This window comes from Thamnophis sirtalis, unplaced genomic scaffold, assembly GCF_051295495.1.
Source record: "Thamnophis sirtalis isolate CommonGarterSnake01/CBP01778 unplaced genomic scaffold, rThaSir2_p1.2 scaffold_3, whole genome shotgun sequence".
Classification (NCBI taxonomy): Eukaryota; Metazoa; Chordata; class Lepidosauria; order Squamata; family Natricidae; genus Thamnophis; species Thamnophis sirtalis.
Window position 1 is genome coordinate 19,527,907 of NW_028261383.1, and position 114,209 is coordinate 19,642,115.

At 45.6% G+C, this 114,209-nt stretch overlaps 2 protein-coding genes across 2 annotated transcripts in view; one reads left to right on the plus strand and one right to left on the minus strand.

Annotated features, from left to right (window-relative positions):
• The window catches only part of LOC106554773 (uncharacterized), a 13,049-nt gene extending 7,563 nt beyond the window's left edge, over window positions 1–5,486 (minus strand). Inside the window, exons 1-3 of the mRNA XM_087711590.1 lie at window positions 4,176–5,486; window positions 2,472–2,598; window positions 383–465 (exon numbers count right to left, since the gene is read on the minus strand). Of these exons, the coding sequence (XP_087567716.1) occupies window positions 383–465; window positions 2,472–2,598; window positions 4,176–4,586 (621 nt within the window). The 5' untranslated portion in view covers window positions 4,587–5,486. The remainder of the gene's footprint in view (window positions 1–382; window positions 466–2,471; window positions 2,599–4,175) is intronic.
• Window positions 5,487–36,280: 30,794 nt separating this feature from the next.
• On the plus strand, window positions 36,281–113,264 carry LOC106552808 (alpha-2-macroglobulin). Its single transcript, XM_087708046.1, has 35 exons — window positions 36,281–36,453; window positions 46,432–46,615; window positions 47,712–47,877; window positions 48,226–48,278; window positions 50,093–50,113; window positions 59,663–59,831; window positions 60,851–60,935; window positions 62,814–62,937; window positions 65,429–65,542; window positions 68,442–68,603; window positions 71,770–71,994; window positions 72,631–72,694; window positions 73,488–73,624; window positions 74,166–74,315; window positions 75,731–75,904; window positions 78,096–78,168; window positions 79,771–79,912; window positions 81,866–82,094; window positions 83,554–83,680; window positions 85,447–85,568; window positions 88,407–88,458; window positions 89,174–89,257; window positions 90,417–90,593; window positions 91,994–92,078; window positions 93,748–93,904; window positions 96,144–96,218; window positions 97,633–97,798; window positions 101,248–101,483; window positions 103,147–103,365; window positions 107,062–107,189; window positions 108,763–108,853; window positions 109,700–109,768; window positions 111,033–111,132; window positions 111,279–111,320; window positions 112,951–113,264. Exons 1-35 carry the CDS (start codon window positions 36,362–36,364, stop codon window positions 112,968–112,970), a joined length of 4,314 nt encoding a protein of 1,437 aa, XP_087564172.1. The 5' UTR covers window positions 36,281–36,361; the 3' UTR covers window positions 112,971–113,264.
• Window positions 113,265–114,209: the final 945 nt, after the last annotated feature.

Below are 114,209 nucleotides of genomic sequence, written 5' to 3' on the forward strand. Positions count from 1 at the left end.
GTGATTTAGAGCAGAGGTCTCCGACCTTGACAACTTTACGAGTTGTGGACTTCAACTCCCAGAATTCCTCAGCCAGCAAAGAATTCTGGGAGTTGAAGCCCACAAGTCGTAAAGTTGCCAAGGTTGGAGACCCCTGATTTAGAGGAAGTAGGAAGTTCTCGACTTACAATCATTCTCCCCAACTGGCTTCCGAGAAGCAAAGTCAACGGGGGAAGTTAGATTCACTTAACGACTGCACGCTTCATTTAACAACTGCAGTGACTTGTTCAATGACTGTGACGAAAAAGGTGGTTAAACTGGGCACCTTTTGAGTTTGAATCGTCTAAATAAATAATAGAAAGAAAGAAACAAGCAAACAAATAAATAAAACCCTTCCCTCTACCTGATCTGGGTCAACCACCGTTTCTATTCCACCGCAGAGGAAAACCGAGGACTCTATACTTTTTGCCAGCATCAATTCGTCCCCTACAAAGAGACAAGATAGTGGAACGGCTGAAGCATTTGCTCATCTCAGAGAGTTACGGCGCTAAGCGTCCTTACAGAGAAGTCGGTCTCTTGGGTACACTAGAGTTTATTTCTAAGTAAACAATAAATATATTTCCGGTGAAATGGAGACAAGCTTAAATCCCTGTAGATACCACTAGAACACATCTTTCATTTAAACATTTAAAAACTCTCTAAAGATAACCCAACACTGCTTTTTTCAAAAGACAACTGGATTTTCTTTGAAGACATTGGCTTCAATTCAACTTGAAGCTATTTCCTTCAGTTTGACTTGAGATGATATGGGAACCCAACCACTTTGATCTCGTTTCCTGGGTTGGGTGAATCCCATGAATGGTGGCTTGTTCATCATACTATCATTCAACTGTGGAGTATGTGGAGATTCTCAGTCATCCAGGTCACGGTTGCCCCAAAGGGGCTTTTTCAAGAGGCAACTGGACTGCCTTGTTTTTATTTGAAGACGTTTCGCTTCTCATCCAAAAAGCTTCTTCAGCTCAGGCCTGGATGGTGGTGAATGGAAGGATTTATATTCCTTGCAGACAGCTGCTCATCAATCCTTCCATTCCCCACCATCCAGTCAGAGCTGAAGAAGCTTCTTGGAAGAGAAGTGAAAACATCTTCAAAGAAAAACCAGAAAGTCCAGTTGCCTCTTGAAAAAGCACCTCTGGGACGAGCACGACTTGGATGACTGAGAATCTCCTAGATACTTGAAAGATACCAGTCTTAAAAAGAGCTAAAAATTAAAACGGCATGGAAAAGATGTTGGAATCCTGTCCCCACCCCCCAACCCCTTTCCCTTCCCATCAATTAATTTAATAACAATATTCATCATCTTTAACATAATGTTGTGGCCCACCGGTGGCCAGCAGAGCTGCCAGCAGAATTGGGGAGCAGGTTGGGGAGCAACATGGGCCAGTCCTGGGGTCTGAGGAAAGCTCAGATGAGGGCTCTGTGTCGGAGGCAGAGAGGGAACTAGACAGCAGCGAGGGAGAGAAACAGCTGGAGCCTGTTCCCAGTGTGTGTATGCGCAGAGCTGTCAGAAGACAAGAACAACTAAGAAAGCAGAGTTGACTTAGGAGTAAAGCCACACTTTGGAGGTGATAAGAAATAAAAGAGGAGCGAATGGGGAGTGGGCTTTCGCAGGAAACAATTCGTTCATTCCATAATTTCGAGAATGGAAAGTTCTGTTTGTTAGTGGGCGCAGTGGGTAGAGTGCAGTACTGCAGGCTACTTCAGCTGACTGTTATCTCCTCTGAAAGACTGTTTGATAAGTCTTGTGGACTGCGAATGAAAGGAATTCACAGTCATGTAAATAAAAGGGGTTTTGCTGCGACCAAGACTCTGCTTCTTGCCTTTTAAGGAAGCCTGGGTCAGAACACATAAGAGCACTTGAGAATAAGGTAAAGGCTTGTTTTTCTAACCCAAAGATCCAGGGAGCAAATGAGTAGGTCAGCATTTCTGGTATGGGCCGAGAAGACCTAGCTGAAATACACGGTTCCACCACAAAACCGCGGTAGACAAAAGCGCGCTCGACAAAAGCGCGTACGTGACGTCATCACAGCGCGACGAAAACATCGCGCTGTGAGCGGTAAATTTAAAATTAAAGCGAAAACCTTACCCTAACCCCCCCAAACCTAACCCTAACCCTAACCCTAACCCTAAACCTAACCCTAAACCTAACCCTAAACCTAACCCTTAACCTAACGCTAAACCTAACGGTAACCCTTAACCTAAGGCTAAACCTAACCCTAACGCTTAACGTAACCCTAAACCTAACCCTTAACCTAACCCTAACCCTAAACCAAACCCTTACCTTTATGTGAATCGGCTTGCTTTAATTTTATTTTAATGTTAATTTAATTTATTTTATTTTTTTCGTCGCGCTGCTGATGACGTCAGGTACGCGCTTTCGTCAAGCACGGTTTTGACGGGTCACGGAAACACACAACACTGTCACAAATTCTCACCTTGCAACGTGATTCCTCTGGCATCTTCTTGCCGGATCCCTGTTTGCAAAGGATTCCCTATGGTGTCCAGGAGGACCTCCTCTGTTGCAGGGAAATCGTCTTCCATTTTTATAAAGAATTGATTTATCTGAAATGGCCACAAAGATCCGTGACTTAGAAACGGGAGCAGGATTGGAAAAAAGAAGGGGACAGGCAAATACAGGGAACCCTCGATTTAACATATCACAATTCAACCCAAACTTTTTGTTGCTCAGTGAGACAGTGGCTGAGTTTTTCTCCATTTTACGTTTCTTGCCAAAGTCATTACGTGAATCACTGCAGTTGTTAAAGGAGGGACACGGTTGTTAAGTGAATCTGGCGTCCCCGTTGACTTTGCTTGTCAGAAGGTTGCAATAGGGGAATCACATGACATGACCCGGGGACACGGCAACCATCATAAATATGAGGGCTGCCAAGTGTCTGCAATGGTCGTAAGTGTGAAAAATGGTCATAAGTCACTTTTTTTAGTGTCATTTCACTTTGAACCATTGTAAGCCAAGGACTGACTCCCTGTAGTTTTGAGCTTCCCCCAGGGGTGGGCTTCAAAAATTGCAGCAATGGGTTCGCTGCCCTGCTGTTGGGTGGGCGTGGCCATGGTGGGCATGGCCTAGTCGGCCTCCTGCACCACGGCGGGTGTGGGTGGATAGGTGTTTCACCTTCCCCCAGGCTCTGGAGCCTCTCGGGAGGGCGAAAACTGCTTCCGTTTCTGGATTTCTGGTAGGCCCATTTTACCCCCTCCCCGAACCTCTGCACTTACCTGACATGATGAATGGAGATCCTGGGAGGGGAGGGGCAGGCAGGGTGGGGTGGGCATGGCAGCCAGGGGTGGCCTTTGGGGGTTTGCCGAACTGGGCAGAATCCTAACGAGAGGATCACCCAAACCAGGGGTCAGTTCCTGCAGTTCTAACCTCTTCTGTAGAAGAGGTTCCACAAATCTACAGTGCCGTTTAGAACCGGTTCCAGCTCTCTCCCCCCGCCCATCCACACATTATCAAGATGAAGAGCGAGAGGAGGAATTCTGGGAGTTGAAGTCCACAAGTCTTAAAGCTGTCAAGTTTGAACACCCCTGGGTTTTTTTCCTAAAGGGTTAGGGGTCCAAGGGCCTTGTAACCTGACAGCTTTAAGACTTGCACACTTCAATGCCAGAGTTCCTGAGCCAACATGACTGGAGGAGGAATTCTGGGAGTTGAAGTCCACAAGTCTTAAGGCTGTCAAGTTTGAACACCCCTGAGTTTTTTTTTCTAAAGGGTTAGGGGTCCAAGGGCCTTGTAACTTGACAGCTTTAAGACTTGCGTGCTTCAAATGCCAGAGTTTCTGAGCCAACATTTTGGTTGCTAAGCAAGAGTGTTGTTAAGTGGGTTTCACCACATTTTACAAGTTGGCCACGTCCACCCAGTCACATGACTGCCAAGCCACTCCCACTCAGTCACATGGCTGGCAAGCCACTCCCACCCAGTCACATGGTCAGCAAGCCACTCCCACCCAGTCACATGGCCGGCAAGCCACTCCCACAAAGCAGGCCACAGAACCTACAGAAGAGGTTCTAAAAAAATTTGAAACCTACCACTGACTCAAACCCATGCGAACTCCCAGCAGCCCACCACTGGCTTCCTCCTACTGGGTGACCTGTGGCCCTTTGAAGCCGTCATGGAGGTGGCCTCTCACCTGCTGCTGCTCCTTCAGCTTCTTCTGCTCCCTCTGACCCAGGAGGAAACCTTCAGCCAGGGCCACCGCTTGGGAGCTGTTCTCTGCACCGCAGTCCCTCACCCAGCTGGACATCTCCACAGGCAGGATGGCCAGCAGTTGCTCCAAGATCACCAGATCCAGCATCTGGCTCTTGGTGTGCCTCTCGGGTTGCAGCCACTGACGGGAAAGATGGTGGAGACGACTGCAAACCTCCCTGGGACCTTCCACCTCCCGGTAGCAGAAATCCCTGAAACGCTGACGATGAACCTCTGGGTCCTTCTGCAAAACCTCCCGCACTATTTTTCCCCAACATGTTTCACTGCTCTCGGACAGGGTGGGGTCCTTGTGGCCTTCTTTTCCTTCAGAAGCAGCTGAGCCTTGTTCCTCCATCTCTCTCTCTTTTTTTTTTAATGCCCCAGGAGAACTCTAGCAAGTCCGAAGGAACTCTTATTTCTTCCCAATTTGGCCTTAACAGAGTGCCTCGCCACAGGTGTATAGTGTTAAGGCTTAAGAAATCGGCAGACTGACAAGCTGACTTTGATCTTTGAATTGAAAGGCTTGGGTGCCCAGCCAAAGATGGAAATAGGAGACCCTAAACCATAACTCTTTCTAGGAAGCAAAGTGCATTTGTGTTCAACAACACAACTCATGAGCTGTGGTTGCACAGTGGATAGAGTGCAGTACCGCAGGCTACTTCTGCTGACTGCCGGCTGCCTGCAATTTGGCAATTCGATCCTCACCAGGCTCAAGGTTGACTCAGCCTTCCATCCTTCTGAAGTTGGTAAAATGAGGACCCAGATTGTTGGGAGCAGTAGGCTGACTGTGTAAACCACTTAGAGAGGGCTGTAAAGCACTGTGAAGCAGTATATAAATCTAAGTGCAATTGCTAATCCTTCGTTGTCTGTTCAGGATGTGTCCAAACAGTTCTCTCTGCCTGCCATCTGCCTAACCATAGAGCTTTTTCGCCCTCTGCCCAGCTGGCTTTCTGTTCATCTGTCCATCGAGGAAGAAACGAAGCAGCCGCATCAAGAAATCAAAAAGATATTCTTGCAGACTCACATTAGCAGGGAAATGGAAATGGAGCAACCACTAGGAAGAGCACCCATTTTTATTTATTCGCAATGCTGGAAGCTCACCCCAACTCTCACAGACCCTCAATAATCCCACTACCACCAAACCCAAAGGGTCAAACCTGCAAGGATAGTCAAGTATAATAATTATACTGAAAGACCTGAAATCCCATTAAAACTACAAAAAGGCTGGTTGCTTTCACCATCACCAGAGTTTGAATGGACTGTGTGTGTGTGTGTGTGTGTGTGTGTGTGTGTGTGTGTTTGTGTGTGTGTGTGTGTGTGTGTGAGAGAGAGAGAGAGAGACAGACAGACAGAGAGACAGAGAGACAGAGTGAATGAGAGGTCAGCCAGCGGTCGCTCCAGAAAACAGAGGATTTCTTTGATTGTCTTTACTGTTTAATCATCATCATCATCATTATAGTTGGAAGGGACCCTGGAGGCCTTCTAGTCCAACCCCCTGCTCAAGCAGGAGACACTATACCATAACGCAGAAATACCCTCAATATACCCCCCAAAAGAACAAAAAGACCCCAGCACCTCTCCACCAGCAATCGGCACCCAGATCAACATAGATTAATTCCAAGGTTAACACCAGACCAACAATTAAGTAAACAATACCACAATTTAAAAAATTGCTAAGGAGCTAATAGTAAGCAACCCAATGAAAGAATCTCTTAAAACCACTCCCACCAACAATGAGAGGGCGCACCACCATAATATAAACTGAGAGCAAACTGCACTCTTTTCTTAACACTGATGATGTTACCTAGTTGGGTAATAAAATGTCTGCAAGAAATCAAGCAAGTTCCGAGAGCACCAAGGACCTCTCAAGTCAACCCAGAGCTCCAAATGTTCTCCTTTATTAGTAACAGTGTACCATTTCGGGCAAATGGTTCAATCAATCAATCATAATAGAGTTGGAAGGAACCTTGGAGGTCTTCTAGTCCAACCCTCTGATCAAGCAGGAGAACCTAAACCATTTCAGATAGGTGGTTGCTCCAGTTTTTTTCTTTTCTTAGAAACCTCCCAGAATTGGAATTGGTTGTCTAATCTCTTCTTGAAAACCTCCAGTGTTGGTGCACCCACAACTTCTGGTGGCAAGGCGTTCCACTGGTTAATTGTTTTCATTGTCAGGAGGTTTCTCCGTAATTGCTTCTCTCCTTGATCAGTTTCCACCTATTGCTTCTCCTCCTCCCTTTTGGCATCTGTCCCTAAACATCAGCCCTGCCTCTCTATGCTCCCCTACAGCTTCCTCCATTGCAAAGGGATGTAGAGAGGAGTGGGGGGGTCACCCTAGTAGTCCCCAAAAGTGACTCCCCCCCCACCCCCGACAAGGCAGATTCAGGGAAGGCAAAGCCTCTTTGACTGACAACAGACCTGCAATTGAATCTTCCAGTAGGAAGTGGGCGTCACTGAGAAGGGCACCGCCTTTTCCTCCACCAACTTCCGTCTTCTCTAGGCGGCGGCTTCTCTTCCTTTAACCCTTTGAAGGGCGGAGCCTCCTGCCTTAGTTATGTGTCTCTCTTTCCATGTTTTGTATACTTGTCCTTTTTGTCTTTAATTTGTCAGAGAGATCTTTGTGCAGCCATGGTTTCTTCTTGGATTCCTTGTTTTTCTTTCGCAGCGACATTGAGCTGGCCTGGGCTTTTATTTTATTTGGTTTGTCAAGCATGTATGAGAAAACAAGTATAAGTATGAATATACCGTAAATATAAACATATAAGATACAAGTATATACATAAGAAATGAGTGCAAATTAATAGGAATAGTAGCACAGGGACGGTAGGCATGCTGGTATGTTTTTGCACGCCCCCTTACAGACCTCTTAGGAATGGGGTGAGGCCTCCACTGCGAACAGAGCCGAGGGGAGTATCATCCTGATGAAAGAAATGTCCTTCTGGGTTCGGCTCCAAGTGGGGAAAAAGACACTGGAGACATAGAGGCTGCTTGGAAAGATGGTTTATTGGTGGACAGGACCACATGGCTTGAGCCCTGAACAGAAAAGGTGATCACATGCTTCAATGTTGGTGGAGAAGAGAAGGGAAAGCAAGGAAGGAAGAGAAGCTGAGTCCCTGGTTTTATGCCCTCTCTGGCCTTTGATCTTGAACTTCTATTCTGATTGGTTGTCAGACTCCCATGGAGCCATGCAGGGACAACTCTCTTCTAGGCGTGTGTTTTGAATCCAGGTTTGGTTGTGTTATCAGATGCCATGTGGCGAGTTGGGTAAAGCGCCAATATTATCATGCCTTAATCCCATCCCCCTGGAGCTGAAGGGGAGAACTCTTTATTATGTAAAGGGACTAGTTTGGCCTTCTTAATGGCCCATTGACAAAGTCGGGATGGGCAGGAAGTTACAAGCAGCTATTCTTTCTTTTAAAACATGTTTCTTTCTTTTCACATCCAGGGAAATATTCTGCCTTTTCAATATTTCCTAGGATATTTCATTTTTTCTGGGAGAGGATGGGTGATAACTTCCTATAATCCCTTGCACTCTTTCTTTCAATAAAGCCAGTCCTCGAGTTACCATCACAATCGAGCCCAAAATTTATGTTGCTCAGTGAAACATACATGTCTCTTGTCACAGCATAAATTTATGTTGCTAAGTGAGATGTTTATGTTGTTAAGTAAGTGTGTCCTGTTTTTACGACTTCTAAGTCTAAGAGCCGAGGTGGTGCAGTGGTTAAATGCAGCACTGCAGGCTACTGCTAGATCAGCAGTTCAGCGGTTCAAATCTCACCGGCTCAGGGTTGACTCAGCCTTCCATCCTTCCGAGGTGGGTAAAATGAGGACCCAGATTGTTGGGGGCAACAGGCTGACTCTCTGTAAACCGCTTAGAGAGGCCTGAAAGCCCTATGAAGCGGTATATAAGTCTACTGCTATTGCTATTGCTATTCTTGCCACAGTTAAGTAAATCTCTGCATTCGTTAAGGTAGTAACACAGTAGAGAAGTGATTCTGGCTTTCCCCATTAGCTGCTTGTCGGAAGGTTGCAAAAGCGGATTACGTGATTCCCCCCCCCCCCCCGGGACACTGCAACCGCCATAAATATGAACCAGTGGCCAAGCAACTGAATTTTGACCACGCAACTGTCAGGATGCTGCAAAAATGGTCCTAAGTTACTTTTTTAGGTGCCGTTGCAACTTTGAATGGTCACTAAACCCGTTGTAAGTCGAGGACAATAAGGTGCAGTGCAATAGGGTGATTCTGCAGAGATCCCAATTTTGCTGTTGGGGATCCTTTAGAAATAATGACTGAATCACAAAGGAAGGTGATATTTTTTTAACCTCTTTTCAAAATGCCCTGAATTTATAGGATTTTTCCCCTGTGACTGGGCTCTCTAAATTTAGCAACTATTAAGACATGTGGACTTCAATTTCAACCAGCACGGCTGGCTGAGGAATTCTGAGAGTTACTTTGAATTAAAACGCTCGTGTCTATTTAAGTCCTCCTTGTATTTATGAAATAAAAAGCCGAACTTAAATTATCCACTACCATTAAACGTTCTGTTTTCTTCTGAAATTTTTTTTTTCTCTTGGATTTATCCATGGTTGGCCTATCAAGGATCAAAAAACTCAATAAATTGTGTGCTGGCGGGTGTCACAAATTGGCGGTTGTGACGCATATTTTGAGCAACAGGGCACTACAGCAGAGGGATGGAAGAGCCACATGCGGCTCCAGAGCTGTAGGTTGCTTACCCCTGCCCTATACCATTTCAGACAGGTGGCTGTCCAGTCTTTTCTTAAAAATAATTAGAGGTTTTTAAGAAGAGACTGGACAGCCACTTGTCTGAAATGGTATAGGGGCTCCTGCTTGAGCAGGGGTTTGGACTAGAAGACCTCCAGGGGCCCTTCGAGCTCTATATTCTGATTGAATTATGAGCCCCCCTTCAGAAATGTCATAGAAGCCATCAGTAAAATTAAACACATTGAAAACAACAAAATCTCAGCATCGTAAGCAGTTTTTTTTTTTTAAACCAAACAAAGTGCCAACCAATACATTCTTGGAAATGGAAACATACAATGTTGGAAATGCGAATCAAGACACGGAACATATTACCATTTATGGTGGACCTGTGAGGAGGCTAAATTTTTTTTGGAAAAGGATCAAAAATTGGCTGGAGGCAATAACAGGGGTTAAAATAGAATGGAAACCAGAAGTTTTTTTTTATAAGGAATAACGTCTGTGAAATACAAAAAAGAAATCCAGTATTTAATACTACATATAATTACGGCGGCAAGGATTGCCTTTGCCCAGAAATGGAAAAACAAATTAACTCTAAGCGAAGATGAAATAATAAGAAAGGTTATGGATTGTGCTGAAATGGACAAACTAACTAAAGAAATCCAGGGAAAAGAAGAATCAGAATTCTATCAGATATGGGATAAATGGTATAGGTGGATGGAGGTGTAGGAAGTTATCACCCAGCCCGCTCCCAGAAAAATGAAATATCCTAGGAAATATTGAAAAGGCAGAATATTTCTCTGGATGTGAAAAGAAAGAAACGTGTTTTAAAAGACAGAATAGCTGCCTGTAGCTTCCTGCCCATCCCCACTTTGTCAATGGGCCATTAAGAAGGCCAAGCTAGTCTACTTTACATAATAAAGAGTTCTCCCCTTCAGCTCCAGGGGGATGGGATTAAGGCATGGATAATATTGGCACTTTACCCAACTCACCACATGGCATCTGAGAACTCAACCAAACCTGGACTCAAAACGCAGCCTAGAGAGTTGCCCCTGCATGGCCCCATGGGAGTCTGACAACCAATCAGAATACAAGATCAAGATCAAAGGCCAGAGAGGGCATAAAACCAGGGACTCAGCATCTCAGCCCTTCTCTTCTCTTTTCCACCAACATTGAAGCATGTGATCACCTTTTCTGTTCAGGAGCTCAAGCCATGTGGTCCTGTCCACCAATAAACCATCTTTCCAAGCAGCCTCCATGTCTCCAGTGTCTTTTTCCCCACCTGGAGCCAAACCCAGAAGGACATTTCTTTCATCAGAGGAAAGAAACAAGAATCAATGAAGGAATACAACAAAACTCAAAAATAATAGTTATGAGTAAAATAAGAGGGTTAAGAATGGTGAAATCCAAATGAAATATAATAGAAGGGGAAATAATATAAGGTGAGCGGTATCGATTGATAATTGCTATTAGCAAGAACAGGAAGCTCCTGTTAGTATTGTGTAAATGTGTTGTGTATGTGTATTTTGCATGTTTGTTAATAAAAAGAAAAAAGAAAAAATCTCAGCATTGTAAGCAGTTTTTTTTAAAAAACAAAAACAAAGTGCCCATTCTAACATTCAAAACATAACTTCCTCCTAGGTTATATAAAAATGCTGGTTTTTTCTCTCCCGAAACCCAGGAAGGAGGAAGTGGAATTATAGCAGGGTTTTTTAAAAAGCTATTTTATTTCTGAGTAAAATGCAAATACCCTGCTCCATTGTACTCCGGAGTGACCTTATTGGAAAAGAACAAGGAAAAGGGATTTCAAACAATTTGCCCACATTTCCCAAACAATATAAACATAGCATCCAGCCTAACAATATATTTTAAGATAATTTTAAAGTTTCTGTGTTTTTTTTTAATTTACACCAGTATTAAGTTTTACACCACTATATAAAAATAAAGAAGGGTTTCCACAATGAAAGAAGGGAGGAGGCAATAATTTATTACTGTTCATTGATATGCATCAATAGTTTTAATACCAATTTTCTTCCAGAAATCAAAAGTCCCTATTAGAAGGAAGGGTGGGAAGGAAAATGCGGGGGGGGGGGTCATTTTTTGAGACAGAGAATTGAATGAATGGAGGAAAGAAGGAAGGAAGGAGGGAAGGAAGAAAGGAAGTTAGTTCCACATTATTCATACTAAATTGGGTTATTATATTGTGTATGCTGAGGTAGGTGGGTGGGTGGGTGGGTTGGTAGGTGAATGGATAGATAGATAGATAGATAGCAACAGAGACAGACAGACAGATAGATAATGACGGATGATTGATGATAGATAGAGATAGATAGATAGATAGATAGATAGATAGATAGATAGATAGATAGATAGCAACAGAGATACAGACAGATAATGACGGATGATTGATGATAGATAGAGATAGATAGATAGATAGATAGATAGATAGATAGATAGATAGATAGATAGATAGATAGATAGATAGATAGCAACAGAGATACAGACAGATAGATAATGACGGATGATTGATGATAGATAGAGATAGATAGATAGATAGATAGATAGATAGATAGATAGATAGATAGATGAGAGAGAGAGATACATATATACATACGAGATGATAGATAGATAGATAGATAGATAGATAGATAGATAGATAGATAGATAGATAGGGAAGATAGATGGATGGATGGATGGATGGATAGATGGATGGATAGATGGATAGATAGATATGGAAGATAGATATGGAAGATAGATAGCTAGATAGCTAGATAGCTAGATAGCTAGATAGCTAGATAGCTAGATAGCTAGATAGCTAGATAGCTAGATAGCTAGATAGCTAGATAGATAGATAGATAGATAGATAGATAGATAGATAGATGGATGATGGATGATGGATGATGGATGATGGATGATAGATAGATAAATGATAGATGATAGACAGGTGGTGAACAGGTGCTGCAAGGCTCGGATGGTAGTGTCCAAAGTAGTGGATGGCATGGATGTTAATTCTGCCCACTTTGAGAATGCATCCACTACAACTAGCACCATCTGGCCCTGGACTGGACCCACAAAATCCAAATGGATGCGGGACCACGGTCGCTGGGGAAGCTCCCACTCCCTCGAAATTGCGGTAGGGGAGCCGCTCGGGACAATTGGCAGGGCAGGCAGTTGTTAACCCACTGCGCCATAGCTTCATCCATCTTGGGCCACCAGACATAGCTACGACCCAAAGACTTCATTCGCACTCTGCCTGGGTGGCCCTCATGGAGGAAACTAAGGATAGTGTGGCGAAGCAACAGTGGCACCACCACTCTGCTTCCCCATAACAAACAGTCCCTTAGAACCAACAGCTCCAACCGCCTTCTGTAATAAGGCAGGAACTCATCGGCCACTCCCGCCAGGGGCGAACCCCGGCGTACCCAATCTATAACTTGGGAGAGGATAGGATCCTTGATGGAGCGGCTGGCGATGTTGGAGGTAGAAAGGGGCATCTCGGGGTCATCTATCATTAGGACTGGAGCTACCAGTCCTCATTCCAAAGGTTTTATTTCTTTTAAAAAACACAAATATTTCATCATTCGTCAATCATTAAAACATTGAAGTACAATTTTTTTGTATGCCCCTCCCTCCCTCCACCCCCCCAACCCCCCTCCTCCTCCCCCCCCCGACTTCCCAGAACCCGTACACGGTATGGATTTTTAACTAACACAGTCTAAAATCTATTGAGAAAAAAGAAATAAAGAAATTAATGACATTCTATATTGACCTTAGCTTCTTCTTGCTGAGCTAACTTTAAACAATTTAAATCATTTCTGATCTTAAGCATAGGCTAACTGGAATTTCTTGGTCCCGTGTTTATTTTGTATATAGTCAATCCATTTTTTCCAGTCTCGTTTATATCTCTCATTTGAGTGATCTTTAAGATATGCCGATATTTTAGCCATCTCGGCTAAGTTTGTGACTTTCAATGTCCATTCTTGGATTGTAGGCAAGTCTTCCTTCTTCCAGTATTGCGCCATCAACAGTCTTGCTGCCGTCATTAGGTGCAGAATCAAGTTAGTCTCTACCACTGTAAAATCAGTACATATACCTAGTAAAAATAGCTGAGGATATAGATCTATTTCAAGCTATTTAGCTCTCATCAGCTAGCCATACCCTTAGTGGGAATCGAGCCTGTGCTGTATTGCCTCTAAGGCAGATGTGTTAACCATTGAGCCACAGAGCTCGACTCCTGGAGCTACCAGTCCTAATGACTGGCGGTACGGGGCCTCTTAACGCCAGGGAAAGGGGGGCACCTGCTAAGTGCGTCTGCGTTCCCCATTTGCTTCCCCGGCCAATATTTTAAACGATCGGAGTAGGCAGCCAAAAAGACCGTCCACCGCGACATAAGCTGGAGTTGGAACAGTTCCCTGCCAAGATACCTAAGAACAGCTTATGATCCATGAGTAGCAGGAAGGATCAGCCATATGGGTAGTTGTGGAATCTCTTGATTCCTGCCACCGCTGCCAATGCCTCCTTATCCAGCTGTAATTGGATAATTCTTGTAATCCAAGAGTAATTCCTTTAAGCCGGGGATAAGCTTTCCTGAAAAACAGGGGATGGGTACCTCATCGTCATTGGGGCAGCTGTGGCTCATAGCGCCAGGCGTAACAGGCTGGGATTAAGGGCAGGCACTCTCTGTACTGCATAAGATGATGTCAATAGGGATTTGACGACTGTCAATGCATGCGCTTCAGAGCTGCCCCATTTCCAGGCTGGCAAACTATCCAGCAGCCTGCGCAAAGGCTCAGCTACCGAAGCTTTACGGGGTAAGAACATTGCATGAAAGTTAAACGATCGTAAAAAAGGCTGGCAGTTTTAATTTATTTGTTGGGGACGGAGCCAGTTTAACGGTTTCAACCTTAGCCGGAGCGGGATGGATTCCTGTGGAATCAATCAGATATCCAAGGAAACCAACCGCGGCTACCCCAATACGGCATTTTGTTCTTTTTAATCTAGGTCTGGCGCTTTAGGAAGCGGGTTAGGACGATTTTTAATTTGTCCCTGAGCTCTGCTTGATTGTTTGTGGTGATTAACACATCATCGTCGCTCCATAATGCTTTGGAATATCCCTGGGGTGACGCAGACTCCAAACTGGAGCCAGCGACATCGGAAGCCCACCCCCCACCCCCATAAGTGACGATCGTTTGAGCATCTGCCGTAGCATCCTCAACAGGAAATTGCTGTTACGCTTGGGTCAAATCGAGTTGGCAAAAATCGAGGCCTGTTGCAAGGACTGCAGGAGATGCTGCACTATTGGGACAGGGTCCAGGTTGGCCAGGATGTTATTGATTGTTGACTTATGGTTGGCACATAATGGGATGGATCCAGGTTGGCCTGCAGGACGTTATTGATTGTTGACTTATGGTTGGCACATAATGGGATGGATCCATCCGGCTTGATAGGAAGCACTAGAGGGCAGGGATGGCAAACCTTTTTTGGCTCGGATGCCATAAGGGGGGGGGAGCGCAGGGGGGTCGTGCGCGGGCGTGCTGCACCCATAATGCAATGCGTGACGCACCCCAGTGCTCATGCGTGCATGAGAGGTGCTCCCCCCCATTTTTCCATGATTTTTTCGTCCTCCCCAGGCTCCAGAGTGGAAGTCACTTCTGGTTTGCTCGGAGGGTCCTTTTTAGTTCTCCCTGAAGCCTCCTGAAGGTCCCTGAAGCCTCCGGAGGGCTTAAACCAACCTTACAAGCAAACCGGAAGTCCGTTCCCAAACTTCCGGTTTGTCCATAGGGCTGTTTTTTTGTGCTCCGGAGGCTTCAGGGAAGCTCCTGAAGCCTCCGGGGCGGGGGGAGGCTCTTTTCGCCCTCCCCAGGCTCCTATAAAGCCTCTGGCATGAGCGCTAGCCAGCTGACAGGGCAATGCCTAGCTTGCCCTGACAAATGGCTCAGCATGCCACCTGTGGCACGCGTGCCACAGGTTCGCCATCCCAGCTATAGGCGTTTCCCATTTTGCCTAATCCACAGGTTCCAAGATGCCTTGGGCCAACAGCTTATCTACTTCACCGTAAGGCAAAGACAATTCGCCACGCCTTTAGTCTAATAGGAGGAACCTACGGATCTAAACTGAAAGAAATTGGAGACCCTGTATATTTTCCTAGGGTGTCACTAAACACATCTGCAAACTCACTTTCCAGGTCGGTGTAGTCATCGTTCCTCCTGGTGGCACGGATGCCTGCAATAGAAAGACTCAGAGCTGCAAACCACTCAAGCCCCAATAGTGTGGCTAGGGAGTCAGCAACCACAATTAGTGGCAGTGGCCTTTTCACAGTGGTGTGCTCCACTTGGAATGTTCTGCTGCCTAAGATTGTAATGAGGTTGCCCTGATAGTCACTTAACTTGCAATTACAGTTATTTAGTCGGCTTCGGGTGATAGATGATATTAAGGCTTTGAGAGTGCTCCATGCAATGATGGAATTGGCAGACCCAGTGTCTATGTCCATTCTACATGGAGCTCCCTCAATGAGAACATTTAGGTACATTTTCGGTTGACCCGGCTTCCCTTCGGTTGCGCTGCTAATGGACCACCCGGGTTAGTCCTGGCTATTACCAATGGCATAGCAGTCTTCTTGAGGTTGGCTAGCCCTTCGACCGGGCACACGCATTGCAGTCAAATCCATTGCAGGCAGAGATGCTCGGCAGACATATGCCCCTTCTTCCCACAATGCCTGCAAGTGGCCCCTTTAAATTTGCAAGATGCCCTCAGGTGTTTCCCGCTACAGTTTGAACACCTCGTCTGAGGTGATTTGTCTCCTTTTTGCCTGTCCTAACTTGAGACGGCTCACATCTTCGTCCTCATTAAAGTCATCACCTTCGTCACAATCATGTTGATTGACCGTGGCCGGGTTTGCGGCTTGGCTGAGGGCTGCCTGATATCTATGGATTTCAGCCGCGGAGCGATCTGACAGCTCAACCATGCGAGCGTCATCAATTGCGACCTGAAGTGTTAATTCAGAGCGGACTAGCAAGCGGCGTTGAAGCCACAAATCTCGAACTCTGCAAGCCAACTGTTCCAGCAGGGCCTCATCCAAGTCCTGGAATTCATATTGGATGGCTTCATTCCTCAGAGAGGCTATATACTGGCTGACCGTTTCGCACTCTCGTTGTGTGCGCTGGTGGAACGAGTGACGCCTAGCTATACGAGATGGTGTGGGTGCATAGTGGCCCTTCAATTTCTTTATCAGAGCTTCCCAAGGTACGGTGTGTACCAGGGCTGGAGCAGACAGGACTCGGGCTGTGGAGAACATATCCGGCCCACAGGAACTCAGAAAATATCCGTTTCCACTCGTCCGTGATTCCTACGTAATCATTTGCCTGCAGGAAACATTCAAATTGTTCTATGAACGCATCCAGGACTCTTGACCTGGTATGAAGGCGGCGAACTGGGTCACCGCTGCCATAGCGACAAAAGTCAGTTAGCTCTGAGGTGATTATCTCTCCGTAGTAACTCAGAGTGTGATAGGAGATGAGTGGCTCTAAAACAGTGGTGGGTTTCAAAAATGTTTAGAACCTCTTCTGTAGGTGTGGCCTGCTTTGTGGGAGTGGCTTGGTGGCCATGTGATGGTGGGAGTGGCTTGGCAGCCATGTGACCTGGTGGAAGTAGCTTGCCAGCCATGTGACTGAGTGGGAGTGGCTTGGCAGTCATGTGACTGGGTGGGCACGGCCAACTTATAAAATGTGGTGAAACTCACTTAACAACGCTGTTGCTTAGCAACCAAAATGTTGGCTCAGAAACTCTGGCATTTGAAGCATGCAAGTTTTAAAGCTGTCAAGTTACAAGACCTTTGCACCCTAACCCTTTAGGAAAAAAACCCCAGGGGTGTTCAAACTTAACAGCTTTAAGACTTGTGGACTTCAACTCCCAGAATTCCTCCTCTTGCTCTTCATCTTGATGATGTGCGGATGGGTGGGGGGCGAAATGGGTAAATTAATTTCTTTGACTAGAGAGGCACAATATCTACATTTATTAGTGATTGGAAACCCTTTATTATGGGTGCTTTGTGTTGATGAAAGAAATGTCGTTATGGGTTCGGCTCCAAGTGGGGAAAAAGACACTGGAGACATGGAGGCTGCTTGGAAAGATGGTTTATTGGTGGACAGGACCACATGGCTTGAGCTCCTGAACAGAAAAGGTGATCACATGCTTCAATGGTGGAGAAGAAGAGAAGGAAGGACTGAGATGCTGAGTTCTTGGTTTTATGCCCTCTCTGGCCTTTGATCTTGATCTTGTATTCTGATTGGTTGTCAGACTCCCATAGGCCCATGCAAGGGCAACTCTCTAGGCTGCGTTTGGAGTCCAGGTTTGGTTGAGTTCTCAGATGCCATGTGGTGAGTTGGGTAAAGGGCCAATATTATCATGCCTTAATCCCATCCCCTTGGAGCTGAAGGGGAGAACTCTTTATTATGTAAAGGGACTGTCTTGGACATCTTAATGGCCCATTGACAAAGGGTGGTGGGGGCAGGAAGCTGCAGGGAGCTACTCTATCTTTTTAAAACATGTTTCTTCCTTTTCACATCCAGGGAAATATAATATTCTGCCATTTCAATATTTCCTAGGATATTTCATTTTTCTGGGAGAGGGCTGGGTGATGACTTCCTACAGTGTAAACATGAGAAAAAAATGAACTTACTTGTGATACATGGTTTTGAGGATTAGGCAGCTAAATTGTGGAAAGGAGAAGCAGACAGAGATTAAAATATACTTGTTCATATAACTTCTGTGAATAATAGGATTTTTATACCTTAATATCTTTCTTTATATATTTCTCTTATTACTTTTTTCTATTTTTCTTATTGCACTTTTAGCTTTTTGTGTTATTTCTCTCTTATTTTTTTCTGCTTGAACTTGGTTTGTATTCTTATTCTTGCTCTTAAAACTTATATATTATATATATTAAATTTAAAATAGTTGCCTCACGATTATGGATAGGCGTATCTCTCTTATCATGTTATGGGTTGATTTCTTTCCTACATCCAGAGGGTCTGTTTAAACATGTTGGCTTATGGTTAATCAAACCTATGCAAGACTAAATTAACTCGGCTCCAGACTCATGCAACAGAGCAAACAGTGACACAATCAACGTGGAATTGATTTTCATAAAGCTCAGCCACCCGGATTTCAGCTGATTGATGGGAACTGAAGAAACATGATTGCCAGGGTCAATATTTTTCTTCTTCTCTGATGATCTGAGGGTTAGGTATGCTGCTTGGATGCACAAACAGTAGAAACATGGTAAATTGAGGGCAGGACAAAACACTCGTGGTCCATCCAGCCTGCCTTTTTTCGAAATTATTTTACATTTTTGTCATGTAGGAAGTTAGCACCCACCTCCCTCCTAGAAGAATGAGATATTTTAGGAATTATTAAAAGGGCAGAATATTTCCTCGGAAAGGGAGGCAGAAATTCAGGGGGGCCGCCTCCACTTTTGTCAATGGGCCATTAAGACCTGGGCCAGTCTATTCTACATAACAAATATCTACCTCCTTCAGCCAGAGCCATAGTAGGAATTGTCGAAAACCCTTTTATTACATCATCGCCCAACAAGGCTCAACCAAACCTAGGATTCAGGACAGCCTATAGAGTTGCCCCTGCATGGGAGTCTGGCAACCAATCAGAATGCAAGCTCAAATTCAAAAGCCCAGAGAGGGTATAAAACTTAGGCACTCTCAGCATCTCTTCCCCGTTTTTTTTCCTTCACCCAAGATCTTGAAGCATGTGATCCTGTCCACCATTAAAACCATATTTCCAATCAGCCTCCATGTTTCAAGTGTCTTTCTCCCCACTTGGAACCGAACCCAGAAGGATATTTCTTCCAACAGTCGGATGATGGACATGTGTTTATCCCAAGCATGTTTAAACTCAAGTTATTATGATTGACCCAATCTTTCTGCTAGAAGTTGATTGCAACCTTCCACTACTCTTTCTGTGAAGTAATACTTTCTAACATTATTTCTGAACTTGATTGATTTGATTGATTTATTACATTTATATGCCGCCCTTTTCCCCGAAGGGGACTCAGGGTGGCTCACAATTCAATCAGGGAAGGGGGTACAGGCAGGGGAATAAAAAGACGAGACATAACAATACAAAATTTAAAAACACACAACAACCATACCATTCGAGAAGGCGGGCAAAAACTCTTTAGCCCCAGGCCTGTCGGAACAGCCAGGTTTTAAGGGCTTTGCGGAAGGCCTGGAGGGTGGTAAGGGTTCGAATCCCCACGGGGAGCTCGTTCCAGAGGGTCGGAGCAGCCACAGAGAAGGCTCTCCTCCGGGTAGTCGCCAGTCGACATTGGCCGGCGGATGGAATTCGGAGGAGGCCTAATCTGTGGGATCTGATCGGTCTATTCCATCCTTTCGGTATGAAGTTATGCCCTCATGCTCTTGATCTTGGTTTAGTATTGAAAATACTGCTGTTGGAAGAAATGTCCTTCTGGGTTGGGCTCCAAGTGGGGAAAAAGACACTGGAGACATGGAGGCTGCTTGGAAAGATAGTTTTAATGGTGGACAGGACCACATGGCTTGAGCTCCTGAACAGAAAAGGTGATCACTTGCTTCAACGTTGGTGGAGAAGAAGAGAAGGGTGGGCTGAGATGCTGAGTCCCTGGTTTTATGCCCTCTCTGGCCTTTGATCTTGAGCTTGTATTCTGATTGGTTGTCAGACTCCCACGGGGCCGTGCAGAGGCAACTCTCTAGGCTGCGTTTGCAGTCCAGGTTTGGTTGAGTTCTCAGATGCCATGTGGGGAGTTGGATAAAGTGCCAATATTATCATGCCTTAATCCCATCCCCTTGGAGCTGAAGGGGGAGAACTCTTTATTATGTAAAGGGACTGGCTTGGCCATCTTAATGGCCCATTGACAAAGTGGGTGGGGGCAGGAAGCTATTCTATCTTTATAAAACATGTTTCTTCCTTTTCACATCCAGGGAAATATAATATTCTGCCATTTCAATATTTCCTAGGATATTTCATTTTTCTGGGAGAGGGCTGGGTGATAACTTCCCGCACTGCCTTGTAGAACCTTATTTCACACCCTTAATATATTTAAAGGTTTCAAACATTTCCCTCTTTTTCCCTTCTCTCCTGATAACATTTTGTCCCTCACACCTTGCATTGTACTTGTTACGATCTCTAATCTCATTCAGTTTTATCAATCCTGTTTTAGAGGTCTCCAGAATTGGAACCAGTATGCTGGGGTGGGATTGAAAAATGTTAGCAACCGGTTCTCTACCTGGTTGCTGGGTGGGTGTGGCCATGGTGGGTGTGGCCATGGTGGGCGTGGCCTACTTGGCCTCCTGCACCACAATGAGGTGTGTGTGTGTTTTCGCCCTCCCCAGGCTCCAGTGGCTTGGGGAAAGCCTCCAGGAGGGCGAAAATGGCCTTCCTCGGCTCCAGGGTTCATTTCCGGAGTGAAATGATAGTTCATTTCTGGACTTCCGGGAGGCCCATTTTTCACACTCCCGGAACCTCCGGGAGGGCCCTGCACTGGCATGACGAACAGGCTACATAGAGACTCCTGGGAAGTGGGCCCAGCCGGTCCTTGCAACAACTGGTTTGGCGAACCAGATGTAAAATTAAAATCTGGTTTGCCCAAACCAGTGAGAACCAGCTGAATCCCATCCCTGCAGTATGCCAAATGGGGGTCTGACTATATGGTCCTATATGGACCTCCTTTCTCCTGCTGATGAGAATTTAATATTTACATTGGGGTTTTTGGGGTGGGGGTGGGGGGTTGATTGAAAATAAAGCAGGGGGAAATTTCCAACCTCAGATACCTTGAAGTGCGCTAGATGAGGGAATACTGAGTCAGCTCTTTCCCTAGAAATGATCCCAGCTCAGTCGCTGGGTAAATAGAGAGAAGGACTGCAGTGTAAAGGAAGGCAAATTGGGACTTGAGTAGAGAAGTAAAAAGCAATCTGTCAGCTCGCCGAGATGAAAAGCAATGTGATTATTTGATATTGAAGAGAGAGAAAAAACCCTTCCCGGTGAATTTTTAACACCAAAAATGTCACAAAACTAAGTTAAAGTTAAAGGAAGATTCTACTGCAAATTACAGAAGAAACATAATGATACAGGTAGTCCTCGACGTACAACAATTTGCTTAGTGACTATTCAAAGTTGCAATACAATTGAAAAAAGTGACTTGTGGCAGTTTTTTTTACATTTTACAAATTAACAGAGTTGGAAGGGACCTTGTAGGTCATCTAGTCCAACCCCCTCACCAAAGCAGGAGACCCTACACCATTTCTGACCGATGGCAGTCCAGTCTCTTCTTGAAAGCTTCCAGTGATGAAGCTCCCACAAACTGTTCCATTGGTTGATTGTTCTCACTGTCAGGAAATTTCTCCTTATTTCTAGGTTGAATCTCTCCTTGGTCAGTTTCCATCCATTATTCCTTGTCTGGCCTTTGGGTGCTTTGGAAAATAGTTTGAGCCCTTCCTCTCTGTGGCAGCCCCTCAAATATTGGAACACTGCTTAACACTTAACAATTGTTGCAGCATCCCCATGGTTAAATGATCAAAATCCAGTCATTTGGCAACTGGCAGGCATTTAGGATGATTGCAGTGTCCCGGGGTCATGTGATCACCTCTTGCAATCTTCCGACAACGCGAAAGCCTGATTCACCTAACAACCATGTCATTATCTTAACAGCTGCACTGATTCACGTAACGACTGGCAAGAAAGGTCGTGAAACAGGGTAAAAACGTACTTAACAGCTGCCTTGCTTAGTGACAGAAAGATCGTAAATGGAGGATTATTAGTATAACAATTAAAGTTCTCCTGGGAAACTATCTGGGGCAATAATTGATTTATTACCTCTGTGAGGTATAGAGAAGTGAAGGAGAGCTTGAAGGTGTTTGGAAGCAAATAAAACTCCTGGTGAATTCTGATCCACAATAGCCACATCATCAAAAGTTAACAGAAGAATCTTTACCAAAGACTTCGTCAATGCTAGATTAAGCTTCAGGTAGTCCTTAGTTAAAAATTGCCCACTAAAATGAATTGCAGTTGGTCAGAGACACTGCCATAAAGCCAAATGTCTTGTGAACAGACATTATATTGAAAGCAATTCTGGCACTTCCGGTTGCTGTTAAGCCAGGATGTCACCTAGTTGCCATTTCCAACTTCCCACTGGCTTCCCCATTGCTTTTGGTTTGGTTTGGTTTTTGGTTTTATTGGGATTTATATGCCGCCCTTTTACATGTTGGAGGCTGGCAATTAATGCAAATGGCAACCACATGATGTGGGAACACCGCGTCAGCCAGAACTCCAACCACTTGGTCATAAATACCACTCGTTCAGCTTTCGAATGGTTGCTGAATGAGTGGTCGGTCACTAATTGAGAACAACCTGTTTTGACTTTAGTTTTCTTACACCAGTCCAAACTCCCTCTCATTTTTAGAGGAGCTACTTAGGGTTGGAGTATCCATAAATCCTACTTTTGGGTCCATTTTAGCTGATCTATTGTAAATGTGAGAATAAGCAGAGGCCTTTGCCAACAATATTGACCTTACAGCCACTTACAATAAAAGTAGCGTTGTTCTTTTGGTGGAGTTCTGTTCCCACAGGAGCAGAGATAACACTAACAATCGTAAAGCAAACAATATCCCAATCGAGGGATTGCCAAGCAAGCTAACAATAAACTGTCCAATCAAGCAACTATCAAGAGCACTCAGTGTTTCCTTGACAGAACAAGCCACTAATATAAAAAAATGAAAGTAAACCCCACTACCTACTAGCACTGATGTTATTCCCTAGTTTGGTAATGAAACGTCTGCAAGACAACAACCAAACTCAGAGAGCCCTAAGGATCGCTCATTTCAACCCTGAGCTACAAATATTCTCTTCTACCAATAAATATTATTAAATAATATTGGTATTGTTATCAAAATAATAACTTGAAATTATAGACTTTTTTCTTTTTTCACTGCCATTGAAAAAGGCTTCAATGTTTACTTAATAGTGATGAAAGAAATGTCCTTCTGGGTTCGGCTCCAAGTGGGGGGAAAAGACACTGGAGACATGGAGGCTGCTTGGAAAGATGGTTTATTGGTGGACAGGACCACATGGCTTGAGTCCTGAACAGAAAAGGTGGTCACATGCTTCAATGTTGGTGGAGAAGAAGAGAAGGGCTGAGGGAGGGGCTTGCTAGGCTTTTTATAACTGTTCAGTCCCACCTCTCTGTTTCCTGTTCCTGTGTAAGAAATGTATTCTGATTGGTTGTCAGACTCCCATGGGGCCATGCAGGGGCTACTCTCTAGGCTGTGTTTTGAATCCAGGTATGGATGACTTCTCAGATGCCATGTGGTCAGTTGAGTAAAGGGCCAATATTATCATGCCTTTTTACTCCCATCCCCCCTGGGGCTGCAGTGGAGAAGTCTTTATTATGTAAAAGGCACTAGCTTGGCCTTCTTAATGGCCCATTGACAAAGTGGGGATGGGCAGGAAGCTACAGGCAACTATTCTGTCTTTTAAAACATGTTTCTTTCTTTTCATATCCAGAGAAATATTCTGCCTTTTCAATATTTCCTAGAATATTTCATTTTTCTGGGAGAGGGCTGGATGATAACTTCCCACAATAGTTTCAGGCAAAATGTTTATTAATAGTTTGGAATAAAGAATATATATGTATATACATACATACATATGTACTGTAAGGACATAATAATAGAATAGGTAGAATTACTGGGACATAATAATATCTTGCTATTTCAGTTCTGTAAGAATTGCTTTGCTCCGGTAAGAATTGGAATTGCCCTGCCATTTGCTCCTACCAGTGATGTAACTTCTGCTATCTTGTTTTTTTTAATAACTTGGCGCCTGAAAGGGAATATGTCATAATTTGGCAGGGTTACACTTTGAACTCTGCTAACCAGTGAATGGTGCCGCAACATTTTGCTGCACCCCTTGACATTTTTAAAATTGCATATATTCTTGAATTCATACTGCGTCTTTGTATCTGATTATAAAACTGCTTGCCGTACTAAAAATGGAAAAATTAAATCCCTCTAACCTAAACTAAATGAATCTGGAAGAGTAAACCTAAGAAGTTAAACTAAAACCAACCTAAATTCAGCTAAGAATCTGATAAAAAATTAAGAGAATTTTAGAGAAAATGAATTAACAGTGAAGAGCTGGGTGGAAGAGGCCAACTTCCTAAATGCCTAAGAACCTTGTCTGTGCTCTGATAAATTATTTAAAAGAGCAAATATGAAATTTCAACTTTCTGCCTGAAAAACATGTTAAGCAGGTTATAATCCCTGTTCTCTATGTGGTCGCTAAGAGTTGACAACAAGTTAATCCATATATTTATAAGTGGGACAAAGAAATAGAGACATTGATGGACATTCCATAGCTGCCTATGGAGTACAAGTGTTTCATTTTCTCTGTATTGTCCAATTTGTAGTGTTGTGGTTTTCTGGTCTGGTTTAGCTCGAAAGGCTCAGCCTGGTCTGAGTTGAGATAGTCCTCAACTTTCAACCATTCGTTTAATGACCCAAGTTACAAAGGCACTGAAAAAAGTGACTTACGACCATTTTTCACAAGAGCATTGTGGCACCCCGTGGTCACGTACTCAGAATTCAAATGCTTGACAACTGGCATGTATTTATGACTTCTAAATTATGACAGTCGCAGTGTCCCGGGGAAACCTTTTGGAAACTTCTGACAAGTAAAGTCAGTGGGGAAATCCAGATTTGCTTAACAAGCTGTGTTACTAACTACTAACTTAATACCTGCAGCAATTCCCTTAAGAAGTCTCCGAATTGTTGGGAAAGTAACCAAACACCAGGTTTTTATTATCAGATGTGGTGGACATGTCCAAAGGCAAATATTTTTTGCCTAAAAATAAAAAAAAAATGATTAGAAGAAATAATAAAACCACAAATAGATCTAAAACCAGAAACGTTCCTGTTGAGGATAATTACCAGAGAAATACAATAAAGGAAATTTATATTACCTCCAATAGACAGATCAGATCCCACAGATTAGGCCTCCTCCGAATTCCATCCACCAGCCAATGCCGACTGGCGACTACCCGGAGGAGAGCCTTCTCTGTGGCTGCTCCGACCCTCTGGAACGAGCTCCCCGTGGAGATTCGAATCCTCACCACCCTCCAGGCCTTCCGCAAAGCCCTTAAAACCTGGCTGTTCCGACAGGCCTGGGGCTAACGAGTTTTTGCCCCCCTTCTCGAATGGTATGGTTGTTGTGTGTTTTTAAATTTTGTATTGTTATGTCTCGTCTTTTTATCCCCCTGTCTGTACCTCCTTCCCTGATTGAATTGTGAGCCACCCTGAGTCCCCTTCGGGGAAAAGGGCGGCATATAAATGTAATCAATCAATCAATCAATCAATATTTAATTTTGCACATGGGTACTGCAGCAAGAATTCTATTTGCACAAAATTGGAAACATGCAGACCTACCTGAAAAAGAAAATGTAATAAAGAAAATATTAGAACGTGCGGAAATGGATAGATTAACAATGAAAATTAAAGATAAGGAAGAATCGGAATATTATTCAACTTAGGAGATATTTTACCCCTGGTTAGAGATTAGAAGCAGAAGTTAGAAGTTTAGAAATGTAAAAGAAATTGAAGTTGAATGTTGAGTTAAACTTAGAAATATGGAATTATAAAAATATGGGAATGTTATGAGGAATAGATGATAGTTACAATAGATGCATATTAAGGTTGGGATTTAGTATTTAAAGTGATTCGGAGTTAAAAAGGAAAAGAGTATTTGATTAGATGATGAAAAAATAGATTAAAAAGAAGATGTAAAGAGTATGATGAAAAGAATATAGAAATGGAATAATTATTATGCTGATAAGGTTTATTATATAAAACTCAAAATGAATGCACCCAGACAGTACACTGTCATTATAAATATTGACTTTTTAAAATAGAAAATGTATAATAAAAATATATATACCAAAAAAACAAAGTGTGGCCAGAATGGTCAGAAAATGGGGCAAAACCAGGGGTGAAATGCTATCGGTTCGGGCCGGTTCGGGCTAGTTCTCCTAAACCAGTAGTAAAGAAATGCTTTAAAAAGTTTTTTTTTAAAAAAAGTTCCAACAATCAGTTGTGACAATCAGCTGTGCTGTGATTTTTTTTAAATTAAAAGTTTTTAAAAAGTTTTACAAATATATATCTCCCCACCCCACCCGAACCCACTTCCCTCCCCAACCTCCCCCCCGCCCAACCTCCCAGAGCAAATACAGGGTATAAACATTTAACAACCATATTCTAAAATAAACTAACAGACTTTAGCATCATCCCTCACTTGTGCTTTAACTCCCCTTTTATAAAGCTAACTTTAAACAAGTTATATCATTCCTTGCTCATTCAGTCATAAGTTATCTGGAGTTTCTTAGTCCCATATTTATTTTGAATGTAGTCAATCCATCTTCTCCATTCCAGCTTGTATTTCTCGTCTGAATGAGCCTTGAGATATGCTGATATTTTAGCCATCTCTGCTAAGTTTGTTACTTTTAACGTCCATTCTTGAATAGTAGGCAAATCTTCCTTCTTCCAGTATTGCGCCACCAACAGTCTTGCTGCCGTTGTTAGGTTCAGAATCAAATTAGTCTCTATAGCTGTACTATCAGTAGTTATACCTAACAAGAATAACTGGGGAGTAAACTTTATCCTCTTTTTAAAAGATATTTTGCGATTTTTGTGTGTGAAGTCCAGCAGCTTTTGCACTGGGTGTGTGTCAGTTGTGTGGCTTTTGTGTTTCTTTTTGTGTAAAGGGTGATAGTTGGTTTTTGAGCTCTATGTGACTCTGTGAAGTTCCTGCTTGTTGCCCACCTGGTCACATGCCCACTAACCCACGCCCACAGAACCGGTAGGGAAGATTTTTGAATTTCACCACTGGGGAAAACTCACTTAACACCTGTCTTACCTAGCAATGGAAATTCGGGACTCCATTCTGGTTGTAAGTCGAGGACTACTTGAACCTCAACTTTTGAAGGCAGACCAGGCTATGTTTCTGGTTGACACCCGAAATTGATTTATGGCTCAGGTTAGCCAACGTTAATTGGGTCTTCCTTATAGATCCTGTTTGCTTTTCACTCAGCAGAACAAGAACAGCTTGTGAAAGTACACATGACTTACACAACGCATAAACCCTCCTTGACCAACTGTAGCCCAATCGCTACAAGAACACAGGGGCAGACCAGGAAGCATCGCCTGGCTTGTTTCGGTGTCGTAAACCAGGAAAAAGGAATAAACAGCCCATCAGCCGTTCTATGCTATTAACTTTGATTCCTGTGCCAGGAATGTCCGTTTTGTAACACATCAATTCTTTGCGGAGGACAAATCCAGGCTGATCGAGGACCTTTGAACCTGTTGGGTCTGTTTGACCTGGCGAATCAGAGAGCCGGATCGGAATAGGCTAAGCGCAGTTTATAGTCTTAGCACACGGGAAAATGGTACTCCCAGACTGAAGACAAAGAAACAAAAAATAGAGTGCAAATATGAAGCAACAGTGAACAAGAGCCATCAATCAGAAGTTATCAGATTTTGTGAGCTGATCTGGAATGTCTAGCTGTCCCTTGCCACATAAAACACCTTTCTCAAGACCTCTTAATGGCCCTTGGCCTTCTTCTCATCACCTTTCATTTCCTTCTGCGTAATAGCATCCCCAAACTTTCTCCACTTCCTTTTCTCTTCAACAATTTTCAATTGTCAAATAGCAGGGTCAAGTGCAGTGGCATCATGGCAGCTGTCTTGCTCTCTTTCTTTCTGTCTTTCTTTCTTTCCTTCCTTCCTTCTTTCTTTTCCTTCCTTCCTTCTTTCTTTTCCTTCCTTCCTTCCTTCCTTCCTTCCTTCCTTCCTTCCTTCCTTCTTCTGGTTCCACCACAAATGCGCGCACAACAAAAGCGCGCCTGACTAAACTGTGGTGTCTAAAGCGCGGTGACAAAACCGCGCAACGAATGAGCGACTAATTAGCCCTAAAGCGCGCCGACAAAAGCGCGCCGACAGAAGCGTGCTGTAACGTAACCCTAAACCTAACCCTAAACCTAACCCTAAACCTAACCCTAAACCTAACCCTAAACCTAACCCTCAACCTAACCCTCAACCTAACCCTAAACCTAAACCTAACCCTCAACCTAACCCTCAACCTAACCCTCTACCTAACCCTCAACCTAACCCTAACCCTCAACCTAACCCTCAACCTAACCCTCAACCTAACCCTAAACCTAACCCTCAACCTAACCCTCAACCTAACCCTAAACCTAACCCTCAACCTAAACCTAAACCTAAACCTAACCCTCAACCTAACCCTCAACCTAACCCTCAACCTAACCCTCAACCTAACCCTAAACCTAACCCTAAACCTAACCCTAAACCTAACCCTCAACCTAACCCTCAACCTAACCCTAACCCTAAACCTAAACCTAACCCTCAACCTAACCCTCAACCTAACCCTCAACCTAACCCTAAACCTAACCCTAAACCTAACCCTAAACCTAACCCTAAACCTAACCCTCAACCTAACCCTCAACCTAACCCTAAACCTAAACCTAACCCTCAACCTAACCCTCAACCTAACCCTCAACCTAACCCTCAACCTAACCCTCAACCTAACCCTAAACCTAACCCTAAACCTAACCCTCAACCTAACCCTCAACCTAACCCTAAACCTAAACCTAAACCTAACCCTAAACCTAAACCTAAACCTAACCCTAAACCTAACCCTAAACCTAACCCTCAACCTAACCCTCAACCTAACCCTAAACCTAACCCTAAACCTAACCCTAAACCTAACCCTCAACCTAACCCTAAACCTAACTGTAAATCTTACCTTAAATGAAATCGCGCTTCTGTCGGCGCGCTGTTGTCGGCGCGCTTTTGAAATCGCGGTTCTAGCGCCGCGGTGTTGTCGGCGCGCTTATGACGTTCGCGCTTTTGACGGGTCACGCTTCTTCCCTCTTATACTTTTGTTAACCTTTTCCACCCGAAGAATGAGATATTTTGGGAAATATTTAAAAAGGCAGAATGTTATATTTCCCTAAAGGAGAAATGGAGAAACATGTTTTAGACGCCTTGCCCTGCAGCTGCAATGGGGTGACTGGGAGGCATCTCCAGTGTTGGGCGGTGTCCGTTTGGATCACGGGATAGACATGTGAGTGCTGGGCAGGAACATGAGCTTTCTTTTGGGTGGGGAAAACCTGGAAACCTCCAGATTCGGGTTTTCCCAGTTGTGCCAATGCTGACATCTCTAATAAAATGCAACTTTGAGGAAACTCCGAATCTTCTTTCATTAGGGTGTTACTTGAGGAACCCTGATACTTGCTCCACAAAAACTTCGAAGTTTGGATGCAACGCAGAGAGGAAGCACGTTCCTGACCTTCACGCACCAAGTGCAGCCTGATTTGCTAAGTGCCTTTCTGCAAAGCCCTTCTGCCCAATTGCATAACCTGGAATAATATTTGTTAATGTTGCTTAAGGATAAAGAAGGAGTCCCAAAAAAAGAATCAGGTCAGGTCCTCGGTCAATAAGAGAAAAAAAAGTCCATTATGAGACTCTTCAGAATGAGGTGAAAATTCATCCCAAAACAAACAAATTGCTCAAATCAAAGAACCTTCTGTTTCTCAGTCAGTGGAGAACATCTCCTCTCCTCCTTCCACAGCTCCAACAGAGCTTGGTAGGCCCTTCATGAGGGAAACTCTCTTGTTTGCTGGTCTTACTCGGCTGATTGTCCCAAAAGAGCTTTTTCAAGAGGCAACTGCACTTCCTTCCTTCCGTTCCTTCCATCCTTCCTGCCTTCCTCTTTCTTTCTTTCTTTCTTTCTTTCTTTCTTTCTTTCTTTCTTTCTTTCTTTCTTTCTTTCTTTCTTTCTTTCTTTCTTTCTTTCTTTATCTCTGACACTTTTGTTAACCTTTTCCACCTGTGCGAAGCCCCCCCTAGAAGAATGAAATATTTTGGGAAATAAAAAAAAGGCAGAATATTATATTTCCCTGAAAGAGAAATGGAGGAACGTGTTTTTAGAGGCAGAAAGCAGCCCCCAGTCTTTCTTAAAACCCCACAGCAGATGCCAGCACTTAAGGAGATAAAGAGCTGACTGAAAGAGGAAGCCAACGACCTAGATGGCTCCATTCCTAAGCAAAGCAAACACTGCCTCCAGAAGCCCATTCAAGACAGGATATTTCGACACTCTCCGTGGCAAAGTTCGACAGCTAACAAAAGCAGAATGGGAGATTTAGAACAAGCAGCCCCTCACCCAAGAAGATCCAACACAGGATGAAAGCCACAATAAGAATTGCCCAACCCCCTTTCAGAACACAAGTCCCTTTGTTTCACAATCCCCAGAACGGTCCAAACTTCGAAGTCACAGAAACCTAATGTCAGGGCTCCAAGTAACACCCCCAATGAAAGAAGAATCCGAGGCTTGTGTTTCCTCAAAGTTCCATTTTATTAGAAATGTCATATTGGCACATCTGGGGAAACCCGGATCTGAGAGTTTCCAGATTTTCCAAACCCAAGGGAAAGTTCAAGTCCCCTGCCCAGCACCCACGTGTCCATCAACATGGTCCAATCAGGCACTGTCCCAACTGGAGATGCCTCCCAGTTACATCATCGCAGTTGCAGGGCAAGATGTCCTTGACTCTCTGAGAAAAGAATGCTATTTTGACTATATATCTCCCATACTCCATATAACACCCCCCCTTCCACTTCCCCACAGTATGAAATGTGGTAGGCCTGAAAGGCCCAGTGCAGAAGATAGCTTCCAGGTTTGACAAGCCGCCTCCATCCATTCATTCAACTATGTGGCCAGCTGTCCCAGAATCACTTCATCAATAAAGGGAACCTTTCTTTCCAATCAACCCCAGCCGCCATTTTATTTCCAGTGGCTTTCTCCCGGCTTGGCCTCAGACCTGGATATTTCCTCCAACGCACAATAATACAATACAATACAATACAATACAATACAATACAATACAATACAATACAATACAATACAATACAATACAATACAATACAATACAATACAATACAATACAATACAATACAATAATACAATACAATACAATACAACACAACACAACACAACACAATAATACAATACTACAATACAATACAATAATACAATACAATACAATACTACAATACTACAAAACAATACAATACAATTACAATACAATACAATACAATACAATAATACAATACAATACAATAATACAATACAATACAATACAATACAATACAATACAATAATACAATACAATAGCAGAGTTGGGACCTTGGAGGTCTTCTAGTCCAAGCCCCTGCCTAGGCAGGAAACCCTATACTGTTTCAGACAAATGGCTATCCAACATCTTCTTAAAGACTTCCAGTGTTGGGGCATTCACAACTTCTGGAGGCAACTTCTGTTCCACTGATTAATTGTTCTAACTGTCAGGAAATTTCTCCTTGATTAGTTTCCACCCATTGCTTCTTGTTCTACTCTCAGGTGCCTTGGAGAATACCTTGACTCCCTCTTCTTTGTGGCAGCCCCTGAGATACTGGAACACTGCTATCATCTCTCACCTAGTTCTTCTTTCTATTAAATTAGACATATCCAGTTCCTGCAACCGTTCTTCATATGTTTTAGCCTCCAGTCCCCTAATCATCTTTTTTGCTCTTCTCTGCACTCTTTCTAGAGTCTCCACATCTTTTCTACATCGTGGCGACCAAAACTGGATCCAGTATTCCAAGTGTGTCCTTACCAAGGCCTTTTAAATTGGTATTCACACTTCACGTGATCTTGTGATTAACACTTCTTGTGAAGTGTTAAATGTGAAAAGAAAAGTTGGAAGATGTAACCCCAAAGGTGCTTTTTCAAGAGGCAACTGGCTTTTCTTATTTTTCTTTGAAGATGTTTCGCTTCTCATCCAAGAAGCTTCTTTGGGAGCTACATTCTGGGGGGTCCAGATCTTGCTGTCAGACCTGGAAGTCATCTTTTACGTTAGGCCTTCAGGCCTGCCGCATTTTCTACTGTGGGGAAATGGGAGGAGGGATTATATAGCGCATGGATGGTATATAGTCAAAATAACATTCTTTTCTCAGAGAGTCAAGGATGCCTTGCCCGGCAGCTGCGATGCGGTGACTGGGAAGCATCTCCAGTGTTGGGCGGTGTCTGTTTGGATCATGGGATGGACATGAGGGTGCTAGGCAGGGACTTGAACTTTCTTTTGGGTGGGGAAAAGAAAACCTGGAAATTTCAGATTCGGGTTTTCCCAGATGTGCCAATGTTGACATCTCTAATAAAGTGGAACTTTGAGGAAACTCGGACTCCTCTTTCCTTGGGGGTGTTACTTGGGGAACCCTGACACTTGCTCCACAAAAACTTCGAAGTTGGATGCAACGCAGAGAGGAAACACATTCCTGACCTTCACGCACCAAGTGCAGCCTGATTTGCTAAGTGCCTTTCTGCAAAGCCCTTCTGCCTAATTGCATAACCTGGAATAATATTTGTTAATGTTGCTTAAGGATAAAGAAAGAGTCACAAAAAAGAATCAGGCCACAAGGAGCTTTTTCAAGAGGCAACTGCACTTCCTTCCTTCCATTCCTTCCATCCTTCTTGCCTGCCTGCCTCCCTCCCTCTTTCTTTCTTTCTTTCTTTCTTTCTTTCTTTCTTTCTTTCTTTCTTTCTTTCTTTCCTTCCTTCCTTCCTTCTTTCTTTCTTTCTTTCTTTCTTTATCTCTGACACTTTTGTTAACCTTTTCCACCTGTGGGAAGCCCCCCCTCCACTCCTAGAAGAATGAAATATTTTGGGAAATAAAAAAGGCAGAATATTATATTTCCCTAAAAGAGAAATGGAGGAACATGTTTTTAGAGGCAGAAAGCAGCCCCCAGTCTTTCTTAAAACCCCACAGCAGATGCCAGCACTTAAGGAGATAAAGAGGCAACTGGTCTTCCTTATTTCCTTCCTTATTTCCTTCCTTGCTTGCTCCCTCTGTCCTTTCTGTCTGTCTGTCTTTCCTTTCTTCCCTCCTTCCCTCCCTCCCTGCCTGCCTGCCTTCTTTCTTTCTTTCTTTCTTTCTTTCTTTCTTTCTTTCTTTCTTTCTTTCTTTCTTTCTTTCTTTCTTTCTTTCTTTCTTTCTTTCTTTCTTTCTTTCTTTCTTTCTTTCTTTCTTTCTTTCTTTCTTTCTTTCTTTCTTTCTTTCTTGACAACCATGATCTGGATGACTGAGAATCTCCCTAGATACTTGGTTGACCAAATGAACCCCCTCCCCCCCCCAAGGCGGCTTTTTCCAAAATACTGAGACAGGGATGTCAAACTCAAGATCCATAATCCGGATCCATCCTGCGAAGGATCCCTTCCTGCCGAGCTCCGTTTTCGCTGGCAGAGGGTTGCAGGAGGCCATTGCAGCCCGAAAACGGAACTCGGGAGCCCGTTTTCACTGGCAGAGCACTTCAGTCACCAGAGGCACCCACAGCACGAGTGACGTCGAGCTGGCCACACCCACACCAGCTACGCCACGCCCCCCCAATCCCAACACAACACTGATGCAGCACTCAATGAAATCGAGTCTGTAAAAGGATGCAAATGACCAGCTGCCTGCGAGGAATGTAGATTCCTCCATTCCCCACCATCCAGTTCAGAGCTGAAGAAGCTTCTTGGATGAGAAGCGAAATGTCTTCAGAGAAAAACAAGGAAGTCCAGTTGCCTCCTTGAAGAAAAGCACCTTTGGGAAAACCACGATCTGCGTGACTCAGAATCTCCATAGACATTTATTTGGGAGGGAACGCACATGACTTTAATAATATTTTTCTAGGGATGTGTTGTGACAACCCCTTAACTTGAAGATCCAGTTCCTCTTACGGTACCAGTCATCTCCATTTCTCATTCAAACCCTTTGACTCATGTTGACCTGTAAAACCCTGCACGGTTTGACTCCCACCAGAACTGGCCAGGCCAAATTGATGTTCCAGGATCAGCTTTGCAGGGACGGCGGAAGTGTGGGGAGGGAAATTGTGTCTCTCTTTTTTGCCAGGTACGTGGAGACGCATGGAGTTTGTTGAGTTCTGGTACAGCTCTGGTACGGCTTCCATGCCAAGAGAGATACTCTAATCCAACAAATAGATTTCTTCATTTTATCAAAGGAACAATAGGTCGCGACCCCTTCGACATCCGGACGAGGCTTTCCCAATAAATCCTAAGGTTGCTCATTTCCCTCCTGACGTTCCACAAAACTGGACTAGGGGAAAACTGGACTAGAGGAAAACCGGACTAGGGGAAAACTGGACTAGGGGAGACATGATAGCAGTGTTCCAATCTCTCAGGGGTTGCCACAAAGAAGAGGGAGTCAAACTATTCTCCAAAAAACCTGAGGGTAGAACAAGAAGCAATGGGTGGAAACTTATCAAGGAGAGAAGCAACTTAGCATTGAGGAGAAATTTCCTGACAGTTAGAACAATTAATCAGTGGAACAACTTGCCTCCAGAAGTTGTGAATGCCCCAACACTGGAAGTCTTTAAGAAGATGTTGGATAGCCATTTGTCTGGAACGGTATAGGGTTTCCTGCCTAGGCAGGGGGTTCTGCTAGTGTATTGTATTGTTGCTAACTTTCTACACACTTCTCTCTCTATCCTACCACCTTTTGTCTTCCTGGTATTCTTCCATCCAAGTAATAGCCAGGTGCAACAAGAGATGGGTTGGACTAGAAGACCTCCAAGGTCCCTTCCAACTCTGCTATTGTATTGTATTGTACTTTGTTTTTTGTTCAGTCAGGGGTGTTTAATATTCTTCCCTCAGTCACTAAAATAATTGGTAGTCCTTGATGTGCGACCACAATTCAGCCCAAAGTTTCCATTGCTGAGTTGTTAAGTGAGTTTTGCCCCGTTTTATCGGCTTTCTTGCCATGGTTGTTAGGTGGATCCATAACTTCCGATTGATTGATTAATCAATTGAAATGATTGGATGGGCATTTGTCTGGAATGGTATTGGATTTCCTCAGAGGTGGGCTTCATGGCTGAGCCATATCTTGGCTATACAGGTACAGGTAGTCCTCGAGTTACAACCACAATTGACCCCCAACGTTTACATTGCTAAGTGGAACATGTGTTAAGGGAGTTTTGCCCCATTTTATGACTTTTCTTGCCACAGTTGTTACGTGGATCATTGCATTTGTTAATTAGTAACACGGTTGTTAAGTGAATCTGGTTTCCCCATTGACTTCGCTCGTGAGGCGGTCGCAAAAGATGATCACATGACCCCAGGACACTGTGACCGTCATAAATATGAATCCATTGTCAAGCATCTGAATGCAACTGAACGACCATGGGGATGCTGCATTGGTTGTGAGTGTGAAAAACAGACATAAGTCACCTTTTTTCAGTAACTTTAGAACGGTCACTAAATGAACTGTTTGTAAGTCGAGGGCTACCTGTAGTCCTCCACTTATAACCATTCATTTAGGGACCATTTGAAGTTACAAGAGCACTGAAAAAAGTGACTTACGGCCAGTTTTGACACTTGTGACTGTTGCAGTATCTCTTATGGCGACGTGATCAAAATTCGGCAGCTAAAATCCTATTTATGACAGTTACGGTGTGCCAGGGTCATGCGATTCCCCTTTGGCGACCTTTTGGACAAGCCAAGAGGAAGCCAGATTCCCTTAACAAATGTGTGACTAACTTAACAATTGCCGTGGTTCACTTAATAACTGTGGCAAGAAAAATTGTAAAGTGGGCGCAAAACTGACAAGCGTGTTGCTCGGCGACAGAAATGTTGGCCTCAGTGGTGGTTCATACGTCGAGGCCTACCTGTAACCGTAAGCCTTTAGGTCTGTGTTTCTCAACCTTGGCGACTTTAAGTCCTGTGGACTTCAACTCCCAGAATCCCCCAGCCAGCAGAGCTGGCTGGGGAATTCTGGGAGTTGAAGTCCACAGGACTTAAAGTCGCCAAGGTTGAGAAACACTGCTTTAGGTCTTGGGAAATGGATTGACCTGGGGCTGGGAGGGCGGCCGGTGTGTGTGTGTGTGTGTGTTTGTGTGTGTTGTGTGTGTAAAGCTAGAGAAGAACAAAACTTCTATTGGCACACAGAGTTCTGTCTGGTGTATTGCTCAAATAATCTCTCTCTCTCTCTCTCTCTCTCTCTCACACACACACACACACACACACACACACACACACACGCACAGACACGCACACACAGCCAGGCAGGCGACTCAGCTGTGCAAACAGACAGCAAGCCAAAAGTGATAACCGCTGCGGGTAGAGAGGAATGTGGGTGTGTGGGTGTGTTTGTGTGTCCTCCGGGGAGTATAAAAGGAACCGCAGGTTAGCAGACGGCCGGAGCAGGTGAGGTGGAGAACAACTCCGTCTCTTCTGACCCACCAGCTTTGACTCCTCTACCAGCTGACCTCTCGACGCTATGGGGAAGAGCCGGATACTTGCAGGACCCTGCCTTTTTCTCCTGGGTCTCTTCTTCCTTCCCGGGGGGACCACAACACCGCCCCCAAAACCGTAAGCAGTTTTCCTCCTTTCTTTTTTCTTTGTTTGTTTGTTTGAAATGTTGGTTCTGGGTTTTCAGAAGGGAAAAAAATGGGTACAGATGCAGATTAACAACAATGGAAGGGTCCTTGTAGGTCATCTAGTCCAACCCCACCGTCCAAGCAGGAGAGCCTACTACACCATTTCTGACAGATGACAGTCAGGTCTCTTCTTGAAAGCCTCCAGTGATGAAGCTCCCACAACTTCCGAAGGCAACCTCTGTTCCATTGGTTGATTGTTCCTCACTGTCAGAGAATTTCTCCTTATTTCTAGGTTGAAACTCTCCTTGGTCATTTCCCATCCATTATTCCTTGTCTGGCCTTTGGGTGCTTTGGAAAATAGCTTGATCTCCCTCCTCTCTGTGGCAGCCCCTCAAATTTTGGAAGACTGCTGTCATGTCTCCCCTGGTCCTTCTCTTCACTAGACTAGCCATGCCCAGTTCCTGCAACTGTTCATCTTATGTTTTAGCTTCCAGTCGCCTCATCATCCTGGTTGCTCTTCTCTGCACTCTTTCTAGAGTCTCCACATCTTTATTATAGGGTGGTGATCATTTCATTTCATTTCATTTATTGAATTTCTAGGCCGCCCAATCCCGAAGGACTCTGGGCGGCTTACAGAAATGAAAAATATTAAAAAAGAATTAAAACAATAAGACACAACAAAGTTAAGAAGAAGCACAACATGCACCCAATCAGAGGTGGTGGTGGTGGTGGACCTCAATCAAGAGGTCAACAGCCCCAGGCCTGCCGGAAAAGCCAGGTTTTAATAGCTTTGCGGAAGGCCATGAGAGTGGGTAGGGCCCGGATCTCTGGGGGTAGTTCATTCCATAAGGCCGGAGCGGCAACAGAGAAGGCCCTACTCCGAGGCGTCGCCAGCCGGCATTGTCCCGCTGAAGGCACTCGGAGAAGGCCCATCCTGTGCGATCTTATTGGTCTAAGGGAGGTATATGGCAGAAGACAGTCTCGCATCTCAAAATTGGATGCAGTATTCTGTGTGGTCTTTCTAGAGTGGTATTAGTACCCCATTAGTGATCTTGATTGTATTCCTCTTTTAATGCAATTCAGGATTGCATTGGATTTTTTTGGCTGCCGCTGCACATTGCTGGCTCATATTTAGTTAGTTGTCCACTAAGACTCCAAGATCCCTCTCACAGTTACTGCGATTAAGCCCCGTTTTCTCCCAATCTATATGTGAACTTTTGGTTTTTCTTGCCTAAGTGTAAGACTACTTTTCTCTACATTGAATTTCATTTTTTTGTCTATTATTTCTTTATTTGTCCCTGAGATCACAGTCCTGCCTTCCCTGATGACGCTCAAGGCAGGCCACATCATTTCCCTTTTTCGTATTTGGTCCTCACAACCACCCTGCGAGGGAGGCTAGGTGAAGAAAGAGCAACTGGCTACCCAGCGTCCTTTGGTGGGCAAGGGTGGTTTTGAACCCGGGTCTCCTTGTCCCCGGCACAACTCTACACCATCCTGACTTTTTTTTTTTTTGGCAGAGCTGACTAATACAGGTAGTCCTCGACTTATGACCACAATGGAGGCCAACGTTTACGTTGTTAAGTGAGTTTGGCAAAACTGACTAATACAGGTAGATCACGACTTACGACCCTAAGGGGCTCCAAACTTTATGTTGCTGAGCGAGTTTTGAAAAACTGACTAGCACAGTTAATCTTCGATTTACGACGACAACCGAGCCCTAAATTCATGTTGCTAAACAAGAGATCCGTTAAGTGCCCTATTTTACAACCTATTTTACAACCTTACTTTCCATATTTGTTAAGTGAATCCCTGCAACTGATAAGTTTAGTCACTCGGTTGTTGAGCAAATCTGGCTTCCCCATTGACTTTGCTTCTCAGAACATCACAAAATGGAATCACATGAGCCCGGGAAACTGTGGCCGTCATAAATATGAACCACTTGCCCAGCATCTGAATTTTGATCATGTGGCCATGGGTGGGCGGATTCGTGGAATGCTGCAACGGTCGTAAGTGTGGGGAAAAAAGATCATGAGCCCACCTTTTTTCAGTGCTGTTGTAACTTAGAACCGTCACTAAACGAACGGTCGTAAGTCGAGGACTACCTGTAAATAAGTGCATACAGGCATTAGCCAGGTTGGGGTGGTGGAGTCTAAAGGCAGCAGGCTGGGAAACAGCAATGCAAATGCGAATCCTGCCAAGCTGGTTGAACCTGGGCCAGTCATTCTCTTTTTGTCCCAGGAAGAAGGAAGAGATTAGGGCAAGTCCCTTCTGAACTAAGGAGAAATTCCCTGACAGTTGGAACAATTAATCCCTGGAATAAATTGGCTCCAGAACAATAGCATAGAATAGTATTGTGACTGAACACACAAGGAATTTGTCTGGGTACATATGCTGTCAGTGCACCTAAAAGAAAAGATGCATTCATCACGGATCATAAGGTACCACACCTAACGATAGTCATCGGGAACAAATAAACAATCAAATCATATTAGGAAAACAATCAATATAGATTGTACGGATACAAGCAAGAAAGTTACAGTCATGCAGTCATAAGTGGGAGGAGATGAGTGATAGGAACGATGAGAAGATTAATAGTAGTACAAACTTAGTAAATAGTTTGGCAATGTGGTGGGAATTAGTTGTTTAGCAGAGTGACGGCATTTGGGGGAAAACTGTCCTTGTGTCCAGTTGTTCTGGTGTGCAGTGCCCTATAGTGTTGTTTTGAGAGTAGAAGTTGAAATAATTTATGTCGAGGTTCGAGGTTCGAGGTTCATTTTATTTATATGCTGCCCTATTCCCAACGGGACTCAGGGCGGCGCACAAATCCAAGGAGGGGAAGGGAAACACAAAACTACAACAAAAAATACAGAGCATTTAAAACAACCAACAGCCACACGATTCGAGAGGGGAAGGGAACTCATCGACCCCAGGCCTGCCGACACAGCCAGGTCTTAACGGCTTTTCGGAAGGCCTGGAGAGAGGTGAGGGTCCGAATCTCTGCGGGGAGCTCGTTCCAAAGGGCTGGAGCCGCCACAGAGAAGGCCCTCCCCCGGGTAGTGGCCAGATGACATTGGCTAGTAGACGGAACCCGGAGGAGGCCTAATCTGTGTGATCTTATGGGTCTTTGGGAGGTAATTGGCAGCAGGCGGTCTCTCAAGTACCCAGGTCCAATACCATGAAGGGCTTTATAAGTGACGATGATGTCGAGGATGTGAGGGGTCTGTAGATATTTCCACAGCCCTCTTTTTGACTCGTGCAGTGTACGGGTCCTCCATGGAAGGCAGGTTGGCAGCCATTGTTTTTTTTTTCCTGCAGTTCTGATTATCCCTTGAAGTCTGTGTCTGTCTTGTTGGGCTGAAGAACCAAACCAGACAGTTATGGAGGTGCGGATGACAAAAAAATTCCTCTGTAGAACAGAATCAGCAGCTCTTTGGCCAGTTTGAGCTTCCTGACTTGGCGCAGGAAGAACATTGTGAATGCTCCAACACTGGAAGTGTTTAAGAAGAGATCAGATAGCCATTTGTCTGAAATGGCTGTAGGGCAAGGATGTGCCATCCCCAACGAAAGAAGACTCCGAGGGTTGAGGTTCCTCGAAGTTCCATTTTAATAGAGGTGTCATATTGGCACATCTGGGGAAAACCCGGATCGGAGACTTTCCAGGTCTTTCCCACCCAAGTGAAAGTTCAAGTCCCCTGCCCAGCACCCTCGTGTCCGTCACATGACCCAATCAGGCACCGCCCAAAACTGGAGATGCCTCCCAGTTCATGCCACTCCAGGTGCAGGGTGAAAGGTCCTTGACTCTCGGAAAAAAGGAATGTCATTCTGACTATATCTACCCCAATCCGTATAATCCCATTTTCCCACAGTAGAAAATGTGGCAGGCCTGAAGGTGGCTTCCAGGCCTGACAGGGTGTCGAACTCGATTTCACTGAGGGCCGCATCGGGGCTGTGTTTGACCTTGGGCGGGGGGGCAGGTGGGCATGGCCAGCTCAACGTCATCGGTGTCGGGGATGCCTGTGGCAGAGTGTCCAGCAAAGGAAGGCAAGGCCAGGGAGAGGGCCAAACCCTTATTCCCCAGAGGGCCATTGCAGGAGGCTGTCGTATGGCCCTTTTGAGCTCCGTTTTTGCCGGCAGAGACACCATGGGCCGGACTCAATGTTTCCAGGGTGGCCCCCGTGGGCCAGATTTAAGCACCAGACACGCTAGATCCAGGCCCCGGGCCTTCAATTTGACACCCCTGGTATAGAGTTTGCTGCCTAAGCAGGGGGTTGGACTAAATGACCTCCAAGGTCCCTTCCAACTCTGTTATTGTATATTCTAGCTAATGAAGAAAAACTACAAGGACTGGTCCAGGATTAATAAAGGCAGCATACTTGTTTAGTGACTGCCTTCCGTATAGTGACCGTTTGGAGTCAAGATGGCGATGAAATAGTAACACTGCAATTAGTTCCTCGAATTTACAACCTTTGCATGTTTCTAAACCCAAGGAAAGCTGAAATCATACAGGTTAACAGAGTTAGAAGGGACTTTGTAGGTCATCCAGTCCATCCCCCCACCCAAGCAGGAGACCCTACACCATTTCTGACCAATGGCAATCCAATCTCTTCGTGAAATCCTCCAGTGATGAAGCTCCCACAACTTCTGAAGGCAACATCGCGATGTTGCTATCTAGTTGCCTCATCGGAGACATGGGTAGCATATAAATTTTTATAAACGTAACAAATGTTTCACTTAGCGACCACTTCACGTAACAACCCAAGTGGCCAATCTTCAATGTAGTCGCTATAGGAGGACGACCGGCAGCTGAATTCCATGCACTGGGAATGCTCACCAATGTGATGTCGGCAGCCTTAGAGGAGACGGTACCCCCGCACAGCTAACATGGGTGCTCACTCCCATTGTTGCATTTGTGAGTCTCTTTCCCAATATACAGGTAGTCCTTGACTTGCAATAACTCATTTAGTGACCGTTCAAAGTTACAACACCACTGAAAAAAGTGACTCATTATCACAGAGAATCAACAAGTAGAGCTCGATTTACAACCGAAATGGGGTCTACCCATTAGAGTCAGAAGTTGTGACGGTCATATGACCGACCCAATATTACGACCTTTTTTTTTTTTTTTGCAGCGGCCACAGTCATGAAACGAATCTATGGTTTGCTATAAGCTGGTTTTGCTGAAAACCAGAAGCAAATGTTGGTTTGGGGACAAAATGATTGTAAAAACGTGGACGTCAGAAGTGGTATTTAGCAGGTTCTGACCAGTTCTGGAGAACCGGTAACATAATATTTGAGTAGTTCGAAGAACTGGTAAATACCACCTCTGACTGGCCGCGCCCCCATCCATTCTCTGCTTCCCGAGTCGCAGCTGATCGTGGGGGAAATGAGGATTTTGCAGTATCCTTTCCCTGTAATGGGGAGGGAATGGAGATTTTGCAGTATCCTTCCCATGCCACGCCCACCAAGCCACGCCCACAGAACCTGTAATATTTTTTTTTAATCCAAATACTGGTGGACATGTGATTATAAATCAACCCAATTGGTGTCAAATGCTGAGAGCAGGGTCATGTGACTACAGCTAATATCAGAACTTCAAATCTGGGTCATAACTCGGTTGTAACGTCTACCGATTGCTAAGCAACCGGTCATAAGTCGAGAACTACCTGTGTGACCCACCGAAGATTTTGGGAATCATAGCCCATTGATGTTGACAAGCATGAAGCATGAAGAAAGGAGCATTGGGCGTGTTACATTTTGTGTCACTGTGTGCTTCAGAGTTCAATTTGTGACGGATGGCATTACTTGGAAGCTGATATTGTATTTAGTTTACTCATATAGCGTGACAAGGAAACGGCTTTAATTTAAGCCAGGAGAAAGGGTGAGAAACCTCCAGATTAATTTTAGTTCCATTTTTTTTTCATGAAGAAACTATTCTTTGTAATTCCTGTTCTCAAAAGGATGTGTGGCTTGACCGGAAAGCCTGGGAGAGCTAAAAATGTTCCCCCAGCTGGTTTTGCAAGTTTCACCTCCTATTTCAACAAGGAGGCTGGGAAACAAAAATCTAAAAAAAGAGAGAAAAATGTGGTTTGTACAGCAATGAAAACGTGACACCTTTGGCGTTTTCAAATCTCTTGAAGGCCTGTGATTTAGCAAACGAAGCCGACCAACCTTCTCTAATACAAGTAGTAGTCCTCTACTTACAACAGTTTATTTGACAATCTCCAAAGACATTTAAAAGTTTGCTTAGTGACTGTTTTTTTGGATTTTTTTTTATTTTTTTACAAACGCATCGTTGTGTGAACAGTGAGGAACAGTGAGTTACATTTTAGTACAAATAAAACGAATAGTACAAATAATACTCTCAAATAATACAGTAATACTCTTCCTATTTAACACAATTGACAATCTTATAGACTTTTAGTAATAATACACGTATTTGCTGGCGACCAAAACTGAACTGCATTCAGTTTTGATCTCCACAATGTAGAAAAGATGTGGAGACTTTAGAAAGAGTGCAGAGAAGAGCAACAAAGATGATTAGGGGACTGGAGACTAAAACATATGAAGAACGGTTGCAGGAACTGGGTATGTCTAGTTTAATAGAAAGAAGGACTAGGGGAGACAGGATAGCAGTCTTCCAATATCTCAGGGGTTGCCACAAAGAAGAGGGAGTCAAACTATTCTCCAAGGCACCTGAGGGTAGAACAAGAAGCAATGGGTGGAAACTAATCAAGGAGAGAAGCAACTTAGAACTGAGGAGAAATTTCCTGACACTTAGAACAATTAATCAGTGGAACAGAAGTTGCCTCCAGAAGTTGTGAATGCCCCAACACTGGAAGTCTTTAAGAAGATGTTGGATAGCCATTTGTCTGAAACGGTATAGGGTTTCCTGCCTAGGGAAGGGGTTGGACTAGAAGAATCTCCAAGGTCCCTTCCAACTCTGCTATTGTATTGTATTATTGTATTTTATTGAATTATAATCTTTCCTTAATTGTTCAATATTTCAGTATATTATTTTTATGCCAATCTCCATATTCTTGATATTACTCCAGATAGAACACTAATAATAATATTAGTTACGTTTAACAAACTTATATAATTCTAATAGTAATACACAGATTTGTATTGAATTATAATCTTCCATTGTTCCCCATTCTAATTTTTGGTTATGCCACTGTTATATTTAAAAAATATCCCATTTCTAATCACATTTTAAAACGAATAAAATAATGTTCATCTTAGTTATATTTGACAAGTTATATCATTCTAATAATAATTCACATTTTGTTGAAATATGATCTTTCATTAGTGATTGTTTGAAGTTACAACAGCATGGGGAAAAAAGTGACTTACAACCTTTTTTCAAACTTACGACCGTTGCAGAATCCCTATGGCCACCTGATCCCAGTTCAGATGCTTGGCAACTGGCTCATATTTCCGACGGTTGCAGTGTCACAACTGGGGTCACCATTTGGTCCCCTTTTGTGACCTCCTGACAAGCAAAGTCGATGGAGAATTCAGATTCACTTCACAATTGTGTTACTAACTTAAACACCACCACGGTGATTCACTTAAAAACAGTGGTAAGAAAGGTTATAAAATGGGGCAAAACTCACCACAAATGTCTCATTTAGCAACATAAATTGTGGGCTCGATTGTGGTTCTAAGTCGAGGACTGCCTGTGGCTAGGACTCACACCAGACCAAGGGATGGATGCGAAAGGGGATTTGAACCAAGTGCCCAAATGACTTCATAATTGTTTTGGTCACCACAATGTTAAAAAAAATAGTTGAGATTTTAGAAAGAGTGCAGAAAAGAGCAACAAAGATGATGAGGGGACTGGAAGCTAAAACATATGAAGAACAGTTGTAGGAACTGGGTATGTCTAGTTTAATGAAAAGAAGGACTAGGGGAGACATGATAGCAGTGTTCCAATATCTCAGGGGTTGCCACAAAGAAGAGGGAGTCAAACTACTCTCCAAGGCACCTGAGGGCAGAACAAGAAGCAATGGGTGGAAACTAATCAAGGAGAGAAGCAACTTAGCATGAAGAAGAACTGAGAGCAATTAACAATTTGCCTCCAGAAGTTGTGAATGCTTCAACACTGGAGGTTTTTAAGAAGAGAGCGGACAAACCCTTTGTCTGACATTTTGCCAAATTTTACGACCTTTCTTGCCAGAGGTGTTGAGTGTAACAATGCAGTTGTTAAGTTAGTCACACGGTGGTTATTCAGGGAACCTGGCTCGCCTGATGACTTGGCTCGTTAGAAGGTCGCAAAAAGGGGATCCCACGACCCTGTGACAATGCAACCGTCATATATATGAGTCAGTTGCTAAGTTTTTCAACAACGTAAATTCGAACAGTCACTGAAAAAAGGATTGGAAGTCAAAGGCCACCTGTGTTAACTTTTAACTCACAGGGAATACAATTTGATGACAAGTGAGATGGGCAAAATTTTCCCTTTTAGTATGGATAAACTCTTCGGGAGCAAATACATGACTATCTGCCAGTTATTTGCTTTTAATCACTGAAAACAACCTTCCTTCCTTCCCTCCCTCCCCTCTCCTTCTTTCTTTCCTTCCTTCCCTCCCTCCTTCCCTCTCTCCCCCTCCCTCTCCTTTCTTCCTTCCTTCCCACCCTCTATCCCTCCCTCTCCTTCTTTCCTTCCCTCTCTCCTTCCCTCTCTCCCCACCCTCTCATTCCTTCCTTCCCTCCCTCTATCCCTCCCTCTCCTTCTTTCCTTCCCTCTCTCCTTCCCTCTCTCCCCGCCTTTTCATTCCTTCCTTCCCTCCCTCTATCCCTCCCTCTCCTTTCTTCCTTCCTTCCCACCCTCTATCCCTCCCTCTCCTTCTTTCCTTCCCTCTCTCCTTCCCTCTCTCCCCGCCTTTTCATTCCTTCCTTCCCTCCCTCTATCCCTCCCTCTCCTTTCTTCCTTCCTTCCCACCCTCTATCCCTCCCTCTCCTTCTTTCCTTCCCTCTCTCCTTCCCTCTCTCCCCACCCTCTCATTCCTTCCTTCCCTCCCTCTATCCCTCCCTCTCCTTCTTTCCTTCCCTCTCTCCTTCCCTCTCTCATTCCTTCCTTCCCTCCCTCCCCCTCTCCTTCTTTCCCCCTCCCTCTCCTTCTTTCTTTCCTTCCTTCCCTCCCCCTCCTCCTCACTTTCCTTCCTTCCCTCCCTCCCTCTCCTTCTTTCCTTCCCTCTCTCCTTCCCTCTCTCCCCACTTTTTCATTCCCTCCTTCCTTCCCTCCCTACCCCTCTCCTTCTTTCCCCCTCCCTCTCCTTCTTTCTTTCCTTCTTTCCCTCCCCCCTCCTCTTCACTTTCCTCCCTCCCTCTCCTTCTTTCCTTCCCTCCCTCCCTCCTTCCCTCCCTCCCTGCCCTCTCCTTTCTTCTCTCCCTCCCTCTCCTTCTTCCCTCCCTCCTTCCCTCTCTCTCCTCCCTCTCCTTTCTTCCTTCCCTCCCTCTATCCCTCTCTCTCTTTCTTTCCTTCTCTCTCTCCTTCCCTCTCTCCCCGGCCTCTCATTCCTTCCTTCCCTCCCTACCCCTCTCCTTCTTTCCCCCTCCCTCTCCTTCTTTCTTTCCTTCCTTCCCTCCCTCCCCCTCCCCCTCACCTCCCTTCCCTCCCTCCTTCCCTCCCTCCCCGCCCTCTCCTTTCTTCTCTCCCTCCCTCTCTCTCCTTCTTTCCTTCCCTCCCTCCTTCCCTCTCTCCCCTCCCTCTCATTCCTTCCGTCTTTCCCTCCCTCCCCCCTCTTCTTCCTTCCTTCTTCCCTCCCTCCCTCCATCCCTCCCTCTCTTTCTTTCCTTCCTTCCCTCCCCCCTCCCCCCATAGAGGGTATTACAAAATTAAATTTAGTTTAATCCAGTTAGTTTTTGTTTTTTTAGCAACCGGTGTTGGGATATGCCACTCCTCTGGCAGGATGGGCGTCTTCATTCTCTGGTCCCTTGACTGAACTTTTGTTTTCTCTCTTTCCAGGCAATACCTGGTTTTGGTACCTTACGTTGTCCCCACGGAAACCTCCAGGAAGATCTGTGTCCAGCTGAGCCACCTGAATGAGTCTGTGACCCTGAGCATCACCCTGGAATACGGCTTGCAGAACAGGAGCCTCCTAAGCGAGGTCGTCTCCAAGAAAGACCTCTTCCAGTGCACCGACTTCCAGGTGAGGCCGCTGGGGCTCTCTTCGGAGGTCCATGCAGGGAGCAACAGCAAAAGGATAACCAAATTAAGAAATGGCCTGGATATACTTTCATGGCATAGTGGAAGACGAATGTTTCTCCATTAGGATTTCATGACGTTACTATGATTGTGCTGCTGTATTAATAGCAACAATTCAACCATACGCAGAGCAGTCAAGCCGGCAATATGAGATTTCATGTTTATTTGGATCTTTGGCATCTGTATTCATTGAGTTGTGTGAATAGAGCCCTTCTCTTCACAACCTTTCTCTTCTTTTCTCTTCTCTTCTTTTCTCTTCACCTTCTTCTTTCTCTCTTCACCTCCTTTCTCTTCTATTCTCTTCTCCTTTCTCTTCTCTTCACCGTTCTCTTCTCGCCTTCTTCTTTCTCTTCTCTTCTCTTCCTTTCTCTTCTCTTCTCTTCTCTTCTCTTCTCTTCACCTCCTTTGTATTCTCTTCTTCTTCTCCTTTCTCTTCTCACCTCCTTTCTCTTCTCGCCTTCTTCTTTCTCTTCTCTTTCTTTCTCTTCTCTTCTCTTTGCCTCCTCATTTCTCTTCTTTTCTTTTCTCTTCTTTTCTCTTCTCTTTGCCTTCCCCTTTCTCTTCTCTTCACCTCCTTTCTCTTCTTTTCTTTTCTCTTCTTTTCTCTTCTCTTCTCTTTGCCTTCCCCTTTCTCTTCTATTCTCTTCGCCTCCTCCTTTCTCTTCTATTCATCTCCTTTCTCTGGTCTTCTCTTCGCTTTCTTCTTTCTCTTCTCTTCACCTCCTTCTCTTCACCTCTCTTCTTTTTGCCTTCTCCTTTCTCTTCTCTTCTCTTCACCTTCTCCTTTCTCTTCTCTTCACCTTCTCCTTTCTCTTCTCTTCTCCTTCTACTCCCCTCCCCTTCCCTGCCTCCCCTCTTCTACTTTGCCTTCTCCTCGTCTCCCCTCCCCTTCCTTCCCCTCCCCTCTCCCCTCCTACTTTGCCTCCCCCCCCCTCTGTCTCTTCCCCTCCCCTCCTCTCCTCTGTCTTTGGCTTGGCCAATTAACAGCCACTGTACTCCTCTCTAGAAAAACTAACCTGCCTGCTTTCTCCCTTCTCCAGCTCCCCAAATGGGAAAGGTCCTTCAACACCCACATAGCGCTTTTCACAGTGGAGGTGACAGGAGCAACCCTGAGGTACTTAGATCGGAAGAGAGTCTACATCGACAATCAGGAGAGCCTCATCTTTGTTCAGACCGACAAACCCATCTACAAGCCAGGACAGAAAGGTAAGAGCTCTGGAAAGGGACCAGCTCTCTGCCAATTGTATGTGATCTCAGTTCAAGATGTTGTGCCTCTTGGGTATCTAACAAGGGTCTCACTTTTAGCTGGGATGGGGGGGTACATGAACCCGTAAGCCCCATACAGCCCCTGGTCCCATGTTCCTGGCCTTGACGGCCCTTTTGAAGTGGCCCAATTTCAACCTTCGTAAGCCAAAAAAGTTTATTTATATATTAAACGACTTAGCCCAGGGGTCAACCTTTCCTTTGAAAACCTTTGGCTTCTCATCCAAGAAGCTTCTTCCATTCTGAAGATCTCTTATCCCTCTTAAAATGGTTTTCTTCTTGCTTTCTCAGTTCTGTTTCGTTGCGTCTCTCTGAATAAGGAATTCATTCCGGTAAATGAGAAGGTAGGTTTCACCATGCAGCAAACTTTTCAAGATAGTTGTTCAGGTCATGAGAACATTCGGGGATTATGTAAATGGAGGCAATTCCCTTGAGAGTTTGTTAAACCTCTGTGTTAAAGTTCTGTTTATCCACTGGGGCCTCGGAAGCAGAATCCAAGGAAGGGTATCGCCAATGAAACTGGGTCTTTGAATCATTTGGGGCAAGCAGTGGTAGATATGGTCTATCTCAGCCACCCTACTTTGATTCCTTCCAGATGAGTTGGGACTACATTTCCCAGGACATCCAAACTCTTATTTTATTGTAGGATTATAATCCTGGGATTTTGGAAAGTAGCACATTTGAGGGCACTTCCACTTAGGTCAGGGGTAAGGAACTGTGGCCCTAGGACCTGTGGACTTCAACTCCCAGAATTCCTGAGGCAGCATGGGGAACGACGGCCCCTTTCTGACTTGTGGACTTCAACTCCCAGAATTCCTGAGGCAGCATGGGGAACGATGGTCCCTTTCTGACTTGTGGACTTCAACTCCCAGCATTCCTGAGGCAGCATGGGGAACAATGGCCCCTTTCTGACTTGTGGACTTCAACTCCCAGAATTCCTGAGGCAGCATGGGGAACGATGGCCCCTTTCTGACTTGTGGACTTCAACTCCCAGAATTCCTGAGGCAGCATGGGGAACGACGGTCCCTTTCTAACTTGTGGACTTCAACTCCCAGAATTCCTGAGGCAGCATGGGGAACAATGGTCCCTTTCTGACTTCTGGACTTCAACTCCCAGCATTCCTGAGGCAGCATGGGGAACGATGGCCCCTGTCTGACTTGTGGACTTCAACTCCCAGAATTGTGACTGGGTGATTGACGCCTCACTCCTTTTCATGTGTGCCAATGATGCATGTGAAAAAAAGGGCAGCGTGTCCATCACGCAATCACAACTACACAACTTTGATTTTTCCAACCCCCCCACCCACCCTGTGAATGCAGGCAGAGCAACCTGTTTGAAGATGAAAGCTCCTTCCTTGCAGGTTCTAAAGGAGACCTCCTATCACGGATGGTCTTCGTGGAGCATGTCTAGACAACCAATATTTCTTCAGATATTTCCAAATGTGGGGGGGGGGGATGAGATTGTGTCACTGGATGCACCCATCTGTGGTTGGGGAGAGAAAGGATCCATGCATCTTCTCTTATGGACCCCGTATGTCTATCCCCAAGATTTTGCTTAGTAGCCATGGACGCAACCTCCTTGGTGGTATGAGATCAGGTCACCAAGAAATTAAGGAAGGGGCCAAGATTTGTCTTCAAGTAAGCTCTAACACAGAGTTTCCAGACCTTGTGGATAGTGGTGGGATGCAACTGGTTTAACAACCGGTTTAGTGAGCATTTCGTGTGTGTGGGCAGCATTCAAAAAACCAACTTTTTTAAGCTTCAAAACTTACCTTCTACATCAGCGCCTGTAAGTAAAACAGCTGACGCGCGACAATCTGATGTGCCACACGAATCAGTTGAGCTAAAAAACAGGGAAATATAGGACAGGAAAGTGCAGAAGCAGGTGGGCGGGGCCAATTGCTCACCGGAACTACCAGTTTGCCCGAATTGGTCCGAACCGGCGGAATCCCACCCCTGCTTGTAGACTTCAATTCCCAGGATGCATAGCCATGGCCATGCTGGCTGAAGAATTCTGGGAATTGAAGTTCACTGAGCTTGAACTTCGACGATATGCAAATCAGCGTCGTGATTTACTTAGGGGGGTGGCCAGGTTGAAAAATTCCGCTCCAATTCATTCCTTTTTTCTGATTTTGTTTTAAATGTGTTTCCTTCCGCAGGTTCCCTTGATCTACATCGAGGTAAGTAACGAAGTCTTCTTCCCCCGTGATTGTTCAGAGATTAATCAATAACAGGACCCTCCAGCCAGGTCACTTTTCCAATGACCTGAACTTTAATTCCCTTATCGCTCAGGCAGGGTCATTAAGGTCACGATGATGCCCTCACCTGCGCAAATGAAGCCCCGCCCACTTTTCCTGTGTGTCAGCACTCCTCCATTGAATAATTAGGAAAGAAAACCACGAGACTCCATAGGTAGAAATCAAGTGTACTTTTACTAATTATAAATGATTAAAGGCGTAGCAAAGCGAAGACTGATTATTTAGGCGCAAAAGCAGTTGATATATAGAATAACCCATTCCCCACCCCTTGGCATCCCAGTTACAGTCCAATCATAATTCTCCTAAGTGTCAGGTGTGAGATAACTTCAAAAGGCATCACTAAGATGGAATGTCGGTGCCGTTAGTCCTGGCGGGAACCTCCTACGCATGCGTAGTCCGACAGGCAGCAGAGCTCCAGAATCTTCCTCCACCACAATTAGTAAACCCCTCCCAAATACCATGCCCTCCCTCCCCGTTTCATGGCAGCCGAAGCAGCAGCAAAGCAGAGGCTGACACTGTGCTTCATTTGCAGAAATCAATAAACTACCACTGTGTTGCAAGAGGAGAAATAAAATGAGGAGAACACTCTCTAGTAGCCTATATAGCCTATATAGCCTATCTAGAACCTATGACACGCGTGCCACAGATGGCACGTGGCACCATTTGTCAGGGCACGGGAGGCGTTGCCCTATCAGCTGACTTCAGCCTTCTTTTCAGGCCATTTTTCACCCTCCCCAAGCTCCAGAGGCTTTATAGGAGCCTGGGGAGGGCGAAAACAGCCTCCCCGCCCCCCGGAGGCCCCCCGGAAACTTCAGGAACTTCCCTGAAGCTTCTGGAGCGCAAAAAATCAGCCCTACGGGCAAACCGGAGGTTCAAGAACGGATTTCTGGTTTGCTCTTCCGGTTTGCTTGTAGGATCATTTTTCGCCCTCCAGAGCCTTCAGGGAAGCCACCTGAAGGTCCCTGAAGTCTCCGGAGGGCTAAAACCGGCCCTACAAGCCAACCGGAAGTTCATTCCTGAATTTACGGTTGGCCGTAGGGCCGTTTTTTTGCACTCTGGAGGCTTCAGGGAAGCTCCTGAAGCCTCCGGATGGCCTCCGGGGTGTGTGTGTGTGGGAGGCTGTTTTCGCCCTCCCCAGGCTCCTATAAAGCCTCTGGAGCCTGGAGATGGCAAAAAAAGCATCCCCAAAACGGGTGGGGAGTGCTGGTCATGCGCACATACATGCTGGGGTCGTGCGCATTGCATTATGGGGGTGACACACCCGCGCACGACCCCCCTGCACTCCCCTCGGTTTTGGCTCGCCATCACTGCTATATAGGAATAACAATTAATCCTTTGGTTTATATACTGCTTCATAGTGCATTAATACCCCTCTCTAAGCGGTTTATAGAGTCAGCAGATTGTCCCCAACAATCTGGGTCCTCATTTTACCCACATCGGAAAGATGGAAGGCTGAGTCAACCTTAAGCCGGTCAGGATCGAACTGCTGGCAGTTGGCAGAATTAGACTGCAATGCTGCATTCTAACCACTGTGCCACCACGGCTCTTATATATAAGCAGCAATTAGATTCCTGTCCAGGAGTTTCCCAACCCATGGCAATTTTAATACGCATGGACTCTAACTCCCAGAATTCCCCAAGCCAGCATGGAGGAATTCGGAGGGTTGAAAACTACGCATGTTAAAGTTGCCACATTGTTCTTGTCGCTTCTTATTTAGCCTTTAGATCGGCGTCTCTGTTTGCCTTGCGCCCTAAGGGGCAGGGAAGGCAACCAATTTGGTGCAGGATTAAAATGAAAGCATGCAAATTTCTTTAAAGCGCTTGAGGGCAGGACAAGAAGTGACAGAGGGAAGCTGATCAAAGAGAGATCTGACCTCCTGACCTTCCAATATTTGAGAGGCTGCCACAAAGCAGAGGTGGTCCAACACTGGAGGCTTTTAAAAAGACATTGGCAACCATTTGTCTAAAATGGTATAGGGAGGGCTTCCTGCCTGAGTGGGTGTTGTACTAGAAGACCTCCAAGGTCCCTTCCAACTCTGTTATTCTCTTCTTTTCTCTTGAATGGGTGTTGTACTAGAAGTCTTCCAAGGTCTCGTCTCTTCTCTTCTCTTCTCTTCCCTTCCCTTCCCTTCCCTTCCCTTCCCTTCCCTTCCCTTCCCTTCCCTTCCCTTCCCTTCCCTTCCCTTTTCTTCCCTTCAGTGGGTGTTGAACTAGAAGACCTCCAAGATCTCTTCTCTTGAGTGGGTGTTGTACTAGAAGTCCTCCAAGATCTCTTCCCTTCCCTTCCCTTCCCTTCCCTTTTCTTCCCTTCAGTGGGTGTTGAACTAGAAGACCTCCAAGATTTCTCTTCTCTTCCCTTCTCTTCCCTTCTCTTGAGTGGGTGTTGTACTAGAAGTCCTCCAAGATCTCTTCTCTTCCCTTCCCTTCCCTTCCCTTCTCTTCCCTTCCCTTCAGTGGGTGTTGAACTAGAAGACCTCCAAGATCTCTTCTCTTGAGTGGGTGTTGTACTAGAAGTCCTCCAAGATCTCTTCTCTTCTCTTCCCTTCCCTTCCCTTCCCTTTTCTTCCCTTCAGTGGGTGTTGAACTAGAAGACCTCCAAGATTTCTCTTCTCTTCCCTTCTCTTCCCTTCTCTTGAGTGGGTGTTGTACTAGAAGTCCTCCAAGATCTCTTCCCTTCCCTTCCCTTCCCTTCCCTTCTCTTCCCTTCCCTTCAGTGGGTGTTGAACTAGAAGACCTCCAAGATCTCTTCTCTTGAGTGGGTGTTGTACTAGAAGTCCTCCAAGATCTCTTCTCTTCTCTTCCCTTCCCTTCCCTTCCCTTTTCTTCCCTTCAGTGGGTGTTGAACTAGAAGACCTCCAAGATCTCTTCTCTTGAGTGGGTGTTGTACTAGAAGTCCTCCAAGATCTCTTCCCTTCCCTTCCCTTCCCTTCCCTTCTCTTCCCTTCCCTTCAGTGGGTGTTGAACTAGAAGACCTCCAAGATCTCTTCTCTTGAGTGGGTGTTGTACTAGAAGTCCTCCAAGATCTCTTCTCTTCTCTTCCCTTCCCTTCCCTTCCCTTTTCTTCCCTTCAGTGGGTGTTGAACTAGAAGACCTCCAAGATTTCTCTTCTCTTCCCTTCTCTTCCCTTCTCTTGAGTGGGTGTTGTACTAGAAGTCCTCCAAGATCTCTTCCCTTCCCTTCCCTTCCCTTCCCTTCTCTTCCCTTCCCTTCAGTGGGTGTTGAACTAGAAGACCTCCAAGATCTCTTCTCTTGAGTGGGTGTTGTACTAGAAGTCCTCCAAGATCTCTTCTCTTCTCTTCCCTTCCCTTCCCTTCCCTTTTCTTCCCTTCAGTGGGTGTTGAACTAGAAGACCTCCAAGATCTCTTCTCTTGAGTGGGTGTTGTACTAGAAGTCCTCCAAGATCTCTTCCCTTCCCTTCCCTTCCCTTCCCTTCCCTTCCCTTTTCTTCCCTTCAGTGGGTGTTGAACTAGAAGACCTCCAAGATCTCTTCTCTTGAGTGGGTGTTGTACTAGAAGTCCTCCAAGATCTCTTCTCTTCCCTTCCCTTCCCTTCCCTTCCCTTTTCTTCCCTTCAGTGGGTGTTGAACTAGAAGACCTCCAAGATTTCTCTTCTCTTCCCTTCTCTTCCCTTCTCTTGAGTGGGTGTTGTACTAGAAGTCCTCCAAGATCTCTTCTCTTCCCTTCCCTTCCCTTCCCTTCTCTTCCCTTCCCTTCAGTGGGTGTTGAACTAGAAGACCTCCAAGATCTCTTCTCTTGAGTGGGTGTTGTACTAGAAGTCCTCCAAGATCTCTTCTCTTCTCTTCCCTTCCCTTCCCTTCCCTTTTCTTCCCTTCAGTGGGTGTTGAACTAGAAGACCTCCAAGATTTCTCTTCTCTTCCCTTCTCTTCCCTTCTCTTGAGTGGGTGTTGTACTAGAAGTCCTCCAAGATCTCTTCCCTTCCCTTCCCTTCCCTTCCCTTCTCTTCCCTTCCCTTCAGTGGGTGTTGAACTAGAAGACCTCCAAGATCTCTTCTCTTGAGTGGGTGTTGTACTAGAAGTCCTCCAAGATCTCTTCCCTTCCCTTCCCTTCCCTTCTCTTCCCTTCCCTTCAGTGGGTGTTGAACTAGAAGACCTCCAAGATCTCTTCTCTTGAGTGGGTGTTGTACTAGAAGTCCTCCAAGATCTCTTCTCTTCTCTTCCCTTCCCTTCCCTTCCCTTTTCTTCCCTTCAGTGGGTGTTGAACTAGAAGACCTCCAAGATTTCTCTTCTCTTCCCTTCTCTTCCCTTCTCTTGAGTGGGTGTTGTACTAGAAGTCCTCCAAGATCTCTTCTCTTCCCTTCCCTTCCCTTCCCTTCTCTTCCCTTCCGTTCCCTTCCCTTCCCTTCCCTTCAGTGGGTGTTGAACTAGAAGACCTCCAAGATTTCTCTTCTCTTCCCTTCTCTTCCCTTCTCTTGAGTGGGTGTTGTACTAGAAGTCCTCCAAGATGTCTTCCCTTCCCTTCCCTTCAGTGGGTGTTGAACTAGAAGACCTCCAAGATCCCTTCTCTTGAGTGGGTGTTGTACTAGAAGTCCTCCAAGATCTCTTCTCTTCTCTTCCCTTCCCTTCCCTTCTGTGGATGTTGTATTAGAAGACTTCCAAGATATCTCCTCTCTTCTCTTCTTTTGAGTGGGTGTTGTACTAGAAGACCTCCAAGGTCCCTTCCAACTCTGTTATTCTCTTCTCTTCTCTTGAGTGGGTGTTGTACTAGAAGTCCTCCAAGATCTCTTTCTTCTCTTCTCTTCTCTTCTCTTCTCTTCTCTTCTCTTCTCTTCTCTTCTCTTCTCTTCTATGAGTGTTGTACTAGAAGACCTACAAGGTCCCTCTTCTCTTCTCTTGAATGGGTGTTGTACTAGAAGACCTACAAGGTCCCTCTTCTCTTCCTCTTCTCTTCTCTTCTTTTCTCTTCTCTTTGCTTCCCTTCCCTTTAGTGGGTGTTGAACTAGAAGACCCCCAAGATCTCTCTTCTCTTCTCTTCTCTTCCCTTCTCTTCTCTTGAATGGGTGTTGTACTAGAAGACCTTCAAGGTCCCTCTTCTCTTCTCTTCTCTTCTCTTCTCTTCTCTTCTCTTCCTCTTCTCTCACTGGGTTGGACTAGGAGGCCACCAAGACCCCTTCCAGCTCTGTTATTCTATACTCTGCTAGCTAAATTACCGGAGAAATCCTCCTAAGAATCCCATCAGTTCCCTTGTTAATCGCAATAGGTGGGAAGGGACTCTTGTTTTCATATTCCATTTGAGATTCTAAACTATATGGAGGGAGAAACACCTTTGACAGATGGATTCTATAGAAATTCTATAGGAAAACGAGTGGCTGAATCCACCTAAAACTGACCTCTTTCTGTAAGCTGCTCTTAGGGGAGTTTTCATTTTTGAAAGAGATATCACTCATTAACTTGGGGGAACGATGCTCAAATTCCAGCTTGGGGGCAACTATGGCCTCTTCGCGACCTGTGGACTTCAATTCCCAAAATTCCTGAGCCAGCCATGCTCCATCCACAGGATTTTTAAAGGGATCCTACTTTCCCTGCTCAAAGTTCATCTTTGTTTTATTGCAATCATCAAGCCACCAAGGCCTTGAACCGCTTGCAACAGACTCCCCAAATTGGATATTATCCAAGGGCATTGCAGTTCCATTTTCCTGGGCTCCAATCTGCTCAGGGTGGATTCTTTAAAGGGAGAATGAAATTTGGAGAAGATTCGCTTGTGCCAGAGGTGGGGGGAACGATGGCCGCTTTATGACTTGTGGACTTCAACTCCCAGAATTCCTGAGGCAGCATGGGAAAAATGGCTTCTTTATGACTTGTGGACTTCAACTCCCAGAATTCCTGAGACAGCATGGCTGTTTCAGGAATTGTGGGAGTTGAGGTCCACAAGTCTCCAAAGGGCCATTGTTCCTCGCCCCTAGCTTATGCATTCTGATGAAGCTCTAGGATTCTGAAGGAGACAATCTCTTTTTCTTTTGTTCAGTCGTGTCCGATTCTTGGACTGTACAAATCTGGCAGTTTTTTTGGCAAGGCTTTTCAGAAATGGTTTGCCATTGCCTCCTTCCGGGGCTGACTAGAACTAGTCTCCTCATTTCTAGCCTTATATTTTAAACACTACTTCACTGGCTCACTTCTTACCTCCTAGAAGTAATCTTTGATTTAGAACAATTCATTTAGTGACCATTCAAAAAGTGGGTCGCTGCCGGTTTTATGACCATTTTGCAATATGCGTGCAATGCGCACTGTTCAATGTAAATTGTTCTTCGGGCACGCGCAGAACAATTTACAGTTCAACTGTGCACACACAGTCACTAAAAAACAAAATGGCAGCAGCCCAGTGGCAGTGAGGGAACTAGTTCAGGGGTGTGGCAGGCTTGGGCCGCTGCCAGTTCTGTGACCCAGGCCTGAATTCCACTACCGGTTCAGCCGAACTGGGCCGAACTGGGAGCAACCCACCTCTGGACTTATGACTGTGTTTTATACGTATGACCGTTTGAGGGAGATAGGCAGTTTCGAAATGTGAAATATAAATAAAGTATCCACACATACATACGCATGGATAAGTTGACCCACAAATATTATCAAATACAGGCAGTCCTCGGCTTACAACAGTTCATTTAGCGGCTGTTTGAAGTTACAACGCCGCTGGAAAAAGTGACATGATTGTTTTTCATACTTAACGACCGTTGCGGCATCCCCTTGGTCGCTTGATCCAAACTCAGACACCTGGCAACCCTCATATTTGCGACGGTTGCAGTGTCCCTGGGTCATGTGATCCCTTTTTTTTTGTGACCTCCTGAGACGCAAAGTCAATGGGGGAAGACATATTCACTTAATAATCGTGTCACTGACAACTTCCGCAGTGATTCGCTGTGGCAAGAAAGGTCATCAAATGGAGCAAAGCGAAAATTGATCCAATTGGAAAAAAAATATGCAGACTGGATCGGTTCTGTGAGTTGAGATGAAATGACAATCAATGCTCCCACTTCATTTTCTAATGCAGTCATATAAAAATCCAAATACTGCATACCTCTAGACGTATATAGTAGAAGAAGGTGCGTATGCCAAATATGTATGCATTCATAAAAATAAGGGAGGGGAATAGAAGAATAGAATAGAATAGAATAGAATAGAATAGAATAGAATAGAATAGAATAGAATAGAATCAACAGAGTTGGAAGGGACCTTGGAGGTCTTCTAGTCCAACCCCCTGCCTAGGCAGGAAACCCTATACCGTTTCAGACAGATGCCTATCCAACATCTTCTTAAAGACTTCCAGTGTTGGAGCATTCACAACTTCTGGAGGCAACTTCTGTTCCACTGATCAATTGTTTTAACCGTCAGGAAATTTCTCCTTAGTTCTAGGTTGCTTCTCTCCTTGATTAGTTTCCACCCATTGCTTCTTGTCCTGCTCTCAGGTGCTTTGGAGAGTAGCTTGACTCCCTCTTCTTTGTGGCAGCCCCTCAAATATTGGAACACAGCTATCATGTCACTCCTGGTCCTTCTTTTCGTACCCAATTCCAGCAACCTTTCTTCATATGTTTTAGCCTCCTGTCCACTAATCACCTTCGTTGCTCTTCTCTGCGCTCTTTCTAGCCGAGTGTCAAACATATTTTTTTTCATTGTGGGATGTAATAGGTTTTTCAGACATCCCATTCAGAGACTTGAATTTGAATTTGAAAATGAGAAAGGCTGCGGAAAGAAGTTGAAACGTATTTTAAGATTGTAGAAAACTCAGCCAAGCCAAATATTGGTGTGTCATAAGCAAAAGTTGTGCGTTGGCCCACAGAAATGAGATTTTAGGCTAGTCACAAAAAATTTTGTCAGCATTTCATTGACAAAATTGTTTGAAGTGATTTCTGCAATATTTGATCCGCTGCTGTCTGCTGTAGCAAGCGTGCCCTATTTTAACTGACCGCTGGTATCTCAGATAACTTATCTATGGCTATCTTGAGCAAAAAGTTTTTAGGATACTGAGAACAAACAGAAAAGAAAAATGGCATTAAATATTAACCATAGAGGTCACATTGAACAGAGTCACTTGGTGGTAAATTCTCTGTCACTAAGTCTTAGACATAGATGGCCAAAAGGCCAAATTTAACAAGTGGGGGGCATAGATGACCAGCTGTCTGCAAGGAGTATCAATCTTTCCATTCCCCACTATCCTGTCAGAGCTGAAGAAGCTTCTTGGATGAGAAGCGAAATGTCTTCAAAAAGAAAAAAAACCCCAAGGAAGTCCAGTTGCTTCCTGAAGAAGCACCTCTGGAACGATTAGTCACGTTCTGCATCAGCTATCCATGACTGTGAGGTGCACTAATTGGGGACGATGGGGTTTTGTAGTCCAGAATATTGAAAGGGACAATCAGAGAGGGAAAATCTGATTTACCTTACTTGTTCTGGGGTCAGCTGTTCCTGCCATCAGTTTTGAAACAAGAGGAGTATTCTACTTTGAGTGAATACAACAATATACAGAGCTAATAATGCAATTATATTCAGAAGGAGAGCCATAGAAATTGAAGGGATCTTGGAAGTCATCGGATCCAGTCCTTTGCTAGGGCAATGTTTTTGAGTTTGACCAAGCTTCACTTCAAGGCAATGGGTCCTTTAAGGCTTGATTAACGGAATAACAGAATTGGGGCCTTGGAGGTCTTCTAGTCCAACCCCCTGCTCAAGCAGGAAACCCTATACCATTTCAGATAAATGTCTAGTTTAATAGAAAGAAGGACTAGGGGAGACCTGATAGCCGTGTTCCAATATCTCAGGGGTTGCCACAAAGAAGAGGGAGTCAAACTATTTTCCAAGGCGCCTGAGAGTAGAACAAGAAGCAATGGGTGGAAACTAATCAAGGAGAGAAGCAACTTAGAACTGAGGAGAAATTTCCTGACAGAACAATTAATCAGTGGAACAACTTGCCTCCAAAATTGTGAATGCCCCAACACTGGAAGTCTTTAAGAAGATGTTGGATAGCCATTTGTCTGAAACGGTGTAGGGTTTCCTGCCTAGGCAGGGGGTTGGACTAGAAGACCTCCAAGGTCCCTTCCAACTCTGGTATTGTATTGTATTGTATTGTATTGTATTGTATTGTATTGTATTGTATTGTATTGTATTGTATTGTATTGTATTGTATTGTATTGTAATTTTGGCCACTACTGTAGTTGGTTCTCTCCTTGATTAGTTTCCATCCGTTGCTTCTTGTCCTGCCCTCAGGTCCTTTTTGTAGAATAGATTGACTCCCTCTTCTTTATGTCAGCCCCTCAAATATTGGAACACGGCTATCATGTGACCCCTGGTCCTTCTTTTCATTAAACTAACTTTGAATAAAACTTTGATTAACTTTGAACAAATGGGCAAAATGTCCTGCAGAAAGCAGAGCACCTGGAAAGGGTTAGAGGTTTTGGATTGTTTGAAATTAACAACAGCAAAACTGCTTCCTTGTGTTTTGTGTCCCTGCCTCCTCTTCCTCGGGACTCGCAGGACCCCAAGAGAAACCGGTTGTTCCAATGGAAAGATGTGGAACTGAAGGGGGGCCTGGTCCAGCTGGAATTCCCCCTGTCTTCCGAGCCCGCCTTAGGCAGCTACAAAGTGGTGGTTCTGAAGGATGACGAAAGACACATTCATCATCCCTTCACGGTGGACGAATACGGTAAGAGGAAGTCAATGTCTCGGTGCCTGCTTGCCCACCCCCAAATGAGATGGAAGGGTGGTTGTTAGGTTGTATCTTTCACTGCACTGATTTTGGGGGAAAGACATTATTGTAAATGATGGACAGGTTAGGAGGGAGAAACTGAGCTGTTTACTTAGTTCAGGGGTCTCCAAACTTGGTAACTTTAGATTTGTGGACTTTAATGCTCAGATTCCCCAGCCAGGCTCCCTCCCTCCCTCCCTTCCCAAAACTCATTGCTGAAACTAATTCCTTCCTTCTTTCCTTCTTCTCTCCCTCCTTCCTTCCTTCCCAAAACTCATTGCTGAAACTAATTCCTCCCTCCCTCCCTCCCTCCCAAACCTCATTGCTGAAACTAATTCCTTCCTCCCTCCCTCCCTTCCTCCCTCCCTTCCCAAAACTCATTGCTGAAACTCCTTCCAACCATCCTTCCTTCCTTCCTTCCCAAAACTCATTGCTGAAACTAATTTCTCCCTCCCTCCCCTCCCAAAACTCATTGCTGAAACTTCCTTCTATCCTTCCTTCCTTCCTTCCTTCCTCCCTCTCTCCCTCCCTCCCTCCCTCCCCTCCCAAACCTCATTGCTGAAACTCCTTCCATCCATCCTTCCTTCCCAAAACTCATTGCTGAAACTAATTCCTTCCTTCCTTCCTTCCTTCCTTCCTTCCTTCCTTCCTTCCTTCCTTCCTTCCTTCTTTCCTCCCTCCCTCCCAAACCCCATTGCTGAAACTCCTTCCATCCTTCCTTCCAAAGCTTGTTGTTGAAACTCCTCCCTCCCTCCCTCCCTCCCTCCCTCCCTCCCTTCTTTTCTTTAGCTGCCCATCTCAATCAATGACTCTGTACAACTTATAATCCCAAAATTAAGCTGCACCTTTGCTCCACGGCTATGGGAAGGAGGGCACAATGAACCAGAGTGTATTCCGGTCCTGTCCCCCCCCGCCAACCTCTTTTCTTCCTTTTTAAAAATTCTGACTTTATCTTGGTCCTCCATTCTTCCTTTTAGTGTTGCCCAAGTTTGAAGTTACCGTCAAGTCCACTCCAATCATAACAATTCTGGACAAGGAAATGGAAGTCACTGCCTGCGGCAAGTAAGTGGCAACGATCTGGCTTTCTTTTTTCCTTATTCAAAGCTAGGATTTTTTTCCTCCCTGACAGACATTCTCCAGTTTGGCATTTCCTGGCCTGTGTCTCCTTCTGTGTTATGTGACCATGTATTATGATGTTCATTTGGTAGAAACTAGTATTTGTTTCTGGCTTCCAGCAAAAAAAAAAAGCCCATTGAAGACAATAGATTCATTTAATGACCACCATAAAAAAGACATAAAATCCCAGCCTCAGTTGTGGTCGTAAATGAAGGACTACAAGTCATAACATTTTATGGGTATAGTTTTAGTTTCTAAAAATGCCACTGATGTTTTCATTTTCCTACCGTGTTTCGCCGAAAATATGACATGCCCTGAAAATAAGGCCAGGCCATATTTTTCGGGTGGGGAAAAATATAAGCCCTCCCTTGAAAATAAGCCCCTTGGACAACCCCACCCTCCAGCCAGGAAGAGCGCCACTCACCAACCTAGTGGTATCCCAAAGGAGCCAAGCCGCGGGAGCCGGGAGGCCCCCAAAGGCGCTCGTGTTGGTTGGTGCTTCGGGATACCGCTAGGTCAGTGAGTGGAGCTCTGTCTGGCTGGAAAGGGAGGTTGCTGGGCGGCTGCTCGTGAGTGTGGTCACCTCATGCCTGCTGTGTTCGCCCTGAGGCTCTTCGGGAGCCTGCTTGCAAGAGAGAGGCCACCCGGCAACCCAAAAACAAGAAGCCCAAATAAGACCCTGTCTTATTTTCGGGGGAAACACGGGTACATATTTTTTTTTTACAAATTTTAGTAACATAGCTGTTCTGACCCCGCCCCCCTCTTCCCACACCAACACACTCTGAGTCAAAGATACTTTCCGGAATTTATTAACAGACAGACAGGTCCTTGGCAGCAAGCCGGCACAGATAAGCCGTGGCAGCAATCCAACACAGATAAGTCTTGGCAGCAATCCAGCCTGCCAGCTCACAATTCTATTCTCCAACATTAGTTCCTGCGTTGATGTCTGCAAGAGGGGCGTGTGCACAAGCAGTCTTTTTATAGCCTGGAGAGGAGCCTAATGACCACCAGCTGAGTGCAATTATCTCCTGTACTTGCGCAACTGTTCCTGACGCCTATTAGCTCTTCGGTGCTGGGCATCCAGGAACAACTCACTGCTCACTCACCCTTGTCTCCTCCCCACTGGTCCAAGGCTCAGGCGCCTCCTTGTGGCCAACCAGCCTCTTTGCGCCCTGCTCGGAGTCGGAACCCTGTCCAGGGTCCTCCACATCCTCCAGCCGACTCATAGGGCTCCTCGCTGTCGGAGTCTGGTGGCAGCTCCAACGGCTCCTGCTGGGTCATAACACATAGCTATGTTTTGAGATGCATTTTATCATATCTTCTGTTATACAGGCAGTCCTCGACTTACAAGAGTTTGTTGAGTGACCGTTCAAAGTTACCACGGAACTGAAAAAAAGGACTTAAATGTAGGACCATTTTTCACAGCCTTTGCGCCATCCTCAGAGTCAAGGGATCAAAATTCAGACACTTGACAATCGGTTCACATTTATGACGGTTGCAGTGTCCCGGGGTCATATGATTGATCCCCCCTTTACGACCTTCTGACAAGCAAATTCAATAGGGAAGTCAGGTTCTCTTAACAACTGTGTGGATACCTTAATACCTGCAGTGATTCACTCAACAACTGAGCGGGGAAGATCGTAAAATGGGGAAGATTGTAAAATGGGGCCAAACTCACTTAACAAATGTCTCACTCAACAACAGAGGTCATAAGTTGAGGACTACCTGTACTACGGTAGTAGTAATTTGTTCTCCTTTTGCCCCACCCTTTTGCTCCTTAGCTGCATCATCTTCTTCTAATGTTCTGGCTGTTTCTGGTCACAGGTACACCTATGGGAAGCCAGTTCCTGGTAAAGTCAGCATCAGGGTTTGCCGGAGATATTCCTACTTCAGAAGCTCGTGTTATGGTGAAGAGTCCAAAGCCATCTGTGAGGAATTCAGTGGAGAGGTGAGTCCCAAAAATTGAAGCAGAGACCCCCTGACAGTGATGCTATTCCAGCCGGTTCTGGTTCTATCTGGTTCGAGTGAACTGATAGCAGTGGAGGCAGGAGGGTCCGCCCGCCCGCTCGGACGGCATCATGTCCTGTTTTTGACGCTCTGTGCATGCGCGGAAGGTCCTACACATGCACGGAGGTGGAGGGTGCGCTGACACTTGCGAACCGGTAGCGAAGGTAAATTTGATTTCACCCCTGCCTCAGTGACCAGGGCTTGTGAAGATTCCTCAACCGCCGGAGTCCACATGGAGTCAAACACAATCGGGGAGAAAATTTGTCTACAGCAGTGGTTCCCAACATGGGACCCATGCTCCACAGAGGGGGGCAATTTGATTTTTAATGGGAGCAATTTGAACCTTGCTTAAACCAAGTTAATGGCCTTTTAGGCTTCCTCTGTGTCAGGAGAGTTCACTTTTTGAGTAAAATAAGAATTACCGTATTTTTCGGACTATAAGACGCACCGGTGTATAAGATGCACCAGGATTTCGAAAAGGTAAGTAAGAAAAAAAAAGTTTTTGCCTTCCCTCAGCCCCCAGAAGCACTCTGCATGCTTCGGCAGCGCCCCCGTTTTTGCCTTGCCCCAGCCCTGCTGAAGCCTGCAGAGTGTTGCTGGGGGCTGAGGGAAGGCAAAAAGCCCTCTATTTTTGTGAAAACTCACTTAAAAATGACCCGTTTTTGCCTCTCTGGTCCCTGCTCAGAGTCTGAACCCTGTCCAGGGTCCTCCACATCTTCCAGAGCCGACTCATAGGGTCCCTCGCTATCGGAGTCCATCGGCAGCTCCAACGGCTCCTGCTGGGCCACAACAGAAACCCTATATCATTTCAGACAAATGGCAGTCCAATCTCTTCTTAAAATCTTCCAGTGTTGGGTCTTCTGGAAGCAAAGTGTTCCACTGGTTAATTGTTCTAAGTGTCAGGAAATTTCTCCTTGTTTCTAGGTTGCTTCTCTCCTTGATCAGTTTCCATCCATTGCTTCTTGTTCTATCCTCCAGGTGCTTCAGCAGGGGAATGGACTAGAAGACCTCCAAGGTCCCTTCTAGCTCTATTCTCATTCTGATTCTAAAAAAAGAAAAGAAAAGAATGTGGCCATATACCCCCGTTTGCCTGGATGGTCAAAACGGCTTTTTCACTATAGTGAAGTTCTCTGTTGTTCTCCAGCAGCCTTTTAGTAAATCATCTGGGCCAAGTTGCAGATCACAAATGGTCCCTGCAGGAGACAGTATGAGAACAGATTTAACAGATTAACAGAGTTGGAAGGGAGCTTATAGGTCATCTAGTCTAGTCTAGTCTAGTCTAGGCTCAAGCAGGAGACCCTACACCATTTCTGACAAATGGCAGTCCAATCTTGAAAATCTCAAGTGATGAAACTCCCACAACTTCCGAAGGCAACTTCTGTTCCATTAGTTGATTGTTCTCACGGTCAGAAAGTTCCTTTCCAGGTTGAATCTCTCCTTGTTCAGTTTCCATCCATTATTCCTTATCTGATCTTCAGGTGCTTTGGAAAATAGATTGATTCCCCTCCTCTCTGTGGCAGCCCTTCAAATATTGGAACACTGCTACCATGTCTCCCCTGGTCCTTCTCTTCACTAGACTAACCAGGCCCAATTCCTGCAACCGTTCTTCATATGTTTTAGCCTCCAGTCCCCTCATCATCCCGGTTGCTCTTCTCTGCACTTTTTCTAGAGTCTCCACATCTTTATTATAGTGTAGTGACCAAAACTGGATACAGTATTCTAAGTGTGGACTTACTACGGCTTTATAGCAGAGGTGGGTTCCTTCCGGTTCAGCCGAATAGATAGTAAACTTGGCACCCTGGGTCGCCAGAACCGTCAGCGACCAGGCCTGCCATGCCCCCCAACTGGTTCTCTTGGCGGTGCCATAGGCGGTCACCATCTTATTTTGGCTTCTGCACATGCACATTTTTTAGTACTGTGCATGTGCGCCTAGCATGCATCAAGCGCGCACACAGGGCGCATCACTGACCGAACCAGCAGTAGCAGCAGCCGGAACCCACCCCTGCTTTATAGAGTGGTATTAGCGCATCACTTGATCTTGATTAAGGATTAAAGATCTTGATTTAGGAGCCAAGGTGGCGCAGTGGTTAAATGCAGCACTGCAGGCTACTGCTAGATCAGCAGGTCAGCGGTTCAAATCTCACCGGCTCAGGGTTGACTCAGCCTTCCATCCTTCCGAGGTGGGTAAAATGAGACCCAGATTGTTGGGGGCAATATGCTGCTCTCTGTAAACCGCTTAGAGAGGCCTGAAAGGCCTATGAAGCGGTATATAAGTCTACTGCTATTGCTATTGCTATTGCTGCTATTGATTGCATTCCTCTATTAATGCAATTTAGGATGAGAAGGTTTACCCTAGGAAAATTCTTGGGGAACCCAGGAAGCGTAAAGAGAATTAGCCACGGCAACTTGCTGCTCTCTGATTTCCCATGCAGGCGGATGTTCACGGCTGCTTCTCTCATGTGTTGGATCTGAAAATATTCCAGTTGAAGAGGAATGGGTTTCAGATGGAGATCCGTGCGGACGGTGTAATCACAGAAGAGGGACAGGTAAGTTATGTGAGACAAGTGAAGGATAGCATTGGTTGGAGGTAGCGTAGCCTGCTTTATAGAGTGAGGCCTGCGGTTCACCAACAAAAGGGCGACTGACAAAACTGCACCCGACTAAACCGCGGTGACAAACCGCGAGTTCTAAACCGTGCCGATGAATGAGCACTGAATCGCGCCGACAACAGTGTGGCGACAGAAGCGCGCTGTTAATCTAACCCTAACCCTAACGCTAACCCTGACGCTAACCCTAACCCTAAACGTAACACTAACCCTAACCCTAAATGTAACCCTAACCCTAACCCTAAACCTAACCCTAAACCTACCCCTAAACCTAACCCTAAACCTAACCCTAAACCTAACCCTAACCCTAACCCTAACCCTAACCCTAACCCTAACCCTTACCTTAACTTAAATCGCCCTTAAATCGCCCTTCTGTCGACGCTATGTTGTCGGCGCGCTGTTGTCGGTGCGTTGATGACATCGCGGTTTTGGGGGACGCGGTTTTGTCGGGTCACGAGGCCTGCAGCTTCAATCTTCAGTTTTTCCTCTAAAACGCTGTTTTGTTTTGTTTTTACAAACTTGGTGATTTTAAAATGAGCAGGTTTCAACTCCCAGAATTCCCCAGCTGGTCACTCAAAAGCCACACACCTTAAAGTCACCAAGTTTGAAAGTCGCTTGCTGAGGATCGCCAGGGATTGGAAAGGATTTGGCCACAGAGCTTTTCTGGCCCAGAATTCAGGTCAAAATTTCTATTGCTGACAGTTGTTAAGTGAGTTCTGTCCCATTCATGATCTTCCTTGCTGCTGTTGTTAAGTGAATCTGGCTTCCCATCAACTGCTGGTCAGAAGGTTGGAAAAGGGGATCACCTAACTGGGGACACTGCAACCGTCCTAAATATGAACCAGTTGCCAAGAACACAAATTTTGATCACCTGACCTGGGGATGCCGCAATGGTCGTAAGTGTGAAAAAGGATCATAAGTCACTTTTTCCTGTGCAATTGTAACTTTGAATAGTTACTAAAACCAACGTGGGCCACGGTGGTGCAGTGATTAGAGTGTGGTACTGCAGGCTACTTCTGCTGACTGCCGGCTGACTGCAATTGGGCAGTTCGAATCTCACCAGGCTCAAGGTTGACTCAGCCTTCCATCCTTCCGAGGTTGGTAAAAGGAGGACCCAGATTGTTGGCGGGGGTGGGGTGGGGCAATTGGCTGACTCTGCAAACCACTTAGAGAGGGCTGTAAAGCACAGCGAAGCAGTATATAAGACTAAAAGCTATTGCTAATGCTATTTATAAGTTGACGTCTACTGGATGTCAAATGGCTGGACTAAAGGATATAATTGTCTGAATGGTTAACAAGAAAACTTTGAATCTTTCTCTGAGCCCCAGAAATGAAACTGGCCCGATCAGCTGGCTGGGGAGTTTGGCTCCGGTGTGTGTGTGTGTGTGTGTGTGTAAAAAAAAGACTGGCAAAGGGTGTTGTTGTATTGTGTTGCTCCTAAGCTTTACACGTGTCGTTGATTCCTTTTTGGCAGAAGTTAAGCTGACGGGCTCCGGTACCACGCAGATAACTTCGACAATCAGCAAAGTTGTGTTTGAAAATGTGGACAATTAATACAAACCAGGACTTCCTTTCTCTGGGAGGTAAGGCATTTCATTCAAACCGTGTATTGAATCGGTGGGTGAGTAGGACTGTAGGACTGTGCAACTGTCCTACTCTTTGGATGCAACCCACTCTTTTTTTAAAAATTAACAAACATGTAAAATACACACACACAAAACTTAGACGTACATTACATTTACACAATACAATACGAACAGGAGCTTCCTGTTCTTTATAATAGCAATGTATCAATCGATACCGCTCACCTTATATTATTTCCCCTTCTATTGTATTTCATATGGATTTCACCATTCTTAACCCTCTTATTTTACTCACAACTATTATTTTTTGAGTCTTGTTATATTCCTTCATTGATTTCTTGTTCTTTCCCCCATCCACCTATACCATTTATCCCATATCTGGTAGAATTCTGATTCTTCTTTTCCCTGGATTTCTTTAGTTAGTTTGTCCATTTCAGCACAATCCATAACCTTTCTTAGTATTTCATCTTCGCTTGGAATTAATTTGTTTTTCCATTTCTGGGCAAAGGCAATCCTTGCCGCCGTAATTATATGTAGTATTAAATACTGGATTTCTTTTTTTGTATTTAGCAGACATTATTCCTAATTTTAAAAAAAACTTCAGGTTTCCATTCTATTTTAACCCCTGTTATTGCCTCCAGCCAATTTTTTATCCTTTTCCAAAAAAATTTAGCCTCCTCACAGGCTAAATGGTAATATATTCCGTGTATTGTTTTTGCATTTCCAACATTTTGAGGAGGTATTTGATAAGATTTTAGCTAACCTTGTTGGTGCCAGGTGCCATCTGTAAAACATTTTGTACTGGTTTTCCTTGTATGCAACTGATAGTGTCATTTTTAAGTTTGTTCCCCCCAATTTTTCCCATTTGTCTAATTTAATATTGCAACCCACTCTTAAGCAACTGGACTTCCTTGTTTTTCTTCGAAGACATGTCGCTTCTCATCCAAGAAGCTTCTTCAGCTCTGCCTGGATGGTGGGGAATGGAAGGATTTATGACTAGCTGTCTGCACGGAATATAAATCCTTCCATTTCCCACTATCCAGTTCTGAGCTGAAGAAGCTTCTTGGGTGAGAAGTGAAACCTCTTTAAAGAAAAAACAAGAAAGTCCAGTTGCCTCCTGAGAAAGCCCCTTTGGGACTTAGATGAGTAGTTCATCTTACCCTCTGACCCAAGTCCTGTTCACACAACTACCCTGACTTCAATCTAGCACAGCAATATAGCATGTTTCTAAGCCTGTGTTTGCTTTGTAAATTTAGATTAAGCTTACGGACGGCAGAGACAAGCCAATAGGCAACAAGACCGTTGAACTTCAAATAACAGGAGTACAGAACAGTTCCTTCTACAAGACTGATGCTGAGGGACGAGCCCACTTCTCCATAGATACTTCCGGCTACACAGAGAATTCTATTCAAATCAGTGTGAGTATTCTTAGTGATGGGGTTAGCCATACATCACAGCCAAGTTCTTCGCCTGGTCTCTTCTTTGCCAAATAGTATCTGATGTGGAAGGTACTTTTTACTTATAATAAGAGTAGGGGTGGGCTTCAAAATTTTTAGCAAGGGTTCTTTGCCTGGTTACTGCCTGGGCGTGGCCATGATGGGAATGGCCTAGTCAGACTCCTGCACCACAGTGGAGGGGGGATTTTTGCCCTCCCCAGGCTCCAGAGGCTTTCTTCGAGCCTCCGGGAGGGTGAAAACAACCTCCCTAGGCTCCGGAGGACGGTTGCAGTGGTCCCCCGGGTAGGTGATCCTCTTTTGCGACCTTCTGACCAGCAAAGTTGACGGGAAGCCAGATTCACTTAACAACGGCGGCAAGAAAGATCATGAAATGGGGCAAGACTCACTTAACAACTGTCCGACTTAGCCATAGAAATTTTGACCTGAATTCTGGGCCAGAAATGGGCCCGTTTCTCACCTTCCCGAACTTCCGATAGGCCCATTTTCACCTTCCCCAAGCCTCTCCGCGCGTCCTTCACTTATGTGCATTTAAAACGGGCCGCGTGGGGACTCCTGGGAGGGGTGGGCGCGGCCAGCCAGGAGTGGGATTTGGGGGGGGGGATTATCTGAACTGCACAGAATCTTAGCTAGAGGTTCTCCCCCAAACCCCTGCGAACCCCCAGCAGCCCACCTCTGAATAAGAGGGGGCACAATGGCTCTGTGGTTGAAGATTTTGAGCTTGTCAGCTGGAAAGCTGGCGACCCGGGTACAAGACCCGAGGGCTGAGTGACGGGATGAGCTCCAGTTACTGTCTCCAAAATGCGAGTAGATAAATAGGTACCGTTTTGGTGGAAGGTAACAACATTCCATGCACCTCGATATATAGTCACGTTGGCCACATGAGTATAGAATGAGCATTCAGACAACCCCAGACTCCCTCAGCTGAGAAATGGATGTGAACACTCTGCCCCCCTAGAATTGGACACAGTTGAATAAGGACAATCTTTACCTTTACCTATTTATAAGTGAAAAGATAGGTCTCCCACAAGTACAAGATGAGAAGATTCTTAGAAATGGGAGAAATGTGTTTGAACTATACGTACGTATATAAAGTCAGCCAGCATTAATTGAGTCATCAAGCATTTTAAAAGAGCATGAATGAAGGTGATCATACTTGTCCCAGGTTAATAGTTCATAAAGGAAAAAGGTAAAGGTTCCCCTCGCACATATGTGCTAGTGGTTCCTGACTCTAGGGGGTGGTGCTCATCTCCGTTTCAAAGCCGAAGAGCCAGCTCTGTCTGAAGATGTCTCTGTGGTCATGTGGCTGGCATGGCTAAATGCCGAAGGCACACAGAATGCTGTTACCTTCCCACCAGTGGTGGGTTTCAAAAATTGTTCGAACCTACTCTGTGGGTGTGGCCTCCTTTGTGGGAGTGGCTTGCCGCCCATGTGACCGGATGGGAGTGGCTTGCCGCCCATGTGACCGGATATGAAGATGCCGGCGACACTTGTCAGAACCACCTTAAATTACCTCACACACAGCACTGGCATGCATAAGAATATGATGTAAACTTGTTTTTTAAAAGGCATCTTTGGTTTGCGTTAAAACAACTTCAACACACGCAATGTTCTGATTGCACCACAAACGCAGTAGTCATCCTTACCTTTCACAGAGGCACTGAGTTTTATAAATATGAGCATGATAGTGTAGAATAATCATATCCAAGGACCAGTGGTGGGTTTCAAAAAAATTTTGGAACCTCTTCTGTAGGTGTGGCCTGCTTTCTGGGTCCACTGGTGGAACCTCTTCTAACCGGTTTGGTAGATTTGACGGACCGGTTCTACCGAATAGGTGCGAACTGGTAGTAACCCACCTCTGCTTCCCACCAAAGTTGCTTCCTATTTTTCTACTTGCATATTTACATGCTTTCGAACTGCTAGGTTGGCAGAAGCTGGAACAAGTAATGGGAGCTCACTCCATTATGCGGCGCTAGGGATTCAAGCCACCAAACTGCCGACCTTTCTGATCGACAAGCTCAGCGTCTTAGCCACTGAGCCACTGTGTCTCTTTGAGCCACCGCAACCCTGTTCTCTGTTACGTCTTCTCATTTCTGGCTTTGTTTATACAGGGAGTCCTTGACTTACAACGGTTCATTTAGTGACCATTCAAAGTTACGACGACACTGAAAAAAAGTGACACGGCCGTTTTTCGAACCCGCGACCATTCTAGCATCCTCATGGCCATGCGATTTACATTTGGTCATGCTTGAAAACTGACTCACATTAATGACAGTTGCAGTGTCCCGGGGGTGGGGTGGGGGTGGGGGTGTTATCACGTGATCCCCTTTTGCGACCTTCTGACAAGGAAAATCAACGGGGAATCCAGATTCACTTAACGACCGGGTTGCTAATTTAACAACTGCAATGATTTCACTTAAGAAATAGGGCAAGAAAAGTCCTAAAATGGGGTAAAACTCACTTAACAAATTTCTCACTTAGCAACGTACATTTTGGGCTCGGTTGTGGGTCGTAGGTTGAGGACTGCCTGCATCTGTCCTTAAGGCTTGGTCTTGTGCAGCTAGAATTAGTCCTTCTGTCTCGTCAACTTTCCTGCTCTTAGTTATTGCCAGATATTGTTATTATCTGATATACTGGCTATTTTTTAATAAATGTATTGGCCATGTGATACTTTGCCTTGCCATATCTCTTTTCTAGTCTTCATCTGGTCTTTCTTGAAGGTCTGGACTCTCCAATACCCAGAGAGCCTTCATGGCATAGCAATAGCAACAGCAATAGCAGTTAGACTTATATACTGCTTCATAGGGCTTTCAGCCCTCTCTAAGCGGTATACAGAGTCAGCATATCGCCCCCACAGTCTGGGTCCTCATTTCACCCACCTTGGAAGGATGGAAGGCTGAGTCAACCCTGAGCCGGTGAGATTAGAACCGCTGAACTGCAGATAACAGTCAGCTGAAGTGGCCTGCCGTACTGCACCCTAACCACTGCGCCACCTCGGCTCATGCTAGCATGCTAGCTTCAGGGCATCGTCTTCACTGTCTTTCAGATATTCTCCCAATGCCCTTTTTTCTTCAACTGTCCAGTGTAGATGATGATGATGACAATTGGTATCCTTCCTCTTCTTTGCCAGGCAATTTATGAAAGAGAAACTCACTGTTATGATTCGAACTGGGTCTCTCCTCAACACCAAACTGCCTTCTCCTCAGCACCACGTTTCTATTCTCCAAGTTCAAGTTACCTCAAAGTTCAACAGCTTCCTAGCAAATTAAGCTGTGGGCAACATGCGGTCGTCCCGGTCCATTACGTTCTCAATTCAGAGATCATAAAGGACAAAGAAGTCGTCTTCCACTACTTGGTAAGTATGAACAAACTGGCCTTTATTTCACACACAAAGGCCGAAGGAGGAAGAGGGAGGGAGTATCTGAGGAGTAAAGTTCAGCACGGTGGTAGTATGGTACAAGAGGGATGTGGGGGAAACACGCTGTGGTGTTTTTTCCCCATAAAGGTTGATGGATCATGTAAGACAGGGATGGGAAATGATGGGCCTTTTATGACTTTTGGACTTCAACTCCCAGAATTTCTGAGCCATCCACTTCTGGCTCAGGAATTCTGGGAGTTGAAGTCCACAAGTCAGAAAAGGGACCGTTGTTCCCCACCTCTGATGTAGGGCTTCCAGATCTCAGTTGGAAAACTCCAGATATTGATAAGATGGGGAAAAGAATTACCATATTTTTTGGAGTATAAGACGCTCTGGAGTTTTTGGGGAGGAAAATAAGAAAGAAAAATTCTGCCTACGAGCATCCATGGTATTCATCTGGCTAGCGTCCTGTCAGTGTGTGAGAGAGTTGAGGGCTGTTTGAAACAAACAGTATTTGCTGTGTGAGCAACAAGGAAGGATACAGCAAGGAGCCAGGGCTCTGTATTTTGATCCTGTCCAACTGTAGAGCTCTTGACAATAAATCCTTTTCTCTCCCTCTCTCCCCTCACGAAGGTGATGTCCAGAGGGGATATTGTGAAGTCAGGAACACACACCTTGAAAGAAAAGCAAAGTAAAGGTAAAAAAAACAAAACATGTCCCCCCCTTCTCTTCCCACTTTCCCTCCACCTATATATATATATACATATATTCTTACTGTCATTTATTCTCTTACATACAATTATAGGTATACATTCACATAGTTATTTTTTTTCTTTGCCATTCTTATACTATTGTTATTCCATTTAAAAGGTTATAAGGTACAGTTTGGATTGCTTTGTTTACCATCCCTAGCACCTGTTGTAACAGCACCTTATTTTCTCTTTCTTTTCTCCCTCCCTTCCTTCTCTACTTCCTTCCTTCCTCCTCTCCTTTCCCTTCTTTCTTCCCTTACCTCTCCCCTACTCCTACCCTCTCTCTTCCCCTTCCTACCTTCTCTCCTTCTCTTTCTCTCCCTTCCGCCCACCTCTCCTTACCTCTTTCTTCTTCCCTTACCTCTCCTCCACTCTTCCTCTTCCTTTCCTACTATCTCTCCTTCTCTTTCTCTCCCTTCCACCCTCCTCTCCTTTCCCTTCCTATATTTTTCTAGTAGCTTGCCTTGTCAAGTGTTGGTGGGGATGGTCCCGGAGGTTCTTTGGTTGGGCTGTTTTCTGTTAGTTTGTTTTCGGCAGTTCCTTGACTGGGGCAGTGTTTACTTGTCCCAAAGGTGCTTTTTTCAAAAGGCAACTGGGTTTTCTTTTCCTTTTTACTTGAAGACTCTTTTCTTGGATGAGAAGCAAAATGCCTTTAAGCAAAAACGTTGCAATGGGTCGCCGTGGCCTTAATTCTTTGCTGTTTCTCAGCCTCCCTGAAAATGTCTGTTTTTTTACCAGGAATATTCAACTTAGACCTCCTTGTGGATATCAAGACCGCTCCTTTGGCCCGCTTGCTCGTGTACACACTTTTGGATAACGGAGAACTTGTGGCGCACTCTGCCAATTTCCCTGTGGAGCCCTGTTTTGCAAATAAGGTAGGGGTGCCAGTCCTGGAGTCTGGGGAAGGCTCTGATGAGGGCTCTGTGTTGGAGGCAGAGATGGGGACAGGGCTGTTCAACAGTTAACAGCTGTTTTTGGAGTCGGATATCAGTGGGGCAGAAGAACAGCTGGAGCCTGTTCCCAGTGTGCGCATGTGCAGAGTTGCCAGACGAAGGGGAACAGCTAAAGAACAGGGGTTGACTTGGGAGTAAGGCCACAGGTGGACGATGAATGGCCCCTCCCAGAGGAAATAAAAGAGGAACAAAAGGGGAGTGGAATTTGAAGGAGCCAATTAGTTCGCTTAATTGGTTCGTGACTCTCCGAGTCTCCTTGTCAAATTTTGCAAATATCGGCCTGTCAGCTCTCCAAGCCAGATAAGGTCTGTGACTGTAAATCCTCCCTTGAGAGACTTTGCTGGATGTGAATGAGCAGAATCCACAGTCAATTAATACAAGGGGTTTTTGTTGGGACAAGGAGTTTGTTTCATGCTCTTGGAAAGCCTCAGTCACATCATCACTGTCGTTTTCTGTCGCTCAGGTGGACCTGCGATTTGCTGAGCGCGAAGGCCTGCCCGGCAGTCAGATCAATCTCCATCTTGCTGCTGCCCAGAACTCCCTCTGTGCCATCCACGCGGTTGACGAGAGCGTCTTCCTTCTGAAGCCTGAAGCTGAACTTTCCGCTCGAACGGTGAGGCCAAATTGCCATCCAGGTCTTGGAGGGCTGCGAACAGTGGTGGGATTCAATTTTTGTGGGCGTGGCTTGGTGCGCGTGGTTTAAAGGTTTAAAGGTTTAAAGGTTTATTGCATTTATATGCCGCCCTATTCCCGGAGGGACTCAGGGTGGCTAACAAACCCAGGAGGGGGGGGGGTAGCACAAACAAGGTAACACAACAAACAAGATACAGAGAAAAATTTAAAAACAATAAACAGTCACACAATTCGAAGGGGGAAGGGAACTTGTCAACCCCAGGCCTGCCGGAACAGCCAGGTTTTAACGGCTTTACGGAAAGCCTGGAGGGAGGTGAGGGTACGAATCTCCGCGGGGAGTTCGTTCCAGAGGGCCGGAGCAGCCACAGAGAAGGCCCTCCTCCGGGTAGTAGCCAGGCGACATTGGCCAGTGGATGGAATCGGAGGAGGCCTAATCTGTGGGATCTAATGGGTCTTTGGGAGGTAATTGGCAGCAGGCGGTCTCTCAAGTACCCAGGTCCAATACCATGAAGGGCTTTATAAGTGACGACTAGCACCTTGAAGCGTATCCGGAGACCAATAGGTAGCCAGTGCAGCTCGCGGAGGATAGGTGTAACGTGGGTGTACCGAGGTGCACCCACAATCACTCGCGCGGCTGCGTTGTGGACAAGCTGAAGTCTCCGAATGCTCTTCAAGGGCTGCCCCATGTAGAGCGCATTGTAGTAGTCCAGTCTTGAGGTCACAAGGGCATGAGTGACTGTTGCGAGTGCCTCCCGGTTCAGTTAGGGACGTAATTGGTGCACCAGGCGAACCTGGGCAAATGCCCCTCCTGGTCACAGCCGACAGTGGTGTGGCTTGGTGGGTGTGGCTTGGTGGGCATGGCAGGGGAACGATACTGTAAAATCCCCATTCCCTCCTCACTCCACTAACCTGCTTTCCAGCTGCGTTCTGCTGTGCAGGCAACAAAAGCAGACCCAGCTGATCAGCTGGGACTCAGGAGGCAGAGAAGAAAGAAAAAGTGAGAGAGGGATGAAAGAAAAAAAGGAAAAAGGGACAGAGAGACAAAAGGAAGGAAGGAGAGAGAGAGGGGGGGAAACACATGGCAGGCAAGCCACTCCCACCAGGTCACATGGCTGGCAAGCCACTCCCACAAAGGAGGCCACACCCACAGAGTAGGTTCGAAAAAAATTTGAAACCCACCACTGCCCTGCACTTACCTGGCATGATGAACGCAGATTCCTGGGCGGGGAGGGGAGGAGTGGGCGGTGCGAGCCAGTCCTTCCAACTACTGGTTCGATGAACCAGATGCGAAATTAACATCTGGTTCACCCCAACTGGTCTGAACCGGCTGAATCCCCCCCTCTGGTCATAAGTCGAGGAGTTACCTTTATTGAACTGGGTTTCCATTATTTTCAGGTTTATGATCTGCTGCCTTTGACGGACCTCAGGGGCTATTACTACAAAGGTGAGAACTTGGAGGACCCAGACACAAACCCCTGCGTGCCCACCAAAAAGATCATTGTGGACGGAATTCGCTACGAGACTGATACCTATTCTTACGGTGAAGGTGACGCCTATACAATTCTCAGGGTAAGCACCCCCCCTCCACTCCCCAAACTCTTGGCAGAACTTGGGATTCCCCTCCGGGAGTTTGTTAGGAAAAATCAGTCATTTTAGGCTCCATCCCAAGAGCAAAGAAGGTATTTTTTTAAAAAAAACAATTACTTAATAAACAAAATATGAAAATGAGTGAAAATAGGGGCTTAAAAAAAAGAAATAAACAAAAAATGCACCAATTAAACATTCTGAGATAATCCCCATCAAGAAGAAAAAGTGGATGGATGCTGCAGGGACAGATAGGTGGCTGGTTAAACATGGGGTGATCACTGAGAAATTGGATGATTGTTGAAAGTGCTTGTATTTAGGCTATTTTGGATTAGGGATGTGCGGGTCCAGTGGTGGCTTTTCATTTTTATTTTTTTTACTACCGGTTTCCTCCTGCACATGCGCATGCGCAGAAGTGTCTGGGCCCATGGGCGGAGACTCCCGCTTCTGCCATTACCGGTTTACCCGATCCGGGCCAAACCAGGAGCAACACAACTCTGTGTGGGTCACCATAAATGTAGCTTATTTTAATCTCCACATTCGAACATGGAATAACAGAGGTGGAAGGGACCTTGGAGGTCATCTAGCTCCACCCCCTGCTCAACCTTATGCCATTTCAATCTCGTCTTAATAGCCTCCAGTGATGGAGCGCCCACAGCTTCTGAAGGCAAGCCGTTCCATTGGTTAATTGCTCTGACCATTAGGAAATTTCTCCCTAGTTTTTCCTGGATTTCTTTTTTCTGGAAAAAAGAACAATCACTTTTTTTCTTTTTTTTTTTTTGCTTTCATTCCCAGTTCTCCCTGATATGCAGGAATTTGGGGCAGAATTGATTTTAAGTGTGGAGGCTGCTGACATACAAAGACAAAATGTTTTTTTCTCTTTCACTTCACGACATGGATTTCCCCAAAGTTAGCTTTTAAAAATACCTAACATGCAGAGCTACAGAAAACCAGGAGCTTGGTACGGGGTGCGTGCGTGTGTGTGAAATCAACTTACCTTCGCTACCGGTTCACAAATGTGAGCGCACGCACTGCCTCTGTGCATGCGCTGAACCTTCGATTTCCGACGATCGGCTGTGGCGCACAATTTAAATTAGCTAGAAAGCAGGAAATCCGACGATTCTAAGCTAATATAAATCAGGCGTCACAGCTGATCGTCGGAAATACCTGTTCATCCGAACCGGTAGCATTTTTTTTCCCCACCAGATGCGTTTTGTAGTGTACGCAGATTTATTTTACCAAGAGACGGTAGCCACTTCGTACCCCTTAGGTATCTGTATCCACATGATATTTCTTTGGGTTGGATTTTGCAAATCTGTTCCCGTGGAAATCAGTGGCAGATTTTCTTTTTTATTTGTGGTGTTTTTTTCGCCTTGGAGGTGTTGGAGATCAACCTCATGCTGAAGAGGGCTGGGTTTTCATTACGGTGGGCTGGTTCCCAGCCTTGGTGGCATAATTTTGTAAGGTTTTGACACATTGACCCTCTAGGGTGGCCTAGTGGTGAAGACGCTCGCCTCCTACTCGGAAGGTTGAGAATTCAATCCTAGGAAGTGACAGGTGTTTCTCTCTTAGAGAAGGAAAATATATCTACTGCAAACTTCACGTGGCATCAGGAAGGGCATCTGGCCAGTAAATGCTCAGCTCCATCCAGCCACTCTGATTCCACCCTGCATTAAGCGATTATACTAGGGTGGTAAAAAGGGAGCGTTGTTGTGTTTTTGGCACATTTTCAGAATGAAAAGGGTGCCTTGTCACAATATAGCAATAGCAGTAGACTTATATACCGCTTCATAGGCCTTTCAGGCCTCTCTAAGCGGTTTACAGAGAGTCAGCATATTGCCCCCAACAATCTGGGTCCTCATTTTACCCACCTCGGAAGGATGGAAGGCTGAGTCAACCCTGAGCCGGTGAGATTTGAACCGCTGACCTGCTGATCTAGCAGTAGCCTGCAGTGCTGCATTTAACCACTGCGCCACCTTGGCTCTTAACCACTGCGCCACCTTGGCTCTCACATCCATCTTTATTTTCTAACCACTTTATTACAGCACTCCAGGTGGATTATAGATGGAGGATATAGATGGATAGATCGAAGGGTAGAGAGAAAGGGAGAGGAAGGGGGAGTGTCTTTTACATGCTTTCTGTGTTATTTCATGGTCAATTTCTGCTCATTTTACAGGACATTGGTTTCAAGACATTTACCAGTGCCCAGATATACAAGCCTAACATTTGCAGCAGACCAGAGCGTCACTGTAAGAATCTGAAGGGGACCAATAGGGTGGAAGTGGGGGATTCCTCTAATTATTTATTGATTGCACTTGAAGATCAAAAAATTCAAGATAGTTTCTACAACAGCGCCGTTAAAGCCCTGTCTCTTCTTTATGTCCATAAGATGAGGCAGGATAGGAAGTCTCTTGACGCCTTTGGTGTTGGATGAGAGTCCTGAGGACAGCTTGCTGGGTGGGCGTGGCCAAGGTGGGCATGGCCTAGCCAGCCTCCTGCACCATGGTGGCGGGGATGTTTTCACCTTCCGCAGGCTCCGGAGGCTTTCCTTGAGCCGCTGGGAGGGGAAAAAACTCCTCCCGTGAGAGGGCCGTTTCTCCCCCCTCTGTCTGGGTCCTGTACTTACTGGGCTGCGTGGAGACTCCAGGGAGGGGAGGGGCGGAGTGAGAGGGGTGAGGCAGGGTGGGCAGGGCGGGGCCAGCCAGAGATGGGATTTGGAGGTTCTCCAAACCGGCCATAACGTTAGCTAAGGGTTCTCCCGAACCCGGGTGAACTCGTAGCAGCCCGCCCCCGGATGAATCATTGAATAAATCAGTTCCAAGTTCTCACTTGGGCACAAAGGGTCGTCTCAAACTATCATATTATATAAAAACCTAGCTTTCTTGAGAAGACTCTCATGCCAGGAAAGGTGATGAAAGGAATGAGAAGACGTGGGCAAGAAGCAGCAAGGGGGATGGGCTCTGTTACAGGGGTGATGGAGGGGCTGTTAGAAAAACTGGAGGACTCTGTTAGGGACTGATTGTCAAGCAGAATTTCTATGCAAGGGGTCCCCAACGCCCAGTCTGTGGACCAGCACTGGTTCGTAGCATGCCAGCAACCAGACCGCACAAAGAAGCGAAGCTCCCTCCGCGGTATGCAGGCAGCATGCAAAGCCACGCCCGCTCCGGTCCGGAGAAAAACTTTTCTCCACAGAACCAGTCCTGGTGCCCAAAAGGTTGGGGCCCCGCTGATCTATGTAGTCAGTAAGAATCAGCAAAACGCAAAGGCTCAGTGGCTTAACAATGTTGGAGATGGTGGTTTAAGTCCTAGCACTGTGTGACTATATGAGCTCCCATCACTCGCCTCAGCTTCTGTCCACCTTAAAGTTCCAAAGCATGTTCTATGCGAGTAGATAATTAGGTACCACTTTGGTGGGGAGACGAGGTGGTGCTCCATGCGGGCAGTCAGATTCCTGCTGGCTCTGAACCTACCCAGTTGCAGCAACCATTTGCGAGGCAACTCCCAAGAAGGGAGGGGGCTTTGGGTAAGGCAGCCACTCGTGAAACAAGCTCACCCTCCTTTGGCACATTTTGGGAAGCATGCGTCCTATAACAGAGGTGGTAAATTGGCAAGCCAAATTACAACTGTGCAATAGCATTGTGATCTCCGGGCTAAAGTTAAAATCAGGGTGAGGGTGAGGGTGAGGGTGAGGATGATAAGGATAAGAGGATAAGAATAAGAATCAAATTGATGACATATCACCAATCAAAGATTATATGTCTTGGTTGCTTGCTTGATTCATCTTGAAGGACACCTTGGACATGCTAAAATGCAAAAGGCATGGAAGAAATGCAAGCTGTTTCTCTTTGCAGACCCAATGGCCTACATGGAAAGGGGTCCAGCTGTTGGCGCGAGTCTTGGAGGAATGAGCATGGACAACAGCGCAGAACCAGTGGAAACAACTATCCGGCGCTTCTTCCCAGAAACCTGGATATGGTCCTTAAAATCTCTTGGGTAATCCAAAGATTCTATGTTTGGTAGAATGGGTAGCTCTTCAGGGAGAAATGTTAACACCTTACAGCTGCTAGTAGATACTGTATACATTTGTAGATGTACTCATAGATAAGAGCCTCTCCTCGGTGGTTGGTGGTCGTAAGTCGAGGATGACCAGTATTTATTTATTTATTTATTTATATGTCACATTTCCAAACTGCCCATCTTAACTTAACAACCATTAGGGAGTCCAAAATTGTTGCTGCTAAGCAAGACCGTTGTTAAGGGAGTTTTGCCCCATTTTATCACCTTTCTTGCCACAGTTGTTAAGTGAATCACTGCGGGGGTTAAGCTAGTAACCCGGTTGTTAAGTGAATCTGGCTTCCCCCACTTACCGTTTTTTTCAGAGTAGAAGACGTACTAAGATTTTGAAGAGACAAATTTTTAAAAAAAGGTTTTTGCACTCTGCAGGCCTCTCAAAAATGGCCCATTTTTTGCGGGAAAAAAGGGTATGAATAGCGTTTAGGAGGTTTAAAGAGTGCTGCGGGGGGCTGTGGGGCAAAAATGAGCAAAAAACACCCATTTTTTGCTCATTTCTGCCTTCCCCAGCCCCCAGGAATATCCTGGAAGTCTCCTAAAGACAATGCATGGCCATTTTTGGAAAGGAGGCAGGGTTTCGGGGTTCCACCACAAAACCGCGGTCGACTAAAGTGCGCTCGACGAAACCGCATAGCTGATGTCATCACAGGGCGACAACAGCGCGGAGACAGAAGCACACTGTAAACGCTAAACCTAAAATTAACCCCTAAACCTAAACCTAACCCCCCTAAACCTAATCCTAAACCTAACCCTAAACCTAACCCTTAACCTAACCCTAAACCTAACCCTTAACCTAACCCTAAAGCTAACCCTAAAGCTAACCCTAAACCTAACCCTAAACCTAACTCTAACCCTTAACCTTACCCTAAACCTAACCCTAACCCTTAACCTAACCCTAAACCTAACCCTAAACCTAACCCTAAACCTAACCCTAAACCTAACCCTTTCCTTAAGTTGAATCGGCTTGCTTTCAAAGCGCTATTTAAAGCACCCTTCTTTCTCCACACTCGCTATTGTCGCCCTGTTGATGACGTCAGCGACGCGGTTTAATCGGGCGCGCTTTAGTCGAGTGCGGTTTTGTCGTGCCACGGGGTTTCGGGAGGCCAAAAATGCTGTATTCAGTGTATAAGATGCACCCAGATTTTTTTTTTGAGGGAAAAAGGTGTGTCTTATACTCCGAAAAATACGGTACTCTGCTTGTCAGTGGTTCACAAAGGCGATCACATGACCCCTGGACACAGCCACCATCATAAATAGAGTCAGCATCCCAATTTTGACCTCAGGGATGCTACAACAGTTGTGAAAAATGGCCACCTTTTTTATTTTTTTCAGTCCTGTGGTAACTTTGAATGGTCACTAAATCAACAGTTATAAGTTGGTTATTTTCTCACTTTGTCAGGCCGCGAAAATACCTGGAGTCCTCAACTTACAACAGTTTGGTTAAGGACCGTTCAAAGTTACAATATCACTGAAAAAAAGCGACTCATGACCGTTTTTCACACTTAACGACCGTTGCAGTATCCCCATGGTCACGTGATCAGAATTTGGATGCTTGGCAACTGCTTCCTATTCATGCTGTGTCCTGGGGTCACGACCTTCACGACCTCAGGAGGTCACCTTTTGTGACCCTCTGACAAGCAAAGTCGACAAGGGAAGCCAGATTCACTTAACGACCCTGTTGATCATTTAATAACTTCAGAGATTCCGTTGGCAAACGTGTCAAGGAAAGTCACAAATTGGGGCCAGACTCGCTTATTAACAGATTTCTCGCTTAACAACATATACTTTGGGCATACAGTGGTGTTCCTTAGTTGAGGACTACCTGTATTGCTTGGGAAAATTCACCCTCCCCTCTGCTTCTCTTGCCTCCCTCAGCAGTGAGTCCGAGCTCACCCTGCCCGTCACCATTCCCGACACCATCACAGACTGGCGAGCGGGAGCCTTCTGCTTGTCCCCAGCGGTGGGTTTCGGCCTGGCCCAAACCATCTTCCTCACAGCCATCCAGCCGTTCTTCGTTGAAGTCACCCAGCCATACAGCGTAATACGGGGAGAAGAATATGTCCTGAAGGCCACCATCTACAACTATCTCAAACGCTCCATCCAGGTGAGGAACCCTTCCATCTGGGGTGGGATTCAAAAGTTTTAGCAACCGGTTCTCTACCCAGTTGCGAGGCGGGCGTGGCCATGGTGGGCGTGGCCTACTCAGTCTCCTGTACCACGGCAGGGGGCAGGGAGGGTGTTTTCACACTCCCAAGACTTTGGGAGCCTCCAGGAGGGCGAAAATGGCCTGCTCCAGAGGCCCTTCGGAGGCCATAAGCGGGCCCATTTCGAGACTTCCGGAACTTTCAGGAGGGTCATTTCTTGCCCTCCAAGAGCCTCTGCGCAGGCCCTGCACTTCCCTGGCATCCAAAACGGGCCGCGTGGAGACTCCCGGGAGGGGAGGGGTGGGTGGGGCAAGCCAGTCCTTGCAACAAGGGTTCGGTATACCCAGATGCAAAATGAACACCTGGTTTGCCCGAACCGGTACAAACTGGCTAAATCCCACCTCTGAGCATCTCCCTTCCTCTTTATAGCTCACCTTCTGATTGGGAGATTAGGTGATGTGAGATGCTTTCAAAATGCTAATTTCAAAAAGTACAGAAGAGAAATGATAAAAGCCTGATTTTGATGCGTTGTAGAATTCATCTTCCAGACCATAGACTTTAGAAAGCGTCCATGCTCACACACACACACACATGGCTAAAAACGGAGTAAATGCATCTGCAAATATTTTGTAATGCATTGGTCAGAGACGGGACTGACCAGTTTTTTTTTTCTTTGAAGAAGTTTTGCTTCCCATCCAAGAAGCTTCATTTGGTCAGCTTCTTCTTCCAGTATCCTGTCAGAGCAGAAGAAGCTTTCTTGGATGAGAAGCAAAACATCTTCAAAAAAAAACCCCAAAACTGAGAAAGTCCAATTGCTTCCTGAAAAAGCACCTTTGAGAAAACTGGTTGGTAGTACTGCATTCTAAGTGTAGTCTTAAAAGGGTAAAGGTACCCCTTGCACGTACGTGCTAGTCATTCCTGACTCTTGGGGGCGATGCTCATCTCCCTTTCAAAGCCAAAGAGCCAGCACCATCTGAAGACGTCTCTGTGATCATGTGGCCGGCATGACTAAATGCCGAAAGCTCACGGAATGCTTTTTTTTACCTTCCCACCAAGGGGGTCCCTATTTTTCTACTGGCATTTTTACACACTTTCAAACTGCTAGGTTGGCAGAAGCTGGGTCAAATAATGGGACCTCACTCCATTAGGTGGCATTAGGGTTCAAACCGCCGAACTCCCAACCTTCTGATCCACAAGCTAAGTGTCAGTGAGTCACTGAGCCATCCTTCTAAGTACGACATTATTAAGTGGTAATAACCCTTTTCATGACTTTGATTCTACCCCTGTGTTCATGCAACCTAGAACTAATATTGTTGAACTACAGTTCTCAGCCTTGCTCAGAGTTAACTCTTCCTCCTTGTGCTGTGTACCTGTGAGGCCATGGTGATCTTCTCCATCTAACTCCTTTCTGGTCAACAGGTTGGCATATCGCTACTGCTTTCTCCCGACTACATTGCTACCTCTCTGGACAAAGAGGAGGCTTCCCACTGTCTGCCTGTGGATGGAAGGAAAACCTTCTCCTGGAAAGTTACTGCCCAAACTATCGGTAAGTTGTGAAGGCCAAATATGGCTTCTTAGGCTCATGCCTCGGCATGGATATTTTCTGTATACTTTTTTTTATTGGCTTATAAGATAAAATTCTCTCTCTCTCTCTCTCTCTCTCTCTCTCTCTCTCTCTCTCTCTCTCTCTCTCTCTCTCTCTATATATATATATATATATATATATATATATATATATATATATATATATATATATATATACACATATACATACACACACACACACACACACACACACACACACATATATATATATATATATATATATATATATATATATTTAAAAGATACAAAATAGAATGGAATAGAATTCTTTATTGGACAAGTGTGATTGGACAAGGAATTTGTATTTGGTGCGTATTCTCTCAGTGTGCATAAAAGAAAAGATAAATTCGTCACGAATCATAAGGTACAACACATAATGATAGTCATAGGGTACAAATAAGCAATCAAATCATACTAGGAAACAATATAAATCGTAATGATACAAACAACAAAGTTACAGTCCTCCAGTCATAAGATGTTAGGAACGACGAGAAGACGAATCGTAATAGTAATGCAGACTTAGTAAATAGTTTGACAGTGTTGAGGGAATTATTTGTTTGGCAAACAATTTAGCAAATGGATAAGTAAATAGGAAAGCAGTGGGGAGGAAGAGGGGGAAGAAAAGTGAGGAAGGATAAGGGAAAAAAAGGGAAAAGAAACATTGACTTCCAACTCTCTCTGTTGCAGTAAAAAAAAGGCATTAACATCAAATCACAACTTTTTAATTTTTTCATAATAACATGAACAAGCCATTTCTATGAAGATCTATCAATGTCATCTGTAAAACGCAAAATCAGAGTTTCATTCCTTTCCACTTCAAGCACAAAGTTCAGAAGAAGACTGAAGGGGGTGGGGAAGAGACAGATACACAGAGAGAGACACAAAGAGAGAGAGAGAGAGAGACAGAGATAGAAAAAGAGTTTGATGGCTACCTGTGTCTATAACTATAATCTCACTGAAACCCTTGTACAGGTAGTCCTTGAATTGGAACGGTGGCTGTTCAAAGTTAGAAGGGACTTGGGACTATTTTTTCACATAACCTTCGCAGCAACCCCCATGGTCTCATGATCAAAATTCGGATGCTTGGCAAACTGCTTCGCATTTACGACGGTTGCACTGTCCCAGAGCCACCTGGCCTCCTTTTGCAACCTTTTGACCAGCAAAGTCAATGGGGAAGCCGGATTCCCTTCTTAACAACCGTGTTACTAACTTCACAACTGCAGCAATTCCCTTAACGACCACAGCAGGGAATGGGGCAAAACTTATGTAACGACTGTCTCGCTTAGCAATGGGGCTCAATTGTGGTCGTAAGTCGAGGACTGCCTCTATCATTCTTACTGTGTAAACCCGGCTCAAACTCCCTAGAGTTTCACTGGCTGTTTGTCCTTACCCAAAACAAGAAATAAAGGAAAAAAGAATAGCAATAGCACTTAGACTTATATACCGCATCACAGTGCCTTTACAGCCCTCTCTAAGCGGGTTTACAGAGTCAGCCTATCGCCCCCAACAATCTGGGTCCTCATTTTACCCACCTCGGAAGGATGGAAGGCTGAGTCAACCTTGAGCCTGGTGAGATTCGAATGCTGGCAGCCGGCAGTCAGCAGAAACAGCCTGCAGTACTGCATTCTAACCACCGCGCCACCACGGTTCATAGATGGTCAAGCAATCTGGGGAATACACATGACTAAGTGTCCATTTTGGTTCCAGGGGAAATCAACTTCACTATAACCGCAGAGGCCCTGAAATCCAACCAGCTCTGTGGGAACGAAATCGCGGAAGTGCCTGCCAAAGGACAAAGGGACATTGTGATCAAAACCCTCCTGGTCGAGGTACGTATGGGCTGCTCTCGTGGGGGGCGAAGGCAAGGATGGAGTTGAGAGTAGTGATATATTAAAGTCAGAGCTATGTTTCCTAGTAAATTAAGTTTTCTTGATGACAGCGTGAAAGCGGTTGGGGTTTTTCCCCCACGCTTGTTCGAAGAAATATCCATTGGATTCAGTTCCAAGTGGGGAGAAAGACGCTGGAAACATGGAGGCTGATAGAAAAGGTGGTTTATTGGTAGTAGCAGAAGCATATGGGTGGTTCTGGGCGGTTCCACCACAAAAGCGCGTAGGACAAAATCGCGCTCGACAAAAGCGCGCTGTGACGTCATCACAGCGCGACGAAAAAGATCGAAAAAATGTAAAAATAAAGCTAAAAGCTTCCCCTAACCCCCCCAAACCTAACCCTAAACCTAACTCTTAACCTAACCCTAAACCTAACCCTAAACCTAAACCTAACCGTTAAAGTAACGAAAAACCTAACGCTAACCCTTATCCTAACCCTAACGCTAACGCTAACGCTCTAAAGCTAACCCTAACCCTTAACCTAACCCTAACCCTAACCCTAACCCTAACCCTTACCTTTATGTGAATCGGCTTGCTTTAATTTAATTTTTATTAATTTTTATTTGAATTTTTCGATCTTTTTCGTCGCGCTGTGATGACGTCAAAGGCGCGATTTTGTCGATCGCGCTTTTGCCGTCCGCGCTTTTGACGGGTCACGGTTCTGGGCAGCTGACCACATAGGGCTGAGAGCGAGTGGGCTTTTATACCCTCTCTTGGGTTTTGCCCTTGAGCTTCCTGTTCCTGTGGCAAGAGCATGTATTCTCTTGGCTGTAGTCAGAGGTCATAGCAAACTTTGAAGATTTTCTGAGTCAAGCTTGGTTAAAACTTGGGCTGATTCAACGCAGTTCCTATTGTGGTTGAATGGCTTTGCCCTGAAGGATAATCCTATCGTCCTGGAGCTGAAGGCGTTTTATCTTGTAGATTGGCTGGCCCAGTCCTTAATGGGCACCAAATATCTGCTAGGGGGGCAGGGAGCTGGAGCTGAGTTTCTATCTCCCTTAAGATTTCTATTTCTCTTTTAAGGGAAATATAATATTCTGCCTTTTTAATATTTCCTAAAATATTTGATTAGGGGACTGGAGACTAAAACACATGAAGAACGGTTGCAGGAACTGGGTATGTCTAGTTTAATAGAAAAAAGGACTAGGGAGACATGATAGCAGTGTTCCGATATCTCAGGGGTTGCCACAAAGAAGAGGGAGTCAAACTATTCTCCAAGGCACCTGAGGGTAGAACAAGAAGCAATGGGTGGAAACTAATCAAGGAGAGAAGCAACTTAGAACTGAGGAGAAATTTCCTGATAGTTAGAACAATTAATCAGTGGAATAGCTTGCCTCCAGAAGTTGTGAATGCCCCAACACTGGAAGTCTTTAAGAAGATGTTGGATAGCCATTTGTCTGAAATGATATAGGGTTTCCTGCCTAGGCAGGGGGTTGGACTAGAAGACCTCCAAGGTCCCCTCCAACTCTGCTATTTTATTGTATTTGGTTTATATATGGGACCGCAAACAAATCACGTTTGTTTTGGATTAGATTAGCAAATTATATTCTTCCATCCAAGTAATAGCTAGGTGCAACCAGAGATCGGTTCCTACTGGTTCGAACTGGTTCTGCCAAATAGATAGTAACTCGGCCGCCCACACCTCCACTATCGGCGGCGCCAAAAGTGCTGCCATCTTGGGTTTTGCTTCTGCGTATACACAGAAGCAATTTTTTCATTATCGCACATGTGCGCATAGCGCACATTAAGCATGCACCCTCCCCGAAGCGCATCCCTGAGCGAACCAGCAGTAAAAGAATCCTGGGTGCAACCCTATGATCAGCTTTTGTGACCTTCTGACAAGCAAAGTCGATGGGAAAACCAGATTCACTTACCAACCGTCTTACCAATTTATAAACTGCAGTGATTCACTTAACAACGGTGGCAAGAAAGGCCGTACAATGGAGATAAATTCACTTGACAAATGTTTCACTTAGCAGCAAAACTTTTGGGCTCAACTGAGGTCATAAGTCAAAGGTTGTCCCCCAAACAGGCAGGTCTGTTTCCTTTTTTTTTTCTCACCCTCCACACCTACCTTTTCTTGGGGGTTCAAGCTCTGTCCACCTGTCTCTGCCAATCAGTGACGTGCAGTGAGGTTTATGGCTGGTGAGGCACTGACACGGGTTTCAAATTTTTTTAGGCTTGTGGACTTCATCTCCCAGAATTCCACAGCCAGGCATGCTCAGTTCCGATTTAAAGCAACAGCATTTATTTTTCTCCTTTGCAAAAAAGTTTCCTTCATTCTTTTTCTTCTCCCTCCCTCACAGGAGAACGACGTGCCTCACCTACGTCAGGAATTTTTAGGCTTTTAACCCTTGCTTAACTCTGCTCGAGTGATCATAAAACGCCTAAAGTCAGACTAGATGAGGCACGTCATTCTCCTGCCTCCTCCTGTAGAGGGCGCTTTTTAAGAGGCTTTTTTAAACAGTTAAGCACTAAGCAGAGTCACCCATGGTGACTCTGGCAGCAACTAGCTCAGCCTGACCTCACCTCTTGCCTTTTTCCTTTTACATTTTTTTTTCTTTTCATGATGACAGTAGCAAGGCTCTGCCTCCCCTGCCTCCTCTGAACTGCATGTCCCTGCTGCCAATATTTTATTTGTTGAGACAACACCACAGTTTCTCCTCCACGCAGTGTTCATCGGCATAGGAGATTTTTAAAAATTCAGAAAATAATTTAGGAATTTAGAGAAATATCAAACCATCATTTTCACTTGCTCCCTCTTCTTCTCTTTCCATAAAGCCTGAAGGAATCGAGAAGGAAGTGGTCATCAACAATTTGCTATGTGGAGCCAGTAAGTATCGACCAGCAGCCCCAATTTCTCCTTCTTGAAGCTTCCATGATTAATGCACAAAGTCAGCTCCAGAGTGAGCTCAGCCTTTTCTGGCCTCCAAATGCGTTGGCATACAAATTTCATTGTCCCCAGTTAGGATGTATTATTGTGTGTTGGAATTCATTGTTGAAATGTGTTCCTATGCAGCACCTGCAGTAGTGTTCAGACAGTAGATGGCAGTATTTACAAGTTTGGATCTATGGTATATACTCTCTATACACTTTTGTTCTGAGTAGAGTTTCCTGTTACAGTTATGGAGTTGAGCAGTAAAGCACATGGTGATTGTGTTCTTTGTTTGCTCTGTATGGTGCTTTATATAAACATAATTTCTAACATTGTAGATAAGGGAGATGGAGACCTTTCACAGGGGTCGCCTAAGACCATTGGAAAACACCTATTTTCAATGGTCTTAGGAACCGAGACACCAATTTTATGGTTGGGGGTCACCACAATATGAGGAACTATATTAAAGGGTCGCAGCATTGGGAAGGTTGAGAACCACTGGTCTAAGTGCTATTGCTGTTGCTTAGAGCTACAGGTGAGTCCTAGAACTTGTGAAATTTAAAGGAGAGGCCAATTCTTAAATGTCCCCATCCATTGGATTAAATGAGAAATGAGAAAATGAGAAAATTAACAAGAGGCTCAATCTAGACTTTTCTCTCTCTCTTGCTTGCAGAAGACAGCAAATCCACCGCTATTTCCTTAAAGGTCCCAGAGGACATAGTGGAGAAATCGGCCAGGGCTTACTTCTGCGTGTTGGGTAAGTGATGCGCTGTTGCAAGAATCTGTGTGCAGGCTGCTATTCCTTCTCCTTGGGGAAGGAAAGGTAAAAGTTTCCCCCGTCCAGTTATGTCCAACTCTAGGGGGCGCTGCTCATTTTCGGTTTTTAAGCCAAGGGAGAAAACATTGTACAAAGATGTTTCTATGGTCATCAAGGCTATATGTTGAGGCACATGGAAGGCAATTACCTTCCCTCCTAAGTGGTGCCTATTTATCTACTTGCATTTGCATCTTGCGTGCTTTCAAACTACTAGGTGGACAGGCGCTGGGGCGGGAGCTCATCCTGTTGCACAGCACGCGGGTCTCAAACCTGGGTTGTCAGTTTTCCAGTGACTAAATTGAGCGTCTTTAACCCCTTCAAAATGTCCCCATATTTTCATTCCAAGGGCTCTTTGACAGTGGTGGGATTCAAATTTTTTTTTACTACCGGTTTTGTGGGTGTGGCCGTGGTGGGCGTGGCAGGGGAAGGATACTGTAAAATCTGCATTCCCAACCCACTCCAAGGGAAGGTTACTGCAAAATCCCCATTCCCTCCCGATCAGCTGGGACTCGGGAGGCAGAGAATAGATGGGGACGGGGCCAGTCAGAGGTGGTATTTACTGGTTCTCCGAACTACTCAAAATTTCCGCTGCTGCTTCTCCAGAACTGGTCAGAACCTTGCTGAATACCACCTGTGGTCTTTGAGCTTGTCGATCAGAAAAAAGTCAGCAGTTCAGCGGTTCGAATCCCTAGCGCCTGCATAACAGAGTGAGCTCCCGTTACTTGTCCCAGCTTCTAACAACCTAGCAGTTCGAAAGGATGTAAAAATGCAAGTAGAAAAGTAGGAACCACCTTGGTGGGGAGGTAACAGCATTCCCTGGGCCTTCAGCTTTAGTCATGCCAGCCACATGACCATGGAGACGTCTTCAGACAGCGCTGGCTCTCTTCAGCTTTGAAACGGAGATGAGCACTGCCCCCTAGAATGGAAAATGACTTACCCTCCTTGGGGTTGTTCTTTCTCCGGCTCTTTTGTCCCCTGACCAAATCTGCCTCTCCCTAACTTTCCGGGACTCTCCGTTTCCCTCACGTTGAAATCTCTCCTCACTCCCCAAAGTATTCCCAACCCTTGATGTCTTTCGCATCTCTCTTGCCTGCCACAGGTGACATCTTAAGCTCAGCCATCCAGAATGTGCATCAGCTTCTCCGGTTGCCTTCTGGCTGTGGGGAACAAAACATGGCTCTCTTGGCCCCCAATATTTACATCTTGGACTATCTGAACGAGACTGGCCAGCTGACCGAGGAAACGAAGTCGAAGGCAATTGGATACTTAGTGACTGGTAAGAAGATTTACAGAATTATGCAGAAGGGCCTCTATCTGCTTTTCCTTTGCGGGGAAGAAGAACAAGAGGAATTCATTCATCCATCTATCCATCCATTCAATAATCAGGGCCTAATAGAAGGATCAATACATGCATTTCTGGAAATGTGACGCTAGCTGAATTATTAGCAGCTTAATGATGAACTAATTTAATTTATAGTGCTCAATTTTGATAATTATAGCTGGAGTGGTGCGGTGGCCTTATAGGTAGAGCTCTCGCCTCACAATCAGAAGGCTGTGGGTTCGATCCTAGGTAGAGGGAGATATTTCTCTCTCTGGGCACATTGAGAATATATCTGTGGAATAAAACTCTGTATTGGCAACAGGAAGGGCATCTGGCCATTAAATACTCTTCTAGCTCCATTCAGTTGCCCAGACTCCACGGGAGTATGGAGTCATTCAAAGATGATGATGATGATGAATTTCAATAATTATAGCAGCAAGTTCAGGATAAGTTTGCTTATCTTTTGACCCTATTTTCGATTTGATTATAAAATGGAGAATGAAAAAAAATAATGGTAATTTTCCTTTTATTGAAGAGGGATATTTCCATTTATTAAATATTATTTTATCTTATTACCCAAATGGCATCTCTGATGTAATTAGTGAGTGTTCTTCTCCTTTAATTATAATCTTTCATTCAATTCCCTCCAGCCTCCAATTTTTAAAGTCTATGGGAGGAATTCTTTCTAACTAATTCCCAAATCACATTTCAAATTTATCTCGACTCTTAGGCCATTTGTAACTTTCTAGAATCCAAGTTTTAATTAAAATTTCTTTCACTAAGAATTAAAAGAAAGTTACCTGGTGTTTTCTTGTTGATCCAAAGGTTCTTAATAGCTAAAAATTAGTTAACAAGCAATTTTCGGAAGTAATGAGAAAAGGAAGTACAATATATGAAGCCAGTATCCTTGAAGTTGCTGATCATGGTTTGAGCGTTCCCCCATCTCCCAGGCCTCTAAATTGAATGGAGACTACTCTGCTGTGATATCTTTGCAAGGAGCAACTGTCTGGAGCACTTGTGGATGATCTCAAGCCTTCTCCTTGCTGGAGAGGAATTGTCAAAGAGCCAGTCTACTTTCAGTTTGCTTATTGGCTCTGCCTTTTTGTGGCGCCATCTTCAATCTGCCATTCCTTCCTCAGAAGCCTGGGCGTGGTCACCATTTGTGTAAGAGGCTACCAAAAAGTCCCAAGCTTCTAGTTAGGCTGGGAGGGCAGAAAATGATTATAGTCATTTCTGAAAATGCCAAAACACAAACATGGATGTGTCTTCAAAGCCACCCATCCCTGAGCTTGACTCAAGGAAGGCTTCGCCATTTATTGAATAAATACAAACTAACCTTCACCCTCCATTTGCAGGTGTCCAGAGACAGTTGAACTACAAGCATGCTGACGGTTCCTACAGCACCTTTGGGGAACGGCACAACGAGCCTGGAAACGTTTGGTAAGGTTCACAGCGTTTGCCTCTTGAGGTTGTCTCCGCAGGTTTGCATGCGTGTGTGAATGCAGAAAATGTATTTCTCATCTTTGCCAGTATCGTTCGCAAGGCAAAGATTTCCCTGATTATAGGGCAAGCTCGTAATGGACAGGAATAGTAGACCAGAGAAACGCTGGCATGGGTTTGTCTAGACTAGAAAAAGGAGCAGGGGTGACATGATAGCAGTTGTTCCAGTATTTGAGTGGCTGCCACAAAGAAGAGGGAATCAATTTATTTTGCATAGCATCAGAAGGCCAGACAAGAAATAATGGAGATCAAAGGATAAGTAAAGGCAATCAGGTCTCCTTTTGTTCCGATCTGGGTTTCCCCAGCAGCACCAAGTCGAGTCCTCGTCCTGATAAACCCCTTTTATTTAATTTACAGTGAATTCCTCTCCAGCAAAGTCTCGGCCCACAGTCCTTCAAGATAGTTCACAATTACATACATACATGTACTATCATAACAAAAGGAACGTGGACACAAATTGTAAACAGTGATCTGAGGGGAGAAAAGGGCTCAGATATTTTGTCAACTAATTTTTGTTTAGAATGTGCTATAAAGGTTTAAGGCTATTGGATGACTTTGTAATAATTAAGGAAGTGCCATTAGGTGGTTGTGTTTTTTAACTATGGATTATTCTAGGCAAAAGGACATTAAAACAATTTCAGTTAAGTGAGAACTATGATATGTTGAAAGTAAGACTCATTAAGAACTTTGATATTCGATATGAATGTAAGTAATGACTCTGGAAGAGATGCACGAAAGCTAATTGTAACCAATTGACACACTTTCTACAAGATGTAATATAAGATGATGATTTTTGTGTGTGTTGTTTGTTTAGTAAAAATTTAAAAAAATGTTTTTTAAAAAAAGATAGTTCACAATTACCAACCTTTATTAGGCTTGGAGAGTAGCCAGGTTGATATCTTTCAGACGCCGCAATACTTGGCAAGAATGCAGGAACGAACTAATTGTCTCTTGCAAACTCCACTCCCCTTTTGCTCCTCTTTTATTTCCTCTGGGAGGGGCCATTCATCATCCACCTGTGGCCTTACTCCCAAGTCAACCCCTGTTCTTTAGCTGTTCCCTTCGTCTGGCAACTCTGTGCATGCGCACACTGGGAACAGGCTCCAGCTGTTCGTCTGCCTCACTGATGTCTGACTCTGAAGGCAGCTGATAACTGGCATACGGCTCTGGCCCCCTCTCTGCCTCCGACACAGAGCCCTCATCAGAGCCTTCCCCAGACTCCAGGACTGGCCCCTCTTCCTCCCCAACCTCCTCACTGTCCGAATCTCCTGCCAGATCCACTGGCTGCTGGCGGGCCCCTACACCTTTGCATTTTAATGGCTTATTGCACACCGAGCAGGGAAGATTGTTCTTTAAAGCAGGGCTTCCCAACCCCCTCCCCACAAGTCCATGGGCCAGCACCAGGTCTTGGCATGCCAGAAATCAGGCCATGCAAACAACGGGATGCAAGCAGCACACAAATCTGTACCCCATCCGGTCCGTGGAAAAAAACTCCCCTCCATGATCTCTCATGGCCAGAAGATTGGAAGGGTTGCTGCTTTAAAGTGTGCCCAGAGGCTGGAAATGAAAAAAACAAATTAACGGGGCTGCGTTCTTGGCTTTCTTGCAGGTTGACCGCTTTTGTGTTGAAATCCCTTTCTCAAATAAAGAGGAAGATCCCTGTGGAGGAACGACACCTGATTGAGGCTCAGATGTTCCTGGCCTTAAAGCAGAAATCAAATGGCTGCTTCCAAAGCACCGGCTCCCTCCTGAACAACGCACTCATGGTACAGAGGAAAGCAGCCAGGGAATGGTCAGCGTAGCCCCCACAAAATAGCACCAGGGTCCCCAACACACAAGCAGCACAGAGAAAGGGATCATTCTAATGATATCAACAGCATTCATCAATAGTACAGGTTTCAATTTGTTTGGTTCTTCAACATAAGTTAAATATAATGTTAAGAGGTGGCTTGAGGGTTGGGCCACTGCCAACAGCAGTGGCATTGGACTGCAGAGCTATCTAGCCCCGTGATGGAGACCCTATGCCACCTGGGGCACACAGAGCAGGGGTGGGTTCCTGCCAGTTCTAACCTCTTCTATAGAAGAGGTTCCACAAATCTACAGTGCTGTTTAGAACTGGTTCCAGCTCCCTCCCCCTGCCCATCCGCACATCATCAAGATGAAGAGCGAGAGAGGAGGAATTCTGGGAGTTGAAGTCCACAAGTCTTAAAGCTGTTAAGTTTGAACACTCCCGGGTTTTTTTTTCTAAAGGGTTAGGGGTGCAAGGGCCTTGTAACCTGACAGCTTTAAGACTTGCATGCTTCAAATGCCAGAGTTTCTGAGCCAACATTTTGGTTGCTAAGCAAGAGCGTTGTTAAGTGAGTTTCATCACATTTTACAAGTTGGCTCCGCCTACCCGGTCACATGGCCACAAGCCACTCCCACCCAGTCACATGGCCGGCAAGCCACTCCCACAAAGCAGGCCACACCTACAGAAGAGGTTCTAAAAATTTTTGAAACCCACCACTGACGCGGACCCATTTCTGAGGGCACCCGAGGCGTCTTCCCTGTCAGTTCCAGCGCGCATGTGTGCGCTGGACAGCTGATTCCGGCCTTGATTTTTGATCATTTCCTCCCTCCGAGGGCGAAAAACAACCCAACAAGCAAACCAGGATTTGGGAGACGGGCTGTTTCTGGCTTTCAGAGGGCCTCCTGGAGGGGGGGGGAGCAGGGGAGGCCGCTTTTACCCTCTCCGGGCTCCTAGAAAGCCTCTGGAGCCTGGGAAGGGCGAAAAATGGAACTGCTGGGACCATTGGAAGTTGGAAAACGGGCTGTTTCGCCCTCCTCAGGCTCCAAGGGTATGCACATGCGCAGAGGTGGGTGGGTGCTGCGCGCACATGTGCAGGGGGCATGGCGTGGGGGGATTAAATTATGGGGGTGGGTATGCAAGCACTTGCGAGCATTGCTGGCTTTTGGCACCCGAGGCGAAAAAGGTTCGCTATCGCTGATCTAGTCCTTTTTTGGACAAAGGGGGGGGGCTTCAAGTGGACCCTTGACCTGTGTTGAGGTATGATCGGGTTGGGAGATATGGAGAAAAGGTGGCTGTTATTTGAGGATGATGGCAACTGTAGTCAGATTTATCAGGAGGATCCCAGGGGCAGATTACTAGAGCCGAGATGGAGGAAGAGATATAGGGGAAGCAGTGCAGAACTGAGCTGACTATTTGCATGTAAATCAACTTGAGTAACAAAAGTGCTTTTTTTTTCCCCAAAAGGAAACTGGACTTTCTTGGTTTTTATCCTTTGGGGGCGGGGGAAAACATTTTGCTTCTCATCCAAGAAGCTTCTTCAGTTCTGAAGAACCGAAGAAGCTTCTTGGATGAGAAGTGAAACATTTTCGAACACCTCCCCCCCCCCCCAAAAAAAAAAGTCCAGTTGCCTTTTGGAAGAAGCACCTGTGGGGGTAACTGGCACCTGGATGACTGAGAATCTCCACAGATAACCTGAGCGACGCCTCTCCCAATTTTGCGCGTTACATGGTGATCTCACCTTCGCCAACCTGAGGCACCCTTGAAATAGGGAGGCTACAGATCCTAGAATTCTCAAGCAACATGTTTAGGAGGGAGAATTCTGGGAATTGAACTCCCCATATCTGGAGGTTGGGAAAAGGAGACTTGGGGAGATGGGAGCTGCCCTTCCTGTACTCTGTCTGAGGAGGAAAACCTAAATTTTCTGAATCCTGGTGCAATTGTGTGTGTGTGTGTGTGTTTGAGAGAGGGGGAGAGAGGGAGAGGGAGGAAGGAAAGGAAGGGAGAAGAAAAAGAAAAAGAAAGAAGGAAACTTATTTAGCAATGGAGAAAAACAAATGCTGTCGCTTTAAATCGGAACGGAGCATGCCTGGCTGTGGAATTCTGGGTATTGAAGTCCACAAGTCTAAAAACAAATTGCTGCCTCACCAGCCATAAACCTCACCGCACGGCACTGACTCTGTGGTGGTTATGGCTCCATCCCATTTTCTTCCTCACAGGGCGGAGTTGATGATGAGGCCACTTTGTCAACCTATGTCGCCATCAGTTTGCTGGAGATGTCCTTGCCTATCACGGTAAGAAGCTGCCTTTGTCTCCCACAGTCTCCAATTTAGCAACTCATCGCTCCAGAAAGCTTCTGCTGAAGCTGATTGCCCCTGAGCATAATAAAAGCCAAGATGGTCTTGGCTGACTTTCATGACTGCATCCAAGCATCAGCTCTACAATTGCCATCTTGGCCCCATTCAGTTTGTTTTTCCACCTTTATCTAAAACATAAATGGTCCTTTATACAATTGCCACAGAATTTATCCACCATACTATGTTACACAAAGCCTACCGTATTTTTCAGAATATAAGACGCACCGGTATATAAGACGCACCAAGATTTCGAAGAGGTAAGTAAGAAAAAAAATGTTTTTCTCCTCCCCGGCCCCCAGAAGCCCTCTGGAGGCTTCACCAGGGCTGGGGTGAGGCAAAAACGTCCCCCCTTTTCACCAAAATAGAGGCATTTTTCCCTTCACCCAGCCCTGCTGAAGCCTGCAGAGTGCTTCTAGGGGATGGCGGAAGGCAAAAACACTCCAGTTTTGGTGAAAAACAGCCCGTTCTTTGCCCGCTTTTCACCAAAACAGGGGCATTTTTCCCTTCCCCCAGCCCTGCTGATGTGGGGAGCGGGGCTTTGGGAGGCCCAAAACGGCTGAATTCAGTGTATAAGATGCACACTTTTAAGGGGGAAAAAAGGTGTGTCTTATACTCCGAAAAATACGGTACTTACCCAGGTAGTCCTTGAGTTATAACCACAATTGAGTCTAACCTTTCGTTTGCCAAGCAAGACAGTTGTTAAGTGAGTTTTGCCCCGTTTCGCATCCTTTCTTGCCATGGCTGTTAAGTGAATGCAGTTGTTAAGTGAGGCCAAGAATCCAAATTTGGTTACACTACGCAGTGGGAATGCCGCAGCGGTCATAACTGTGTAAAGCAATCATGCCACTTTTTCAGCGCCACTGTAACTTTTTTTTTTAAAGTTTTTTTATTTGTTATTTATTTTCATACAAATAAATAATTATGTCAATAACAATTATGTCAGTTCATCTTACCATCAACCCCTAAAATCTATCTTTGGCTCTTCTGCTCTCCATACCCCAAACTCTCTCAGCGGAACTGGTTCCTGGGGGCCCAAAATTTGTGTGCGTGTATGGGAAGCAATGCTCAAGATGAACTAGCAGTTAGCAATAGCAATAGCGGTTAGACTTATATACCGCTTCATAGGGCTTTCAGCCCGCTCTAAGCGGTTTACAGAGTCAGCATATCGCCCCCAACAACAATCTAGGTCCTCATTTTACCCACCTCAGAAGGATGGAAGGCTGAGTCAACCCTGAGCCGGTGAGATTTGAACAGCCGAACTGCAGAACTGCAGTCAGCTGAAGTAGCCTGCAGTGCTGCATTTAACCACTGCGCCACCTCGGCTCAACTTCTTCCTTCTTTCTCTCTGCAGCATTCTGTGGTGCGCAATGCTTTGTTTTGCCTGGAGACCGTATCCCAGCAGAAAGATATCCCCATCTACACTCAGGCCTTGTTGGCATACGCTTTTGCTTTGGCGCATAAGGACGACAAAGTGACGGCGCTACTGCAGAGTCTTCAGCAAAAGGCCGTGAAAGGAGGTGAGACAAACACTGGTGGGAGAAGTGAGTGGATTTACTGTGAAGGCAACCGGCCCTAAAAGATGGGCAAAGAGGACCTTTATCCATCCATGAGATGTAGGTGACTTTGTTTTCTTACAGGTAGTCCTCGACTTACAACCCCAAATTTCACTTACTGAGTTAAGTGAAGTCCCTTTTTATGACCTTTCTCGCCACAGTTTATTTCATTTAGAAAATGTATATTCAGAGGTGGGCTTCAAAAATTTCAGCCACGGGTTCTCTGCTGGGGGCTGGGTGGGCGTGGCCAGGGTGGGCGTGGCCTAGTCGGCCTCATGCACCACGGCGCGTGTGTATGTGCATTTTAGGCTCCAGATGCTTTCCTTAAGCCTCTGGGAGGATGAAAACTGCCTCCCCCGGGCTCTGGAGAACCTCCGGAGGCCGGAAATGAGCCAGTTTCCAGAACTTCCAGGAGGCCCATTTTTTCCCCCTCCCCGAACCGCCCATAACGTTAGCTACGGGTTCTTGCTACAGGTTCTCCCGAGCCTGGGTGAACCCGTAGCAGCCCATCCATGGCTGTGCCCTATTGAAGAGGGTTTTCCTTGAGCCTCTGCGAGGATGAAAACTGCCTTCCCCGGGCTCTGGAGGCCTTCTGGGAGGCCCTCTGGAGGCCTTCTGGGAGGCCCTCCGAAGGCCAGAAACAGGCCCGTTTCTGGAACTTCTGGGAGGCCCATTCCCCCCCCCCCAAGCCTCTGAGCGGGCCTTACACTTACCTGGCATCCAAAACAGGCTACGTGGAGACTCCTGGGAGGGGAGGGGTGGGCGGGGCCAGACAGGGATGAGATTTGGAGGTTCTCCAAAACGGCCATAATGTTAGCTAGGGGTTCTCACTACGGGTTCTCCCGAAGCAGCCCACCCCTGACCGCCACCTATTGAAGAGAGAATTACCTGACGTTTATTGCAATGTCGAACTCCTTGTGGGCCTTGACCCCAACACATGTTTCGGGAATTGTGCTGTCAGTCAGTGCAAATGGATCATCTTCGGGGTGTGGGAGCATATTGTACCTCAAGGTAGTCTGAGGAGGGAATATACGTGTTAATGGGTCATCTTTGTTGGCCAATTAGCCAGTTCAGGCAATGCAGATTTTCCGCTGCTCTCAAGGGAAATCTAGGACACCTTGGCCCACTCATGTGGGGTGGGGAGCATCGTTTCCTAGATCCACGTAGCTCAGCCTTATCCAGTTTGATGTCCTGCAGTTGCGTTGGCCTTCAACGTCCAACGTTTCAGCAACAAGTTCTGTGCCCAGTTGCTGGGTGGGCGTGGTCTAGTCAACCTCCTGCACTACAGCGGGGTAGGGGGGGTGAAGGGGTGCATTTTAGCCCTCCCAAGACTCTGGAGGCTTTCCTTGAGCCTCTGCGAGGATGAAAACTGGCTCTCCCGGGCTCCGAAGACCTTCTGGAAGGCCCTCCCGAGGCCAGAAATGGGCCCGTTTCTGGAACTTCCGGGAGGCCCATTCCCCCCACCCCAAGCCTCTGAGCGGGCCCTACACTTACCTGGCATCCAAAACAGGCTACGTGGAGTCTCCTGGGAGGGGAGGGGTGGGCGGGGCCAGGCAGGGATGAGATTTGGAGGTTCTCCAAACTGGCCATAATGTTAGATATGGGTTCTCACTATGGGTTCTCCCGAAGCAGCCCACCCCTGACTGCGACCTATTGAAGAGAGAATTACCTGACCTTTATTGCAATGTCGAACTCCTTGTGGGCCTTGACCCCAACACATGTTTTGGGATTGTGCTGTCAGTCAGTGCAAACGGATCATCTTCGGGGTGTGGGAGCATATTGTACCTCAAGGTAGTTTGAGGAGGGAATATACGTGTTAATGGTTCATCTTTGTTGGTAAATTAGCAGTTCAGGCAATGCAGATTTTCCGCTGCTCTCAAGGGAAATCTAGGACACCTTGGCCCACTCCTGGGGGGGATGGGGAGCATCGTTTCCTAGATCCACGTAGCTCAGCCTTCTCTGGTTTGATGTCCTGCAGATGCGTTGGCCTTCAACGTCCAATATTTTCAGCCAAGTTTGCCAATAGAAGCTGAAGGCCGACACTTTTGTTGTCGGCCTTCAACTAGGCCATGCCCGCTATGGCCACGCCCACCCAGTAACCAGGCAGAAAACCCATTGCTGAAATTTTTGAAGCCCAGCCCTGAATATATATTTTCTAAATTACTTCGTATCCAAAACGGGCAGCTTGGAGACTCCTGGGAGGTGAGGGGTGAGGCAGGAGGGGTGGGATGGGGGGGGCGGGGGGGGCAGCCAAGGGTGGGGTTCTGAGGTTCTCCGAAACAGCCTCCAAATGTTAGCTATGGGTTAGCTAATGTTAGCCGTAGCTAACCTGTAGCAGCTCATCCCTGTGCATATGGCCGCCTAACTTGCAGATGGCGACTCAAGAGGTATAAAAAATATAACATATAATATAAAATATACATATAAAACTATAAATAAGAAATATAAGAACACCATATAAAAGAAAAAAGAATAATAAAAAGAAAAATAATATAATAATAAAACAATAACCCTCCAACACCCCCCCAACACCCCCGGTGACATGTTGTTGAGTGAATTGCTGCAGTCGTTAAGTGAGTCTGTTAAGTGAGTGGAAAATGGTCCTAGGTCACTTTTTTGATGTAGTTGTAACTTAAATTGGTCACTAAATGTACAGTTGTAACTTGAGGATTACCTTTGTACTCTTATACCTCTCGATGCATCACATTGTTTCAGTACAGAGGTCTTTACACAGCTAGTTCTCAATTTACGACTACAACTGGGCCCCGAATTTATGTTGCTAGAAATGGGTTACGTGCGTTTTGTCCCATTTTGCAATTTTTCTTGCCACGGTTGCTAAGTGAGTCACTGCAGTTCTTGAATTAGCAACTTGTTTGTTGAGTGAATCCGGCTTCCCCATTGACTTTGCTTGTGAGAAGGTCGCCAAAGGGGATCTGCAACCCGTCATAAATATGAGTCCGTTTGGCAAGGATCTGAATTGTTGACCACCTGATTCTGGAAAGGTCATAAGTGTGGGAAACGGTCCTCAGTCACTGTTGTTCGGTGCCGTTGCAGCTTCAAACGGCCACTAAGCGAAATGTTGTAAGTCAAGGACTCCCTGTAGCAGTTAGCAGTTAGCAGTTAGACTTATATACCGCTTCATAGGGCTTTCAGCCCTCTCTAAGCGGTTTACAGAGTCAGCATATCAATCGCCCCCACAGTCTGGGTCCTCATTTCACCCACCTCGGAAGGATGGAAGGCTGAGTCAACCTTGAGCCGGTGAGATTAGAACCGCCGAACTGCAGATAACAGTCAGCTGAAGTGGCCTGCAGTACTGCACCCTAACCACTGCGCCACCTCGGCTCTTGATAACCGGGTTTGGATGGATGATCTGAATCCAAAGACTTAACTCTTTCTTCTTTTTGACTCCAAAGACGACGGCTCCATTCACTGGGAGAGGCCCGTGAAGCCAGAGGTGGAAAAGTCTCTCTACTACGAGCCCCAAGCACGTTCCGCCGAGGTGGAAATGACCTCCTACGTGCTCCTGACTCGCCTGACCATGCTTAGGAGAGCTGCGTCAGTGTCCCAGGACGATTTGGCCATTCCCACCAAGATTGTGACCTGGATGACCAAACAACAGAATCCTTCCGGAGGATTTGCTTCCACCCAGGTTGGTGGCTCCCCTCCGCGGGTTTGATATGTTGGAAGTCGGGAGTGTTTTGGGTTGGGAGAAGACGACTTTCCGCCAGAGAGGTGGGGTTTTAAGCTGGGTTGCAAAACACACCAGGACAGGGAGCCCTCAACCCAGGGGTGGGTTTCAACCGGTTCGCGGTGGTCCCCGCGATCCGGTTGGTCGCCGAACCCGGAAGTAAGTAACTTCCGGGAACGGCGAAGGCCCCCCCCCGCGCCCGCGCCCACTCCTTACCCGGTTTTGCCGAATTCTGCGCTTCCACGCATGCGCAGGACGCATACAGCGCCTGCGCGATCCTCCAGGAGCAGCTGGAGCATCGCACAGACGCTAGTACGCATGCGCGAGGACGCCGCCGGCCTCGTTCCAACCGAACCGGTTGGAACAGGGCGAGAAACCCACCCCTGCCTCAACCCTACGACCGACTGCAATCGAGCCCAAGTGAGTGAAATGAGTTTTGCACCCCGCGTTTTACGGCTTTTCTTGCCACCTTTTTTAAGTGGGTTTTTTTTTGCAGTTGTTAAATTAGTCGCAAGGAGCAGCAAGGAGATAAGCAACCTAGAATTAAGGAGAAATTTAATTAAGGAGAAATAATGATAAGGAAAATATTAGAATGTGCAGAAATGAATAGATTAACACTGGCAATTGAAGAGAAAGAACAAACTGGTTATTATGCGCTATGGGAAACATTTTATCGGTCAGAGAATAAATACAAAAAGTAGATATAAAAGTAGATGAGTAAAATATAGAAACTAAGAGTTAAGCGAAGTAAGAAGAGGATGTAAAATATTTGATAGTTAATGTGTTTTGATTAAGCTAAGAATAGATTTTATAATGAATATGAGGGTAAATTTTAACAGCTGATGCACAAACATTTGTACCCTGACGACATACTGTTTCATGGAAGATGGATTGTTTGTACTAAAATAAAATTGAAAAAATTGGGGGGGAAAAGAATTAAGGAGAAATTTCCTGACAGTCATAACAATTAACCAGTGCGACAATTACTGGAGGCTTTTAAAAAGAGACTGGACTGCCATTTGTCTGAACCGGTATAGGGTCTCTTTTTTGAGCAGGTGGTTGGACTAGAAGACCTCCAAGGTCCCTTCTAGCTCTGTTATTCCTCTCTCATCCTCTCATGGACTCTTCCCAGTGGTGGGATTCAAATAATTTAACAACCGGTTCTCTGCCCTGATGACCAGCTGGGTAGGCGGGGGATGAGTGGTCATGTGACTGGGTGGGCGTGGCCAACTCAACATCACTCAGGTCGATGGGCGCTTCGCCTTAGCTGTTACAATGTAACAAGGGTTAAACTGGAGAGGCAGTTTCTGTAAGCAGGGTAATAAAGATTAGGCTAGAAACAACACCAGACTGTCTCCTTCCTGCCTTCTTTACAGGATTAGCTGTAAATCTCAAAATGAGATTTCTTCCAACAACAGGTTCTCCGAACTGCTTAGAAAGTTAAGAACCGGTTCTCCCGAATAGGTGCTAGATCCCACCACTGACTCTTCCTATGCATAAAACTTTGAAACCCTCTTCTGTCTTCCTATCTAACATTGCCTAAGAATGATTTGGGGACCCGGGTGTCATATTTGTGTTCTTGGGGGGGTGATACATCCACCTTCACCTCAATCTCTCCTTGCAGGACACAGTGGTGGCCCTCCAGGCCCTGTCCTCGTTTGCGGGTTTGACTTTCTCCAAGAACACAGCAGGCACGAAAGTGGCCTTGAAGTCGGGTGAGAACAGCGTGAAGGAATTCCATGTGGACAACGCCAACAGGCTTCTGCTTCAGTGCCAGGCCCTGCCCACCGTGCCTGGGGAGTATACCGCAGTTGTGACTGGGGAAAGTTGTGTCTATGTGCAGGTGAGGCTCCCAGGGAACCGTGGGAGAGGAATTGGCAGGATGCAGGCAATTACTGTTGTGGGTCATATATTTAATATATTTTAAATATGCTGGCTATGAGCAAGGCTTCCAGACTTCTTCATGGGAACAAAAGAGAATGTTTATTATTATTATACTTCGTTGTTTATTATACTTGTATGCCGCCTTATTCCCGAGGGACTCAGGGCAGCTAACAAACAAGTGGGGAAGGGGGAAATACAAACCAATAACACTTACAGTAGACTTACATACCACCCCCACAGTACTTTATAAACACTCTCTGGGAGGTTTACAGTCAGCATATTGCTCCCCCAACAATCTGGGACCTCATTTTACCCACCTCGGAAGGATGGAAGGCTGCGTCAACCTTGAGCCTGTCAGAATCGAACTCCTGACAGTCAGCAGAATTAGCCTGCAATACTGCTCATCAAATGGAATAGCAATAGCGATAGCACTTAGACTTATATGCCACTTCACAGACCCCTCTAAGCGATTTTACAGAGTCAGCCTATTGTTTCCTCCAACAACAATTTGGGTCCTCATTTTACCCACCTCGGAAGGATGGAAGGCTGAGTCAACCTTGAGCCTGTCAGAATCGAACTCCTGACAGTCAGCAGAATTAGCCTGCAATACTGCTCATCAAATGGAATAGCAATAGCGATAGCACTTAGACTTATATGCCACTTCACAGACCCCTCTAAGCGATTTTACAGAGTCAGCCTATTGTTTCCTCCAACAACAATTTGGGTCCTCATTTTACCCACCTCGGAAGGATGGAAGGCTGAGTCAACCTTGAGCCTGTCAGAATCGAACTCCTGACAGTCAGCAGAATTAGCCTGCAATACTGCTCATCAAATGGAATAGCAATAGCGATAGCACTTAGACGTATATGCCACTTCACAGACCCCTCTAAGCAATTTTACAGAATCAGCCTATTGCCCCCCCCCACACACACAACAATTTGGGTCCTCATTTTACCCACCTCGGAAGGATGGAAAGCTGAGTCAACCTTGAGCCTGGTGAGATTTGAACTGCCAAATTGCAGGCAGCTGGTGATCAGCAGAAGGAGCCTGCAGTACTGCACTCTAACCATCGCACCACCACCTCTGCACAAAATACACATTTATGAATTGGGCATTGGAAAGGGCATTGGGAAAAAGAATGGGGATTTTGTTTTTGTGAAAAAGGCCTTTTGCTGTCTGTGAAAAAGAGAACAGGTTTGGCATTGGGTGGGATTTAGACACATGCTCCACTACTGAGAAGATTTGTCTCCCTCTTCTAAACACCTGGCTTAGAGCAGAAGGTGGAGGAACCTGGACGAGAGCTTCCAAAGAGGATCCCAGTTTATAGCCAATGAGTAGCTCTCCTACTCTGAGATAGTAGCAGTAGCAGTAGCAGTAGCAGTTAGACTTATATACCGCTTCATAGGGCTTTCAGCCCTCTCTAAGCGGTTACAGAGTCAGCATATTGCCCCCAACAACAATCTGGGTCCTCATTTTACCCACCTCGGAAGGATGGAAGGCTGAGTCAACCCTGAGCCGGTGAGATTTGAACAGCCGAACTGCAGAACTGCAGTCAGCTGAAGTAGCCTGCAGTGCTGCATTTAACCACTGCGCCACCTTGGCTCCTCCCTTCAAAATGTAGGAAGGGATCATCCCTTCCTTCAAAATGTAGGAAGCCATCCAGTGGTGGGATTCAAATAATTTAACCACCAGTTCTGTGCCCTAATGACCAGCTGGGTAGGTGTGGCTTGGTGGTCATGTGACCATGTGGGCGTGGCCAACTCAACATCACTCACGTCGATGGGTGCTTCGCCTTAGCTGTTACAATGTAATAAGGGTTAACCGGAGAGGCAGTTTCTGTAAGCAGGGCAGAGGTGGGTTCCTACTGGTTCGCACCAGTTCGGTAGAACCGGTTTGTCAAATCTACGAACCGGTTAGAAGAGGTTCCACCAGTGGACCCGGAAAGCAGGCCACACCTACAGAAGAGGTTCCAGAAATTTTTTGAAACCCACCACTGAAGCAGGGCAATAAAGATTAGACTAGAAACAACACCAGAATGTTTCCTTCCTGCCTTCCTGACAGGATTAGCCCTGTAAAGTGGAAAAAAACCAAAAGGAGATTTCTTCCAACAATTGGTTCTCTGAATTAATTAGAAAGTTAACAACCGGTTCTGCCGAATAGCTGCGAACTGGCTGAATCCCACCACTGAAGCCATCCCTGCTACTTCAGGAGGCTCCGTGAACTGTTTGAGTGAGGTGGACATGGAGTTGAGGCTACGTCCATTGGCCGGAAGAGAGAAACTCTCTCCCCACTTTAGACTTTGAAGGGCAGAGAAAGCGTCCCAAAGGTGCTTTTTTCAAAAGGCACCTGGACTTCCTTGGTTTTTTTTCCTTGAAGGCGTTTCGCTTCTCATCCAAGGAGCTTCCTCAGTTCCGACTGAATGGTGGAAGATGGAAGGATTGAGCCACAGTGGCGCAGTGGTCAGAGTGCAGTACTGCAGGCTATTTCTGCTGACTGCCGGCTGCCTGAAATTTGGCAGTTCAAATCTCACCAGGCTCTAGGTTGACTCAGCCTTCCATCCTTCCGAGGTGGGTAAAATGATGGCCCAGATTGTTGGGGGGGGGGGCAACAGGCTGACTCTGTAAACCGCTTAGAGAGGGCTGTAAAAGCACTTTAAAGCGGTATACAAGTCTAAGTGCTATTTCTAGTGCTATTGATATTCTCTGCAGTCATCTGCTCTTTAACACTCTTTCTGAGGGGCCGAGGGGTCTTCCAGCAGTTCAAGAAGGCTCCCCCCGCCATTTGCACTATTCAGGGCACAGATAAACCTCCAAGTGGCCTCAACGGCTCTCGAAAAGTGTGCAAATGACCAGCTGTCTGCAAGGAGTATCAGTCCTTCCATCCTCCATCATTCAGTCTTGAAGAAGCTTCTTGGATGAGAAGCGAAACGTTTTTCAAGGAAAACCAAAGAAAGTTCAGTTGCCTTTTGAAAAAGCACCTTTGGGACCACCTGGATGACCGAGAATCTCCATAGATACGTAGAGTAAAAGGAGCCGTAAAGTAACTGTGTCCTTATAAGGAAAGAAAGAGCGGAACAGCGAAGAGCAAAAGGGTGGTAACCAAGGAAACGGAAAGGAGAAAAGCTTAGGCCTTGTTTCATTTAAGAAGGCCCAAGACTCCGTCCTTGCATTTCTGGCATGAGAAGGTAATACTGAAGAGCGGCTGCTGATTGGACGATAATGCTGAGCTCGGTCGGTCAATGTTCTAAGGTTGTGTTCTTCTATTGTGTTCTTCTACTGTGGACCCACATCTGCTTCTCTGGCTGCCTTGCAAGAAGAAAGCATCTTTCACCCGAGAGGAATAACGGTGGCTCTTCCGTTGAGCGCACCCTCCAGAAATGTCGGCCTTTGGCAAACTTGGCTGAAAATATTGGAAGCTGAAGGCCAATGCATCTGCAGGAGTTTGAGTTTATTGGTCTGGTATGCCGCCCACTCCCGAAGGACTCAGACCGGAGAAGGCTGAGCTACGTGGATCTAGGAAACGATGCTCCCCCCCCCCAGGAGTGGGCCAAGGTGTCCTAGATTTCCCTTGGAGAGCAGCGGAAAAATCTGCATTGCCTGAACTGGCTAATTGACTCAAGAAAGATGACCCATTAACACGTATTTTCCCTCCTCAGTCTACCTTGAGGTACAATGTGCTCCCACACCCCGGAGAGGATCCATTTGCACTGACTGTCACCACAAATCCCGAAACGTGTGTTGGGGTCAAGGCCCACAAGGAGTTCGACATTGCAATAAACGTCAGGTAATTCTCTCTTCAATAGGTCGCGGTCAGGGGTGGGCTGCTTCGGGAGAACCCGTAGTGAGAACCCCTAGCTAACATTATGGCCGGTTTGGAGAACCTCCAAATCTCATCCCTGTCTGGCCCCACCACCCCTCCCTTCCCAGGAGTCTCCACGTAGCCTGTTTTGGATGCCAGATAAGTATAAGGCCCGCTCAGAGGCTTGGGAAGGGGGGCGGAAATGCACCTTGAGGAAGTTCCAGAACGGGCCCATTTCTGGCCTCCGGAGGGCCTTCCAGAAGGCCTTCGGAGCCCGGGAGAGGCAGTTTTCATCCCTCGCAGAGGCTCAAGGAAAGAGTCCTTGGGAGGGCTAAAATGCACCCCTTCACCCCCCTCTACCCCACCGTAGTGCAGAGTCGACTAGACCACCCCACCCAGCAACTGGCCGAGAACTTATTGCCGAAATTTTTGAAGCCAACCCCTGGCCACAGGCGAAGGGGGAATTGGCTGCCATTCAAGGGATGCCATGATGCCCGGCTGTGTCTTTGAGTCTGAAGAAACTGTCTCTTCCTCCAAGCAGCCTTGGTTCATATAACTTGCTAATCTAATCCAAAACAAACGTGATTTGTTTGCAGTCCCATAGATAAACCAAATACAAATACAATAGCAGAGTTGGAAGGGACCTTGGAGGTCTTCTAGTCCAACCCCTGCCTAGGCAGGAAACCCTATACCGTTTCAGACAAATGGCTATCCAACACCTTCTTAAAGACTTCCAGTGTTGGGGCATTCACAATTTCACAAGCTGTTCCACTGATTAATTGTTCTGTCAGGAAATTTCTCCTCAGTTCTAAGTTGCTTCTCTCCTTGATTAGTTTCCACCCATTGCTTCTTGTTCTACCCTTGGAGAATAGTTTGACTCCCTCTTCTTTGTGGCAACCCCTGAGATATTGGAACACTGCTATCATCTTTGTTGCTCTTCTCTGCACTCTTTCTAGAGTCTCCACATCTTTTCTACATTGGGGGGGGGGATTTTATTTGCTGTTTGCATCCCGCAGATGCGACTTCGCTTGTTTTCACGGCCCAGTTGCTGGCATGCCACAGCCCAGTGCTGGTCCCGACAAATTAGCCATCAACAGACACACAGAGATAAATCCTGTTTACATACCATTTAAAAGATACAATCCAAAGTCTAGGAAGCAAACAGCCTAGAACATATACCTTCCAACATCTATCATGTAGATAAGCAGGGAACAGCACCAGAGAAACAATAAGAGAGGAAACAATACCCTGATAAAGGAGACATCAAAGAGGAAGCCACACTCCCCCCCCCCCCAAGACTGGTAGGACTGACTTCCACACACAAACAACCAACATACTTCCCTCTGCACTGATGATATTGCTTAGTATGGTCATGAAATGTCAGCAGGACAACACCAAATTCAAAGAGCAGAAAGAACAAATTTGCATGCCAATCGGAGACTAGAACTGGATCTTCCTGGTAGAAACCCACTGGGTGATTGTGAGAACAGGAATGCAAAACCTCACAGCCACCTTAACTGGGGCTGACATTGTTTTCTTTTCCCTCTTGTTTGTCCAGTTACGTCGGCAAGCGCCCCTCCACCAACATGGTGATTCTTAATATCAAGATGGTCTCTGGATTTGCACCAAATAGGCCGTCTGTGAAAGAGGTAATTGGACAGTTTTTATATTCGGTTTCTTCTTCAAATAATCATTGATCTCTCCTGACTAAGGCACACCAAAGAATTAGCTGTGGGTGGAACTTGGCCGCAATAACCACCATCCATGATTTATAGCTGAGATGTTGAAATAGAATATCTCTGTTTGTGGGGAGAGGAAGGAGTGGGGAATGGAAATGTGCCCTCTATTGTTTTATGATGGGCCGTGCCCCCCCATGGCGGTGTTAACCATCCCAACTTGGTCAGTTAGAAAAGAAAGACCCTTGGATCTGCGGTTAGCCAAAAGTGTATTTTATTAAAGCTAAGTGGTTACAGAAGAGGCAAAGCTGGATCTGGAGTTTTCGCGCCCAAAGCATATCATTTTTCCTTGTTCCCACCCCGGGTATTATCGAGTATCCAATTCGGTGCCAACAAATTTATTTGAGTAATAGTCCCTGTCTTCATGGGGCTGGATGGTTCTGGATTCCATAGTGTGGCCTTGGAAGGGCTGGCACGATTCATGGTTTTGTGTCCCCCCCCAGGCTAGCCCTCCCTTTATCCCACTCCGCTGATCTCTTCCCACACCCGTTGCTTATGATAGGCAGACAACCAGCAATGCAGAGCATAGCAAGGATGGCAGAGCATAGCAAGGATGGCAGCCCTTTTGGGAGAATGACTGCAGCATACTTTCTGAAATTGCAAATCTGCTGACGATCCAAAGGTCTTCTCTCCTGGTCAAGGGCACTTCCGAAATCATGGCCAGGTTCTCCTTCCAAGGTTTCAGTTGACAATGGCTGATGGTGGATGGGTGCCCCTGATCCTTAATAATGAAGAAATCTCTGTTTTTCTTTTCTGCAGCTGGAAAAGCAGGCTCTGATTAAGCGAGTAGATATAACTCCCAGAGAAGTGGTGGTGTATTTCGAGAAGGTGAGTGCAGAAGCCACAGTGAGGGAACGGGTGAGCTAGAGGGACGCCAATGAAAAGAGGAAGGGATGTGCTGGGGTTTTGCCCTCCGAATCTTCCCGTGGTTCGTGAAAACACTAATATTCCCCATGAAGGCAGAGTTCATAAAACAAAGGAAAAGGGAATTACAGGTAGTCCTTGACTTACAACAGTTCGCTTAGGGCCTGTTCGAAGTCACGACGACACTAAAAAAAGTGGCTTAGGACTGTTTCTCACACTCACAACTCTTCCAGCATCCCTGCGTTCACATGATGAAAATTCCTGGGCTTGGCAACTGGTTCATATTTAGAATAGAATAACAGAATAGAAGTAGAATAGAAGAATAGAGAATAGAATAGAATAGAATAGAATAGAAATAGAGTTGGGAGGGACCTTCAAGTCCAACCCCCTGCCTAGGCAGGAGACCCTATACCGTTTCAGACAAATGGCTATCCAACATCTTCTTAAAGGCTTCCAGTGTTGGGGCATTCACAACTTCTGGAGGCAAATTATTCCACTGATTAATTGTTCTGTCAGGTAATTTTCTCCTTAGTACTAGGTTGATTCTCTCCTTGTTTAGTTTCTTATAGCAATAGCAATAGCAGTTAGACTTATATACCGCTTCATAGGGCTTTCAGCCCTCGCTAAGCGGTTTACAGAGTCAGCATATCGCCCCCACAGTCTGGGTCCTCATTTCACCAACCTCGGAAGGATGGAAGGCTGAGTCAACCCTGAGCCGGTGAGATTAGAACCGCTGAACTGCCGATAACAGTCAGCTGAAGGGGCCTGCAGTACTGCACCCTAACCACTGCGCCACCTCGGCTCTTCTCCTGCCTTCGGGTGCTTTGGATAATAGTTTGCCTCCCTCTTCTTTGTGGCAGCCCCTCAGATATTGGAACCCTGCTACTTATGACCGTCGCAGTGTCCTGGGGTCAAGTGATCCCTTTTTGCGACCTTCTGACAAGCAACACAAATGGGGAAGCCAGATTCCCTTAAATGTTACTCATTTAACAACAGCAGGGATTCTGTTAACAAAGGTGGCTGGAAAACTTGTAAAACGGGGCAAAACCCACAACGAATTTTATCATGTAGCAACATGAACCTCGGGTCCTTCTGTAGCCGCTGATGGATACCAAATACCTTCTCTAAGTTCGTATATATGTTGGAAAGGGATAAGAGAGCAAATACGTTGAAAATCTGCAGGTTGATTTAACCTGAACTTTGGATAATCTGAACTTCTTTCCTGCAGCTGACCAACGCCACCCAACATGTCTCTTTCACGGTGGAGCGAAACATTGAGATCCAGAACCAGAGACCAGCCTTTGTGAGGGTGTACGACTATTACGACGGTGAGCACAGAATACGCGGCTGTTGGCTCCTCCCACAAGGACTCCAAAGCCAAATCTTGAAAGAGGGTTAAAGAACAGCTCACATCCCTTTGGGATGTAGGGGAAAGCGCAATTGGTATTAACCCTAGTTTCCTTTGTGTTTCCAGGTGAAGAGGCAGTGGTTCCGTACAGCGCCCCCTGCAGCACAGGTACAGTATGACGTCCTTTTGGATTCTACTACACTCTTCCACCTCTTTTTTCCTACGAGTGGAAAATTCCAAACATGGCCAATTTCAATTTTTATTCTCTTGAATAGAATATTATTCCCAAAATCTGTTTTTGGGGTTTAGGCCAGAGGCCTCTAAACGTGGTAACTTTACAACTTGTGGACTTCAACTCCCAGAATTCCTCTAGTTCTCCTCAACCTCCAGAACTTTTAAGATGTGTGGACTTGAATCAGTGGTGGGTTTCAAAAATTGTTCCAACCTACTCTGTGATTGTGGCCTCCTTTGTGGGAGTGGCTTGCTGCCCATGTGACCAGATGGGAGTGGCTTGCCACCCATGTGACTGGATATGAAGATGCCAATGACACTTGTCAGAACCACCTTAAATTACCTCACACACAGCACTGGCATGCATAAGAATATGATGTAAACTTGTTTTTTAAAAGGCATCTTTGGTTTGCATTAAAACAACTTCAACACACGCAATGTTCTGATTGCACAAACGCAGTAGTCATCCTTACCTTTCACAGAGGCACTGGGTTTTATAAATATGAGCATGATAGTGTAGAATAATCATATCCAAGGACCAGTGGTGGGTTTCAAAGATTTTTGGAACCTCTTCTGTAGGTGTGGCCTGCTTTCCCGGTCCACTGGTGGAACCTCTTCTAACCGGTTCCGTAGATTTGATGAACCGGTTCTACCGAATAGGTGCGAACTGGTAGGAACCCACCTTTGACTTGAATTCACCTGACAACACAACTCCGCACTTTTTAAAAGTTGCTGAGGTAGAGAAACATTGCTTTAGACGGTTGGCATCTTTGAAATGCAATGAAATCCATTGTTCAGAGAAGTATGCAAAAGTGAGGTTGACTTCACCCAGCCTAAGCTCTAATGTGATTGCTTTAAACATAGCTCAAACTTTATAAATTATACGCTTTCTTATAAGTTATGTAAGTTTTATATCACTTTATAAGTTTTAGAAGTTATTGTTCATAATTTACATTAATATGTGAAGCTAGCCTCCAATTTATTCAAGAACTGTACCTAAATCAGTTCCTCGTGCAATATATCATCCCGAAAATTAGAAGGGGAAAAGGCTAGCTCAGCTCCTTTCTGCAATTATTAACAACCAGCTGGTGTTCAAATGTGTTGGACTTCAATTTCTTTTGTATGCTAGCTGAGCATGACAGTTTTTGTCCGATCTATTTCGAGAGGACACTTTTTAATTATACCTAGTCCCATCCGATTTCTGTTTAACTGGTCCAGCAAGAAGGATGTGAAGTTCACCTTAAATGATAAATCATCCTAAAAGAAAAAGCATGTTTGGCTTGGAGAAGTAGACCCAACACCCAAATGTATTTAATACAATAATACCATAGCAGAGTTGGAAGGGACCTTGGAGATCTTCTAGTCCAACCCCCTGCCTAGGCAGCAAATCTTATACCGTTTCAGACAAATGGCTATCCAACATCTTCTTAAAGACTTCCAGTGTTGGGGCATTCACAACGTCTGGAGCCAAGTTGTCCCACTGATTAATTGTTCTGTCAGGAAATTTCTCCATCTTTGCTTGAATGCTTGGCTTATTGATAGTTTGATGGCTGTTTCTCTCCCACAGCGAATGTCGGGAATGTGTGAAGAACCAAATCACCCTCCACCACCTCCCAGTCAATCCCACTGCTGCTTTCCTGCCCACCCTGATGAGAAAGCGGAAGCAGAAGACAGCCAGCCAAAGACCCAAGAAGAATCGGGTGCCCTCTGGGTGCCTTACTTTTAATCTACAACTTTATGAGCCCCAAGGAATTGGAGAAACACCACTGGCTTCATCTTCTCTCCATTCGGGTCTGGAAAAACAAACACCTGGCATTTGCTGTTGTCTTCTCCGATGGTGGAAAGAATGAAACAAACAAATAAATAAATGTTTGGAATCCATCAGCTGTGATTCAAATCCATCTCTAACTTGAGTTTCCCCAATAGAAACAGGCTCGCTGGGGATATATTAAGGGTGAAAATGCAACATCTCCAACAGTCCCAAGACTGGAGGAGATTGTTCAATCTGATTTGATTGGTTGTTAAAATCTGTTTTGTTCCAATGGATGATCCTTACCTATCCAAACCCCAAACTCTGGGAGTCCTGATTGGGCAAAAGTGGAGGAGGTGGTAGACCAAGCTCAAGGGTCCCAGAAAGTAGATCACCTTGGATAGTTTTCCTCCACTTTGTAGGCTACCCAAGAACCTGTAAGCAACCTACTCCGATTGCTTAGCAACGATCTAAACCTGTTCTGACCCCTCTCGTTCCACACCAAAGCACACTCTGAGCCAAAGATAAGTTACGCCATTTAATTAACAGACAGGTCCTTGGCAGCAATCCAGCACAGATAAGCCATGGCAGCAATCCAGCCTGCCAAGCTCACAATAATGTTCTCCAACATTAGTTCCTGCGTTGACTTCTGCAAGAGGGGCGTGTGCACAAGCAGTCTTTTTACAGTCTGGAGAGGAGCCTAATGACCACCAGCTGAGCGCAATCACCTCCTGTAATTGCGTAATTTTTCCTGACGCCTATTAGCTCTTCGATTCCGGGCATCTAGAAACAACTCACTGCTGGCTTCTGGATCACTCTCCCTTGTCTCCTACCCACTGGTCCAAGGCTCAGGCGCCTCCTGGTGGCCAACCAGCCTCTCTGCACCCTGTTTGGAGTCGGAATCCTGTCCAGGGTCCTCCAGAGCCGATTCATAGGGCCCCTCGCTGTCGGAGTCTGGTGGCAGCTCCAACGGCTCCTGCTGGGCCACAACAAAACCAATGTTTCATAACCTTGGCAATTTTCAATTCTCAGACTTCCCCAGTCAGCAACTTTAGCAGGGGTCCCCCACACGTTAA

Coding starts and splice junctions, on each gene's coding strand:
- LOC106552808 (XM_087708046.1), top strand. CDS start 36,362: ATGGGGAAGAGCCGGATACTTGCAGGACCCTGCCTTTTTCTCCTGGGT. Junction 73,625..74,165: donor AGCCCTGTTTTGCAAATAAG/GTAGGGGTGCCA, acceptor TCTGTCGCTCAG/GTGGACCTGCGATTTGCTGA. Junction 75,905..78,095: donor ACGCCTATACAATTCTCAGG/GTAAGCACCCCC, acceptor CTCATTTTACAG/GACATTGGTTTCAAGACATT.